This window comes from Pseudophryne corroboree, chromosome 8 (assembly GCF_028390025.1).
Source record: "Pseudophryne corroboree isolate aPseCor3 chromosome 8, aPseCor3.hap2, whole genome shotgun sequence".
NCBI classification, from domain to species: domain Eukaryota; kingdom Metazoa; phylum Chordata; class Amphibia; order Anura; family Myobatrachidae; genus Pseudophryne; species Pseudophryne corroboree.
Window position 1 is genome coordinate 399,369,297 of NC_086451.1, and position 121,896 is coordinate 399,491,192.

Below are 121,896 nucleotides of genomic sequence, written 5' to 3' on the forward strand. Positions count from 1 at the left end.
GAGTAAGTCCTGGACTACGCACAGACTGCACAGATTGGAAAAACCATTCGATGGTGAGTGAGTTACGAACGGATTTGCAGCTGTCCACTGTCTGGCAAGGTTTTCGCACAGCGTACACATGCATTCGCACACTTGTACGGGGCAGGATTTCACTCTCCCTGGGCGGCGACTATCTGATCACAGACCTATGCAAATTTGCAACACAGCAATCAGGTCTGAATTAGGCCCAATATCTTATGCAACCAGAAGCCTGGTACAAGTTTAAGCCTGGTACAAGTTGAATTGATGATGATACTCCACATGTGTCTGTGCACTCAATTTTAAATCTTACACCTTTTTTTTATAAGTTAGGTTTTTATCGAAAATTCACAATGCAGTAATATTAATGCAGCCTTATATACACTCAACATCAGCATTGAAGAAAAGTAAACAGAACAAACAGTATACAAAAAAAAAAGGAAAAGGAGAGGGAAATGCCCCATGGACTAGGGTACATTGGGTTTTACGGGCCCAATTCAGACCTGATCGTTCCTCTGCAAATTTGCAGAGGTTTGTGATCAGATAGTTGCCGCCCAGATAGAGTAAAATCCGCCCCGTGCAAGTCAGCATATGCCGTGCAAAAATCTCGGCGTTCGCCAGTCAGCTGCAAATCCATTTGCAGCTCACTCACCATCTAATGTTTTTTTCCAGTCTGTGCATAGCCCAAGACCTACTCCTACAGTGCGAAAGAAACAGGCTGATCGGGCAGGAGCTGACTTCACACACCCTTCCTGAAAACGATTGGGAACGCCTGCATTTTTTGCTGACACTCCCAGAACTGTCCGCTTATTGTCAATCAACTTGCGTATGCCTAGCAATCGAAAAAAGACACTGAATTTTTCCACCATTTGGCCTCGCGCGTGCACGCTACGATCTGTACGCATACGCGGTCAATCGATAATCACCCGCCTGGCGAATTTACACAACAGCGATCAGGTCTGAATTGGCCCTACATCTTTTAACATACTTGCAACTAACACACAGTAACATAAGGGGCAGCGGCTGGTTCTCCTCATTTTCCGTGGGTGGTCGGGCCTAGGAGCGCCCACGGAATCGGTGCCTATGCTTACAATGCAAAAACATGCCTTGTAAGTGATTGCCCCTTTACAAATCTTCCCAGTTCGGCCGGCATCCCGCACGGCCACTGATCTCAGGCGTTGTTACATACAGTACGACCCATAGTCTTGCAAAGTTTTTAATGTTTGATTAAATTTTTATTATCTGTCATTCTGCTTTAATACTAAACAGGCCCGGTGCTAACCGCTCAGCAAAGGATGCAAAGCAGGTTGGCACCAGGGTGCAGAGGTGCTCTGCCTGCTTTGCATCCCCGCTGCTGCACTTGGGCCCACTGCTACTGCTGCCGGCTGCTGTGCCTGTAAACCATTTGACAGGTAATGGTGCTAGCAGCTTAAAGCTTCCCCCTACCCCATGCAGTGTCCGTCCATGTATTGGGCTCTGGCCAAAAAGGGGGCGGAGCTACATGGCACCGAGGGGGCAGAGCTACACGGGACCAGGCTGAATAGGACAGAAACTGCTACAAATCCAGTCCACCCAGCCAGATGGTATGTTGAAGGAGCATGAGTAAGTGTGTGTGTGTGTGTGTGTGTGTGTGTGTGTGTGTATGTGTGTGTGTGTATCTGTGTGTATGTGTGTGTATCTATGTATACAGTATGTATGTGTGTATCTATGTGTATGTGTATCTACAGTGTGTGTGTGTGTGTGTGTGTGTGTGTGTGTGTGTGTGTGTGTAAGGCAGTGTATATTGCACTGTGGGGCAATGTGTATCTGGCACTCTAGGGTAATGTGTATCTGGCACTGTGTATCTGGCACTGTGTATATGGCACTGTGGGAACTGCATCTGTCACTGTAGGGCACTGTATCTGGCACTGTGGGGCACTGTGTATCTGGCACTGTGGGGCACTGTGTATCTGGCACTGTGGGGCACTGTGTATCTGGCACTGTGGGGCACTGTGTATCTGGCACTGTGGGGCATATGTGTATCTGGCACAGTGGGGGCGTATCTTGCACTGTAGGGGCATATATGGCACTGCTGGGGGCATTTGTGTATCTGGCACTGTGGGGCATTCGTGTATCTGGCGCTATGGGGCATATCAGGCACTGTAGGAGCATATCTGGCACGGTGGGGTCCTATGTGTATCTGGCACTATTGAGATCATATGTGTATCTGGCCCTCCATATGTGTTTCACGCCCCTATTTTTATTGGCCATGCCCTATGTGGCATTTGGCAACACCCATTTTTTGGCATGCACGCCTCAGGTGCACGCACACAGTATGGGGGGCATAATTTGTATAAATGGCACTTCTGAGGGCATTATATGTAACCGGCACTACTACAGGGGCTATTATGTGTATAACTGGTGCTACTACTACAGGGGCTATTATGTGTATGGGATATGGTCGTTAGGTCGACTCAACTTAGGTCGACAGTCATTAGGTCGACCACTGAAGGTCGACGTGAGCATTAGGTCGACATGTACTAGGTCGACATGTGCATTAGGTCGACATGTAAACTAGAGATGAGCGGGTTCGGTTTCTTTGAATCCGAACCCGCACGAACTTCACTTTTTTTTTCACGGGTCCGAGCGACTCGGATCTTCCCGCCTTGCTCGGTTAACCCGAGCGCGCCCGAACGTCATCATGACGCTGTCGGATTTTCGCGAGACTCGGATTCTATATAAGGAGCCGCGCGTCGCCGCCATTTTCACACGTGCATTGAGATTGATAGGGAGAGGACGTGGCTGGCGTCCTCTCCATTTAGATTAGATTTAGAAGAGAGAGAGAGAGAGAGATTGCTGTGATACTGTAGATTAGAAGAGAGTGCAGACAGAGTTTAGTGACTGACGACCACAGTGACCAGTGACCACCAGAGACAGTGCAGTTGTTTGTTTTATTTAATATATCCGTTCTCTGCCTGAAAAAAACGATACACAGTCACACAGTGACTCAGTCTGTGTGCACTGCTCAGCCCAGTGTGCTGCACATCAATGTATTGTATATAAAGCTTATAATTGTGGGGGAGACTGGGGAGCACTGCAGGTTGTTATAGCAGGAGCCAGGAGTACATGATAAATAATATTATATTAAAATTAAACAGTGCACACTTTTGCTGCAGGAGTGCCACTGCCAGTGTGACTAGTGGTGACCAGTGCCTGACCACCAGTATATTAGTAGTATTGTATACTATCTCTTTATCAACCAGTCTATATTAGCAGCAGACACAGTACAGTGCGGTAGTTCACGGCTGTGGCTACCTCTGTGTCGGCACTCGGCAGGCAGTCCGTCCATCCATAATTGTATTATAATATATACCACCTAACCGTGGTTTTTTTTTCATTCTTTATACCGTCGTCATACTAGTTGTTACGAGTATACTACTATCTCTTTATCAACCAGTGTACAGTGCGGTAGTTCACGGCTGTGGCTACCTCTGTGTCGGCACTCGGCAGGCAGTCCGTCCAACCATAATTGTATTATATACCACCTAACCGTGGTTTTTTTTTCATTCTTTATACCGTCGTCATACTAGTTGTTACGAGTATACTACTATCTCTTTATCAACCAGTGTACAGTGCGGTAGTTCACGGCTGTGGCTACCTCTTTGTCGGCACTCGGCAGGCAGTCCGTCCATCCATAATTGTATTATAATATATACCACCTAACCGTGGTTTTTTTTTCATTCTTTATACCGTCGTCATACTAGTTGTTACGAGTATACTACTATCTCTTTATCAACCAGTGTACAGTGCGGTAGTTCACGGCTGTGGCTACCTCTGTGTCGGCACTCGGCAGGCAGTCCGTCCAACCATAATTGTATTATAATATATACCACCTAACCGTGGTTTTTTTTTCATTCTTTATACCGTCGTCATACTAGTTGTTACGAGTATACTACTATCTCTTTATCAACCAGTGTACAGTGCGGTAGTTCACGGCTGTGGCTACCTCTGTGTCGGCACTCGGCAGGCAGTCCGTCCAACCATAATTGTATTATATACCACCTAACCGTGGTTTTTTTTTCATTCTTTATACCGTCGTCATACTAGTTGTTACGAGTATACTACTATCTCTTTATCAACCAGTGTACAGTGCGGTAGTTCACGGCTGTGGCTACCTCTGTGTCGGCACTCGGCAGGCAGTCCGTCCAACCATAATTGTATTATAATATATACCACCTAACCGTGGTTTTTTTTTCATTCTTTATACCGTCGTCATACTAGTTGTTACGAGTATACTACTATCTCTTTATCAACCAGTGTACAGTGCGGTAGTTCACGGCTGTGGCTACCTCTGTGTCGGCACTCGGCAGGCAGTCCGTCCATCCATAATTGTATTATAATATATACCACCTAACCGTGGTTTTTTTTCATTCTTTATACCGTCGTCATACTAGTTGTTACGAGTATACTACTATCTCTTTATCAACCAGTGTACAGTGCGGTAGTTCACGGCTGTGGCTACCTCTGTGTCGGCACTCGGCAGGCAGTCCGTCCAACCATAATTGTATTATAATATATACCACCTAACCGTGGTTTTTTTTTCATTCTTTATACCGTCGTCATACTAGTTGTTACGAGTATACTACTATCTCTTTATCAACCAGTGTACAGTGCGGTAGTTCACGGCTGTGGCTACCTCTGTGTCGGCACTCGGCAGGCAGTCCGTCCAACCATAATTGTATTATAATATATACCACCTAACCGTGGTTTTTTTTTCATTCTTTATACCGTCGTCATACTAGTTGTTACGAGTATACTACTATCTCTTTATCAACCAGTGTACAGTGCGGTAGTTCACGGCTGTGGCTACCTCTGTGTCGGCACTCGGCAGGCAGTCCGTCCAACCATAATTGTATTATAATATATACCACCTAACCGTGGTTTTTTTTTCATTCTTTATACCGTCGTCATACTAGTTGTTACGAGTATACTACTATCTCTTTATCAACCAGTGTACAGTGCGGTAGTTCACGGCTGTGGCTACCTCTGTGTCGGCACTCGGCAGGCAGTCCGTCCAACCATAATTGTATTATAATATATACCACCTAACCGTGGTTTTTTTTTCATTCTTTATACCGTCGTCATACTAGTTGTTACGAGTATACTACTATCTCTTTATCAACCAGTGTACAGTGCGGTAGTTCACGGCTGTGGCTACCTCTGTGTCGGCACTCGGCAGGCAGTCCGTCCATCCATAATTGTATTATATACCACCTAACCGTGGTTTTTTTATACCACCTAACCGTGGCAGTCCGTCCATAATTGTATACTAGTATCCAATCCATCCATCTCCATTGTTTACCTGAGGTGCCTTTTAGTTCTGCCTATAAAATATGGAGAACAAAAAAGTTGAGGTTCCAAAATTAGGGAAAGATCAAGATCCACTTCCACCTCGTGCTGAAGCTGCTGCCACTAGTCATGGCCGAGACGATGAAATGCCAGCAACGTCGTCTGCCAAGGCCGATGCCCAATGTCATAGTACAGAGCATGTCAAATCCAAAACACCAAATATCAGAAAAAAAAGGACTCCAAAACCTAAAATAAAATTGTCGGAGGAGAAGCGTAAACTTGCCAATATGCCATTTACCACACGGAGTGGCAAGGAACGGCTGAGGCCCTGGCCTATGTTCATGGCTAGTGGTTCAGCTTCACATGAGGATGGAAGCACTCAGCCTCTCGCTAGAAAACTGAAAAGACTCAAGCTGGCAAAAGCACCGCAAAGAACTGTGCGTTCTTTGAAATCCCAAATCCACAAGGAGAGTCCAATTGTGTCGTTTGCGATGCCTGACCTTCCCAACACTGGACGTGAAGAGCATGCGCCTTCCACTATTTGCATGCCCCCTGCAAGTGCTGGAAGGAGCACCCGCAGTCCAGTTCCTGATAGTCAGATTGAAGATGTCAGTGTTGAAGTACACCAGGATGAGGAGGATATGGGTGTTGCTGGCGCTGGGGAGGAAATTGACCAGGAGGATTCTGATGGTGAGGTGGTTTGTTTAAGTCAGGCACCCGGGGAGACACCTGTTGTCCGTGGGAGGAATATGGCCGTTGACATGCCAGGTGAAAATACCAAAAAAATCAGCTCTTCGGTGTGGAGGTATTTCACCAGAAATGCGGACAACAGGTGTCAAGCCGTGTGTTCCCTTTGTCAAGCTGTAATAAGTAGGGGTAAGGACGTTAACCACCTCGGAACATCCTCCCTTATACGTCACCTGCAGCGCATTCATAATAAGTCAGTGACAAGTTCAAAAACTTTGGGTGACAGCGGAAGCAGTCCACTGACCAGTAAATCCCTTCCTCTTGTAACCAAGCTCACGCAAACCACCCCACCAACTCCCTCAGTGTCAATTTCCTCCTTCCCCAGGAATGCCAATAGTCCTGCAGGCCATGTCACTGGCAAGTCTGACGAGTCCTCTCCTGCCTGGGATTCCTCCGATGCATCCTTGCGTGTAACGCCTACTGCTGCTGGCGCTGCTGTTGTTGCCGCTGGGAGTCGATGGTCATCCCAGAGGGGAAGTCGTAAGCCCACTTGTACTACTTCCAGTAAGCAATTGACTGTTCAACAGTCCTTTGCGAGGAAGATGAAATATCACAGCAGTCATCCTACTGCAAAGCGGATAACTGAGTCCTTGACAACTATGTTGGTGTTAGACGTGCGTCCGGTATCCGCCGTTAGTTCACAGGGAACTAGACAATTTATTGAGGCAGTGTGCCCCCGTTACCAAATACCATCTAGGTTCCACTTCTCTAGGCAGGCGATACCGAGAATGTACACGGACGTCAGAAAAAGACTCACCAGTGTCCTAAAAAATGCAGTTGTACCCAATGTCCACTTAACCACGGACATGTGGACAAGTGGAGCAGGGCAGGGTCAGGACTATATGACTGTGACAGCCCACTGGGTAGATGTATGGACTCCCGCCGCAAGAACAGCAGCGGCGGCACCAGTAGCAGCATCTCGCAAACGCCAACTCTTTCCTAGGCAGGCTACGCTTTGTATCACCGCTTTCCAGAATACGCACACAGCTGAAAACCTCTTACGGCAACTGAGGAAGATCATCGCGGAATGGCTTACCCCAATTGGACTCTCCTGTGGATTTGTGGCATCGGACAACGCCAGCAATATTGTGTGTGCATTAAATATGGGCAAATTCCAGCACGTCCCATGTTTTGCACATACCTTGAATTTGGTGGTGCAGAATTTTTTAAAAAACGACAGGGGCGTGCAAGAGATGCTGTCGGTGGCCAGAAAAATTGCTGGACACTTTCGGCGTACAGGCACCACGTACAGAAGACTGGAGCACCACCAAAAACTACTGAACCTGCCCTGCCATCATCTGAAGCAAGAAGTGGTAACGAGGTGGAATTCAACCCTCTATATGCTTCAGAGGTTGGAGGAGCAGCAAAAGGCCATTCAAGCCTATACAATTGAGCACGATATAGGAGATGGAATGCACCTGTCTCAAGTGCAGTGGAGAATGATTTCAACGTTGTGCAAGGTTCTGATGCCCTTTGAACTTGCCACACGTGAAGTCAGTTCAGACACTGCCAGCCTGAGTCAGGTCATTCCCCTCATCAGGCTTTTGCAGAAGAAGCTGGAGGCATTGAAGAAGGAGCTAACACGGAGCGATTCCGCTAGGCATGTGGGACTTGTGGATGCAGCCCTTAATTCTCTTAACAAGGATTCACGGGTGGTCAATCTGTTGAAATCAGAGCACTACATTTTGGCCACCGTGCTCGATCCTAGATTTAAAGCCTACCTTGGATCTCTCTTTCCGGCAGACACAGGTCTGCTGGGGTTGAAAGACCTGCTGGTGACAAAATTGTCAAGTCAAGCGGAACGCGACCTGTCAACATCTCCTCCTTCACATTCTCCCGCAACTGGGGGTGCGAGGAAAAGGCTCAGAATTCCGAGCCCACCCGCTGGCGGTGATGCAGGGCAGTCTGGAGCGACTGCTGATGCTGACATCTGGTCCGGACTGAAGGACCTGACAACGATTACGGACATGTCGTCTACTGTCACTGCATATGATTCTCTCAACATTGATAGAATGGTGGAGGATTATATGAGTGACCGCATCCAAGTAGGCACGTCACACAGTCCGTACTTATACTGGCAGGAAAAAGAGGCAATTTGGAGGCCCTTGCACAAACTGGCTTTATTCTACCTAAGTTGCCCTCCCACAAGTGTGTACTCCGAAAGAGTGTTTAGTGCCGCCGCTCACCTTGTCAGCAATCGGCGTACGAGGTTACATCCAGAAAATGTGGAGAAGATGATGTTCATTAAAATGAATTATAATCAATTCCTCCGCGGAGATATTGACCAGCAGCAATTGCCTCCACAAAGTACACAGGGAGCTGAGATGGTGGATTCCAGTGGGGACGAATTGATAATCTGTGAGGAGGGGGATGTACACGGTGATATATCGGAGGGTGAAGATGAGGTGGACATCTTGCCTCTGTAGAGCCAGTTTGTGCAAGGAGAGATTAATTGCTTCTTTTTTGGGGGGGGTCCAAACCAACCCGTCATATCAGTCACAGTCGTGTGGCAGACCCTGTCACTGAAATGATGGGTTGGTTAAAGTGTGCATGTCCTGTTTTGTTTATACAACATAAGGGTGGGTGGGAGGGCCCAAGGATAATTCCATCTTGCACCTCTTTTTTCTTTTCTTTTTCTTTGCATCATGTGCTGATTGGGGAGGGTTTTTTGGAAGGGACATCCTGCGTGACACTGCAGTGCCACTCCTAGATGGGCCCGGTGTTTGTGTCGGCCACTAGGGTCGCTAATCTTACTCACACAGCTACCTCATTGCGCCTCTTTTTTTCTTTGCGTCATGTGCTGTTTGGGGAGGGTTTTTTGGAAGGGACATCCTGCGTGACACTGCAGTGCCACTCCTAGATGTGCCCGGTGTTTGTGTCGGCCACTAGGGTCGCTAATCTTACTCACACAGCTACCTCATTGGGCCTCTTTTTTTCTTTGCGTCATGTGCTGTTTGGGGAGGGTTTTTTGGAAGGGACATCCTGCGTGACACTGCAGTGCCACTCCTAGATGTGCCCGGTGTTTGTGTCGGCCACTAGGGTCGCTAATCTTACTCACACAGTCAGCTACCTCATTGCGCCTCTTTTTTTCTTTGCGTCATGTGCTGTTTGGGGAGGGTTTTTTGGAAGGGCCATCCTGCGTGACACTGCAGTGCCACTCCTAGATGGGCCCGGTGTTTGTGTCGGCCACTAGGGTCGCTAATCTTACTCACACAGCTACCTCATTGCGCCTCTTTTTTTCTTTGCGTCATGTGCTGTTTGGGGAGGGTTTTTTGGAAGGGACATCCTGCGTGACACTGCAGTGCCACTCCTAGATGGGCCCGGTGTTTGTGTCGGCCACTAGGGTCGCTTATCTTACTCACACAGCGACCTCGGTGCAAATTTTAGGACTAAAAATAATATTGTGAGGTGTGAGGTATTCAGAATAGACTGAAAATGAGTGTAAATTATGGTTTTTGAGGTTAATAATACTTTGGGATCAAAATGACCCCCAAATTCTATGATTTAAGCTGTTTTTTAGTGTTTTTGGAAAAAAACACCCGAATCCAAAACACACCCGAATCCGACAAAAATAATTCGGTGAGGTTTTGCCAAAACGCGTTCGAACCCAAAACACGGCCGCGGAACCGAACCCAAAACCAAAACACAAAACCCGAAAAATTTCAGGCGCTCATCTCTAATGTAAACATGCCATGAGGGACAGATTCCCTCATGGCATGTTTACTGAATGTGATTACTGTGTATTTAGGATCAAGGCCGGGGCTAGGGTGTTCGACGCCCCCCTGCAAATGATAAATTTGCGCCCTCCCATATTTTACAAAGGTACAGCATGCGGCAAAAAGGGGTATTGTCTCACAACGAAGGGGCGTGACCCTTCTTCAAGATTCACCGCGCCATCGCACCTCATGTAACCTATATACGTAATCTGGCTCAGCAGCAGAATATTCTATCAAATATTTTTAAATGTTTCCAAACATCTATACATATTGCAAAATATTTAATATTTGGAAACCAGTTATAATAAACTGAAACCTGGATTTTATGTTACACAGTGAATATTGGGGGTAATTCCAAGTTGATCACAGCAGGATTTTTGTTACCAATTGGGCAAAACCATGTACACTGCAGGGGAGGCAGATATAACATGTGCAGAGAGAGTTAGATTTGGGTGTGGTGTGTTCAATCTGCAATCTAAATTACAGTGTAAAAATAAAGCAGCCAGTATTTACCCTGCACAGAAATAAAATAACCCACCCAAATCTAACTCTTTCAGCACATGTTATATCTGCCTCCCCTGCAGTGCACATGGTTTGCCCAATTGCTATCAAAAATCCTGCTGCGATCAACTTGGAATTACCTCCATTGTCAATTAACATTATCTGAGTTTTCACCCATTCACTCACACATGCACCACAGCACACGTATCTCGTTTACCTCCTTGTACTGCTGTTCACGCCTGCTGCCTACAGTACTTGCTCACTGAAATCTGTTTATGTGCACAGTTCTTCTGTACTGTATGTTATACTGTATATCCGGACCTCCCCCATGTATAAGTCTGGAAACCAGCTACCAACAGTGTAACACTCCTCCCAGGGTTGTATTCATTGAGGAAGGGGCCCATGTGCAGTGTCCATGTCCGCTCCCTACTCTCTAGCTGGTGAGACAAGAATCTCGGAAATCTCAGAATTCCCTGGTGCGACCTGTTTTTTTCCAGGTCAAAATGTCAAGATTCCATACTTTTTACCCTATCTGTTCCTTTTGGCTAACACACATTAAGAGATGCTTTAAGAGCCTAAGTTAATGTAAAGCATTACACAATGAGAGTCCCTAAAAGATTTCCTTTGTTTGTGCAGGGATCAGTCTGCAATAAAAGCTACAGTGACCAGATTCCTGCTGCTGTTTGCACTGTTCCAACGCCTTCACCCCTTCCCTCCAAATTCCTTTCTCCTATCGCTCACTCTCCACCCCTCCCCTAAGCTTAATGACCGTATAGAATGAATTAGAGAAGAGATGAACCCTGTCAAAATTCTAGAATTAAGTGAATAATTATTATTACTAGGTGCTTCATCGCGCCCTACGGGTGCTCTTCACACCGTCGGAAGGGGCTACACCCCCTTAACCCCTGCACGCCTTTCTGGGGTTCAATATATGTATTATATGGAGTACTACCTGCATTCCTAGTTTTGTTAGTGTTTAAATATTGCACAATGAAAGGGCGTCCGATGGTGAAGGGGGCGTAGTCCCTTGCAACGGGGAGGGGTTTGGGGAGTGGGGACCGAGGATGGGGTATGAAGGCGCTGTGGGTGGGGTAGGAGCGGGGGTGTCGCAGGTGGGAGATGGCAGGTGCGGGGGCTGATGCGGATGGAGGAGGGGTTCCGAAGGCGCTGCAGATGGGGAAGGGGTGGGTGCGGGTATGCAGTGGATGGAGGAGGTGTCCAGGGGGCGTGGTGGGTGGGGGAGGGGTGGGTGCCGTGGGTGGGGGAGTGGCGGGTGCGGGGCTGTTGCGAATGGTGGAGGTGATGCGGATGGGGAAGGGCCTGCTGCGTGGGTGGGGTAGGGGATCCAAAAGTGCAGCAGGCGGGGGAGAGCCAGATGCGGGGTGTGGCAGATGGGGGAGGGGGTCCGGAGGTGCTGCAGGTGGTGGAGGGGCGGGTGGCGTAGGGGGTCTGGAGGTGCCGCGGGTGGGGGAGGGGTGGGTGCCGGGGGAGGGGGCCGGGGGGGGCGTTGTGTGTGGGGGAGGGGCAGGTGGGGGAGGGGCAGATCCTGGGCTGGATGGGGGGAGCGGTTCCAGAGGTACTGCGGGTGGGGAAGGGTGTGGCGGGTGGGTAGGAGGTGTGGAGGCGTTGCGGGTGGGGGAGGGGGGGGTGCAGTGAATGGGGTTAGGGGTCCGGAGAGGGAGGGTCCGTGTGTGTGGAGGTGTGGGGTCCGTAGGCGCAGTGGGTGGGGGTGCCACGGGTGGTGGAGGGACAGGTGCGCGGATTTGCGGCGGATGGGGGAGGGGGTCTGGAGGTGCTGCAGGTGGTGGAGGGGTGTGTGCGCGGGTGGGATAGGGGGTGGGTGCGGGGGTGCAGCGGATGGTGGAGGTGGTCCGGGAGTGTGGGAGAGGTGAGGTGCTGTGGGTGGGGGAAAGGCGGGTGAGGGGCTGTTGCGGATGGGGGAGGGGTTCCGGAGGCGCTGCAGGTGGGGAAGGGTGCAGGTGTTGCGGGTGAGGTAGGGGGCCTGGAGGCCCTGCGGGTGGGGGTGCGGTGGATGGGGAGGGGCTGCAGGTGGTGGAGCAGCGGGTGGTGTAGGGGGTCCGGAGGTGCAGTGGGTGGTGGAGGGGTGGGTGCTGAGGGTGGGGTAGTGGGTCCGAAGGTGTTGCGGTTGCTGGAGGGGTGGGGGTGTAGGGGATGGGTCCGTGGGTGCAGCGGATGGGGGAGGAGTGGGTGCGGGAGTTCAGCGGATGGGGGAGGGGGTCAGGGGATGCGGGAGGGGTGGGGGTGCTGTGGGTGGGGGTGGCGGGTGAGGGGCTGTTGCGGATGGGGGAGGGGTTCCGGAGGCGCTGCTGGTGGAGAAGGGTGCGGGTGTTGCGGGTGAGGTAGGGGGCCTGGAGGCGCTGCGGGTGGGGGAGGGTGGGAGGTAGGGGGGCGAGGGTGCAGTGGATCGGGAGGGGCTGTAGGTGGTGGAGGAGCAGGTGGTGTAGGGGGTCCGCAGGTGGAGTGGGTGGTGGTGGGGTGGGTGCTGCGGGTGGGGTAGTTGGTCCAAAGGTGTTGCGGTTGCTGGAGGGGTGGGGGTGCAGGGGATGGGTCCGGGGGTGCAGCGGATGGGGGAGGGGCTGCTACAGATGGGGGAGGGGTTTGAGAGGCACTTCGGGTGGGGTAGGGGGTCCGAAGGTGCAGTGGGTGGGGGTGCCACGGGTGGTGGAGGGGCAGGTGCGGGGGATGGGGAGGAGTCCAGGGGCGCTGCAGGTGGTGGAGGGGCGGGTGTCGCTGTAGGTTTTACAGCAGCATAAGGATGTGCGGGTCGTGGTGGCCACTAACCTCCTGGCTGCTGATGTGAGATGGTGACTGCAGAGGGAGGGAGCTCCGACCCAGCAGCAATGGGTCGTGGTCAGCATTCCTTCCTGGCGCCGTTCCACCGCACACTGTCCGCCCCGTCTGACGGGCGTCATTCCTCCATCCTGCCTGGCAGCGTCAGCTGCTGTGATCGCGGAGCATGGGTAAGCGTCCGGAGCCCTGTGGGCGGGCAGGCATGGTGTTTCCCCGGAGAGGTGCGGCGCGCGGCCTTAGGCTGCAGACGGAGGAAGCTCCGGGCCAGCAGCAATGTTAATCAGTGCGGGACCCGTTCTGGCGCTGTTCTGTTGCACATGCTCCGCACCGTTTGCCGCTGAGCATGACAGCCCTTGTCTGTATGCTGCAGATGCTGATATAGCGGTGCCTGAACTAGCGGCCTCTCCCTGGGGTGTGGATGTCAGGCGGCAGGTATGGTGTGTAGGCGGGAGAGGAGCTGCGGGCGGCGACTCGCTGCCTGCAAGTACCCTCCACATCAGCGCTGTTCCCCTCCCTGCAGGTGTCAGTGGCCGTGGTGTACTTTTGCTACTGGTGGCCATCCTCATCTCCCTAGGCCTATACTGTAAGGTAGGGTCTTGTACCTGACTGCTGCTGGCACTGGGTATGGGGTAGCTCCCTGCAGCAGTTGACTCCGCCCAGCTCTGTGACTCCGCCCAGCGTTACGGCCAGGCACAGAGTCACAGATCTGGGCTATTATATATTAGATTATTATTATTATTATTATTATTAATATTATTATTATCCTTATTTATAAATTAAAAATCAAATACAGATTTTGGTATACAACCAACTTTTTTTTTTTTTTTTTAATAGTCTTGTCGTTGCAAACGCATATTCTCCAGGATAACACTACATATAGAAATATGTTGGCAGGAAATTTTCACTGTTAAAACAATTTTATTACCAGTTTATCATGTAACTGCTTTGTAAGCTAACAGTTAAGTACTATATACTCACTGCTTCTGTCATAGGATAATAACTGCGTTATAGGTGTTTAATAGACTTTACCTAGGCTATATACAGTACAGCATATATGTGAGACCCCTGCTGGAACAGGCATCGCTGTAGGGGGCATACCGACATAAATACTAGTGATGAGCACCGAAAATTTTTCGGGTTTTGTGTTTTGGTTTTGGGTTCGGTTCCGCGGCCGTGTTTTGGGTTCGAACGCGTTTTGGCAAAACCTCACTGAATTTTTTTTGTCGGATTCGGGTGTGTTTTGGATTCGGGTGTTTTTTTCAAAAAACCCTAAAAAACAGCTTAAATCATAGAATTTGGGGGTCATTTTGATCCCAAAGTATTATTAACCTCAATAACCATAATTTCCACTCATTTTCAGTCTATTCTGAACACCTCACACCTCACAATATTATTTTTAGTCCTAAAATTTGCACCGAGGTCGCTGGATGACTAAGCTCAGCGACCCAAGTGGCCGACACAAACACCTGGCCCATCTAGGAGTGGCACTGCAGTGTCACGCAGGATGGCCCTTCAAAAAACTATTCCCCAAACAGCACATGACGCAAAGAAAAAAAGAGGTGCAATGAGGTAGCTGTGTGGCTAAGCTAAGCGACCCAAGTGGCCGACACAAACACCTGGCCCATCCAGGAGTGGCACTGCAGTGTCACGCAGGATGGCACTTCCAAAAAACACCCCCCAAACAGCACATGACGCAAAGAAAAAAAGAGGCGCAATGAGGTAGCTGTGTGACTAAGCTAAGCGACCCTAGTGGCCGACACAAACACCTGGCCCATCTAGGAGTGGCACTGCAGTGTCACGCAGGATGGCCCTTCAAAAAACTACTCCCCAAACAGCACATGACGCAAAGAAGAAAAAAAAGATGCGCAATGAGGTAGCTGTGTGACTAAGATAAGCGACCCTAGTGGCCGACACAAACACCTGGCCCATCTAGGAGTGGCACTGCAGTGTCACGCAGGAAGGCCCTTCCAAAAAACACCCCCCAAACAGCACATGACGCAAAGAAAAAAAGAGGCGCAATGAGGTAGCTGTGTGACTAAGATAAGCGACCCAAGTGGCCGACACAAACACCTGGCCCATCTAGGAGTGGCACTGCAGTGTCACGCAGGATGGCCCTTCCAAAAAACACCCCCCAAACAGCACATGACGCAAAGAAAAAAAGAGGTGCAATGAGGTAGCTGTGTGACTAAGATAAGCGACCCAAGTGGCCGACACAAACACCTGGCCCATCTAGGAGTGGCACTGCAGTGTCACGCAGGATGGCCCTTCCAAAAACTACTCCCCAAACAGCACATGACGCAAAGAAGAAAAAAAAGAGGCGCAATGAGGTAGCTGTGTGAGTAAGCTAAGCGACCCTAGTGGCCGACACAAACACCGGGCCCATCTAGGAGTGGCACTGCAGTGTCACGCAGGATGGCCCTTCCAAAAAACACCCCCCAAACAGCACATGATGCAAAGAAAAAAAGAGGCGCAATGAGGTAGCTGTGTGACTAAGATAAGCGACCCTAGTGGCCGACACAAACACCTGGCCCATCTAGGAGTGGCACTGCAGTGTCACGCAGGATGGCCCTTCCAAAAAACACCCCCCAAACAGCACATGACGCAAAGAAAAAAAGAGGCGCAATGAGGTAGCTGTGTGACTAAGCTAAGCGACCCTAGTGGCCGACACAAACACCTGGCCCTTCTAGGAGTGGCACTGCAGTGTCATGCAGGATGGCCCTACAAAAAACTACTCCCCAAACAGCACATGACGCAAAGAAGAAAAAAAAAGATGCGCAATGAGGTAGCTGTGTGACTAAGATAAGCGACCCAAGTGGCCGACACAAACACCTGGCCCATCTAGGAGTGGCACTGCAGTGTCACGCAGGGTGGCCCTTCCAAAAACTACTCCCCAAACAGCACATAACGCAAAGAAAAATGAAAGAAAAAAGAGGTGCAAGATGGAATTGTCCTTGGGCCCTCCCACCCACCCTTATGTTGTATAAACAGGACATGCACACTTTAACCAACCCATCATTTCAGTGACAGGGTCTGCCACACGACTGTGACTGAAATGACGGGTTGGTTTGGACCCCCACCGAAAAAGAAGCAATTAATCTCTCCTTGCACAAACTGGCTCTACAGAGGCAAGATGTCCACCTCATCATCATCCTCCGATATATCACCGTGTACATCCCCCTCCTCACAGATTATCAATTCGTCCCCACTGGAATCCACCATCTCAGCTCCCTGTGTACTTTGTGGAGGCAATTGCTGCTGGTGAATGTCTCCACGGAGGAATTGATTATAATTAATTTTAATGAACATCATCTTCTCCACATTTTCTGGATGTAACCTCGTACGCCGATTGCTGACAAGGTGAGCGGCGGCACTAAACACTCTTTCGGAGTACACACTTGTGGGAGGGCAAATTAGGTAGAATAAAGCCAGTTTGTGCAAGGGCCTCCAAATTGCCTCTTTTTCCTGCCAGTATAAGTACAGACTGTCTGACGTGCCTACGTGGATGCGGTCACTCATATAATCCTCCACCATTCTTTCAATGGGGAGAGAATCATATGCAGTGACAGTAGACGACATGTCCGTAATCGTTGTCAGGTCCTTCAGTCCGGACCAGATGTCAGCATCAGCAGTCGTTTCAGACTGCCCTGCATCACTGCCAGCGGGTGGGCTCGGAATTCTGAGCCTTTTCCTCGCACCCCCAGTTGCGGGAGAATGTGAAGGAGGAGATGTTGACAGGTCGCGTTCCGCTTGACTTGACAATTTTCTCACCAGCAGTTCTTTGAACCCCAGCAGACTTGTGTCTGCCGGAAAGAGAGATCCAAGGTAGGTTTTAAATCTAGGATCGAGCACGGTGGCCAAAATGTAGTGCTCTGATTTCAACAGATTGACCACCCGTGAATCCTTGTTAAGCGAATTAAGGGCTCCATCCACAAGTCCCACATGCCTAGCGGAATCGCTCTGTGTTAGCTCCTCCTTCAATGTCTCCAGCTTCTTCAGCAAAAGCCTGATGAGGGGAATGACCTGACTCAGGCTGGCAGTGTCTGAACTGACTTCACGTGTGGCAAGTTCAAAAGGTTGCAGAACCTTGCACAACGTTGAAATCATTCTCCACTGCGCTTGAGACAGGTGCATTCCACCTCCTATATCGTGCTCAGTTGTATAGGCTTGAATGGCCTTTTGCTGCTCCTCCAACCTCTGAAGCATATAGAGGGTTGAATTCCACCTCATTACCACTTCTTGCTTCAGATGATGGCAGGGCAGGTTCAGGCGTTTTTGGTGGTGCTCCAGTCTTCTGTACGTGGTGCCTGTACGCCGAAAGTGTCCCGCAATTCTTCTGGCCACCGACAGCATCTCTTGCACGCCCCTCTCGTTTTTTAAATAATTCTGCACCACCAAATTCAAGGTATGTGCAAAACATGGGACGTGCTGGAATTTGCCCAGATTTAATGCACACACAATATTGCTGGCGTTGTCCGATGCCACAAATCCACAGGAGAGTCCAATTGGGGTAAGCCATTCCGCGATGATCTTCCTCAGTTGCTGTAAGAGGTTTTCAGCTGTGTGCGTATTCTGGAAAGCGGTGATACAAAGCGTAGCCTGCCTAGGAAAGAGTTGGCGTTTGCGAGATGCTGCTACTGGTGCCGCCGCTCCTGTTCTTGCGGCGGGAGTCCATACATCTACCCAGTGGGCTGTCACAGTCATATAGTCCTGAGCCTGCCCTGCTCCACTTGTCCACATGTCCGTGGTTAAGTGGACATTGGGTACAACTGCATTTTTTAGGACACTGGTGAGTCTTTTTCTGAGGTCTGTGTACATTTTCGGTATCGCCTGCCTAGAGAAATGGAACCTAGATGGTATTTGGTACCGGGGACACAGTACCTCCAACAAGTCTCTAGTTGGCTCTGCAGTAATGATGGATACCGGAACCACGTTTCTCACCGCCCAGGATGCCAAGGCCTCAGTTATCCGCTTTGCAGCAGGATGACTGCTGTGATATTTCATCTTCCTCGCAAAGGACTGTTGGACAGTCAATTGCTTGGTGGAAGTAGTAAAAGTGGTCTTACGACTTCCCCTCTGGGATGACCATCGACTCCCAGCAGCAACAACAGCAGCGCCAGCAGCAGTAGGCGTTACACGCAAGGATGCATCGGAGGAATCCCAGGCAGGAGAGGACTCGTCAGAATTGCCAGTGACATGGCCTGCAGGACTATTGGCATTCCTGGGGAAGGAGGAAATTGACACTGAGGGAGTTGGTGGGGTGGTTTGCGTGAGCTTGGTTACAAGAGGAAGGGATTTACTGGTCAGTGGACTGCTTCCGCTGTCGCCCAAAGTTTTTGAACTTGTCACTGACTTATGATGAATGCGCTGCAGGTGACGTATAAGGGAGAATGTTCCGAGGTGGTTAACGTCCTTACCCCTACTTATTACAGCTTGACAAAGGCAACACACGGCTTGACAAATGTTGTCCGCATTTCTGTTGAAATACTTCCACACCGAAGAGCTGATTTTTTTGGTATTTTCACCAGGCATGTCAATGGCCCTATTCCTCCCACGGACAACAGGTGTCTCCCCGGGTGCCTGACTTAAACAAACCACCTCACCATCAGAATCCTCCTGGTCAATTTCCTCCCCAGCGCCAGCAACACCCATATCCTCCTCATCCTGGTGTACTTCAACACTGACATCTTCAATCTGACTATCAGGAACTGGACTGCGGGTGCTCCTTCCAGCACTTGCAGGGGGCGTGCAAATGGTGGAAGGTGCATGCTCTTCATGTCCAGTGTTGGGAAGGTCAGGCATCGCAAACGACACAATTGGACTCTCCTTGTGGATTTGTGATTTCGAAGAACGCACAGTTCTTTGCTGTGCTTTTGCCAGCTTGAGTCTTTTCATTTTTCTAGCGAGAGGCTGAGTGCTTCCATCCTCATGTGAAGCTGAACCACTAGCCATGAACATAGGCCAGGGCCTCAGCCGTTCGTTGCCACTCCGTGTGGTAAATGGCATATTGGCAAGTTTACGCTTCTCCTCCGACAATTTTATTTTAGATTTTTGAGTCCTTTTTTTACTGATATTTGGTGTTTTGGATTTTACATGCTCTGTACTATGACATTGGGCATCGGCCTTGGCAGACGACGTTGATGGCATTTCATCGTCTCGGCCATGACTAGTGGCAGCAGCTTCAGCACGAGGTGGAAGTCGATCTTGATCTTTCCCTATTTTTGGAACCTCAACATTTTTGTTCTCCATATTTTAATAGGCACAACTAAAAGGCACCTCAGGTAAACAATGGAGATGGATGGATACTAGTATACTTATGGATGGACGAGCGACTGCCGACACAGAGGTAGCTACAGCCGTGGACTACCGTACTGCGTCTGCTGCTAATATAGACTGGATGATAATGATATAAAAAATATATATATATCACTACTGCAGCCGGACAGGTGTATATTATATAATGACGGACCTGCTGGACACTGTCAGCAGAATGCGTTTATAGAATAAAAACACCACACGACGAGTGTTTAACTTTTTCAGGCAGACAATCACAATATACTGGTGGTCAGTGGTCACTGGTCAGTCACACTGGCAGTGGCACTCTGGCAGCAAAAGTGTGCACTGTTAATGTACTCCTGCTATAACTGCTCCCCAGTCTCCCCCACAATTAAGCTGTGTGAGCAGTGAGCACTCAGCACAGTCAGATATACATAGATGATGCAGCACACTGAGGCTGAGATATGGTATACTGTGTCACTGTGTATCGGTTTTTTTCAGGCAGAGAACGGATTATATTAAATAATAATAAAACTGCACTGGTGGTCACTGGTCAGTCACTAGTAAACTCTGCACTCTCTGAGTACTCCTAAGCTCCAGTAAATCAAGTGTCTCACTCTCACTCTCTATCTATTTCTATTCTAAACGGAGAGGACGCCAGCCACGTCCTCTCCCTATCAATCTCAATGCACGTGTGAAAATGGCGGCGACGCGCGGCTCCTTATATAGAATCCGAGTCTCGCGATAGAATCCGAGCCTCGCGAGAATCCGACAGCGGGATGATGACGTTCGGGCGCGCTCGGGTTAACCGAGCAAGGCGGGAAGATCCGAGTCTGCCTCGGACCCGTGTAAAAAGGCTGAAGTTCGGGGGGGTTCGGATTCCGAGGAACCGAACCCGCTCATCACTAATAAATACACCCTATTTTTGCAATTATGAATGTAATAAAAGGTTTATTCATGTATAAAATATGTATAAAATGTTTTGTTCATTTATTTTAATGATTAATGTTCTATACTATTGCGCGCTGGCCGCAGAGGATCTGCAGTGTGAGTTCAGCTGCAAATAGTGCTGGTCCCAGGAGCCAGCACATGCTTGGAGTTAGCACTAGCCGATGCACACAGGTTACTGTGAGCGATATTCAATTGTTACTGTATATCGCACCTGATCTCCTGTCTAAAGTGACGCATAAAGCAGCTAAACCCAAGTAAACTAATGGGCGCAATCACAAGAAGTCCCGTTTGGGCAAAGAAAAAATAATTAATACTATCCCCGCTCCCGACCGCTGCAGACCTCCGCCGGCGCCGCTCCTCTCCTCGGATCGGCCATAGACAGACACTAGCCCCTAGCGTCAGTGTCAGTCCCACAATGCTGTGCGGTGCATGATGATATCATCGCGCACCGCACAGCAAAGGTCCGCTCCATGAAGGGAAACTAGACGCGTAGCGTCTAGTCCCCTTCACAGCGGGGGGCCAGCGGGGCAGCGGGGGACACAGCGGGCCGTGGGGGGCACAGCAGTAGCGGATCTTGCCATGGTGCGGCACCCTCCGGGTGGCGCCGGCGCCCTCCGGAAGGTGGCGCCCCAGGCAACAGTCCTGCTTGGCCGTGGCAAGATCCGTTACTGCTGGTATCCCGGTAGCAGAATTCCGGCGGGGGGGTGGGATCGAACGTGACAAGCCCCTTGCGGGCTCGGTGGCGCCACAGGTTCTATTCCCACTATAAGGGTGTCGTGGACATCCACGAGTGGGAATAGTCCCTGCTAGTCAGCATGCCAACTTCCAGGATTTAAAGGGGTGCGAGATGTAGCTGTCGGTAATGTGACCGCCAGTCACCTGACCGCCGGTCACATAACTACCTCCCCTGTATACAATTTTTACTCACCATTCACCTTTAACTATAACAAGTATTTAACAATAACAACCACCACAATAGTTTTCACACTAAAAAGATGTCAGTTCATATAGGCCGCCACTATCAGTGGCTAGACTGGCTGAAGTCAATTTCCCGACTTGAAAAAAGTCACCAGAAGGAGCCACCTCACTTATTATCAGGGCCACCATCAGGAGAGGTGAGAGAGAGGCGGCGCCAGCCTATTCCTACTGCCCACACCACTTCTATTTTTTAAAACAAATTTTGAGGAGGCTGCCTATTTTGTACGTTCCGGACCCCACAATTTCTGATAGCAGCCCTGGGCCGCTGTGTCTGACAAGCCCTGGGCCGCTGTGTCTGACAAGCCCTGGGCCGATGTGTCCGTACAGGGGTGTTCTATCCATCCATCAAGGGGCTGCTGTGTCTGTCCAGGGGTGCTCTGTCAATCTGTGGGTGCTCTGTCGGTCTATCCAGGGGCTCTGCCTATATATATATATATATATATATATCCAACGGTTCCTAGCAAGCAGCGGCACTCAAGGACTGACTCAAGCGTAATTAAAAGGTGACTGGAAATGAGTGGAAATTAATGTTATTGAGGCTACTAATACTGTAGGAACAAGAAACCCCCCAAATTCTGTGATTTTAGCTGTTTATAGGGTTTAAAAAAATATCCAGATCCAAAACCAATACCAGCACATCCAAAAACAAAAACAAAACTGTGACTGAACTGATGCAGGACACTGAGGACGGAGACAAGTCCTTTCTTTACACTCTCCAATGCCAGAGTGAAAATGGCGGCGGTGCGCAGCTCCATATATGGAATCCAAACCCCGCGAGAATCCGACAGCGGGATGGTGACGTTTTGCCACGTTCTGGTTTCCGAGATATATATATATAGTTATCACAGAAAAGGAATCCGGGAAGCCGCACTGACACTCTCAGAGGGAAGATCCAGGTGTCCGGTCAATAAAGTTAATGTAACATCTCATATCCACGTAGCAACATAGACAGGACCAGCACACTGTAATTTTGTCAAAAATGCCGTATTTACTCCATATAAGTGAATAAAGATACAAGGCTCGTCATATACTCATCGTCTGGCAAGCACAGGGAAACACAGTAGACCTCCCAAACAGCCGTTTTCGGACTTAATCCATCATCAGGGGAACAGTCATAAAAGTGCCATAGTGCGTTGTGCAAAGAATGCCTGTATAAAGTGCCGAAACCATGTTCACTTGTGTGCTCTATTTAAGCACACCTGAAGTCGCCGTCATCACTCCCCGCCGCTCAGAACTATCACCCCGCCCGGCCGGTACCCACCGCCGCCGGAGCGCACGCCAATGTCCCACACGGCCGGAAGTCCGGGTGCGCGGCACGCACGCGTCACCCAACCGGAAGTCCGGACCCGTGGAACGCATCATGCGCCGCACCGACGGCGCAGCCACCAACCCCGCAGGGGCAGGGTGATAGTTCTGAGCGGCGGGGAGTGATGACGGCGACTTCAGGTGTGACAGGTAAGCGTCATTAGGTGTGCTTAAATAGAGCACACAAGTGAACATGGTTTTGGCACTTTATACAGGCATTCTTTGCACAACGCACTATGGCACTTTTATGACTGTTCCCCTGATGATGGATTAAGTCCGAAAACGGCTGTTTGGGAGGTCTACTGTGTTTCCCTGTGCTTGCCAGACGATGAGTATATGACGAGCCTTGTATCTTTATTCACTTATATGGAGTAAATACGGCATTTTTGACAAAATTACAGTGTGCTGGTCCTGTCTATGTTGCTATGTGGATATGAGATGTTACATTAACTTTATTGACCGGACACCTGGATCTTCCCTCTGAGAGTGTCAGTGCGGCTTCCCGGATTCCTTTTCTGTGATAACTATATATATATATCTCGGAAACCAGAACGTGGCAAAACGTCACCATCCCGCTGTCGGATTCTCGCGGGGTTTGGATTCCATATATGGAGCTGCGCACCGCCGCCATTTTCACTCTGGCATTGGAGAGTGTAAAGAAAGGACTTGTCTCCGTCCTCAGTGTCCTGCATCAGTTCAGTCACAGTTTTGTTTTTGTTTTTGGATGTGCTGGTATTGGTTTTGGATCTGGATATTTTTTTAAACCCTATAAACAGCTAAAATCACAGAATTTGGGGGGTTTCTTGTTCCTACAGTATTAGTAGCCTCAATAACATTAATTTCCACTCATTTCCAGTCTATTCTGAACACCTCACAATATTGTTTTAGGCCAAAAGGTTGCACCGAGGTAGCTGGATAACTAAGCTAAGCGACACAAGTGGGCGGCACAAACACCTGGCCCATGTAGGAGTGGCACTGCAGTGGCAGAGAGGATGACAGTTTTAAAAACTAGTCCCCAAACAGCACATGATGCAAAGAAAAAAAGAGGTGCAAGATGGAACTGTCCTTGGGCCCTCCCACCCACCCTTATGTTGTATAAACAGGACATGCACACTTTAACAAACCAATAATTTCAGCGACAGGGTCTGCCACACGACTGTGGCTGAAATGATTGGTTTGTTTGGGCCCCCACCAAAAAGAAGCAATTATTCTCTCCTTGCACAAACTGGCTCTACATAGGCAAGATGTCGTCCTCATCGTCTGATTCCTCGCCCCCTTCAGTGTTTACATCCTCATCCTCACACAGTATTAACTCGTCCCCACTGGAATCAACTATCACAGGTTCCTGTGTACTTTCTGGAGGCAATTGCTTGCAAAGGTCTTCCTGAAGGAATTTATAATTCATTTTGATGAACATCATCTTCTCCACGTTTTGCGTAAGTAACCTGCTACACCGATCGCTGACAAGGTTACCGGCTGTACTACACACTTTTTCGGAGTACACACTGGAGGGAAGGCAACTTAGGTAAAATAAAGCCAGTTTGTGCAAGGGCCTCTAAAGTGCCTCTTTTTCCTGCCAGTATACATACGGACTGTCTGACGTGCCTACTTGGATGCTGTCACCGATATAAACCTCCACCATTCTTTTAACAGTGACAGCATCATCTGCAGTGGCAGTGACAGTAGACATGTCAGTAATTGTTGGCAGCTCCTTCAGTCCGGACCAGATGTCAACACTTGCTCCTGACTGACCTGCATCACCACCAGCGGGTCGGCTAGGAAATTTTATTCTTTCCTTGCTGCCCCAGTTGCGGGAAACAATGAAGGAGGAACTGTTGATATGTCACATTCCGCTTGAGCTGACAATTTTATCACCAGCAGGTCTTTGCTCCTCTGATGACTTGTGTGCGCCAGAAAGAGAGATACAATATAGGCTTTAAACCTAGGATCGAGCACGGTGGCCAAAATGTAGTGATCTGATTTCAACAGATTTACCACCCTTGAATCCTGGCAAAGCGAATGAAGGGCTCCATCCACATACTTAGCAGAATCGCTCCATCTTAGCTCCTCCTTCAATTTCTCTAGCTGCTTCTGCAAAAGCCCGATGAGGGAAATGAGCTGACTCAAGCTGGCAGTGTCTGAACTGACTTCACGTGTGGCAAGTTCGAAGGGTTGGAGAACCAAGACGGAAATCATTCTCCACTGCGCTTGAGTCAGGGGCATTCCCCCTCCTTTGCCTATGTCATAGGGGCATGTATAGGCTTGAATGGACTTTTGCTGCTCCTCCATCCTCTGAAGCATGTAGAGTGTTGAATTCCACCTCGTTACTACCTCTTGCTGCAGGTGATGGCAGGGCGGGAGTGTTTGCTGGGGCTCCAGTCTTCAGCACACAGTGGCTTGATGTCAAAAGTGACCCGCAATTTTTCAGGCCAATGACAGCATCGCCTGCATGCCCCTGTCATTTAAAAAAAAAAATCTGCACCACCAAATTAATTGTGTGTGCAAAACATGGGAAGTGCTGGAATTTGCCCAGATGTAATGCATGCACAATATTGGTGGCTTTGTCAGATATCACAAATCCCCAGGAGAAACTAAGTGGGGTAAGCCATTGTGCAATGATGTCCCTCAGTTTCTGTAAGACGTTGTCAGCAGTGTGTCTTTTACGGAAACCGATAATACACAGCATAGCCTGCCTAGAAACGAGCTGTGGAAGGCAATACATTCACCCAGTGGGCTGTCAGTCATGTAGTCCGTGGTTAAGTGAATAGTGGGAAAAACTGCATTTTTGAGGACATGGAGGACACTTTTCTTAATGTCCAGTCTGGGAAATGCTTGCCTAGTGAAGTAGAATCTAGACAGGATTTGGTATAAGGGACACAGACAGTACGTCCATCAACTGTCTGTATCCCACTGCACTAATGGCCGATACCAGACGTATTTCTAACACCAGCATAGTTCTTATCGCCTCAGTAATTCGCTTTGCAACACAGTGACTGCTGTCATATTTCAGCTTCCTATCTAAGGACTTTTTTGACAGTGAATTGCTTAGTTAAAGTAGTACAAGTGGTCTTCTGACTTCCTCTCTGGGATGAAGGTCGGCTCCCAGGAACAACAACTACAGTGGCAGCAGTAGGCGTAGCACTCAAGGATCCTCCGGAGGAATACAGGATAGGAGAGGACTCATCAGTCATGCCAGTGACATGGCCTGCAGGACTACTTCCGTTCCTGACTGAGGAGGAAATTGACGTTGAGGGAGTTGGTGGTGTGGATTGCAGGAGCTTGGATACAACAGGAAAAAGGGATTTAGAGATAAATTCAGACCTGATCGATAGGGAGTGTTTTTTGCATCCCTGCGATCAGGTAGTCGCCGCATACAGGGGAAGAGTATGGCGTGTGTGCAGGCGTGCAATCACATTGGTAGCAGAACTGCACAAACATCAGTTTGTGCAGTTTCTGCTCAGCCCAGCACTTATTCAGCCACTGCGATGATCGGGGCTGGAGCTTATGTCAGAATACCTCCCTCCAAACGCCTGGTCCTTCGTGCGTTTTCCCAGACACTCCTTGAAAATGGTCTGTTGTCACGCACAAACGTCCTCTTCCTGTCAATCCCCTTGCGATCACCCATGTGTTCGGAAATTTCACGCTCCGTCACGCATGCACATTGCAGTGCATACGCATGCACACTTCAGATCTGATCGCAGGCTGTGAGAAAACGCAGCCTAACATCAGGTCTGAATTACCCCCTGAGGTGTCAGTGGACTGCTTATGCTATTACCTAAAGTTTCTGAACTTGACAATGACTTATGATGAATGCGTTGCAGGTGATATATAAGGGAGGATGTTCCTAGGTGGTTAACGTCCTTACCCCTACTTATTATGGATTGACAAAGGCAACAGATGGCTTGACACATGTTGTCCGGGATTTGTGAAGAAATAATTCCACACCGAAGAGATGGCTTTTTTGGTATTTTGCCCAGGCAAGACAATGGGCTTTTTCATCCCATGTCCAACAACAGTCTCCACTGGTGCCTTATTCAAACAAACCACATCACCATCAGAATCCTCATCGTCAACTTCCTCCTCAGCACCAGCTACACCCATATCCTCCTCATCCTGGTGTACGTCTACAGTGACATCCTAAATCTCAATATCAGCAACTGGACTGGCGGTGCTTCTCACAGCATTTACAGAGGGCGTACAAAGTAGTAGGAGCCTCCTCTTCCCATACAGTCTTGGGAAGGTCAGGCATAAACATTGCAACCGCGGACACACTTGGACTCTCCGTGGGGATTTGTGATATCTCTGAGTCAGGGCTGGCTCTAGACCTTGTGGCGCACAGGGCGAACGTTTCCTTTGGTGCCCGTCGCACCCCCGGACAGGTAAAACAGGGTTAGTGCGCGCCGTAGGTGCGTGGCAAAAAAAAAAAAAAAGGGCGGTGGCTTCATGGGGAAGGGGCGTGGTCACATTTATGCCCCCTGTAGCTGTGCCCTCAGTAGTTGTACCCCAGTACTATGCCTCCTGTAGCTGTGCCCTCAGTAGTTGTACATAGCACTGTGCCCTCAGTAATTGTGCCACCATTACTGTGCCCTCAGTAGTTGTGCTCCCAGTACTGTGCCCCCTGTAGCTGTGCCCTCAGTAGTTGTACCCCTAGTACTGTGCCTCCTGTAGCTGTGCCATCAGTAGTTGTATCCCCAGTACTGTGCCCTCAGCAGTTGTGCCCCCAGTACTGTGCCCTCAGTAGTTGTGCCCCCAGTACTGTGCCCTCAGTAGTTGTGCCCCCAATACTGTGCCCTCAGTAGGTGTAACTCCAGTACTGTGCCCCCTGTAGCTGTGCCGCTAGTAGCGCCGCTTACCAAAAAAAAAAAAAAAAAAAAAATATATATATATATATATATACATATACATATACATATATATACTCACCATCCCGCTTCTGCTTCCCGACTGCTGCTGCCCTCCATCTCCGACCGCCGGCGCTGATCCTTGGATCTATGGGAGAGACGTCATGACGTCTCTCCCATAGCACTGCATAGACACTAGAGGTCAGTTATGACCTCTAGCGTCTATGACCGCTCCCACTGCACTGACACCAGTAGGTGAGAAAGGTCCTCTCCACGAAGGGAAACTAGACGCCACGGCAGATCTTGCCACGGTGGTGGCGCTCTCGGGATGCCGGGGGCGCCCTCGGGACAGCGGCGCCTCGGGCAAAAATCCTGTTTGCCCGTGGCAAGATCCACTACTGCTCTGAGTCTCAATGCACAGTTGTTTTTTCATGTGCTTTAACAAGCTTTATTTTTTTAATTTTTCAAGAGGGAGGAGGGTTTTCATCTTCATGAGAAGCTGAACCATCAGTCATGAACATATGCGAAGGCCTTAGCCTTTCCTTTCCTTGCCACTTCGTGTCATGAATGGCATATTGCCAATTTTAAGTTTCTCATCAGACAATAACCCCAAATTCATATTTTCTTCCTGAATTTTACATGCCCTTTATGACATTGGACATCGGCCATAGCAGACGACGTTGATGGAATTGCACCGTCAATGTCCTGACTGGTGGCAGCAGCAGCTTCAGCACTAGTACTAGGAACTGGAAGTGGTTCCTGATCTTTCACTATATTTTCCTCCAAATTGTTGTTCTCCATTTCACAGGACAGCACCCCTTTATTTTAACAGCAAATAGAACAGTGCCCCTTTATATTTACAGCACCCCTGTATTTTTGAACAGCATACAGGACAGGACAGGACCAGTGCACCTTTATTTTAACAGCACTCCTGTATTTTTACAGCATACAGAACCAGCACCCCTGTATTTTAACAAAACTACTGTATTTTTACAGCATACAGGACAGGGCCAGTGTACCTTTATAGTAACAGCACCTTTGTATTTTTACAGCATACAGAACCAGCACCCCTGTATTTTAACAACAACATCCCTGCATTTTTACAACATACAGGACAGGGCCAGCACCCCTGTATTTTCACAGCACCCCTGCAATTTTACAGCATGCAAGACAGGGCCAGTGTACCATTATTTTTACAGCACCCCATTATTTTTATAGAATACAGGATGGGGCCAGCACCCCTGTATTTTTACAGCATACAGGACAGGGCCAGTGTACCTTTATTTATACAACACCTCTGTAATTTTACAGCATACAGAACAGGGCCAGCACCCCTTTATTTTCACAGCACCCCTGTTTTTTTTTTTTACAGCATACAGGATGGAAGCCAGTGTACCTTTATTTTCACAGCACCCCTGTATTTTTACAGCATACAGGACAGATGCCAGTGTACCTTTATTTTCACAGCACCCCTGTATTTTACAGCATGCAGGAGAGGGCCAGCACCCATGTATTTTAACAACAACATCCCTGCATTTTTACAACATATAGGACAGGGCAAGCACCCCTGTATTTTCACAGCACCCTGTAATTTTAAAGCATGCAAGACAGGGCCAGTGTACCATTATATTTACAGCACCCCAGTATATTTATAGAATACAGGATGGGGACAGCACCCCTGTATTTTTTACAGAATACAGGACAGGGCCAGTGAACCTTTATTTATACAACACCCCTGTAATTTTACAGCATACAGGACAGGGCCAGCACCCCTGTATTTTCACAGCACCCCTGTTTTTTTACATCATACAGGACGAAAGCCAGTGTACCTTTATTTTCACAACACCCCTGTATTTTTACAGCATACCGGACAGAAGCCAGTGTACCTTTATTTTCACAGCACCCCTGTATTTTACAGCATACAGGAGAGGGCCGGCACCCCTGTATTTTAAAAACATCCCTGCATTTTTACAACATACAGGACAGGGCCAGCACCGCTGTATTTTCACAGCACACCTGTAATTTTACAGCATGCAAGACAGGGCCAGTGTACCATTATGTTTACAGAACCCCAGTATTTTTATAGAATACAGGATGGGGCCAGCACCCCTGTATTTATACAGCATACAGGACAGGGCCAGTGTACCTTTATTTATACAACACCCCTGTAATTTTACAGCATACAGGACAGGGCCAGCACCCCTGTATTTTTACAGCATACAGGATGGAAGCCAGTGTACCTTTATTTTCACAGCACCCCTGTATTTTTACAGCATACAGAACGGAAGCCAGTGTACCTTTATTTTCACAGCACCCATGTATTTTTACAGCATACAGGAGAGGGCCAGTGTACCTTTATTTATACAACACCCCTGTAATTTTACAGCATACAGGACAGGACCAGCACCCCTGTATTTTTACTACACCCCTATATTTTTACAGCATACAGGACAGAACCAGCACCCCTGTATTTTCATAGCATACAGGACAGGGCCAGTGTACCTTTATTTATACAACACCCTGTAAGTTTACAGCATACAAGACAGGGCCAGTGTACCTTTACAACACCCCTGTATTTTTCACAACATACAGGACAGTACCCCTGTACAGCACAGTGACAGGGCAGCAATACTCATGTACAGCACAGGACAGCACCCCTAACAGCACACAGGACAGCACTTCTAAAGAACACACACTAACCCCACCACCCACAGAGAGACAGAGGTCTGTTTCCCTGACACTCCAAGTCCGGAGTGAAAATGGCGGCGACGCATGGCTCGTTATATGGAATCCAAATCCTGCGAGTATCCGACAGTGAGATGATGATGTTTTGCCTCATTCTGGGATCCAAGTCTGGTGGGAAGTCCTGAGCCGGACTCGATTCCCAGCTCAGATTGTGAAGTTCAGGGGGGTTCAAATCTCTGAGATCCGAACCCACTCATCTCTAGTTATAATACTCAAAGATCTACTGAACATACTGTTTGCAATATACAATTAATTATTCACAATGATGAAAAAAGCATTTATTTGAGACATAATAAAAGTGTACATATTGGTGAATCAGGACCATCCGGTAGGAGAGTAGAAGTTGCATTATTATAAGTGTGAACATTCTCTCAATTGTCACATTGGCATTAATAAAAAGGCAAGTCCAAAAATATCCTCAGTTTCAATGAGTATCTGCCTTATCTTGGAGTGACGTACAGTTGATATGGCCTGGTCACTTGGCCATTGCTGTTTGGTTTTGGGGTAATGTCAAGGTCTGCAGGAGAAACATCTGATCTCAGGTTATATCTCTGTAAGATGGTTGTAAGGAAGATAAATATCTCCATACGGGCCAGGCCCTCTCCGATACAACTCCTCTTACCTGTGGACAAGAGATCGTAATTAAAAGCAGTGACACACTGAGTAGTAAATTGCTAGAGCTAGAATTACCCACTAATATATACCAGGCATTACATTCCCCAAACAATCATCCTCCCACATATTAGCAGTATAATCTAATAAAATAAATACGCATGATAAATATACTTAAGTTACAGACAACATCACTTTTGACTCATCCTTCTCCTTTGCACCTCACATCCAAGCTCTGGCACAATCCTTTCGGCTCCAGCTACGCAACATTGCTCGCATCAGGTAATTTCTCTCCCAGAGTGCATCTAAACTTATCATCCACTCACTGGTCATCTCACGACTCGACTACTGCAATGTTCTTGTTATGCACACCAGTGCCAGCAGGAATGTACTGGTGTCTGAACGGTGAGGCATGCAAAACAAATGAACTCACAGACAGACTGGGGAATATGACATTAAATACACAGAAGGTTATAGGGTAACAAAATAAACACAAAGTGAACAGAGAAGCCCAAAGGCTAAGAAACTGGGTGTCTCCCTAATATTAGGAATGCTCAGATGGAAAGAAGCAAGATGTAGTGATTTAATACGTAGAGAACCCGAAATGCTGTTGCTAAGGGCAACAGCAAAACCCTAAAGGGTTACCAACGGGTGTGGCAGTAAACTCCTTGGTCAGAGATGGAATAATAGACACAAGGAGAGTCTCCACAATCCTAGTCCTCACTTGCAGTGCACTGGTTCAGCTTACTGCCACTAAACTGACACCTGAACACCTTGCACAGTGAGAAAGGATTTTGGCAGGCAAGTCTGAGAATACAGCCGCAAACTTGCTAGGTTCACAGAGTAGCAAAAGAACCCCAGCAGGTTAAACGACTGACTCCAGTCTTACTGCTAGGTCTGGATTGGCAGAGTGTAATACAAAATCCCAAGGCCTACTTGCAGTAAGCAACAAACAAATACAAAGTTTACACAGTACTAGCTAGCTTTCAGGAACTGACTAACCAACAAAGATTCAGCAGCATCTGCCTAACCTGAGAAGAGGGTTTATATAGCAGGTGCTGTCCACGCCCCACTCAGACCTCACAGACTGTGAGCACAAAAACCAGCACCGGATCCCCTGCCGTGCACAGAGCCTGTAACCACTGCACAGCAAAAGACCCGAACCGGAGTATCAGCTACGCTCAGGTTACTCCGCTAGCACTTGTCTCCCGGTTGCCATGACGACGTGGCAGCACAGAGCAGGAGACCCTAACAGTACCCCCCCTCTGACGAGGGGTCAAAGAACCCCTACCACCGGGTTTATCGGGGAACTGCGAGAAGAAAGAGCGTAACAGTCTGGGGGCATGAAGATCACAACTGCGCACCCACGACCGCTCCTCCGGGCCATACCCCTTCCAGTGCACCAAAAATGACAGCCGACCCCGAACCATCTTGGAGTCAAGAATCCTTTCAACAACAAACTCCCTCTGGCCACGTATCAGAAGAGGGGAAGGTCTTCCACAGGAAGAAGGATTACTAATCGCCCGTTTTAAAAGGGAACAATGAAATGTTTTATTGATACCCAAAGAACGGGGTAGATCTAACTGAAATGCCACCGGATTGATAACCCGAGTGATCTTATAAGGACCGATGAACTTATGAGATGGCTGTCTCAACTTCAAGTTCTTGGTAGACAACCAGACAAAGTCCCCTAATTTAAAACTGCAGGGTCTTTTCCGCTTATCAAAAACCCTTTTGGTCACTAATGACACAGACACAAGGGCTTTCTTCACTTTCCTCCAAATACCTCTAAGGACTGAAACCACAGAGGAACCACCAGGCGTGGAGTCCAGGAGGTCAAAAGAATTGGCCTCAGGATGATGCCCATACACACAAAGGAAGGGAGAGATCCCTGTAGCAGAGTGAGCCGCGTTGTTATAGGCAAACTCCGCCATGGACAGATGAGCAACCCAGTCAGTCTGACACTTGGAGACATAACACCTGAGGAACTGCTCCAAGGACTGGATCACCCTTTCAGTCTGCCCATTAGACTGCGGATGGTAGCCTGACGACAAGCTGACAGAAATCTGGAGATCGGAACAAAATGCCCTCCAGAATTTGGCCACAAACTGGGATCCGCGGTCAGAGACCACATCAAGTGGCAACCCGTGGAGGCGCACAACATGCAGCATAAATAATTCAGACAGGCGTCTGGCCGATGGCAGCCCAACCAATGGAACGAAGTGCGCCATCTTCGAAAACCTGTCAACGACAACCCAGATGGCTGTCATCCCCGAGGATTTGGGCAAGTCCACCACAAAATCCATTGAAATGTGGGTCCATGGCTTAGATGGAATAGAGAGTGGATGTAATGGGCCAACAGGAACCCCTCTAGGAGTCTTATTTCGGTCACAGATGTCACATGCCCGAACCCACTGATCCACATCCCTAGCCACCGAGGGCCACCACACCGCCCTAGATAGCAACTTCCGAGTTCTGGCAATACCCGGGTGACCTGCCGACTTCTTGGCATGGAATTCCTGGAACACTCGCTGTCTTAACCTAGGAGGCACAAACAAAAGACCTACCGGAAGGTCTGGAGGAGCCTGCTCCTGTGCTCTAAGGACTAATGACAAGAGGTCCTGGGTAATGCCCACTTTAATACATGATGGGGACACAATGGGCAATGGCTCCTCGGTGGTCTCCTGGATTGGAGCAAAACTCCGCGAGAGCGCATCAGCCTTGATGTTTTTTGACCCAGGGCGATATGTTATCAAAAAATTAAAGAGAGCAAAAAACAAAGCCCATCGTGCCTGCCTGGCATTGAGGCACTTCGCTGACTCTAAATATGCCAAATTCTTATGGTCGGTGAGAATTGAGACCACAAACTTAGCCCCCTCAAGCCAGTGTCTCCACTCCTCGAGTGCATCCTTAATAGCCAACAATTCCCGGTTACCCACGTCATAATTCATCTCGGCAGGCGAAAATTTACGGGAAAAGTAAGCACAGGTATGAAGGCGATTATCAGACACTCCCATCTGAGAGAGCACTGCCCCAATACCCATCTCAGAGGCATCCACCTCCACCACAAAAGGACGCTCTGGATCTGGGTGTCGCAGCACCTTGGCCGAGACAAATGCCCTTTTGAGACGGGCAAAAGCCGCTTTGGCCTCACAAGACCAGTGAGCAACATCCGCCCCTTTCTTAGTGAGTGCCACCAAGGGCGCCACTATAGACGAAAATCCAGCGATAAATAGTCTATAAAAATTTGCAAAACCCAGAAAACGCTGAAGCGCCTTCAAACTAGTGGGCTGCACCCAATCCAGGACTGCCTGTACCTTGGAACCCTCCATTTGGAAACCTTCTGGGGAGATAATATATCCTAGAAATGCGATTTGCTGAACTTCAAATTCGCACTTCTCCAGCTTCGCCCCAAGCCGGTGGGCTCTGAGTTTCTGGAGGACTAAGCGTACATGCTTCCGATGTTCCTCCAGGGAATGGGAGAAGATTAGGATGTCATCTAAGTATACAACTAAGAATCTATCCAAATATTCCCTGAGCACATCGTTCATGAAGTCCTGGAAGACTGCCGGGGCATTACAGAGCCCAAAAGGCATCACCAAATATTCATAATGCCCTGAGTGGGTATTAAAGGCAGTCTTCCATTCATCCCCCTCTCTTATTCGGATTAGATTGTACGCACCGCGTAGGTCAATCTTAGAAAAAATGGTGGCAGTACGAAGCTGGTCAAACAAGACCGAAATGAGAGGCAGTGGGTATGAGTTTTTAATCGTGATACGGTTCAATTCCCTGAAGTCGATGCAGGGTCGCAACGAACCGTCCTTTTTACCCACGAAGAAGAACCCCGACCCAACTGGAGACTGTGAAGGTCTGATAAATCCTTTAGCCAAGTTCTCCTGAATGTACTCTGCCATAGCCTGAGTCTCAGGACGTGACAGGGAGTACAACCTGCTCTTGAGAAGCTTAGCATTCGGCAACAAATCAATGGCACAGTCATAGGGGCGATGGGGAGGTAGTACCTCTGCAACTCTTTTGGAGAACACGTCCGCAAAATCTGCATAACATCCTGGCAATCCTGGCAAACTTAGCTGCGAAAGCCTGACTGGAAGGCTCAAGCAACTCCTGAAACAATCATTACCCCAACTAAGAATCTCCTCAGAGACCCAGTCAAATTGAGGATTGTGGGCCCTTAACCAGGGTAACCCCAACACCAATGGGGCAAAAGTACAGACAGTCACATAAAAGGACAATTTTTCAGAGTGTGTGGCTCCAATAGACAAAGAAATCTGGCTAGTGCAAGAGGTAATTTTACCCTGGGATAATGGTTCCCCGTTTAACCCACAAATCTCAATTTCCGATGCCAAGGGTACTAAGGGAACAGAGTGTTTCAGGGCGAATTGGCGGTCCATAAAAACCCCGTCGGCCCCACTGTCCACAAAGGCCTCAGTCTTGACAGTTTGACCGAGGATCTTCAAGTTCACCGGAATGATAAAAGTCTTCTTGGGAAATTCTGACTTCTGGCCTGACAGGATATTTCCCATCACCCTCAGGCCCTGAAGTTTTCCGGCTTTTCTGGGCATGATACTACCACATGACCTTTATTCCCACAGTACAAACATAACCCCTGCTGTCTCCTCCGCGTCTTCTCACGCGAGGAGAGGCAGGTAGCCCCAATCTGCATAGGCTCCTCGGAAAATTCCTCAGAGTCTGAGGTTCCCTTGGGAAAGAAGGAAACCTCGGTCTCCCTTTCAAGCCTGCGCTCTCTCAGCCGTCTATCCACCCGAATGGATAACTGCATGAGCTGATCCAAGCTATCAGGCAAGGGATATTGTACCAGTTGGTCTTTTAACTGGTTAGAAAGACCTCTTCGGTACTGGTGTCTCAGGGCTGGGTCATTCCACTGGGTATCATGGGCCAACCTCCGAAACTCCGTACAATAAACCTCAACTGGCCTTCGCCCTTGCTTAAGGAACGAAATCTGAGCCTCGGCTGAGGCCGTCTTGTCAGGGTCATCATACAACATGCCCAGTGCCGTAAAAAAAGCATCAACACTTTTAAGCGACGGACAGTCAGGCTGCAACCCATATGCCCAGACCTGTGGGTCTCCTTGTAGCAAGGAAATCACTATGCCCCCCCGCTGAATCTCCGACCCAGAAGACTGAGGCCTAAGCTGGAAATATAGCTTGCAGCTCTCCTTGAAACAAAAGAACTGCGAGCGATCTCCAGAAAAACGATCCGGGAGATTTACTTTCGGCTCCTTAACCCCTGAAGGCACTGCTGCTGCGGGAGATCCGCCAGCGGCCTGCGAGGTGTGCATTTTAATGGACAAATCATTAAATTGTCGAGTCAGGACCTGCTCCTGATCGACCGCCTGTTGCAAAGTATTTTGAGGGGTATGCTCCATATTCCCACAAAATTTCAACAGGAGTATTTGGCTGCTGAATATGTTATGCACACCAGTGCCAGCAGGAATGTACTGGTGTCTGAACGGTGAGGGATGCAAAACAAATGAACTCACAGACAGACTGGGGAATATGACATTACATACACAGAAGGTGATAGGGTAACAAAATAAATACAAAGTGAACAGAGAAGCCCAAAGGCTAAGAAACTGGGTGTCTCCCTAATATTAGGAATGCTCAGATGGAAAGAAGCAAGATGTAGTGATTTAATACGTAGAGAACCCGAAATGCTGTTGCTAAGGGCAACAGCAAAACCCTAAAGGGTTACCAACGGGTGTGGCAGTAAACTCCTTGGTCAGAGATGGAATAATAGACACAAGGAGAGTCTCCACAATCCTAGTCCTCACTTGCAGTGCACTGGTTCAGCTTACTGTCACTAAACTGACACCTGAACACCTTGCACAGTGAGAAAGGATTTTGGCAGGCAAGTCTGAGAATACAGCCGCAAACTTGCTAGGTTCACAGAGTAGCAAAAGAACCCCAGCAGGTTAAACGACTGACTCCAGTCTTACTGCTAGGTCTGGATTGGCAGAGTGTAATACCAAATCCCAAGGCCTATTTGCAGTAAGCAACAAACAAATACAAAGTTTACACAGTACTAGCTAGCTTTCAGGAACTGACTAACCAACAAAGATTCAGCAGCATCTGCCTAACCTGAGAAGAGGGTTTATATAGCAGGTGCTGTCCACGCCCCACTCAGACCTCACAGACTGTGAGCACAAAAACCAGCACCGGAACCCCTGCCGTGCACAGAGCCTGTAATCACTGCACAGCAAAAGACCCGAACCGGAGTATCAGCTACGCTCAGGTTACTCCGCTAGCACTTGTCTCCCGGTTGCCATGACGACGAGGCAGCACAGAGCAGGAGACCCTAACAGTTCTCCTCACTGGCCTTGCTTGCTCTCATCTTTCTCCCCTCCAGTCTGTCCAGAACTCCGCAGCTAGGCTTATCTTCCTCTCCCGCCACTCCACATCTGCCACTCCCCTTCAACAAAATCTACACTGGCTCCCATTCCCCTGCAGTATCCTCTTCAAATTCCTCACCCTCATATACAAGGCCATCTCTAATTCCACTGCTACCTACATCTCCAACCTCCTCTACCTTCATACTCCCTCCCGCCCACTACGGTCGATCAATGACCGTCGCCTCTCCACCGCCCTGGTCACTGCTTCCCATGTTTGAGTTCCCGACTATGTCCGTGCTGCACCCCTTCAATGGAACACACTCCCCTGCTCCATTAGACTCTCCTCAAGCTTGCAAAGCTTCAAACGGGCACAAAAAAACCATCAAAGCATACCCTCCCGATGCATAACCTAGTCCGGAGGCCGCTCCTCCATCCTCCTGCCTCATGCCTTGAACATCTCAGCTTACATACTGCCATCAGGCTACCTCTCGCATGCTTGCACCTCGTGTAATCTGTTTGTTGACCCTTCCCACTAGATTGTTAGCTTTTCAGAGCAGGGCCCTCTTTCCTCTTGTTATCTAAGCCCTCTTCTCGACACATTTCACTCGCAGCTCTCCCCTACTCAGCGACCATGTTTACCCGCTTTTTCTCCTGCTGGTACAGGCTCATCTCCATCTATGGTCACCAGCCCCTTGTAGTACGATGATTACTCACTCACTACTTACATCTTAGCTGTATTAGGTCTTGAGAATTGTGGTGTTCTTTGTTACCTGCACTCTATTTCTGTTATTTATTAACTGTAATGCTAAGTCTTGTCTCCATGTACTGTACGTTGTACGGCGCTGCAAAACACTTTATGGCGCCTTATAAATAAAATGTAATAATAATAATAATTACCCATAGAGAATGGCAGGAAGGCTTCACTGTTCTTAAAACAGCCCTTTTCATCCAAAAAGTGGGTGGGATCAAATTGCTTTGGATTCTTGAAATATTTTGGGTCCTTTAAGATGGTTGTTAGCATCGGAAACACTAGAGTACCCTAGAGAGAGGTTTAAAACAAGTTTTATAGATGCACTGTTTCATACTTTATGCTTAAGACAGCAATCATGTTCTTTAGTATATACAGATGTAGCCAAGCTCATCCAGCCTGTGGTATGGCCGCGCAGGCACACGCGTCGTGCCTAGGCGTACAAGTGCCTTAGTATGCCAAGCTGTGCCTTAGTAGGCCGCCCATGTATTGTTATGGGTGTTCAACCTTATACACACAGGCACGTCCTAGTCCCGGGCACACTTGCCGCACCTGTCTTGTCACAAATACGTCAAGGGCTAAAGGAGCTTGGCTACATCTGTATATACAATATATATGTATACACACACACACACACACACACACACACACACACACACACACACACACACATTTATGATGTATTATGTTGCAGTTCATGCTCATCCATGGGGTTTAGTATTTATCAATTACAGTAGGATTGGCATTATACCTTATAATGAACAAGTTTTAGTGAAAATATTTCATATTCAAGATGACTACTTAAATTTACATTAAAACACATTACAGGTATAGTCAATGCACTAATTTGGCACTAACTGAACCATATATACTAGCTAGGTATCCCAAAAATTACTAACTGTACAGTATTTAGAAAAGTTTATTTTGTGTTCCACTATATATACAGTGCTCCGCTATATTAGTTTTCTATTTCATTTTTATTTTTTGAGGTTTTCTGAAGAGCATTGTTAGTACTTAGTTTAATATACAGTGCATCCGGAAAGTATTCACAGAGCTTCACTTTTTACACATTTTGTTATGTTACAGCCTTATTCAGTGGCCGAAGTGGAAAGTTTGAAGTTGGGGTTATGGAAACATGAAGTTTGTAATTATGCGCGCGCCAAAGGCACACGAGCTCCGGAAGAAAGGGACATGGTCGCTCAAAAGGGGCATGTTCATAAGTTAATGTACCACACCATATACACATTATGCACCACAATAGTAGGACCCTTTAAACTATCTAGTACTGGTGCCCCTTACACATTATCCCACACAGAATGAGCCAAAATTCACATTACGCCACACGGAATGGGACAAAATTCACATTACGCCACATGGAATGAGACAAAATTCACAATATGCCCACAGTATGAGCCAAAATTCACAATATGCCCACAGTATGATCCACAATTCAGGGACAGGGAGAGAGAGTGACAGTAGCGACAGGGAGAGTGACAGCAGGGACAGATAGAGTGACAGCAGGGACAGATGTGGAGGGGGATAGGTCGGCGGCAGTGCAGAGGTGTGGTCATGGCGGTGAGGAGGAGGCCGTGGTCAGTGGCGGAGGAGCCCACGGGCAGCGGCGGTGAGAAGGAAACCATGGACTGCAGCTGTGAGAAGGATGCTTTCGGTGCGACAGCTGTGAGCAGGAGGCCTTCGGTGGGACAGCTGTGAGGTCTCTCTGACCGCCACCATTTGAAATATGCCATGGACCGGCAGCTAACCACTGCTCCTTATTGGTTGCCGGTTCCACAGCTCCGATTGGCAGTGTGGAAGTCAGTAGCAGCAGGTGTATACCAGCCCATTTTGAGCACCGGCCTTAATTCAAAATAGAATAAATTCATTTTTTCCCTCAAAATTCTACACACAATACCCCATAATGACAACATGAAAAATGTTTTTTGGGAGATTTTTGAAAATGTATTAAAAATAATAAACTAAGAAATCACATGTACATAAGTATTCACAGCCTTTCCCATGAAGCTGAAAATTGAGCTCAGGTTCATCCTGTTTCCATTGATAATCCTTGAGATGTTCCTACAGCTTACTCGGAGTCCACTTGTGGTAAATTCGGTTGATTCGACATGATTTGGAAAGGAACACACCTGTCTGTAAATAGAAAAAGTTCGGAGCCATCATGACTCTGCCTAGAGCTGGCCTGCCATCTAAACTGAGCGATTGGGGAAGAAGGGCCCTAGTCAGGGAGGTCATCAAGAACCCGATGGTCACTCTGTCAGAGCTACAGCATTCCTCTGTGGAGAGAGGAGAACCTTCCAGAAGGACAACCATCTCTGCAGCAATCCACCAATCAGGCATGTATTGTAGAGTGGCCACGTGGAAGCCCCTCCTTAGTAAAAAGCACACGGCAGCCCACCTGGAGTTTGTCAAAATGCGCATGAAGAACTCTCAGACCATGCGAAACAATATTCTCTGGTCTGATGAGACAAAGATTGAACTCTTTGGCATGAATTCCAGGCATCATGTTTGGAGGAAACCAGGCACCGCTCATCACCAGGCCAATACCATCCCTACAGTGAAACATGGTGGTGGCAGCATCATGCTGTGGGCATGTTTTAAAGCAGCAGGAACTGGGAGACTAGTCAGGATGGAGGGAAAGATGAATGCAGCAATGTACAAAGACATCCTGAATGAAAACCTGCTCCAGAGCGCTCTTGACCTCAGACTAGGGTGACCGTTCATCTTTCAGCAGGACAACAACCATAAGCACACAGCCATTATATTAAAGGAATGGCTTCAGGACATCTCTGTGAATGTCCTTGAGTGGCCCATGCAGAGCCCAGACTTGAATCCGATTGTACATCTCTGTAGAGATCTGAAAATGACTGTGCACTGATGCTTCCTATACAACCTGATGGAACTTGAGAGGTGCTGCAAAAAGAAATTGGCGAAACTGCCCAAAGACAGGTGTGTCAAGCCTCTGGCATCATATTCAAAAAGGCTTGACGCTGTAATTGCTGCCGAAGGTGTATGAGCAAAGGCTGTGAATACTTATGTACATGTGATTTCTTAGTTTATTTTTTATTTTTTACAAATTTACAAAAATCTTAACAAAACGTTTTTCACATTGTCATTATGGGGTATTGTGTGTAGAATTTTGAGGGGAAAAAATGAATTTATTTTATTTTGGAATAAGGCTGTAACATAACAATATGTGAAGCACTGTGAATACTTTCCGGATGCACTGTAATTATTACAATTAATCTTATGTGGTTGGTTTTCTATCCACCAACCCAGTGAGTCTACCCCAATTATCCATAAGAGATTAAAATTGGAGGTTAACAGACATCTTAAAATTACAAAGGGAAAATCAGTTATAGGTGGTCATTCCGAGTTGATCGCTCGTTATTTTTTTTCCGCAATGGAGCGATTAGTCGCTAATGCGCATGCGCAATGTCCGCAGTGCGACTGTGCCAAGTAAATTTGCTATTAAGTTAGGAATTTTACTCATGGCATTACGAGGTTTTTTCTTCGTTCTGGTGATCGTAGTGTGATTGACAGGAAGTGGGTGTTTCTGGGCGGAAACTGGCCGTTTTATTGGTGTGTGCGAATAAACGCTGCCGTTTCTGGGAAAAACGCGGGCGTGTCTGAAGAAACGGGGGAGTGTCTGGGCGAACGCTGGGTGTGTTTGTGACGTCAAACCAGGAACGAAACTGACTGAACTGATCGCAGTGGCAGAGTAAGTCTCGAGCTACTCAGAAACTGCTAAGAACTGTCTATTCGCAAATCTGCTAATCTTTCGTTCGCAAATCTACTATGCTAAGATTCACTCCCAGTAGGCGGCGGCTTAGCGTGTGCAAAGCTGCTAAAAGCAGCTTGCGAGCGAACAACTTGGAATGAGGGCCATAATGTGATGTATGCATAAATTAGAATTAGACTAGAAGTAGGTAATTGTACATATGGGGGGTAATTCCAAGTTGATCGCAGCAGGAATTTTGTTAGCAGTTGGGCAAAACCATAGCCCTCATTCCGAGTTGTTCACTCGCTGCTAATTTTAGCAGAATTGCTAATAGGCTAAAATCCGGCAGTTCTGCGCATGCATATGCACAGCAGGGTGCACGCGCTAAGCAAATTTACACAAAACTATGCTATTTTACTCACAGGCGAACAAAGCTTTTCAATCGCTCTGCTGATTGACAGGAAGTGGGTGTTTCTGGCTGGAAACTGGCCGTTTTCAGGGAGTGTGCTAAAAAAATGCAGGCGTGCCAGGTAAAAACGCAGGAGTGGCTGGTTGGACGCTGGGCGTGTTTGTGACGTCAAACCAGGAACTAAATGGACTGAGGTGATCGCAATCTAGGAGTAGGTCTGGAGCTACTCAGAAACTGCAAGGAAATTCCTTTCGGCCCTCATTCCGAGTTGTTCGCTCGCTAGCTGCTTTTAGCAGCTTTGGACACGCTAAGCCGCCGCCTATTGGGAGTGAATCTTAGCTTTGCAGAATTGCGAACGAAAGATTAGCAGAATTGCGAATAGAAATTTCTTAGCAGTTTCTGAGTAGCTCGAGACTTACTCTGCCACTGCGATCAGTTCAGTCAGTTTCATTCCTGGTTTGACGTCACAAACACACCCAGCGTTCGCACAGACACTCCCCCGTTTCTTCAGACACTCCCGCGTTTTTCCCAGAAACGGCTGCGTTTTTTCGCACACACCCATAAAACGTCCAGTTTCCGCCCAGAAACACCCACTTCCTGTCAATCACACTCCGATCACCAGAACAAAGAAATTTCTTAGTTAAGCCGTGAGTAAAATACCAAACTTTTCTGCAAATTTACTTGGCGCAGGCGCACTGCGAACGCTGCGCATGCGCAGTTTGCGACTAATCGCACCGATGCGAAGAAAAATAACGAGCGAACAACTCGGAATGAGGGCCTTCGTTAGCAATTCTGCTAATATTAGCAGAATTGCTAATCTTTCGATTACGGGCTGAGCTGATCGCAGTGTAGGAGTAAGTCTCGAGCTACTCAGAAACTGCTAAGAAGTATTTATTCGCAATTCTGCTAAGCAAAGATACACTCCCAGAGGGCGGCGGCCTAGAGTGTGCAATGCTGCTAAAAGTAGCTAGTGAGCGAACAACTCGGAATGAGGGCCCATGTACACTGCAGGGGAGGCAGATGTAACATGTGCAGAGAGAGTTAGATTTGGGTGCGATGTGTTTAATCTGCAATCTAATTTGCAGTATAAAAATAAAGCAGCCAGTATTTACCCTGCACAGAAACAAAATTACCTACCCAAATCTAACTCTTTCTGCACATGTTATATCTGCCTCCCCTGCAATGCACATGGGCCCTCATTCTGAGTTGTTCGCTCGCTAGCTGCTTTTAGCAGCATTGCACACTCTAGGCCACCGCCCTCTGGGAGTGTATCTTTGCTTAGCAGAATTGCGAATAAATACTTCTTAGCAGTTTCTGAGTAGCTCGAGACTTACTCCTACACTGCGATCAGCTCAGCCCGTTTCGTTCCTGGTTTGACGTCACAAACACGCCCTGCGTTCCGCCAGCCACTCCCCCGTTTCTCTAGACACTCCTGCGTTTTATCCTGGCACGCCTGCGTTTTTCCGCACACTCCCAGAAAACGGTCAGTTTCCGCCCAGAAACACCCACTTCCTGTCAATCACACTCCGATCACTTCAACGATGAAAATTCTTCGTTCGGACGTGAGTAAATCTACTAAGTTTTGTGCTAAATTACTTAGCGAATGCGCACTGTGTAGCATGCGCATGCGCATTTTTACTAGAGATGTGCACCGGAAATTTTTCGGGTTTTGTGTTTTGGTTTTGGGTTCGGTTTTCGCGGCCGTGTTTTGGGTTCGAACGCGTTTTGGCAAAACCTCACCGAATTTTTTTTGTCGGATTCGGGTGTGTTTTGGATTCGGGTGTTTTTTTCAAAAAACCCTAAAAAACAGCTTAAATCATAGAATTTGGGGGTCATTTTGATCCCAAAGTATTATTAACCTCAATAACCATAATTTCCACTCATTTTCAGTCTATTCTGAACACCTCACAATATTATTTTTAGTCCTAAAATTTGCACCGAGGTCGCTGGATGACTAAGCTCAGCGACCCAAGTGGCCGACACAAACACCTGGCCCATCTAGGAGTGGCACTGCAGTGTCACGCAGGATGGCCCTTCCAAAAAACACTCCCCAAACAGCACATGACGCAAAGAAAAAAAGAGGCGCAATGAGGTAGCTGTGTGACTAAGCTCAGCGACCCAAGTGGCCGACACAAACACCTGGCCCATCTAGGAGTGTCACTGCAGTGTCACGCAGGATAGCCCTTCCAAAAAACACTCCCCAAACAGCACATGACGCAAAGAAAAATTAAAGAAAAAAGAGGTGCAAGATGGAATTGCCCTTGGGCCCTCCCACCCACCCTTATGTTGTATAAACAGGACATGCACACTTTAACCAACCCATCATTTCAGTGACAGGGTCTGCCACACGACTGTGACTGAAATGACGGGTTGGTTTGGACCCCCACCAAAAAAGAAGCAATTAATCTCTCCTTGCACAAACTGGCTCTACAGAGGCAAGATGTCCACCTCATCATCATCCTCCGATTCATCACCGTGTACATCCCCCTCCTCACAGATTATCAATTCGTCCCCACTGGAATCCACCATCTCAGCTCCCTGTGTACTTTGTGGAGGCAATTGCTGCTGGTCAATGTCTCCACGGAGGAATTGATTATAATTCATTTTAATGAACATCATCTTCTCCACATTTTCTAGAAGTAACCTCGTACGCCGATTGCTGACAAGGTGAGCGGCGGCACTAAACACTCTTTCGGAGTACACACTTGTGGGAGGGCAACTTAGGTAGAATAAAGCCAGTTTGTGCAAGGGCCTCCAAATTGCCTCTTTTTCCTGCCAGTATACGTACGGACTGTCTGACGTGCCTACTTGGATGCGGTCACTCATATAATCCTCCACCATTCTTTCAATGGTGAGAGAATCATATGCAGTGACAGTAGACGACATGTCCGTAATCGTTGGCAGGTCCTTCAGTCCAGACCAGATGTCAGCACTCACCCCATACTGCCCTGCATCACCGCCAGCGGGTGGGCTCGGAATTCTGAGCCTTTTCCTCGCACCCCCAATTGCGGGAGAATGTGAAGGAGGAGCTGTTGACTGATCAAGTTCCACTTGACTTGATAATTTTCTCACCAGCAGGTCTTTGAACCCCTGCAGACTTGTGTCTGCCGGAAAGAGAGATCCAACGTAGTTTTTAAATCTAGGATCGAGCACGGTGGCCAAAATGTAGTGCTCTGATTTCAACAGATTGACCACCCGTGATTCCTGGTTAAGCGAATGAAGGGCTCCATCCACAAGTCCCACATGCCTAGCGGAATCGCTATGTCTTAGCTCCTTCTTCAATGTCTCCAGCTTCTACTGCAAAAGCCTGATGAGGGGAATGACCTGACTCAGGCTGGCAGTGTCTGAACTGACTTCACGTGTGGCAAGTTCAAAAGGTTGCAGAACCTTGCACAACGTTGAAATCATTCTCCACTGCGCTTGAGACAGGTGCATTCCACCTCCTTTGCCTATATCGTGGTCAGATGTATAGGCTTGAATGGCCTTTTGCTGCTCCTCCATCCTCTGAAGCATATAGAGGGTTGAATTCCACCTCGTTACCACTTCTTGCTTCAGATGATGGCAGGGCAGGTTCAGGCGTTTTTGGTGTTGCTCCAGTCTTCTGTACGTGGTGCCTGTACGCCGAAAGTGTCCCGCAATTCTTCTGGCCACCGACAGCATCTCTTGCACGCCCCTGTCGTTTTTTAAATAATTCTGCACCACCAAATTCAAGGTATGTGCAAAACATGGGACTTGCTGGAATTTGCCCAGATGTAATGCACGCACAATATTGCTGGCGTTGTCCGATGCCACAAATCCACAGGAGAGTCCAATTGGGGTAAGCCATTCTGCGATGATCTTCCTCAGTTGCCGTAAGAGGTTTTCAGCTGTGTGCGTATTCTGGAAAGCGGTGATACAAAGCGTAGCCTGCCTAGGAAAGAGTTGGCGTTTGCGAGATGCTGCTACTGGTGCCGCCGCTGCTGTTCTTGCGGCGGGAGTCAATACATCTACCCAGTGGGCTGTCACGGTCATATAGTCCTGAGTCTGCCCTGCTCCACTTGTCCACATGTCCGTGGTTAAGTGGACATTGGGTACAACTGCATTTTTTAGGACACTGGTGAGTCTTTTTCTGAGGTCTGTGTACATTTTCGGTATCGCCTGCCTAGAGAAATGGAACCTAGATGGTATTTGGTACCGGGGACACAGTACCTCAATCAAGTCTATAGTTGGCTCTGAAGTAATGATGGATACCGGAACCACGTTTCTCACCGCCCAGGATGCCAAGGCCTCAGTTATCCGCTTTGCAGCAGGATGACTGCTGTGATATTTCATCTTCCTCGCAAAGGACTGTTGGACAGTCAATTGCTTGGTGGAAGTAGTAAAAGTGGTCTTACGACTTCCCCTCTGGGATGACCATCGACTCCCAGCAGCAACAACAGCAGCGCCAGCAGCAGTAGGCGTTACACTCAAGGATGCATCGGAGGAATCCCAGGCAGGAGAGGACTCGTCAGAATTGCCAGTGACATGGCCTGCAGGACTATTGGCATTCCTGGGGAAGGAGGAAATTGACACTGAGGGAGTTGGTGGGGTGGTTTGCGTGAGCTTGGTTACAAGAGGAAGGGATTTACTGGTCAGTGGACTGCTTCCGCTTTCACCCAAAGTTTTTGAACTTGTCACTGACTTATGATGAATGCGCTGCAGGTGACGTATAAGGGAGGATGTTCCGAGGTGGTTAACGTCCTTACCCCTACTTATTACAGCTTGACAAAGGCAACACACGGCTTGACACCTGTTGTCCGCATTTCTGTTGAAATACTTCCACACCGAAGAGCTGATTTTTTTGGTATTTTCACCAGGCATGTCAATGGCCATATTCCTCCCACGGACAACAGGTGTCTCCCCGGGTGCCTGACTTAAACAAACCACCTCACCATCAGAATCCTCCTTGTCAATTTCCTCCCCAGCGCCAGCAACACCCATATCCTCCTCATCCTGGTGTACTTCAACACTGACATCTTCAATCTGACTATCAGGAACTGGACTGCGGGTGCTCCTTCCAGCACTTGCAGGGGGCGTGCAAATGGTGGAAGGCGCATGCTCTTCACGTCCAGTGTTGGGAAGGTCAGGCATCGCAACCGACACAATTGGACTCTCCTTGTGGATTTGTGATTTCGAAGAACGCACAGTTCTTTGCTGTGCTTTTGCCAGCTTAAGTCTTTTCATTTTTCTAGCGAGAGGCTGAGTGCTTCCATCCTCATGTGAAGCTGAACCACTAGCCATGAACATAGGCCAGGGCCTCAGCCGTTCCTTGCCACTCCGTGTGGTAAATGGCATATTGGCAAGTTTACGCTTCTCCTCCGACGATTTTAATTTAGATTTTTGAGTCCTTTTTTTACTGATCTTTTGTGTTTTGGATTTGACATGCTCTGTACTATGACATTGGGCATCGGCCTTGGCAGACGACGTTGATGGAATTTCATCGTCTCGGCCATGACTAGTGGCAGCAGCTTCAGCACGAGGTGGAAGTGGATCTTGATCTTTCCCTATTTTTGGAACCTCAACATTTTTGTTCTCCATATTTTAATAGGCACAACTAAAAGGCACCTCAGGTAAACAATGGAGATGGATGGATACTAGTATACTTATGGATGACGAGTGACTGACGACACAGAGGTAGCTACAGCCGTGGACTACCGTACTGCGTCTGCTAGTATAGAGATGATAAGTAATGATATAAAAAAATATATATATATAACTACTGTAGGTATATGTAATATAATGACGGACCTGGTGGACACTGTCAGAAGACTGCTAAACTACTAGTATGAAGAAGATAGAAAAAAAAACCCCACCACAGGTAGGTATACAATTATGGACGAGCACTGACGACACAGAGATAGCCACAGCCGTGGACTACCGTACTGCATCTGCTAGTATAGATAATATACTAAATATATTACTATTGTAGGTATATAATATAATGACGGACCTGGTGGACACTGTCAGCAGACTCCTAAACTACTAGTATGAAGAAGATAGAAAAAAAAACCCCACCACAGGTAGGTATACAATTATGGACGAGTGACGACACAGAGGTAGGTACAGCCGTGGCCTACCGTACTGCGTCTGCTAGTATAGATAATATACTAAATATATTACTACTGTAGGTATATAATATAATGACGGACCTGGTGGACACTGTCAGCAGACTGCTAAACTACTAGTATGAAGAAGATAGAAAAAAAAACCCCACCACAGGTAGGTATACAATTATGGACGAGCACTGACGACACAGAGGTAGGTACAACCGTGGCCTACCGTACTGCGTCTGCTAGTATAGATAATATACTAAATATATTACTACTGTAGGTATATAATATAATGACGGACCTGGTGGACACTGTCAGCAGACTCCTAAACTACTAGTATGAAGAAGATAGAAAAAAAAACCCACCACAGGTAGGTATACAATTATGGACGAGTGACGACACAGAGGTAGGTACAGCCGTGGCCTACCGTACTGCGTCTGCTAGTATAGATAATATACTAAATATATTACTACTGTAGGTATATAATATAATGACGGACCTGGTGGACACTGTCAGCAGACTGCTAAACTACTAGTATGAAGAAGATAGAAAAAAAAAACCCACCACAGGTAGGTATACAATTATGGACGAGCACTGACGACACAGAGGTAGGTACAGCCGTGGCCTACCGTACTGCGTCTGCTAGTATAGATAATATACTAAATATATTACTACTGTAGGTATATAATATAATGACGGACCTGGTGGACACTGTCAGCAGACTCCTAAACTACTAGTATGAAGAAGATAGAAAAAAAAAAACCCACCACAGGTAGGTATACAATTATGGACGAGTGACGACACAGAGGTAGGTACAGCCGTGGCCTACCGTACTGCGTCTGCTAGTATAGATAATATACTAAATATATTTCTACTGTAGGTATATAATATAATGACGGACCTGGTGGACACTGTCAGCAGACTGCTAAACTACTAGTATGAAGAAGATAGAAAAAAAAACCCACCACAGGTAGGTATACAATTATGGACGAGCACTGACGACACAGAGGTAGGTACAGCCGTGGCCTACCGTACTGCGTCTGCTAGTATAGATAATATACTAAATATATTACTACTGTAGGTATATAATATAATGACGGACTTGGTGGACACTGTCAGCAGACTCCTAAACTACTAGTATGAAGAAGATAGAAAAAAAAAACCACCACAGGTAGGTATACAATTATGGACGAGTGACGACACAGAGGTAGGTACAGCCGTGGCCTACCGTACTGCGTCTGCTAGTATAGATAATATACTAAATATATTACTACTGTAGGTATATAATATAATGACGGACCTGGTGGACACTGTCAGCAGACTGCTAAACTACTAGTATGAAGAAGATAGAAAAAAAAACCCCACCACAGGTAGGTATACAATTATGGACGAGTGACGACACAGAGGTAGGTACAGCCGTGGCCTACCGTACTGCGTTTGCTAGTATAGATAATATACTAAATATATTACTACTGTAGGTATATAATATAATGACGGACCTGGTGGACACTGTCAGCAGACTCCTAAACTACTAGTATGAAGAAGATAGAAAAAAAAAACCCACCACAGGTAGGTATACAATTATGGACGAGCACTGATGACACAGAGGTAGGTACAGCCGTGGCCTACCGTACTGCGTCTGCTAGTATAGATAATATGCTAAATATATTACTACTGTAGGTATATAATATAATGACGGACCTGGTGGACACTGTCAGCAGACTCCTAAACTACTAGTATGAAGAAGATAGAAAAAAAAACCCCACCACAGGTAGGTATACAATTATGGACGAGCACTGACGACACAGAGGTAGGTACAGCCGTGGCCTACCGTACTGCTTCTGCTAGTATAGATAATATACTAAATATATTACTACTGTAGGTATATAATATAATGACGGACCTGGTGGACACTGTCAGCAGACTCCTAAACTACTAGTATGAAGAAGATAGAAAAAAAAACCCCACCACAGGTAGGTAGGTATACAATTATGGACGAGCACTGACGACACAGAGATAGCCACAGCCGTGGACTACCGTACTGCGTCTGCTAATATAGAGATGATAAAGATGATAGAGATGAAAAAAAAAAATATAACACTACTGTAGGTAAATATTTATATAATATAATGAATGACGGACCTGCTGGACACTGTCAGGAGAATGCGTTTATACTATAGAATAAAAAAAAAAAAACACCACAGGAGTGTTTAACTTTTTCAGGCAGACAATATACTGGTGGTCACTGGCAGCAAAAGTGTGCACTGTACTCCTGCTATAACTGCTCCCCAGTCTCCCCCACAATTCAGCTGTGTGAGCAGTGAGCACTCAGCACAGTCAGATATACATAGATGATATATCATGCAGCACACTGAGGCTGAGCACAGATATGGTATGTGACTGTGTATCGTTTTTTTTCAGGCAGAGAACGGATTATAAATAAAACTGGTGGTCACTATCAGCAAAACTCTGCACTGTACTGAGTACTCCTAATGCTCCCCAAAATTAGTAGTAAATCAAGTGTCTCTCTAATCTATTCTAAACGGAGAGGACGCCAGCCACGTCCTCTCCCTATCAATCTCAATGCACGTGTGAAAATGGCGGCGACGCGCGGCTCCTTATATAGAATCCGAGTCTCGCGAGAATCCGACAGCGGGATGATGACGTTCGGGCGCGCTCGGGTTAACCGAGCAAGGCGGGAGGATCCGAGTCTGCTCGGACCCGTGCAAAAAAGGCTGAAGTTCGGGCGGGTTCGGATTCCGAGGAACCGAACCCGCTCATCTCTAATTTTTACCTTAATCACTCCGTTGAGAAAATCGTCAACGAGCGAACAACTCGGAATGACCCCCATGGTTTTGCCCAACTGCTAACAAAATTCCTGCTGCGATCAACTTGGAATTACCCCCATTGTCAAATAGGAAACAACCATGTTCTTTCCTTGCCCTATTCCATCCTGACATCCATGCAAGATATTGTATAGAATTTTGGGGGTCATTCCAAGTTGATTGTAGCTGTGCTAAATTTAGCACAGCTACGATCTTCTTCCCTGACGATCTTCTTCCCTGACTTCCCTTTGCACTTCAAGAGTAGCTCCCAGCCAGCGCAGCTTTAGCATGCTGGCCGGATCTGCTCATCGCTCCCTGGCCCGCAGCGGCTGCGTGTGACGTCACACAGCCTCTGCAGCCCGCCCCCCGTTCAGTCCAGCCACGCCTGCGTTGGCCGGACCAAACCCATGAAACGACGGCCAAACGCCGCCATTCTGCCCCCTCCCGCCCAGCGATTGCCTCTGCATGTCAATCAGGCAGAGGCGATTGCATCTCTGCTACGCCCTTCGGCCGTCTGGCATGCACAATAGGGACCCGTTCGCTCTCCTGCGTTAAAACGCAGCAAGCGAACGGGTCAGAATGACCCCCATTGTTCTCTACCTGATTTCTATTAACATGTTTAAACTGAATAGTTCCAAAAATGCCTGCATGATTCCGATATCTGGGAGACTATATTATGGGGTATATTCAATTTGGGTCGAAAGCTGCCATCTGTAGAAAAGAAGGCAGTTTTTGACTTTTTAAGGTCGAATCGTGATTCAACCTATTCAATCCCAGCTAATTTTATTTTACAAGTCAGGGAATTCGACTTGTCGAATAGTACGTGAATCGGCGGTATAGCTGCCGATTCACATACTTTTGAGGGAAACGGGGCCAAATTCGACAGGATTTGGCCCCGTTTCCAACCATCTCAGTCCGACATAAAAAAATGTCGGACTGAGATGAGGGATCTTAGTGGAGGAGAGGGGGGAGAGTCGCGGGGAGATGGGCGGGAGCCGTGGGCAGCCAGACGGGGAGAGCCTCGGGCAGCCAGAAGGGGGGAGAGCAGTGCTGGAGGATGTCACAGCCGCCGCTCACAGCAGCGTCCACCCGGGTGGACACTGGCGTGAGCGGCGGCTGTGATGTAGGGACGAGGAGCGGAGGGACGTGGAGACATGAGACGGGGGAGTGGGGCGGCGGGCTGCAGAGCACTACCTCTGATGGGAGCCCCCCAGCCAGTCTCCCGGCAGCGCACCCCGGCCACCACTGACAGGTCTTCCGCCGCCGCTGACAGGTCCTCCGCTGCCGCTGACAGGTCCCCCGCCACCGCTGATGTGTTCCCCGCCACCGCTGACAGCTTCCCAGCGCCTGACAGGTACCCCCGGCCGCTACAGTTACCTCTCCCTGGCTGCTGCTGACGGGGAGAGGCAGAGAGACGGGGATGGGGGGGGGGAGTAGGACTAGAGCAGCGGCTATATAGCCGCTGCTGTAGCGCTGCTCTCCCCCGTCTGCCCGCGACTCTAAGCTCTTGCATCTCAATTCGACTTTTTTTAAAGTCGAATTGGTAATGTATTGAATAGCCCAGGTCGGATCCATTCCGACAAATGAATGTCGGAATGGATCTGACTTCAATTGAATATACCCCTATATGTCAGTAGATTCCTGTAAAATTTTTGGAATTGTTGGCCTCACTACCAGGAAGTAACTTTTTACAGACATTACTTTTATTTTCAAATCAAAATAAGTAAAGCATATGTTTATCCCTGATTGGCTGTTCCTCATCTTCACCGTGTTGCAACGGCCATTTATACGAGCCACTTTGTTAAAAAAAAACAAAAAAACAAAAAACAAAACCACAGTTCACCCCTCTCTGTCCCAAGTTTCTTACTTTAGGAATGTTGTATCCTCTGAATTTTGTGTCCTGGCTGGCGGCATGTGGCAGTGAGAGGGGGGCAATGTCAGCAAACCTCTGAATTTCATGGATAACTGCATCTGTGTAAGGCATATTGATACGATCCTCCACTGATGGCCATCGGTTCTGTCCAATGACTTGGTCGATCTCCTCTTGAATTCTCTCTAACAGGCACACATTAGAAAGTCAAGGTTTAAAAAAAAACCACAAAAAACAAAACAAAAAAACACCTACTTCATAGAAAATTCCATTAGCCAGTACACAAAATATTTATATATCATAAATGAATCATGTACTAACTGATAATGCCGATATTATCTTAAACCATAAAGCTATACCTTAAACACACTTTTACCATGGAGCCGCTACGGCTGCTAGACTTAATACACAAGCTACGCACTTCGTAGGCTATTTGCGTACAGAGTCCCGTACATCGTACGCACTTAGCGTACACACGCCGCGCTGGGTGTATAGAGTACGCACAGCGCGCGCACACTCTTGATAAACTTTAAACCTTATTAGTGATACAATGCAACGTTATTCTTACACTCTAAACCTTGTGCCGTAAAGCACTGTAATGATGATACACCTTAAACCTTTACGCAGCGCTGAAGGTATACAGTACCCGCTATGCGTACACACCTTATCAATACACTTTAAAACCTTATACAGTTAAACACTTTAAATTCTAGCAGGGAAATGAGGACACAACACCGATATGTAGTTGAAAACTGGGTTCTAAGGCCACAGTGGATTATTTGAAAGGGGATAACAGTACAAGTTATACACTACAGACCTAACAAGATAAATCTAAAACAGAATAATGGCTACAGTCAATGTACATACGTGAGAATGTTCGCTTGCGCAACCCGGCCGGTCCTCCGCTTATCAGGTAGAAAGCGTTCAGAGTCTTCTGACCAGCCAGGCAGCAACAGGCTTTTTATACACAACTTCCATATACAATACAATGGTCACTGTAATCCTTTTGTCTATTGGACATAGAGGTGCATCTTTACATTACAGGAGAGGTCATAGGTTGATTTGAAAAGGTGGGCGATGTCTTTCTCAACCGCTCTTGTGGGTGGTATCCGCTGGATTCCCGCCGCATACATAATATACAGTAAATACAATTTATATCTATATTCTACTTCTGCACATAACTATACGCTGGAACATGCGATCTTTCTCTAACCAACACCGGAATGTTACCCTTAAAATACCCTACAGCTGGATACTAGACATCACCTTGTAACCTTAGTCTGTCCCTTCCTATCATGCAAAGGTGAATCCCTTAGTCCTGGAATCATTTAAACTGTTGATACTTGCTGATGTGGTGTAGGGGAGCTATGTGTACAAAATGCACTATTTGGGTTAAATATGTAATGTTCTGATAACCCTCCATGCGCTCACAAACCCCGCCGTAAATACCCATACCACGCGCATGATCGCAGGAGCGATCCTACGCAAATTGCGGATATGTGCACGCACGGCGGAAAAAGTGCACGCGCAGCGGGCATGTGTATGGGGTTAGTACATGGTATATGCATTACAATATTTCTCGACTTTGACATAACCTTGTTAGATATATATATATATATATATATATATACACAGTATGTATACAATCGTAGAGCCCAGCACTCTCAGCATTACATGAATACCTCTTTAAACAAGGCTGTCTATGTATTCATTGCCCTAAGTGCCACCGTACACGTGTATTAATATTATAATTATTTCCGCCTTTGGACATTTGTGTGATCAAGGATTCAGGCACCGGGGGGAAGCTGGACAGTGAGCTGATTGAGTGCCGACTGAATTGGATATATATATATATATATATATATATCCTATATAATAGCCCTGTGATTTTCTGTGCCTGGCCCTGGCTAGGAGCTCTCATTGGGTTAGTGGCAGGTCTATCACACCCAGTCCACACCTGATTGGGTGAGAAACACCCTCCCACACAGGTTACATCCAATGGGAGGCTCTTCCCTTTGCCTGCTGTGTTTTCACAGAGCAGGATTAGCAATGGGGCTGATGAAGCTGCAGCCCCACACCCAAAAATAGTCCCACTGCATCTGCAGCAACATAACCTCCAACAATGGCCCTCATTCCGAGTTGTTCGCTCAGTATTTTTCATCGCATCGCAGTGAAAATCCGCGTAGTACGCATGCGCAATGTTCGCACTGCGACTGCGCCAAGTAACTTTACTATGAAGAAAGTATTTTTACTCACGGCTTTTTCTTCGCTCCGGCGATCGTAATGTGATTGACAGGAAATGGGTGTTACTGGGCGGAAACACGGCGTTTCAGGGGCGTGTGGCTGAAAACGCTACCGTTTCCGGAAAAAACGCAGGAGTGGCCGGGGAAACGGTGGGAGTGCCTGGGCGAACGCTGGGTGTGTTTGTGACGTCAACCAGGAACGACAAGCACTGAAATGATCGCACAGGCAGAGTAAGTCTGGAGCTACTCTGAAACTGCTAAGTAGTTAGTAATCGCAATATTGCGAATACATCGGTCGCAATTTTAAGAAGCTAAGATTCACTCCCAGTAGGCGGCGGCTTAGCGTGTGTAACTCTGCTAAATTCGCCTTGCGACCGATCAACTCGGAATGAGGGCCAATGTACACATAAACACTGATACACATTCGGAAAGGGGGCGTGGCCACGGGTACAGCGCCGTGGCCACGCCCCTTTTCCTATACTTTCAATGGAAGCTTGGAGAGTCAAAAAACGGTACAGACCATAAAGAAAAGGGACTGTACCTGCCAGAAAGGTGCAGCTGGAGAGTGTGTCACAGCACCTGCAGCAAGTCTCTGCGCTGTAGAGAGGGGGAAAACATCCTTTTACTGCAGCATCCTATGGGGGTCATTCCAAGTTGATCGCTAGCTGCATTCGTTCGCTGTGCAGCGATCAGGCAAAAACTCTGCACTTCTGCGCATGCATATGCAGCGCAATGCGCACGTGCGGCATACTATTACAACGAACGATGTAGTTTTACACAGGGTCTAGCGATACTTTTCAGTCGCACAGGCAGCCGCAGAGTGATTGACAGGAAGAGGGCGTTTCTGGGTGTCAACTGACCGTTTTCAGGGAGTGTTCGGAAAAACGCAGGCGTGGCTGGGCGAACGCAGGGCGTGTTTGTGATGTCAAATCAGGAACTGAATGGTCTGAAGTGATCGCAAGCGCCGAGTAGGTCTGAAGCTACTCTAAAACTGCACAAAATATTTTTGGACCCGCTCTCCGATCCCTTCGTTCGCACTTCTGCTAAGCTAAAATACACTCCCAGTGGGCGGCGGCATAGCGTTTGCACGGCTGCTAAAAACTGCTAGCGAACGATCAACTCGGAATGACCACCAATGTCTTGCTGCCAGTCCACCTGCCCCCTCCGGCATCAACAATCCCCACTCCCTAGCCGCGCCGCAGGTGGAAAAAAAGCTGCTGCGGCCACCAGCATAGATGTGTATGAAAGCGGCGCAGCGGAAGACTTTCATAGGCCTCCCTGCACCGCATACTCTCTGAGCCCCGGAGCCTCCTCTGCGTGTGATGTCACAGAAGTGCCTACCTGCCACAACCGCGCCCAGATCCCCAGAGGCCCTGACTCCGCAACACAGCACCTGGGCTGCCGGCCTGGAAGCCCCGAGATGGTTAATGTAGCGGATAGAGTGCGTGATATCGCGGAGGGTATTGTCTGGACGCTGAATCAATGTAAAAGGTGACAGTGCAGCGCAGTACAGTGGGTGTGCAGTCAGGGCCGTTGCTAGAGTGTTCGGCGCCCCCCTGCAAACTATAAATTTGCACCCTCGCATACTTTACAAATGCACAGCGCACATAATGACCCCTGTAGTAGAGACACTTACACATATAATGCCCCCTGAACCAGTGTCGCTTACACAAGTTCCCCCCCCCCCCTGTACCAGTGACGCTTACACACGTAATGCCCCCTCTACCAGTACCGCTTACACACGTAACGCCCCCTGTACCAGTGACACACACGTAACGCCCCCGTACCAGTGCCGCTTAGACACGTAATGCCCCCTGTGCCAGTGACGCTTACACACGTAATGCCCCCTCTACCAGTACTGCTTACACACATAACGCCCCCTCTACCAGTACCGCTTACACACGTAACGCCCCCTGTACCAGTGCCGCTTACACACATAACGCCCCCTGTACCAGTGACGCTTACACACATTACGCCCTCTGTACCAGTAACGCTTACACACGTAACGCCCCCTGTACCAGTGACGCTTACACACATTATACAGACAGTCACACACACACACACACACACACACACACACACACACACACACACACACACACACACACACACAAGACACGTATATATACAAACACACACACACTGCACAGCACTCTCACCTTTTATATTGATTCAGCCAGTCACTCAGTTCTTCCAGCCAGTCTCTATTGTTATCACCAGTGTCCCAACGCGCCGCATCACAGGGAAGTAGACGCACTACATAAACGACAGCTCCCAGCAGCCCTTAGCGCCGAAGCATTCCGCCCCTTAGGGCTGCTGGGACCTGTAGTTTATTGCGTACATCTTCTTCCCTGTAATGTGGCGCGTTGGGACAACGGTGCAAACAATAGTGACTGCCTGCTGTGCGAGTCTCCAGGAGAGCCACTGCCAAAGGGAGGACAGCAGCTTAGCTGCTGACAGGAGTAGAAGCATTACCCGCCCCTCCCCCACTCACAGTACCTCCGAGCCCCATCCGCGTCACCCCCACACTCCCCCTCCAGCACCGGCGATAGCTCCGGACCCCCTCCCCCACCCGCAGCGACCCCGCACCCGTACCTCCCGCCGCACCACCGCAGCCACCCCTCCCCCACCTGGGGCAACCCCGCAACTGCTCCTCCCCCACCTGAAGCGGGTCCGGACCACCACCCGCAGCACCCACGCACCCTCCCCCACCTGTGGCCCCACCACAACCGCCCCTCCCGTGGCACCCCAGGATCCCATCCGCCTCTTCCCCGCACCCCCTACTTCCCCAACCAAAGCACCTACTAGGTGATTCACCAGGCCCTGCGTGCGCTATTCACGCCGTTGCAAGGGGCTACGACCCCTTAACCATTGCACGCCCTTTGTCCGTGCAATATTTAACCACTCACACAATTATGATTGGATGTAATACTCCATTTAATAAAAATATTCCACGCCACAAGGGTGTGCAAGGGTTAAGGGGGCGTAGCCCCTTACGACGGTGTGAAGAGCGCCCATAGGGCGCGATGAATCACCTAGTATATATATATATTAGGGATGAGCGTGTTCAAAAGTAACGCCAGAATTAATGCCAGTTCGGTTTTATCTGGATGTTTCTTATTGGCTATCGAAAACTAGAGATGAGCAGAATCAGTTTTACTCGGATTTACTCGGTTCTCAAAACGGCATCTTATTGGCTCACGGATGTCTCGTGTTTTGGATAGCCAATCAGATGCCATTTTGAGAACCGAGTAAAACCGAATCCTCTCATCTCTATCTAAAACACGTGACGTCCGTGCGCCAATAAGATGCCGTTTTGAGAACCGAGTAAGTCCGAGTAAAACCGAACCGGCTCATCTCTAATATATATATATATATATATATATATATGTATATATATATATATATATATATATATATATATAATAGTGTTTTATTTAATATCCCTGTACATATGTATTCTTTTAGACTGTGGGCTATGTCCTGCCCAATAGCCCCGCTCTGTGTTCTAGAATTCGTGTGCCTTGGCCACACATCGGGTAAAATGTACTAAGCAGTGAAAAGAGTGGAGAATTGAACCAGTGGAGAAGCTGCCTATAGCAACCAATCAGCTGTTCTGTATATTTTTATGGTATGCAAATTAAAAATGTTACTTCAATGCTGATTGGTTGCCATAGTCAACTTCTCCACTGGCTCACTGCTCCACTTTTATCACTGCTTAATACATCTCCCTTAGGGGTCTATTTACTAACCCTAGGATGGAGATAAAATGAACATAAAGAACCAGCCAATCAGCTCCTAACTGCCATGTCAGAGACTGTTCTTGAAAAAATAAGAATTTACTCACCGGTAATTCTATTTCTCATAGTCCGTAGTGGATGCTGGGGACTCCGTAAGGACCATGGGGATTAGTGGCTCCACAGGAGACTGGGCACAACTATAAAGAAAGCTTTTAGACTACTGGTGTGCACTGGCACCTCCCACTAAGACCCTCCTCCAGACCTCAGTTAGGATACTGTGCCCGGAAGAGCTGACACAAATAGGAAGGATTTTGAATCCCGGGTAAGACTCATACCAGCCACACCAATCACAATCAACAGATAGCTCAACAATAACCCTTTAGTTAAGCAATAACTATATACAAGTATTGCAGACAATCCGCACTTGGAATGGGCGCCCAGCATCCACTACGGACTATGAGAAATAGAATTACCGGTGAGCAAATTCTTATTTTCTCTAACGTCCTAAGTGGATGCTGGGGACTCCGTAAGGACCATGGGGATTATACCAAAGCTCCCAAACGGGCGGGAGAGTGCGGATGACTCTGCAGCACCGAATGAGAGAACTCAAGATCCTCCTCAGCCAGGGTATCAAATTTGTAGAATTTTGCAAACGTGTTTGCCCCTGACCAAGTAGCAGCTCGGCAAAGTTGAAGAGCTGAGACCCATCGGGCAGCCGCCCAAGAAGAGCCCACTTTCCTCGTGGAATGGGCTTTCACTGATTTAGGATGCGGCAGTCCAGCCGCAGAATGTACAAGCTGAATCGTACTACAGATCCAGCGAGCAATAGTCTGCGTAGAAGCAGGTGCACCCAACTTGTTGGGCGCATACAGGATAAAGAGCGAGTCAGTCTTCCTGACTCCAGCTGTCCTGGAAACATCAATTTTTTAGGGCCCTTACTACATCCAACAACTTGGAAGCCTCCAAGTCATTTGTAGCCGCAGGCACCACGATAGGTTGGTTCAGATGAAAAGCTGATACCACTTTGGGGAGAAACTGGGGACGAGTCCTCAATTCTGCCCTATCCATATGGAAAATCAGATAAGGGCTTTTACATGACAAAGCCGCCAATTCTGAAACACGCCTGGCCGAAGCCAAGGCTAACAACATGACCACTTTCCACGTGAGATATTTCAAATCCACGGTTTTCAGTGGCTCAAACCAATGTGACTTTAGGAAATCCAACACCACGTTGAGATCCCAAGGTGCCACTGGAGGCACAAAAGGGGGCTGAATATGCAGCACTCCCTTAACAAAAGTCTGAACTTCAGGTAGTGAAGCCAATTCTCTCTGGAAGAAAATCGATAGAGCCGAAATCTGGACCTTAATGGAACCCAATTTAAGGCCCATAGTCACCCCTGACTGTAGGAAGTGCAGGAACCGGCCCAGCTGAAATTCTTCCGTTGGGGCCTTCCTGGCCTCACACCGCGCAACATATTTTCGCCATATGCGGTGATAATGGTTCACGGTTACTTCTTTCCTAGCTTTTATCAGCGTAGGAATGACTTCCTCCGGAATGCCCTTTTCCTTCAGGATCCGGTGTTCAACCGCCATGCCGTCAAACGCAGCCGCGGTAAGTCTTGGAACAGACAGGGCCCCTGCTGCAGCAGGTCCTGTCTGAGCGGTAGAGGCCATGGGTCCTCTGACATCATTTCTTGAAGTTCCGGATACCACGCTCTTCTTGGCCAATCCGGAACAATGAGTATAGTTCTTACTCCTCTTCTCCTTATTATCCTCAGTACCTTTGGTATGAGAGGAAGAGGAGGGAACACATAAACCGATCGGTACACCCACGGTGTTACCAGAGCGTCCACAGCTATCGCCTGCGGGTCTCTTGACCTGGCGCAATATTTTTCTAGCTTTTTGTTTAGGCGGGACGCCATCATGTCCACCTGTGGTTTTTCCCACTGGTTTACAATCATTTGAAAGACTTCTGGATGAAGTCCCCACTCTCCCGGGTGGAGGTCGTGCCTGCTGAGGAAGTCTGCTTCCCAGTTGTCCACTCCCGGAATGAACACTGCTGACAGTGCTAACACGTGATTTTCCGCCCATCGGAGAATCCTTGTGGCTTCTGCCATCGCCGTCCTGCTTCTCGTGTCGCCCTGTTGATTTACATGGGCGACCGCCGTGATGTTGTCTGACTGGATCAGTACCGGCTGGTTTTGAAGCAGGGGTTTTGCCTGACTTAGGGCATTGTAAATGGCCCTTAGTTCCAGGATATTTATGTGCAGGGAAGTCTCCTGACTTGACCATAGTCCTTGGAAGTTTCTTCCCTGTGTGACTGCTCCCCAGCCTCGAAGGCTGGCATCTGTGGTCACCAGGACCCAGTTCTGTATGCCGAATCTGCGGCCCTCTTGAAGATGAGCACTCTGCAGCCACCACAGCAGAGACACCCTTGTCCTTGGAGACAGGGTTATCAGACGATGCATCTGAAGATGCGATCCGGACCACTTGTCCAACAGGTCCCACTGAAAGGTTCTTGCATGAAACCTGCCGAATGGAATCGCTTCGTAGGAAACTACCATTTTTCCCAGGATCCGCGTGCAGTGATGCACCGACACCTGTTTTGGTTTTAGGAGGCCTCTGACTAGAGATGACAGCTCCTTGGCCTTCTCCTCCGGGAGAAACACTTTTCTCTGTTCTGTGTCCAGAACCATCCCTAGGAATAGCAGGCGTGTCGTAGGGACCAGCTGTGACTTTGGAATGTTTAGAATCCAGCCGTGCTGTTGTAGCACTTCCCGAGATAGTGCTACCCCTACCAACAACTGCTCTCTGGACCTCGCCTTTATCAGGAGATCGTCCAAGTACGGGATAATTAAAACTCCCTTCCTTCGAAGGAGTATCATCATTTCCGCCATTACCTTAGTAAAGACCCTCGGAGCCGTGGAGAGACCGAACGGCAACGTCTGGAATTGGTAATGACAATCTTGTACCACAAACCTGAGGTACTCCTGGTGAGGATGGTAAATGGGGACATGTAGGTAAGCATCCTTGATGTCCAGCGATACCATGTAATCTCCCTCGTCCAGGCTTGCAATAACCGCCCTGAGCGATTCCATCTTGAACTTGAATTTTTTTATATATGTGTTCAAGGATTTCAAATTTAAAATGGGTCTCACCGAACCGTCCGGTTTCGGTACCACAAACATTGTGGAATAGTAACCCCTTCCTTGTTGAAGTAGGGGCACCTTTACTATCACTTGTTGTGAATACAGCTTTTGAATTGCCTGTAACACTGCCTCCCTGCCTGAGGGAGTGGTTGGCAAGGCAGATTTGAGGAAACGGCGGGGGGGAGACGTCTCGAATTCCAGTTTGTACCCCTGAGATACTATTTGAAGGATCCAGGGATCGACCCGTGAGCGAGCCCACTGATTGCTGAAATATTTGAGACGGGCCCCCACCGTACCTGGCTCCGCCTGTGGAGCCCCAGCGTCATGCTGTGGACTTAGAGGAAGCGGGGGAGGACTTTTGCTCCTGGGAACTGGCTGTATGCTGCAGCTTTTTCCCTCTACCTCTGCCTCTGGGCAGAAAGGACGCGCCTTTAACCCGCTTGCCCCTATTGGGCCGAAAGGACTGTACCTGATAAAACGGTGCTTTCTTTGGTTGTGAGGGAACATGGGGTAAAAATGTAGACTTCCCAGCTGTTGCTGTGGAAACGAGGTCCGAGAGACCATCCCCGAACAATTCCTCACCCTTATAAGGCAGAACTTCCATGTGTCGTTTGGAATCTGCATCACCTGTCCACTGCCGAGTCCATAACCCTCTCCTGGCAGAATTGGACATTGCACTAATTTTGGATGCCAGCCGGCAAATATCCCTCTGTGCATCCCTCATGTATAAAAGTGCGTCTTTTATATGCTCTACGTTTAGCAAAATAGTGTCCCTGTATAGGGTATCTATATTTTCTGACAGGGAATCTGACCACGCAGCAGCAGCGCTGCACATCCAGGCTGAAGCTATAGCCGGTCTCAGTATCACACCTGTGTGTGTATATATAGATTTCAGGATAGCCTCCTGCTTTCTATCAGCAGATTCCTTCAGGGCGGCCGTATCCGGAGACGGAAGTGGCACCTTCTTTGACAAGCGTGTGAGAGCTTTATCCACCCTAGGGGATGTTTCCCAGCGTGACCTATCCTCTGGCGGGAAAGGGTACGCCATTAGTAACCTCTTAGAAATTACCATCTTTTTATCAGGGGAAGCCCACGCTTCTTCACACACTTCATTTAACTCTTCAGATGGAGGAAAAGCTACTGGTAGTTTTTTCTCTCCAAACATTATACCCTTTTTTGTGGTACCGGGGGTAACATCAGAAATGTGCAACACATTTTTCATTGCCTCAATCATGTAACGTGTGGCCCTACTGGAAGTTACATTAGTCTCTTCGTCGTCGACACTGGAGTCAGTATCCGTGTCGACATCTGTGTCAACCATCTGAGGTAGCGGGCGTTTTAGAGCCCCTGATGGTTTTTGAGACGCCTGGGCAGGCACAGGCTGAGAAGCCGGCTGTCCCACATTAGGTATGTCGTCAAACCTTTTATGTAAGGAGTCGACACTATCACGTAATTCCTTCCACAGCACCATCCACTCAGGTGTCGACCCCGCAGGGGGTGACATCACATTTACAGGCATCTGCTCCGCCTCCACATAAGCCTCCTCATCAAACATGTCGACACAGCCGTACCAACACACCGCAAACACACAGGGAATGCTCTGGCAGAGGACAGGACCCCACAAAGCCCTTTGGGGAGACAGGGAGAGAGTATGCCAGCACACACCAGAGCGCTATATAACACTGGGATCCCACTATCAATGAGTGTTTTCCCTATAGCTGCTTTTTTATATATATTACATATATATATATATCTATACTGCGCCTAAATGTAGTGCCCCCCTCTCTTTTTTACCCTTCTGTAGTATTCTCAGACTGCAGGGGAGAGCTAGGGAGCTTCCTTCCAGCGGAACTGTGAGGGAAAAATGGCGCCAGTGTGCTGAGGGAGAAGCCCCGCCCCCTTTTCGGCGGACTTTCTCCCGCTTTTTCTGTGATACTGGCAGGGGTAATTTTACATCTATATAGCCTCTGGGACTATATATGATGTATATTTTGCCAGCCAAGGTGTTATTTATTGCCCTCAGGGCGCCCCCCCCCCAGCGCCCTGCACCCATCAGTGACCGAAGTGTGAGGTGTACATGAGGAGCAATGGCGCACAGCTGCAGTGCTGTGCGCTACCTTGGTGAAGACCGAAGTCTTCTGCCGCCGATTTTCCGGACCTTCTTCGTGCTTCTGGCTCTGTAAGGGGGACGGCGGCGTGGCTCCAGGAACGAACACCAAGGTCGGGTCCTGCGGTCGATCCCTCTGGAGCTAATGGTGTCCAGTAGCCTAAGAAGCCCAAACTACCACCTGTTAGGTAGGTTCGCTTCTTCTCCCCTTAGTCCCTCGCTGCAGTGAGTCTGTTGCCAGCAGATCTCACTGAAAATAAAAAAACCTAAATATACTTTCTTTCTAGGTGCTCAGGAGAGCCCCTAGTGTGCATCCAGCTCAGCCGGGCACAAGAATCTAACTGAGGTCTGGAGGAGGGTCATAGTGGGAGGAGCCAGTGCACACCAGTAGTCTAAAAGCTTTCTTTATAGTTGTGCCCAGTCTCCTGCGGAGCCGCTAATCCCCATGGTCCTTACGGAGTCCCCAGCATCCACTTAGGACGTTAGAGAAATGACAGTTAGGAGCTGATTGGCTGATATTTTATCTCCGTCCTCTTTATCTCCATCCGAGGCTTAGTAATAGACCCAAATCTGAATCCTTGTAAAAAGCGCTTTGATGCCAGCAGCTGCAGCTGTTCCTCATGTCAAGTTAAAATCATAGCCCATCGTCTATAGTACACTATGGGGTAGATGTATGACGGGACGATATGGGGGAGAAGCGGTATCAGCGCTGTTATGTGCATTGATAGTACTTCTCCCCCATGTATGAAGGAGAAGTGTGCATAGTGACAGAGGCCCTGTCTATATCCATGCTGCTATCTACAAGACAGCACGCCAATAATGTGGGCCATGTATGCACTAACCGTTCCGGCACCTGAAGCTATCTATTTCGACAGCTGAAGGTATCGAGGACCATATACCACAGCAGGGACAGCGCTGCCCCCGGCTGTGGCAGGTGCCGGCCACGGGCTGCATGTGACATCTTGCGAGAGTGGCGAGATCTCACACATGGAGCCGGCCAGGGGGAGACACCGTGCATCTGCACTAAGCTGATGCACTGTGTGCTCTAGCAGCGATCACCAGAGGGGAACGTGATAAGTGAAGGTATAATACATTCCCCCCTGTGATTGGTTTTTCACTGCAGCTGCAATGTTATGTAAGGCTCCATACATATTTCAACAAATTGTAGTAATTTTCAGATCCCTCAATGCCTGGGAATATTCAGCAAGTTTAAAAATCTTGATTCTCTGATTCTGGTCGGTTTTGCAAGTCAGAGGTAGTTACTGTGAAGGATTTTCTCAATTCCCCAGTAAATTGTGATTATCGATGGACGCCGACTGGCAGATCCGGTTGGGTCAGGGAATCAGGGAAAATGACGGCTAGATGTATGGGGGTATTTAGATGGAAGATTTAAAGAAAAATATGGAGCTATGCTCCTCTCACGGCATCTCAGTTGCTCCGGGCATCTATTTCCGTATGGCATAAAGACTCTCAGAGACTTTATTTTATATATCTGGAGCACAAATATATAGTCTATAGACCTCTTATCACTTGCACCATCCTGACCTCTGTCTGAGCCACCCCAAAAAATGTTCCCGACCCTCCAACACCGCGACAACATTTCTCTCCCTCCTACGGCAACTGCTGTCAATAACACTGCTCCCGTATCCTTCCACCATGGCCGGTGCACGTGTGCAGGCCACCTAAAGGTGGCCGCTGCATGCGTCCGCATCTGGATAAGCCACTATATGTACAAAAGTATTTGAACACACCTGTAAATTATTGAATTGAGGTGCTTCAGGCCTGTTGCCACCTGTGTATACAATCAAGCACCTAGTCATGCAGTCTCTATTTGCAAAATGGGTTGTTCTACAGAATTTAGTGACTTCAAGCGTGGTACTGTGAGAGGACGTTGCAATAAGGCAGTTCATGAAATTTCATCCCTGCTGTATACTGAACGGTCAACTGTAAGTGATATTATTAGAAAGTGGAAGCATTTAGGAACAACAGCAACTCAGCCAAGATGTGTAAAATAACAGAGTGGGGTCAGCGACTGCAAATGCTTCTATGTTTGGCAGTCAGATGGGAGAGTCTTGGTTTGGCGGATTTGACTTTACCTGCCTGACTGTATTATGACAACTGTGAAGTTTGGTGGAGGAGGGATAATGGTATGGGGCTGTGGCAACAATTTGTGGAAGGCCCCCTATTCCAACATGACTGTGCCCCAGTGCACAAAGCAAGACTACAAAGACATGGTTTCATAAGTTCGATGTCGAAGACTTTGACTGGCCCACACAGAGCCCTGACCTCAACCCCATCGAGCAACTTTGGGATGATCTGGAAGGGAGATTGCAAGCCAGGCCTACTTACCCAACATCAGTGCCTGACCTCATACATGCTCTACAGAATGGGCACAAATTCCAATAGAAACACTCCAAAATCATATGGAAAGTCTTCCAAGAAGAGAGGAAGCTGTAATACCTGCAAAATGGGGGCCATATTAAAGTATATGTACTTTAATACAATGTCATTACAGTCGCTGTTGGTGTAATGGTCAGGCGTCCGAATACTTTTGTCCATACAGTATAGCTTTGAAGTTGTCTACCACTATCTTGTTTTTGTTTGCTAACTCTTGTTTTATATAAATTTTCCAATATGTTCTATTCCACTATATGTATGGTGTTGCAGAGGATTCAGTATGCTATCCCGATGGACGGGATGACAGCGGTCAGAATCCTGACAGCGCCATCCTGGCCATCAGTATCCCAACAACCCCTCAAAAAGTACCTTAACCCTCCTCTGGCCCCTTCCCTAACCCTCCCTTACCCACTGCCTAAACCTAACCCTCCTCGCTTGGTTCCTAACCCTAACCCTCCCTCCCAGGTATCAGTGCACAACCTTCCCGGACCTGCACCCTAACCCCCCTCCCCCCTTGTAATGCCTAAACCTAACCTCCCAAACCCCCCCCCCCCCCTTATTCCCCCCGAGTGCATCCTCCTGGAGGAACAATCAGGATTCTGAGCTCCATCGGGAGCAGATTAAAAGATTTTTACATGCATCATCTTTGTTAACTTAATATGCAAACACGATTCTAAAATATCTAAAATGATATTTTCAAAAATTCTGTCCAGTTCTTACTTTCCACATCTGGGTACTTGAGAAGGATGAGTAAACCATATTTCAGAGTTGTGCTGGTGGTCTCTGTTCCAGCAAAGAAGAGGTCAAGGACTGTGCCAAATAAGTTATCAAAGTGGAATTCAGTGTTTGGGTTATTTTTCTCCTGTAAAGTTAAACTGAGAGGTTACAAAGAATTTGGTGCTAGGAGACTGCACTGTTTTTGAGAAAAGCATGTTATTTAACTTCTTAATGAACACAAAGAATATTTTCTCAATAGACTTAAATCATAAAAGTATTCCTATAAATTCCTTATATAAATGGGATCTGGTCAGGATCCCGCCAGATGAAATGCAGATGCCAGAATCCTGACACTGCTCGGAATGCCAGCACCGGCATCCCATCAAGGTTCAAAAACCCACAACTGCGATCCCAACAGCCGGGATCCTGAACGAGCGTCAGCCGGCCACCAGCAAGGTAAGCTTTGGGTGGGATGTGTGGGGGAGGGTTAGGTTTAGGATGCGGGAATAGGGGTTTAGGGTTAAGCACTAAGGGGGAGGTTAGGGTTAGGGGGTAGGGTAGTGGAGGAAACATACTTACCTCATCTGGATTTCACAGATTGGGGTTCCGGCATATTTACTGTAACCATCGACATCCCATATATACTGAACTCAGGCTTACCATACTATCCATTTAAACTGAGACACTCATGAATACATTGGCGGAATTAGTGCTGGTGCACTACTTGGCTTTTGCTGCCGGTACTCCGCCCGGTTGGTGTGCTGTTCTGCCAGGCGCTGTCTGTTGCAGGCAGCCACACTTACAACAGTTGATGGTCCCATTGTTGTAGTACAGCTGAAGCCAGGAATAGGAGTTCAGATGGCAGAGACTGAAGGAAAGGAAATTTATCTCTGGTCAGTGGTGCCAGAGCCAAGTCAGAGCATGGGCCCAGCGCAATGAAGGGGCTCATCCGGCAGCATTACAGGGAGTCAGCTTGACTCATTAAATGCTGCCCGGCACTGTGCCTTCGGAGGTGGGGGGGGGGGGTAAGTTTAGTCTGCTGGTAGGGAGTTAGAGTTAGAAGGGCATTGGGGAAAGGTAAGTATACTTACCATTCCCCCATTGGGATTCCACCATCGGGTTGACGCGTTTGGTGTTCTGGCCGCCGGCATCCGGAATGCCAGCATTTCATACCCAACGCATATTAATAACGTAATGGAGTAATATGGGCGTATCAGCTCATGTGACTAAGACGCATACGTCACCTCTTCCATCTTTATTAGGAAGCAGTCAGTAAAGTCCTGGGGACATTCTTTATCAAGTGCCACTCTGTGACTTTCCAAGGACTCTGCTATGAACTCTCTCAATTTGGCAAGATTTTTAAATATCTTCTGTTGGGGTCCCGGCAATGTTTGGAAGGTTTTGGGAAACAAAGTCATAAGCTGTAAGAAAGAGACAATAGTTATGAACTTTCAAAGATACTTCTAAATGCTGCAAAAAAATACAGATGTAGAATAGAGCGCCTATTGCTACGGAACATAGCAAGTGGGTGTGAGTACGGGTGATGCAGAGGTATAAGCATTGCTATTGCTTTACAACTTGTGAATGAAAGGTGTTACTTGGCTGTCTAACATTAGCAAGCTTAAGAGAATGAGAGGCTATGCAGCGTTGGACAGAAACAGATCCGTTGCACCAAGTGACAGCTGGTGGATGGTGGTTGAGGTGTTGGTGGCAAGGGCGACCAGTGCTGAATTAAACCCTGTGGAGGGCCCTACGATGATATTATCTCCTAATACGTTTTTAAGTTTACCAACTAACAGTTCATGATCGGGAAACTAATGTGTATCTGATGTTTATGGTTTATGTACTTTAAGCTGTTAATAGGTACATTATATTAATACAGTATTTTCTCTATAGAGTCTTTAATGTAAAGTTTTGGTTTCTTTGAGTGGATTCTATTTTTCTATCTTTATAAAATGATTTAAGATTGTAATTTTTTTTCAAGATCAAATTGTCAATGGGCCCCTGAAAGGTGTGGGCAGGGTCATACTGGCCCACAGGGGTACCAGGGAAACCACAGGTAGGCCCCACTGCCTGAGGGCCCACTCTTTCCTCCAGACTGTGCACTTGTATTATACATGGTAGATATGCTGCATTACACTGCACAAGACAACTGTGTATTTCAATCCTCTGTAGAGGCTGGCCACACCCCCTTTGTAGGCTGACCACACCCCTAAGTATGGGCCCCTATCACTGCATTCCCCCAGTGGGCCCTTCATGTCCCAGTCCGACACAGGGTGTGGGGCCCATAGGCCGGTGCCTACTCTGTCTATTTGGTAATCCAGAACTGGTGGTGGCTATCAATCTAAGCATACGTACAAGGGTGGTCCACAAGGAGAGATGTACAATATACAAACACAGTATGTGCAAATATGTTAGAATATTTAACACACACACACACACACACACACACACACACACACACGCACGCACGCACGCACGCACGCACGCACGCACACACGTTAAGTACCCTTTTCTGAGTATCCATTATCCAAATTATTCCAAAAACCGTAGTTTTCAGTATGCAGATATATTTTTTTATTGATGATTCACACGCCCACCCCCTGCCCCCACCATCCCCAGTGGGAGGCAGTCAGCTGGGACCCGCAATGTGAGCAGCTAGCGGTGGTGGGAAGCAGCAAGCCAGGACCTGCGATGTGAGCAGCCAGCAGCAGTGGAAAGCAGCCAGCCGAGACCTGTGATGTGAGAAGCCAGCAGCAGTGGAAAGCAGCCAGCCGGGACCTGTGATGTGAGCAGCCATCAGCGGTGGGAAGCAACCAGCAGGGAGCCGTGACACCCAGAGCCCTGGCAGCCTCAGCCTGTGGAATCATCATGTTCATGTAAGGAGAGAGCTCTATGGCATAATAGGGAATGGAGGTCCAGTGGCATACCTTTCAACTTTCATATTCGTTGAAACGGGGGTCCTGCGCGGCAAAGCTGTGCACGCTCACAAAAAGGGGGAGGAGCTTTGCAGGAAAACCATGATCATAAGCCACACAACCGTGTCTGTCACTGATGGGGCATGCTCAGGGCTCTGTGATCTGCTGGCATGCCCCCAATCTCTGTCTCTCGTGAATAGACACTGTGCGCATGTACATACACATCCCTCCCACACCTCCTGTGTAATTCTGTGCAGCCAGACTCCCTGGTCACAAACCCAGATGTCCTGTGACCGGTGCTTATCGCAAAGGACAGCTCTTATAAGGAGACCTGTACTTTGTATTGTAACTAATCGCATATGCAATTAATACTGCAATGTGTGGCAGGCTGTACGGTGGATGCTAAATAATGATTAGTAATAATGGCTTAAAGTGATTATATAAGTAACATTTAACTTACCATTCCCCAAGGGGAGGCCATGATCCCAGATATTTCTCTTAACAAAGATAGGAGAGTCTGGAATTTGTCATCTTCATATTCGAACCTCTCTCTAAACACGACTGAGCAGATAACATTGGAGACAGCCAAACTCAACAGATGGGTCGGGTCAAAGGGGGCACCTGCAAGGAGACTGCTAATTCAGTAAGAATCAAAGTCAGGATCACTAAACCTCATATAGTCTGAGGATTGTCCGTAACCTTAAACCATAACATCTTAACACTTCACTATAATAAATAAAGACACGGAGACTTGAATTTGGCAGAAAATGTTAGCTATTTATTTAAATGAACCATTAACTGATGAATAATTAAACTAAAGTATGGTGGCCAGAAAGAACGGCTAAAACAACCCTATCCCATGAACAACAAACCTATCTTACAAAAAGTGATGTAAACCTTCCAACAAACAATAGGTATCCGCTCAACCTCCATCTTGACTACCCACCCGTGAAGGTGATGAGGCTGCCCCCGTGAAGGTGGTCCAGCAGATGTAATACCAGTCAACGAAGGTGAGCGCACCTAAAACCCAACCACCAAACGACCTCCAATCAACTTCTTTAATACAACAAAAGTTAACTTGCCGTTCTTTCCCGCCAACAGCGAAGTTCTGCTCAACAGCAACTACGCTCCGCCACCATACCCCTAACCCAAAGAACCAACCACCGAAAACAGATCCTCCAGGAAAATACATAGTCCCTGCCTAGTCATATGAACCCCATCTGGTCTAAATAAGTAGAAGCACTGGAACTTGATCCGCTGGTGTCACGCCACAGCACCGCCAAGAGCCACCACAAACTTAGCAACTGCGGAATTGACCTTCGGCCGAGAGGCATCGATCGCCCTACAATCCGCCACTCCACGCCAACACAACCGCGGCACTATACAGGACCAGATAAGTCTACAGCCCAGCCAAGCACCCGCAATCACCTGAAAGTCATGAACAATGGCCAATCTAAGATTCACTGCCTTCCTCTTACCCAGGTCGTTGCCACCTAAGTGAATCACCAACAATTTGGGCAGCCCAAAACGCCTAACCTGCTCCAAAAGGTTAGCTTTCAGATCTTGCCACAGCATCCCCCTAACTCCTATCCACTGCACATTATCCGACCCAACAAAGCAAGGAGCCCCCTTCGAAGCCACCAACTCGGCTGCCCAAAAAACATAGGAGTGACCAATCACCCAAACACCAAACTCATCCTCTCGCCCACCTATAAAGGAAAAAACAAACAAGCATGAATATGCAAAGTAAAGCAAAAATCCCAGGCCAGAACAGGAACCAACTACTAGAACGAGGATCTGCCAAAAAGAAAAATTGAATAGAGGACTATGAATTTCCTCTCGGACAAGCTTCAGGCCAATCGAAGCAACAGAAAGAAACGGTAGGAAAAATCAAAATAAGAAAAGGGGAATGGAGGTGGTGGGGGGTGTTAGGGAATGGAGGGGGGTTTGGGGTCACATAGAATAACTCGGCTGGAGGTGAAACGTAAAAACCTGCTGAGGAACTTGTAATTAGATGTCAATTAGCCGAATTTAATGAATTAAGCCAAATCAGTTCGTCAGTTCAGGCAAAAAAATCGCAAAGCACTCCAGACCCCCACTGCCAGCAGTGGCGAGTAGCTAGCCATCCGAGTAGGGAGAACAGGGGAGACATACAACACAGAACAAACAAACTGAACTGAAACGTATAAACAGTAAACGAACAAAATGTTAGTAGAAACAACAACTCACTTACGCAACAATGGGCCGAATGTAACGCTTATAAGCCGCCGACTTCCAGCGGCCCAAAGCCTTAATTTCGTCCACGGCGCGCCCTGCAGATGCTGCGGAAGTGGCGGCCCCAATTCTAAATGAATGCGAACCAAAGTCCACAGGGGAGAGGCCCAAACTGGACAGGCAGCGCCGCTTCATCCAAGTAAATTGGTATTTCGTCAATGGCAACCCATCATAGTGCAGAAGCCAAGACCCTTCTAACAAGGGCCTGACCTCCGCATACCGATTAGCCAATGCCACCGGACAACAGTACCCATTACATGATGGTGCTAAAGTGATCCAATGACCTTTACCCATCTGATCAGTTTTGGAGCGGCGCAGCCTGCACAGCACGGACCCCACACCAACGACAACATCCGCGCATCGCATAATGGCATCCAACTTTTTAGAAGCCGCAACCAACTCAGAGACCCTAAACGCTCCATGGAAAGCCATGGAAAAAGCCAACTGAAATAAAAGCGCTTCAAAATGGGAGTCCGCCACCGCCGCCACTGCCCCCATGAGGGAAGGAAGCAGGGATGCATCAATAGGGCACCGACTATCAGGAGGCACCAGCGCCGAGCTCGCCCAACTTTAAGCGCCTTCGTCAGCAGGAAACTCTTTTTAATATCCGGAACACCCTTCAACTGTGAATAAAAGGATATGCCAGCGAGGTACCGGGACACCACAGCTCTCGATCTACCCGTTACGAAGAGTTGCCAAACAAAGTCCAGAAACAACCTCTGACCCCTCTTACCTCTAGGCCCTTGGTCTCGGGAAAAGTCTTCCCATTCCTTCCAGGCCTGACGGTATCCCGTGAGAGTTGATGGAGCCAAAGATAGCTCGGCTAGTCCTTCCAATCCTCCTTGATGACCTGCCAAACATAAGAAGGGCAGGGCAAACCCGCTGAATCAGCCTCTGGGGCCAATAAACGGAACCTATCCCACTGCTCCCTGGACAATGCATCGGCGATCCCATTATCAACCCTGGGGATGTGCTGAGCCCGAAACAGAATATTACGGTGCATGCAAGTCAGCACGAGCCGTGACAATACCCGCAGGGCTTAAACCCTTTGATTGTTAACAGCGTGCACGACCCCTAAGTTATCGCAGTGAAAAAGAATACTGCGATCACGAAGACGCTCCCCCCAAACTTCCAAGGCCACCATGATGGGAAAGAGCTCCAGCAACAACAGGTCGCTGGTCAGCCCCTCCTGCGACCAAGACTCGGGCCACGAAGCCGTGCACCAAGCCTCGTCCAGATAACAACCGAACCCCGATGAGCCCGCCGCGTCCGTGAACAACTGTAGGTCAAAATTGTCAATGAGCGGGGCCATCCAGATCAGCACACCATTGAATTCCGCCAGGAACGAAACCCACACAGAGAGGTCTCTCCTAATCTCAGCTGATAAACGGACAAAATGGTGCGGCCTGGACACCCCAGCCGTGGACCGCTCCAACTTCCGACAAAAAACCCTGCCCATGGGGATCACCCAACAGGCAAAGTTCAACAGCCCCAGGAGGGATTGAGCCTCCCGCAACGTCACCTTACACCGCTCCAAGCACCGCACTATGGACTCCTGAAGCTTAGCAACCTTGTCCTGATGCAGCCGGCAAGCACCCTCAACAGTATCGATCTCGATACCCAAAACGACAAACGGGAGAGAGGCCCCTCCGTCTTGTCCTGGGCCACAGGTACGCCAAAATGCCCAAACAAGGCACGCAGCGAAAACAACAGGAAACCACAGCGAGGAGTATGCGCGGGCCCCATACACAAAAAGTCGTCAAGGTAATGTGCGATCCCGCTACCTCTGCAAGAAAACTCCACACACTAATGTAAAAAGGTGCTGAACTTCTCGAAAAAGGCACACAAAACGGAACACCCCATAGGCAGACAATTGTCTACAAAGTATTCCTCCCTGACGCGGAAACCCATGAATCGAAAAGACTCCGGGTGCAAAGGAAGCAAGCGAAAGGCCGATTCAACATCAAGCTTAGCCATGAGGGCCCCAGGGCCGCAGCCCCGTACCATGCCCAGTGCATCCTCGAAAGACTGATAAACCACCGAACAACACTCTGGTGGAATTGCATCGTTAACCGAGGACCCTGATGGATAAGACAAATGCTGAATGAGCCGGAACTTCCCCGGGGCCTTTTTGGGCATGACCCCTACCGGGAAAATGATCAAATTCTCGACAGGCGGCACCGCAAAGGGGCCCGCCATCCTCCCCAGGCGAACCTCTTGCTCGACCTTTTCCCGAAGTCCCTCGGGGAAATCCCGAGCAGCCTGCAGGTTCCTGGCGGGCCGAACTAAAACCCTTCGTCCACCGGCAATCGAAAACCCGACGCAAAACCATCAAGCAAAAATTTAGCATTGTCTCTGTTTGGATACCACCCCAACCATTTGAGCATGGCCTCCAAACGAACCAGGGTCGGCGCCCTAACTAGCAGCAACCCCCCTTGCTGTCTTGCCGGCCGCGCCCCCGGCCGCCTTAGCTTCCTGTCGCTCAGCCCGAAAGCAATTGGAAGCGGGGTGGGATCCATTACATCGCAAGCAAAGATGTCGAAAACGACAACGTTGACCGAGGGGTCACGCAGAATTGCTGAACGCGAAGCACTTCCCCTTCACCGGCGCTTGCTTTGCATAACTGGCAGCGCCCCAAGGGTGGCGAATCAGTCGCGGCCTCAAATGCGGGCCGCGACTGATTCGCCACCGCGGTCTAAGCAACGGACCCCCCTTTAGCAACCTGCTTCATATCCTGCGCCCATGTGACCCGAAGCCATACCTCCACATCCTTGCACCCGAAGTCAATGATGTGCAGGCAATTGTGCTTCTGATGGAACTGCGTATCATAATGCAGCCACGTATCGTCCTTAGACTGACGCTGCATGTCATGCACGAGGTGAATGTACCTGATGATGTTGATGTACTCCTCCAAGCAGCACGCCGCGAACACGCAGAAACCCGCCAACCAATTGTCATACGAGCGAAAGGCCTCCGCCCCAATACCGCACTTCACAAGCGCTTCCTTACCTTCCCTATTGGTGTCCTCCGTCAAAGTGAAAAGGTCAACGTATTCCCCCCGCCGAACTTTTTTCTGCAACTCTCTCGCAGACCCCGCAACACCGCCGGGTACTTGCAGCGAACCACACCCGCCAAATTACGCCACCTCCTTTCCCTACGGGAACCACTATTACTCTTCCGATAATGCTTATCCCGGTGCCGCGCCTCACGCCGCGCATATTTGCAAGCCCTCTTTTTAGCCTTCGTGGCGCTACTAGCTGCCGACTGCAACGAAGAAGAAGAGGAAGAAGACCTACTGGACCTACTGCTGGAAGAGTAAGAAGAAGACCCACATGACACAGCAACCATATCGTCGCCCCAACTCACCCGTGGGCCCGCTTCCCGAAGGTGAGACACCCGCCACGACCGGCTCCTCCTCCCGATCGTCATCCGCATCAGAATCTGAAAAAGAAGGGAAAGCCGCCACGGGAGCTGAAGTCCCCCCGGCGGGGACGAAAGCAGACGCCCCTGCGGGCGACAGGGCAGAGCCACACAGCAACACAGCGGCGGAGCCCAGACTGCGACACGCCTGGAGAAACTGAGCCAAGGCGGGGCCAGAAGCACCTGGGAGAACGGCCAGAAGCGCCACCCGGGGACAAAGCTGACAAAAACCGCCATCATGGCCGACATTGCGGCCGCAACGGCAGAGGTATCCGGAGCCGCAGCCCCAACGGTCCCCCCACTCCCCTGGTCCAACGCAGGGACGGCCCTCACAGCGCCGCCACGCCGTCCCAGCCGGCCCCGACTGGGACCGGCGCTAGCCGCCCCCTGTACACCCGTACTCTCCCACGGTGAACCACTCACCTCAGCACCGCCACGGCCCCCACTGGCCCTGACCACCGTGAGAACTGGATGACCCCCACTCCCAGACCGTACCCCCCCCTCTGGCCCTGCACCGGAACAACTGAAGAATCCTGGGAGCCCATCCCGCTGGAGCGGGGAGAGCTCCCAGGGACTACAAAAGCCAGCCGAGCATGCGCCCGTGAAACAGGAGCCGCCTGGAAGGGGCGGCCAGTGGAAGAGCCACTGGCCGCATCCCTAAACAAAGTCCCCACATCGTCTGGGGAGCCGCCAGTGACTCTCAGCGGTGGAGGGCGCGGAGACCGCCAGCGCGTCCATGCACCGCAGCAGCCGGAGGGGGATTCCCGCCAGCGGGCACTCCCGCTGGCTCCCCCCGCCGACCGCCCGATCTGGTCCGCCGCTGGCCAGCACCCTGCCCTTCGCCAGACGCCGCTACACCGGAGGAATCCCCCGGCGCCCGCGGCACAGCCAGCAAAGGTGCGGACACACGCGCCGCTGCGCGCGCCCGGGGAAGGGCACCCACAGCAGCGCCAGGAAACGGAGCCTCGGCCGTGAGCACAGCGCTCAGGCCCGTGGCACCAGACGGAGAGGGGGCAGCATCAGCATAACGTGCAGGAGCACCAGAGGAGCGGCGATGACGGGACATGGCGGCCACACAAAATTCACCAGGAGGTAATAGACAACAGAAGGGGCCGTAATGTGGGCACAATATAAAATGCACCCAGCCAAGCTGTACACACTATAAAGTAATTAGGGGCAAGCAGCACAAACACAGGAGAAAAGGGGCGAAGAGCACTCACCCCTACCACGATTACAGCAAAAGAGGCTGACCCAGCCCCTTTACCAGGCTTAAAAACCCTTTCCACCTACCTCCAACGTTCATTCCCATAGGCTAACAAGAAACTCCCATAATGCCTTACCGTCCTGCCCCCAGACTAGCTGAGGTTTAACCCACTCCTCTCCTATTCTGTCAATTCGTTCTCCAAACCATGCAGGTTAAAAATAATTTACTTCAGCTTTGTGAGGATTGTGCTACACAACTACAGGACATACTGTGGGTTCTTTGTACAGAGAATGTGCCAGGAATACTACTGGCTGTCTCCTTTATGGAAACAAGCCCATGATGATTACAATTAGTGCCATGTCAATCCTCACAATACAGAACAGAAAAACAAAGTGAACACATTATGGGGGTCATTCCGAGTTGATCGCACGTAGCAACTTTTTGCTGCTCGTGCGATCAACCTGACGCCGCCTATGGGGGAGTGTATTACAGCATAGCAGAGCTGTGAACACTTGTGCAGCCCTGCTATGCTAAAAACGTTTCAAGTAAAACAAGACCAGGGCTGCAGTTACTCACCCAGTGCGACGGATCCAGCAAAGAAGGTCCCGGTCCTGACGTCGGACATCCGCACTCCCAATGCCTCGACACACCTGCGTTGGACTCACCATGCCAGGAAAACGGTGAGTATCCGCCCCGGAACGCCTCCCGCCTGTCCGTCTTCTTGCGAACGCCGACGCGGTCACATTTTTCGCTGGCGACATCATTGCCCAGCGCCGATTGTCGGCAGGCAATGATGCGCGTGCGCAATGCGTCCGCTCCGCATTCACTTTTCCGACCCGTTTGCACCGCAGCATGCGAACGGGTCAGAATGACCCCCTATGTTGACATGGCCTTAATGTCGAAACCTGGTTTGTCCATTATGTCAACATTGACCATGCTGATAGTGATGTTATGTTGACATCCTCATTTTAGTGTAATTATGTCCTTATCCCAGGTGAGCTTAACCTTATTTCTAAATGGAAATGTCAGCATTATGACAATTGTGTAAATGTCAACATTTTGCAAGTGTTAATATTAATTTGGTTAGCATTGTAACCATGTTCACTTCATTGCTTTCAATATTTTGCTTTCGACAATGTGAATGTCAACATCTTGATCAGAGACATACTGACTGCAAACCAAAGGGATAGCCTGTATACAGTATGTTACAGTTATGGATGTTTTCCATGCAGCAACCAATATAGTAGAACACTTGCACGGAACCTAGAAACAGATCCTCAGTCTATAAAAGCCATAGTGACATCTGAACCAGGTCAGGTGATAGCTAAGGCTGAAGAGGTGTAGGGTCAGGTGATAGTAGGGGCTGAAGAGGCATGGAGTCAGGTGATAGGTGGGGCTAAAGAGGTGTAGGTTCAGATGGTATTTGGGGATGAAGAAGCATGGCCTCAGGTGATAGTAGAGGATGAAGAAGCATGTGGTCTGGCGATAGCAGAGGTTGAAGAGATGTGTGGTCAGGTAGTAGAGGATGTAGAGGTTTGGGGTTAGGGGATAGTAGAAGAAGACGAGGCATGAGGTCTGGTGATATTACAGTATAAAGAGGTGTGGGGTCAGGTGATAGTAGAGGATGGAGAGGTGTGGAGTCCAGTGATAGCAGAGTATGAACAGGTGCGGGGCCATATGATAGAAGAGGATATTTTAAATGCATTTTATAACATATAAGAGGTCATTATCTTTCATATATTTCCATTCCCACTGCTGCTTAAAACTAGGAGCAGGTGACTGTTGAGAGGTTATCAGCTGCTGTAAAACAACCCTGTACTCTCCAGATTGTGCTGTCTTGTTCAGGCACTCATGGATGCAGGGGGAGCAGCTAGTGATTGGCTTTTGTTGCAGGTGCTCCGCCGGGCTGGTGTTGTTAGAAGCAGGCAGCCACACTGACAACAGCTGCTGGTCCCATTGTTGTAGTACAGCTGAAACCAGGTGTGGGAGTTCAGATGGCAGAGACTAAAGGAAAGTTGATTTGTCTCTGGTCAGTGGTGCAGGAGCAAAGTCAGAGCAGCTCCGGTCATGGGGCCTAATTAATCCAGCTCTGCACCCAACACACAGAAGACAGGCCTGCTCTGGACCTGACACCCAGGAGCTGTCAAGTCACAGCGCTAACAGCCTCTGGGGTTCTGAAAGTGATCAACCAGACAGACCATGCAATCACACTTGTGGCTGCATTCCATAATACATCCCTGTTAGCGGCCCCTGGGTCCCACCGGACTATAAATGGCTGCTTTGGTACTATACTGTAGCTGTAAATCTGCTACTGCATGCAATAGGGCTAGTGCAAATTTTGATGAAATGGATCAATGGTGTAGCGTAAAGTAAGCACCTAAAGACGCTCAAAGCGATACCCCTTTCACACCACCTAAAGCGGGTCACACCTGGGAGTCTGACATGGGAGCTCCAAGGGTGTGACCTGCCTCAGGCGCCGGGTTGGCAACGTCAGCGGTGACACGGCAGGGGCGGTGCTTGGAGATCACATGATCTCCAAGCACCGCCCATACACACAGTGAACTGGAAACGGGTCACATTGACCCGGCACCCGTTCACACTGCTCAGCGAGCCAGGTTAAACACGAGTTCAACCCTGCTCCCTACCAGGGTTGAAAGCATAAAGTAGCAGACAAGATTGTGGCCAAAGACACTAAAGCAGGTGCAGGGGCTTGGACTAAGCACCCTAATTCTCCATTAATAAACTTTGATATGTCTGCATCATATTTATCATAATTTTCAAACTACAGTAATTTCCAGGGACACTGCTAAGCACATCATACATGATACATAAACAATAAATCATGGAGTAATACAGTCCTGCTAATGTCATTTTAGTTTACTGGTATTTGTTGTACTAATGGGGGTCATTCCGAGTTGATTGCTCGCTAGCTGTTTTTAGCAGCCATGCAAATGTTATGCCGCCTCCCACTGGGAGTGTATTTTAGCTTAGCAGGAGTGCGAATGAAAGGATCACAGAGCGGCTACAAAATAATTTTGTGCAGTTTCAGAGTAGCTTCAGACCTACTCAGCGATTGCGATCACTTCAGACTGTTGAGTTCCTGTTTTGACGTCATGAACACGCCCTGCGTTCGCCCAGCCACGCCTGCGTTTTTCCTGGCACGCCTGCATTTTCCGAACACTGCCTGAAAACGGACACCCAGTAATGCCCATTTCCTGTCAATCACTCTGCTGCCGGCAGTGCGACTGAAAAGCTTCGCTAGTCCTTGTATGAAACTACATCGGCCGTTGTGAAAGTACAGTATGTTGCGCGTGCGCATTGCGCCGCATACGCAGAAGTGTGGGTTTTTTTGTATCATCCAGCTAGCGATCAACTCAGAATGACCCCCAATGTCTTTTTTTTAATTGCTTCTTGACTTTCATTCTTTTTCTGGAAGCTTTCTAAATATTTTTTTGATTGAATATAAGGACATTTAACATGAAATAAAAAAGTTTTCTTTTTCTATTTTTTTTTTCCCGTTTGCAGTCGGTCAGTACCGATAAAGCAAAGCCATTTCAAGGGACATACGCTAACAATGTTCTGCTATATTATCTCATCTCCACCCATCTTCTATTACCAGGTTTCTTATATTAATTTCTACATTTGCAATGTTTCATTTGTTGTTCAACGCTACTAACCTCCTTTCTTCTTAAATTCTTCCCCCAAATAATGTGCTTCCTCTTGTATCCGCTCCTCATTGCTCCTTTTTCCCATTCCAAAATTCCTCAGTGTGGAGAGGGAGAATCGACGCATCTGTTTCCAGCACTCCCCATTGGTCAGAATCACTCCTGGGAACAAAAACATTTTATTGGGACTATATTAACGCACTATTATACGCATCAATCAGAATTTATATATAGACTTTCAAAATTACTAGAATAATTAGTGTCAGATTTATTGCTACGGACATAAATTAATGCAACATTCATAAATGTAATTATTTTTACAGGTAGACAATTGCAGCAACAGCTCCCAGGTAACTGGGGTACTAATTACCCGGGCCCAGTTCTGATGGAGGGGCCAAGTGAGGACCCAGTGGGAGCCCTTGGGAAATGGAGGCCATCACCACCCTTTCTCCACCCCCAAACGGTAGCATACTGTCAATAACTGATAATCTGATACCGGACTGCGTGCTGCATTCCAGGACGCATTCGTGCATGTGCAAAGTACGGATAGTCTGTAATTTGCACATCTCTAGCAGATGCTATGGAATCTGAATAACCCCCAATGTGTTATAGAAAAGTTTCCACTGCAACTAGACTTTATCTCAGAGGTTCTCAAATGCGGTCCTCAGAGCACCCCAATAGTCCAGGTATTAAATTTATCCATGCTTGGCCACAGGTGACTTAGGGGGACATTTACTAAGCAGTGATAAAAGCGGAGAAGTGAGCCAGTGGAGAAATTGCCCCAATCAGCAGCTCTGTGTCATTTTATAGTATGCAAATTATAGATGTTACTTCAGTGCTGACTGGTTGCCGTGGGCAACTTCTCCACTGGCTCACTTCTCTGCTCTTATCACTGCTTAGTAAATGTCTCCCTTAATTAGCACCTCAGTCAATTTGATTTAACCATCTATGCTGAGCCATGGATATACTGTACCTAAAACATGGACTGTTGGGTGCCTTGAGGACCGCGTATGAGAACCTCTGCTTTATCTAACCTAGAATATGACTGGTTGTTATGGGTCAGCGCCAATTTTGCCCACAGAACACAATAGGCCTGATTTAGTGGTAGATGCAGTTCTACATGCCAGTATTGCAGTCACTGTGCTTACGTATAAAGATGCACCATTGGTTGCACATTGAAATTCTCAGTTAGCGCTTGAGCCATTACAACTGCATACAAAGACGCAATAGCTGGCTGGGACACACCCACATTTGGCTAGCCATCCCAATCACCTCTCAAATTCTCATGTCAATCACTCTGCGTCCAAACTCTCATGAAGACTGCCATTTTATAAACATAAAAAAGAAAAAAACACGTTGTAAACCTTGGCATAGCATCCACCTTGTGAATCAGGCCTAATGTTCATAAATTAACCTTAAAATATCATAGTCACATCAAAAGTTAGTTGTGAAGGACTAAACACCTCTCTCCAAATACCAAAAGCAGCTTAATATACTATATACAGTGTACTCACCCACATATTATATACAGTTAGCACACTAACCATTAAACATAAGCATCAGCAGCATAATATATATTTTGGGGAATTTTTACTAATGGCCAGGTGCAGGTACAGTCATTTACATAGTATCTGAGGTTGAAAAAAGACAATTGTCCATCGCGTTCAACCTATTTGTGGTGTCCTATGCATGATGATTTGACTAAAATTTCTGACTGATGCTGCTGTCAGCCATTGCATTTTATCCCTATTTATAGTAACTATAATGCATGACTATGCACCATACCCCTGGATATCCTTATCCAATAGGAATTTATCTAACCCATTTTTAAAGGTGTTGACAGATTCCGCCATTACAACTCCCTCGGGCAGGGAATTCCAAACACGTATTGTCCTTACCGTGAAAAAGCCTTTACGCCGTATTGTGCGGAATCTCCTCTCCTCTAACCTGAGCGAGTGTCCACGAGTCCTCTGTTTTGATCTAACCAAAAACAGGTCCCGCGCAAGCTCTGTGTATTGTCCCCTTATATATTTGTAGATGTTGATCATATCCCCTCTTAGTCTCCGCTTTTCCAATGTAAACATGCCTAGTCTTTCAAGCCTTTCCTTGTATTCCATCATCTCCATGCCCTTAATTAGTTTGGTCGCCCTCCTCTGTACCTTTTCAAGCTCCAGGATATCCTTTTTGTAGTACGGTGCCCAGAACTGTACACAGTATTCGAGGTGTGGCCTCACTAGTGATTTATATAACGGGAGTATAATACTCTCGTCCCTAGCATCAATACCCCGTTTTATGCATGCTAATATCTTATTAGCCTTCTTTGCTGCAGTCCTACTTTGGGTACTACTGCTTAGCTTGCTATCTATGAGGACACCTAAGTCTTTTTCCAGTACAGAATCCCCTAATTTTACCCCATTTAGTAGGTAGGTGTAATTTTTGTTCTTGTTACCACAGTGCATTACCTTACACTTGTCTGTGTTGAAGCGCATTCTCCATTTGGCTGCCCATGCTTCTAATTTAACTAAGTCGTTCTGAAGAGACTCGGCATCCTCCTCTGTATTTATAGCCTTACACAATTTGGTATCATCTGCAAAAATTGACGCCATGCTCTCTAGACCTTCTGTTAGGTCGTTAATGAAAATATTGAACAATAGTGGTCCTAATACTGAGCCTTGCGGCACACCACTTAGCACTTCAGTCCAAGTTGAAAAAGACCCATTAACCACAACGCGCTGCTTCCTATTATCTAACCAGTTTTTGACCCAAGTGCATATTGTGCTTCCTAGCCCTGATTCTTGTAGCTTGTAGATAAGTCTCATGTGTGGTACAGTATCGAACGCTTTGGCAAAGTCTAAAAAGATTACATCCACGTCTTTACCCTGATCTAGGTTTGCGCTTACTGTTTCATAAAAGCCAAGTAAGTTGGTTTGACAGGATCTGTCCTTCATAAACCCATGTTGATTCCTTTTAATGACCTTATTGGTTTCAAGGATCTTCTGAATACTATCTCTTAGAATACCTTCCAATACTTTCCCCACTATAGATGTAAGACTAACTGGTCTATAATTACCTGGTTCAGCTTTACTTCCCTTTTTGAATATAGGCACTACTTCCGCTATACGCCAGTCTTTGGGAACCATACCTGATATAACTGAATCCTCAAAGATCAAAGATAGCGGTTTTGCCAGTTCAGAGTGAAGCTCCATTAGAACCCTTGGATGAATACCATCGGGCCCTGGTGATTTATTAATCTTTAAATGTTTTAATCGGTCACAGACTACTTCCTTGCTTAAATAAGTACCTATCAGTGTGATATTGTCATTATTGAGATTGTGTGTCAGTCCCTGAATTGGGTCCTCTCTAGTGAATACTGTTGAAAAAAACTCATTTAGTGTGTCCGCTATTATTATCATTTTTGCTTAAGACTCCCAACTTGTCTTTCAAAGGGCCTATACTCTCCTTTTTTAATCTCTTGCTATTAATGTATTTAAAGAATTTTTTGGGATTCGCTTTGCTTTCCTTTGCTACTAGTTTTTCAGTTTCTACTTTAGCCGCTCTTATTTCCTTTTTGCAATTTTTGTTACATTCCTTATAGTGCTGAAATGACTCTGCTTCCCCGTCAGATTTGTATTTTTTAAATGCTCGCCTTTTCTTGCCCATAACTTCCTTAATCTTTTTGTTAAGCCACATCGGTTTATGATTTTTATTCCCTTTTTTGCTACTCATAGGAATAAATTTGAGTGTATTTTTAGCTAGCAGGAATTTTAGTACCTCCCATTTCTCCGTAGTATTTTTTCCTAAAAACAAACCTTCCCATTCAATATCCCTGAAAAATACCCTCATCTTTTCAAAATTTGCTTTGCTAAAGTTTAAAGTCCTAGTTGAGCCAGTATAGGGCTGTTTGTAGAAACTGATATTGAATGTGACCATATTGTGGTCGCTGTTTCCTATGGGTTCCCCTACTATAATACCCGATACCAAATCCTGATTGTTTGTTAATACCAGGTCTAAGATTGCATTGTACCTAGTTGGTTCCTCAATTAGTTGGACTAGCTAGTTATCATTTAGTGTGTTTAAAAACATACTGCCCCTAGCAGTATCACATGAATCGTTTTTCCAGTTTATCTCTGGATAGTTAAAATCTCCCATCACTACTATGTCTCCTACTCCTGCTGCTTTTTCAATTTGCTTTAGTAACAATTCATCATCAGATGCGTTGATACCAGGCGGCCTATAGCATACACCCAATACTAACTTTTTTGTTCCTTTTTCCCCGCATGCAATTTCTACCCATAATGTCTCAACAGTGTCTACAGTCCCCTCCTGAATATATTCCCATATATTAGGTTTTAAAAACGGCTTTACGTACAGACACACCCCTCCACCCTTTTTATTTAGTCTGTCTCTCCTAAACAGTGTATAGCCCTCTAGATTGACTATCCAATCATGAGATTCATCCCACCAAGTTTCAGTAATGCCTATAATATCATACTGTTTGCTTGCTGCAAGTATTTCTAGTTCACCCTTTTTACCAGTAATGCTTCTGGCGTTTACATACATACAACTAAGATAAGTATTTTCCCTTGCGTTAGGGACATCTTTCACCTTATGTGGCAAGGATGACCTGTAATCGTCATTGGTTAGTGCTTTGGTAAAATCCCTTTTAGTACCCATGTTAGTAACCTTACTGCCTGCTCTCACCCTCCCCCCAACTTCTCCCCCATTTCGTTTACTACCGCCATCCCCACTATTCTCACTGCATGACCCGTAGTTTCTAGCTAAACCCTCCCCCCAGGCTCCTAGTTTAAAATCTCCTCCAACCTTCTAACCATCCTTCCCCCCAGCACCGCTGCCCCCTCCTCAGTCAGGTGCAATCCGTTACGACAAAAGAGATGGCGCCTGACTGAGAAGTCCGCCCAGTGTTCCAGGAACACAAACCCCTCTTTCCTGCACCAATCCCTAAGCCACACATTTACCTCCCTAATCTCCCTCTGCCTCCCTGGACTAGCGCGTGGCACGGGTAATAATTCCGAGAATATTACCTTAGATGTCCTTGCCTTCAGTTTCTTTCCTAAGTCCCTATAGTCTTTCTTAACCTTCCGCTAACTTTGTCATTGGTGCCAACGTGCACCAAGACCACCGGGTCTTTGCCAGCCCCTCCCAACAATCTATCTACCCGGTCCGCGATGTGCCGTACCCGAGCACCCGGGAGACAACAGACTGTACGGCGATCACGGTCCCGGTAGCAGATTGCCCTATCTGCCTTCCTGTTGATAGAATCCCCTACCACCACCATTTGACTAGGTACCTCTCTATCTTTTATCCCAACCGCGCCAGAGGGACCGCATCTCTGGATGCTAGAGGGAGCAATCTCCTCCGGCACCGTCATTTCTTCACTATCATCCTCCGATTCCTTGTCCAATCGGGCAACTTTGTTCGTGTTTGATAGTTCGGAGATGTCGTGCCTCCCCCTCTTTTTCTTCCTTCTAACTGTGACCCAACTGGCTACCTGATCATCATCCTCTTCTACCAGTGACCCCTCCCGCAACTCCTCCACCGTTCTGTCTAAACTACGCTCGAGATTGTGAATCTCCCTCAGTCGCGTAACGGTTTGCTCTAGATCAGTTACCTGGGCTTCCAGGGCAACCGTTCGCACACACCTCGTGCAGATGTATTCACACTGGGCCGGTAGCTCCAGGTGTGCATACATCTTGCATGACATGCACTGAGTGAGGTCCTCAATCACAGCCCCTCCCATATTGTTTGCAAGGTCTAACTCCCTGTTACACTCAAAGAAAAAGCAGCAAAAATAAAAAATAGAAGACAAGCAATATCACTTATACAATAATTAAGCTGGCTTATACTTATCTATCTTTGTGCGGTTCTTGGTCCTTCACTTTTATGCAGCCATAGTACTCTCTCCTGCGGCACCTATACTCCACTTAGCAGTTGCAGTTGTTCCAGCTCACTGCTCCTCCTTTTCACTCGGCTTCCAGCTCCTGCTTATGGCAGATGTCTGCTAGGTGACAGCGGTGCGGGGACGACGTCGGGAAATGGATGCGCTGAGAGTGCAGGCGGAGGAGGATCTGCTGCTGCTGCTGTGTGTGTCAGTGAGGGAGGCAGGCGCCGGGCGGGAGGGTGCAGAGGAGGGAGGGACTTAAGGAGCCTACACACGGTGCCATATATCTTCCGATATGGACTATATAGACCATATCGGAAGAAAATATACTGCATATTGCACCATGTGGAAACTCCTTGCGATGCCATTACAAGGTCCCGCGGGAACTGCATCACAAGGAAAAATAGACTGTGCAGGCAGCCCAACATTGACTACATCGGTTGTGCAGCGCTCCAGCCACATCGAATAGTTAATGTCGGGCACTTTCTGCATCACGCTGTGTGTACCTGGCATTAGACGTTTACTATTCAGTCATTGGGTCATTTCCCATTTTGTGCCATGGTTGCTGTGTTTCTGTGTTTGCTAAACTGGCTCTTCGGGAAAAGAAGGCAGTAGTTCCTTTTCACATTAATGGGGGTAATTCCAAGTTGATCGCAGCAGGAATTTTGTTAGCAGTTGGGCAAAACCATGTGCACTGCAGGGGAGGCAGATTTAACACGTGCAGAGAGAGTTAGATTTGGGTGTGGTGTGTTCAATCTGCAATCTAATTTGCAGCGTAAAAATAAAGCAGCCAGTATTTACCCTGCACAGAAATAAAATAACCCACCCAAATCTAACTCTCTCTACACATGTTATATCTGCCTCCCCTGCAGTGCACATGGTTTTGCCCAACTGCTAACAAAATTCCTGCTGCGATCAACTTGGAATTACCCCCAATATACATAACTAATCTAAGCCTTGTGCAATGTTTTGAAGGCATCTCAGTAATTGGGGGGGCACGTCCATATACCTACTGGTCAGGTGACAGAGATACAGTATGCATTTATTGGTTCAGTTGCTAGATTAGTTTGAATGGAAAGTCTGTTTACTCACCACATCCTTTGAAGAGCAGCTTACCAAGTTCTACATCCCCTCTAACACTGAAAGTGTCCCCATGGGTTATCAAAGCTTCCTTCACACAGTCATACCCAGCCAGGACCACCGTAGGCACATTTGCTAAGTAAACGGTAAACACGGGACCATAAATCTCACTCAACTGAAAGGGGAAACATAACATGCAGATCATTGTATCTTGATGCATATTCTTTCTAGAACATACAATATAGCAGGGTCCCAAACTCAGTCCCCAAGGCACCTTAACAGTCAAGGTTTTAAGGATATCCATGGTTGAGCACATATGGTTAAATAGACCTATATGCTACTGTAATTAAATAACCTGTGCATGGATATCCTTAAAACCTGGACTGTTAGGATGCCTTGAGGATTGAGCATGGGAAACTCTGCCCTTTGGTATTCAGTAACCCGTACACAAATCTTGGCCAGTTGGTGACTCAAGAACTTGTAGTAGAATGCCTTCATTGTATGACCAAGAGATTTGTGTACAACATATGAGAGAGAGAGAGAGAGAGAAGTAGGGACAGTGGTAAGCATGGAGTGTGGAATAGGATGCAGAGGCACATAAGTGAAGGGGAGGGGGACAGAGGCACTCATGGCGAGTGCATCACACCTCTTGGAGGCGTGAGACAAAATATGGATTGAAGGGGAAGGGAGCAGAAACAAGGACAGAGGGAAAGACTGGGACTGATATTCAAGCATTGAAGCAGTTAGGTAGATTACATAAAGCTACAGACACAAGAGGTGAGATACCTGGGCTACCATACTTACTGTGCTAGGTCCAGCATGGCTCCTACCTAGGTGGAGGAGGGGAGCTGCCGCTGGCCATGCTGCCAGGTCCCTTCTACATAGTCCCTGCCGCGGGATCCTGCACCCTTGCCTTCACTGCCGGCCGGGTCCTGGCATATGTATAATGCAGTTTACAGAGGCTGGGACCAGCGCATGCGCAGTAGCGGCAACGGCACTGCACTTGCGCAATCCCCGGCTTCTATGGACTGCATCGGCTGCAGCCCATAGAAGCTGGTTAGGGCTGACGAGGCAGGAATGGGACTGCTTGCAGTATCTATGACTAGCAGGTAGGACTTCCAATAGGAAGTCACTGCCAGTCACAGTGAAGCCAGTGCAGTCTCAGGGAGGTGTCAGGGAGGTGCAGTCTCAGTCTCTTGCAGTGTGATGAGACATTCATGGAACTCGTTGACCAGTGCTTGCAGCCTGAGCTGTACTGTGGAAGTGTAATCATCAATTACAAGTACAGATGGTGCAATGGTTAGCATCACTGCCTCACAGCACTGAGGTCATGGGTATAATTCATACTTGCCTACCTTCCTGGAATGGCCGGGAGGCTCCCAAAAATCAGGTGACCTCCCGCGCCCCCGGAAAGGTGGGAAAGCCTCCCGCTTCCCCTCCACGACCCTCCTCGGCTGCCCGCAGCAGAGAACAAGTGGGCGGTCCGAGGGGGTCCGATGACGTGATTCCCGCTGAATCACGTCATCGTAGCTCCGCCCCCGCTATACTACGCATCTTTTCTCTGCACTGCACAGCGGGGGGTGCGGACACGATGACGCGACCCTGATGCCACGCCCCCGGACCGGAGGGGGCAGCAAAGTAGGTAAGTATGGTTCAATTCCCATCATAGCTCTAACTGTGCGGAGTTTGTATATTATCCCTGTACTTGCGTGGGTTTCCTCCGGGTACTCCGGTTTCCTCCCACAATTCAAAAAATTAGATTTTAAACCTACCGGTAAATCTTTTTCTCCTAGTCCGTAGAGGATGCTGGGGACTCCGTAAGGACCATGGGATTTATACTTTTTGTATGGGTGTGCACTGGCTCCTCCCTCTATGCCCCTCCTCCATACCTCAGTTAGAGAAACTGTGCCCAGAGGAGATGGACAATATGAGGAAAGGATTTTGTAATCTAAGGGCAAGATTCATACCAGCCCACACCAACCACACCGTATAACCTGGAATATACGCAACCAGTTAACGGTATGAACAAAAACAGCATCAGTCAACGACCAATCTGAACTGTAACATAACCCTTATGTAAGCAACAACTATATACAAGTCTTGCAGATTTAGTCCGCACTGGGACGGGCGCCCAGCATCCTCTACGGACTAGGAGAAAAAGATTTACCGGTAGGTTTAAAATCGTATTTTCTCTTACGTCCTAGAGGATGCTGGGGACTCCGTAAGGACCATGGGGTTTATACCAAAGCTCCAAACCGGGCGGGAGAGTGCGGATGACTCTGCAGCACCGACTGAGCAAACGCGAAGTCCTCATCAGCCAGGGTATCAAACTTGTAGAATTTTGCAAAAGTGTTTGAACCCGACCAAGTAGCTGCTCGGCACAACTGTAATGCTGAGACGCCTCGGGCAGCCGCCCAAGAAGAGCCCACCTTCCTAGTGAAATGGGCCTTTACCGATTTTGGTAACGGCAATCCAGCCGTAGAATGAGCCTGCTGAATCATGTGACAGATCCAGCGAGCAATAGTCTGCTTAGAAGCAGGCGCGCCAACCTTGTTGGCTGCATACAGGACAAACAGAGCCTCTGTCTTCCTAACCCTAGCCGTCCTGGCTACATAGATTTTTAAGGCCCTGACTACATCCAGGGACTTGGAGTCCTCCAAGTCACTCGTAGCCACAGGTACCACAATAGGTTGGTTCATATGAAATGAAGAAACCACCTTAGGCACAAATTGAGGATGAGTCCTCAATTCCGCTCTATCCACATGAAAAATCAAGTAGGGGCTCTTGTGAGACAAGGCCGCCAACTCTGACACCCACCTTGCAGATGCCAAGGCTAATAACATGACCACCTTCCAGGTGAGAAATTTTAATTCAACCGTTTGAAGGGGTTCAAACCATTGTGATTTAAGGAACTGTAACAACACATTAAGGTCCCATGGTGCCACTGGTGGCACAAAAGGAGGCTGGATGTGTAGCACTCCCTTTACAAAAGTCTGGACTTCTGGGAGAGAAGCCAATTCCTTCTGAAAGAATATAGATAGGGCCGAAATCTTTACCTTAATGGAGCATAACTTTAGACCCATATCCCCTTCTGTCTGTAGGAAGTGGAGAAAACGGCCCAGATGGAAATCTTCCGTAGGAGCATTCTTGGTTTCACACCAAGATACATACTTCCTCCAGATACGGTGATAATGCTTCGACGTTACCTCCTTCCTAGCCTTTATCAGAGTAGGGATAACTTCCTCCGGAATACCTTTCTCAGCTAGGATTCGGTGTTCAACCGCCATGCCGTCAAACGTAACTGCGGTAAGTCTTGGAACATGCAAGGCCCCTGCTGCAACAGGTCTTCCCTGAGAGGAAGAGGCCACGGATCTTCTGTGAGCATCTCCTGAAGATCCGAATACCAGGCCCTTCGAGGCCAATCTGGAACAATGAGTATTGTCTGTACTCTTTTTCGTCTTATGATTCTCAGCACTTTTGAGATGAGAGGCCGAGGAGGGAACACATAGACCAACTGAAACACCCATGGTGTCACTAGGGCGTCTACCGCTACTGCCTGAGGGTCCCGTGACCTGGTACAATACCTCCGAAGCTTTTTGTTGAGGCGTGACGCCATCATGTCTATTTGAGGAAGTCCCCCAAAAGACTTGTTATCTCTGCAAAGACCTCTTGATGAAGTCCCCACTCTCCTGGATGGAGATCGTGTCTGCTGAGGAAGTCTGCTTCCCAGTTGTCCACTCCCGGTATGTAGACTGCTGACAGAACGCTTACGTGATTTTCCGCCCAGCGCAGAATTCTGGTTGCTTCCGCCATTGCCACTCTGCTCCTTGTCCCGCCTTGGCAGTTTACATGAGCCACAGCTGTGACGTTGTCTGATTGAATCAGAACTGGTAGGTCGCGAAGAAGATACTCCGCTTGTCATAGGCCATTGTATATGGCCCTCAATTCTAGCACGTTGATGTGTAGACAAGCCTCCTGGCTTGACCATAGACCCTGAAAATGTATTCCTTTTGTGACTGCTCCCCATCCTCGGAGGCTCGCGTCCGTGGTCACCAGAACCCAGTCTTGAATGCTGAACCTGCGACCCTCTAGAAGGTGAGCACTCTGCAGCCAGCACAGAGAGACACCCTGGCCCTGGGGAACAGGCTTATCTTTTGATGTAGTTGCAGATGGGACCCTGACCACCTTTCCAGAAGGTCCCACTGAAATGTCCTCGCATGGAACCTGCCGAAGGGGATGGCCTTGTAGGCTGCCACCATTTTTCCCAGAACTCGAGTGCTTTAATGAACAGACACTCTTTTTGGTTTTAGCAGGTCCCTGACCATGTTCTGGAGATCCTGGGCTTTTTCCATTGGTAGAAAAACCCTATTCTGTTCCGTGTCCAGAATCATGCCTAGGAATGATAGTCGAGTCGTTGGAATCAACTATGACTTTGGCAGATTGAGAATCCAACCGTGTTGTTGTAACACTCTCAGGGAGAGCGACACGCTTTTCAGCAATTGATCTCTCGATCTCGCCTTTATCAGGAGATTGTCCAAGTACGGGATAATTGTGACTCCCTGCCTGCGCAGGAGCACCATCATTTCCACCATCACTTTGGTGAAAATCCTCGGGGCCGTGGAAAGCCCAAACGGCAACGTCTGAAACTGGTAATGACAGTCCTGTACCGCGAACCTCAGGAACTCCTGATGAGGAGGAAATATGGGGACATGAAGGTAGGCATCCTTTACGTTCAGCGACACCATAAAATCCCCTCCTTCCAGACTGGATATCACAGCCCAGAGTGATTCCGTCTTAAATTTGAACTTTTTCAAGTACAGGTTTAGGGATTTTAGATTTAAAATGGGTCTGACCGAACCATCTGGCTTCGGGACCACAAACAGGGTTGAATAGTACCCTTTTCCCTGTTGGACCAGGGGAACCTTGACAATCACTTGCTGTTGACACAGCTTTTGAACTCATCTAATACTACTTCCCTCTCCGGGGAAAAGGCTGGCAAGGCCGACTTGAAAAATCGGCGAGGGGGCACCTCTTCGAACTCCAGTTTGTAACCTTGGGATACAATTTCCAACGCCCAAGGATCCACGTCTGACAGAACCCAGACCTGGCTGAAGAGTCGAAGAAGTGCCCCCACCGGCGCGGACTCCCTCACTGGAGCCCCAGCGTCATGCTGTGGATTTAGCAGAAGCCGGGGAGGACTTCTGCTCCTGGGAACTAACCGAAGCAGGTGTTCTCTTACCTCTATCCTTACCTCTGGCGAGGAAAGAGGAGCCCTGACCTCTTCTGGACTTATGCGACCGAAAGGACTGCATCTGATATTGTAGAGTTTTCTCTTGCTGTGGGGGAACAAAAAGCAAAAATGTAGATTTACACGCGGTAGCTGTGGAAACCAGGTCCGCCAGACCATCCCCAAACAAAAATTCACCCTTGTAAGGTAAAACCTCCATATGCTTCTTTGAGTCGGCATCACCCGACCATTGGCGGGTCCACAGAGCTCGTCTCGCCGAAAACTGCCATGGTGTTGGCTCTGGAACCAAGCAGCCCCACGTCTCTTTGAGCGTCTCTCATATATAAGACTGCGTCTTTAATGTGACCTAAAGTCAGTAAAATGGTATCCTTGTCCAGGGTATAAATGTCAGCTAATAAGGTATCTGTCCACGCTGCCACTGCGCTACAAACCCATGCCGATGCTATTGCCGGCCTGAGCAAAGCACCCGTATGTGTATATATTAGAGATGAGCGCCTGAAATTTTTCGGGTTTTGTGTTTTGGTTTTGGGTTCGGTTCCGCGGCCGTGTTTTGGGTTCGAACGCGTTTTGGCAAAACCTCACCGAATTTTTTTTGTCGGATTCGGGTGTGTTTTGGATTCGGGTGTTTTTTTCAAAAAACACTAAAAAACAGCTTAAATCATAGAATTTGGGGGTCATTTTGATCCCAAAGTATTATTAACCTCAAAAACCATAATTTACACTCATTTTCAGTCTATTCTGAATACCTCACACCTCACAATATTATTTTTAGTCCTAAAATTTGCACCGAGGTCGCTGTGTGAGTAAGATAAGCGACCCTAGTGGCCGACACAAACACCGGGCCCATCTAGGAGTGGCACTGCAGTGTCACGCAGGATGTCCCTTCCAAAAAACCCTCCCCAAACAGCACATGACGCAAAGAAAAAAAGAGGCGCAATGAGGTAGCTGTGTGAGTAAGATTAGCGACCCTAGTGGCCGACACAAACACCGGGCCCATCTAGGAGTGGCACTGCAGTGTCACGCAGGATGGCCCTTCCAAAAAACCCTCCCCAAACAGCACATGATGCAAAGAAAAAAAGAGGCGCAATGAGGTAGCTGTGTGAGTAAGATTAGCGACCCTAGTGGCCGACACAAACACCGGGCCCATCTAGGAGTGGCACTGCAGTGTCACGCAGGATGTCCCTTCCAAAAAACCCTCCCCAAACAGCACATGACGCAAAGAAAAAAAGAGGCGCAATGAGGTAGCTGACTGTGAGTAAGATTAGCGACCCTAGTGGCCGACACAAACACCGGGCCCATTTAGGAGTGGCACTGCAGTGTCACGCAGGATGTCCCTTCCAAAAAACCCTCCCCAATCAGCACATGATGCAAAGAAAAAGAAAAGAAAAAAAGAGGTGCAAGATGGAATTGTCCTTGGGCCCTCCCACCCACCCTTATGTTGTATAAACAAAACAGGACATGCACACTTTAACCAACCCATCATTTCAGTGACAGGGTCTGCCACACGACTGTGACTGATATGACGGGTTGGTTTGGACCCCCCCCAAAAAAGAAGCAATTAATCTCTCCTTGCACAAACTGGCTCTACAGAGGCAAGATGTCCACCTCATCATCACCCTCCGATATATCACCGTGTACATCCCCCTCCTCACAGATTATCAATTCGTCCCCACTGGAATCCACCATCTCAGCTCCCTGTGTACTTTGTGGAGGCAATTGCTGCTGGTCAATGTCTCCGCGGAGGAATTGATTATAATTCATTTTAATGAACATCATCTTCTCCACATTTTCTGGATGTAACCTCGTACGCCGATTGCTGACAAGGTGAGCGGCGGCACTAAACACTCTTTCGGAGTACACACTTGTGGGAGGGCAACTTCGGTAGAATAAAGCCAGTTTGTGCAAGGGCCTCCAAATTGCCTCTTTTTCCTGCCAGTATAAGTACGGACTGTGTGACGTGCCTACTTGGATGCGGTCACTCATATAATCCTCCACCATTCTATCAATGTTGAGAGAATCATATGCAGTGACAGTAGACGACATGTCCGTAATCGTTGTCAGGTTCTTCAGTCCGGACCAGATGTCAGCATCAGCAGTCGCTCCAGACTGCCCTGCATCACCGCCAGCGGGTGGGCTCGGAATTCTGAGCCTTTTCCTCGCACCCCCATTTGCGGGAGAATGTGAAGGAGGAGATGTTGACAGGTCGCGTTCCGCTTGACTTGACAATTTTGTCACCAGCAGGTCTTTCAACCCCAGCAGACTTGTGTCTGCCGGAAAGAGAGATCCAAGGTAGGCTTTAAATCTAGGATCGAGCACGGTGGCCAAAATGTAGTGCTCTGATTTCAACAGATTGACCACCCGTGAATCCTTGTTAAGCGAATTAAGGGCTCCATCCACAAGTCCCACATGCCTAGCGGAATCGCTCCGTGTTAGCTCCTCCTTCAATGTCTCCAGCTTCTTCTGCAAAAGCCTGATGAGGGGAATGACCTGACTCAGGCTGGCAGTGTCTGAACTGACTTCACGTGTGGCAAGTTCAAAGGGCATCAGAACCTTGCACAACGTTGAAATCATTCTCCACTGCGCTTGAGACAGGTGCATTCCACCTACTATATCGTGCTCAATTGTATAGGCTTGAATGGCCTTTTGCTGCTCCTCCAACCTCTGAAGCATATAGAGGGTTGAATTCCACCTCGTTACCACTTCTTGCTTCAGATGATGGCAGGGCAGGTTCAGTAGTTTTTGGTGGTGCTCCAGTCTTCTGTACGTGGTGCCTGTACGCCGAAAGTGTCCCGCAATTCTTCTGGCCACCGACAGCATCTCTTGCACGCCCCTGTCGTTTTTTAAAAAATTCTGCACCACCAAATTCAAGGTATGTGCAAAACATGGGACGTGCTGGAATTTGCCCATATTTAATGCACACACAATATTGCTGGCGTTGTCCGATGCCACAAATCCACAGGAGAGTCCAATTGGGGTAAGCCATTCCGCGATGATCTTCCTCAGTTGCCGTAAGAGGTTTTCAGCTGTGTGCGTATTCTGGAAACCGGTGATACAAAGCGTAGCCTGCCTAGGAAAGAGTTGGCGTTTGCGAGATGCTGCTACTGGTGCCGCCGCTGCTGTTCTTGCGGCGGGAGTCCATACATCTACCCAGTGGGCTGTCACAGTCATATAGTCCTGACCCTGCCCTGCTCCACTTGTCCACATGTCCGTGGTTAAGTGGACATTGGGTACAGCTGCATTTTTTAGGACACTGGTGACTCTTTTTCTGAGGTCTGTGTACATTTTCGGTATCGCCTGCCTAGAGAAATGGAACCTAGATGGTATTTGGTACCGGGGACACAGTACCTCCAACAAGTCTCTAGTTGGCTCTGCAGTAATGATGGATACCGGAACCACGTTTCTCACCACCCAGGAAGCCAAGGCCTCAGTTATCCGCTTTGCAGTAGGATGACTGCTGTGATATTTCATCTTCCTCGCAAAGGACTGTTGAACAGTCAATTGCTTACTGGAAGTAGTACAAGTGGGCTTACGACTTCCCCTCTGGGATGACCATCGACTCCCAGCGGCAACAACAGCAGCGCCAGCAGCAGTAGGCGTTACACGCAAGGATGCATCGGAGGAATCCCAGGCAGGAGAGGACTCGTCAGAATTGCAAGTGACATGGCCTGCAGGACTATTGGCATTCCTGGGGAAGGAGGAAATTGACACTGAGGGAGTTGGTGGGGTGGTTTGCGTGAGCTTGGTTACAAGAGGAAGGGATTTACTCGTCAGTGGACTGCTTCCGCTGTCACCCAAAGTTTTTGAACTTGTCACTGACTTATTATGAATGCGCTGCAGGTGACGTATAAGGGAGGATGTTCCGAGGTGGTTAACGTCCTTACCCCTACTTATTACAGCTTGACAAAGGGAACACACGGCTTGACACCTGTTGTCCGCATTTCTGGTGAAATACCTCCACACCGAAGAGCTGATTTTTTTGGTATTTTCCCCTGGCATGTCAACGGCCATATTCCTCCCACGGACAACAGGTGTCTCCCCGGGTGCCTGACTTAAACAAACCACCTCACCATCAGAATCCTCCTGGTCAATTTCCTCCCCAGCGCCAGCAACACCCATATCCTCCTCATCCTGGTGTACTTCAACACTGACATCTTCAATCTGACTATCAGGAACTGGACTGCGGGTGCTCCTTCCAGCACTTGCAGGGGGCGTGCAAATGGTGGAAGGCGCATGCTCTTCACGTCCAGTGTTGGGAAGGTCAGGCATCGCAACCGACACAATTGGACTCTCCTTGTGGATTTGGGATTTCGAAGAATGCACAGTTCTTTGCTGTGCTGCTTTTGCCAGCTTGAGTCTTTTCATTTTTCTAGCGAGAGGCTGAGTGCTTCCATCCTCATGTGAAGCTGAACCACTAGCCATGAACATAGGCCAGGGCCTCAGCCGTTCCTTGCCACTCCGTGTCGTAAATGGCATATTGGCAAGTTTACGCTTCTCCTCCGACAATTTTATTTTAGGTTTTGGAGTCCTTTTTTTTCTGATATTTGGTGTTTTGGATTTGACATGCTCTGTACTATGACATTGGGCATCGGCGTTGCTGGCATTTCATCGTCTCGGCCATGACTAGTGGCAGCAGCTTCAGCACGAGGTGGAAGTGGATCTTGATCTTTCCCTAATTTTGGAACCTCAACATTTTTGTTCTCCATATTTTAATAGGCACAACTAAAAGGCACCTCAGGTAAACAATGGAGATGGATACTAGTATACAATTATGGACTGCCTGCCGAGTGCAGACACAGAGGTAGCCACAGCCGTGAACTACCGTACTGTACTGTGTCTGCTGCTAATATAGACTGGTTGATAAAGAGATGTCTATGTAACTATGTATGTATAAAGAAGAAAGAAAAAAAAACCACGGTTAGGTGGTATACAATTATGGACGGACTGCCTGCCGAGTGCAGACACAGAGGTAGCCACAGCCGTGAACTACCGTACTGTACTGTGTCTGCTGCTAATATAGACTGGTTGATAAAGAGATGTCTATGTAACTATGTATGTATAAAGAAAGAAAAAAAAACCACGGTTAGGTGGTATATACAATTATGGACGGGCTGCCGAGTGCCGACACAGAGGTAGCCACAGCCGTGAACTACCGCACTGTACTGTGTCTGCTGCTAATATAGACTGGTTGATAAAGAGATAGTATACTCGTAACTAGTATGTATGTATAAAGAAAGAAAAAAAAACCACGGTTAGGTGGTATATACAATTATGGACGGGCTGCCGAGTGCCGACACAGAGGTAGCCACAGCCGTGAACTACCGCACTGTACTGTGTCTGCTGCTAATATATAGACTGGTTGATAAAGAGATAGTATACTCGGAACTAGTATGTATGTATAAAGAAAGAAAAAAAAAACACGGTTAGGTGGTATATACAATTATGGACGGGCTGCCGAGTGCCGACACAGAGGTAGCCACAGCCGTGAACTACCGCACTGTACTGTGTCTGCTGCTAATATAGACTGGTTGATAAAGAGATAGTATACTCGTAACTAGTATGTATGTATAAAGAAAGAAAAAAAAAACCACGGTTAGGTGGTATATACAATTATGGACGGGCTGCCGAGTGCCGACACAGAGGTAGCCACAGCCGTGAACTACCGCACTGTACTGTGTCTGCTGCTAATATATAGACTGGTTGATAAAGAGATAGTATACTCGTAACTAGTATGTATGTATAAAGAAAGAAAAAAAAAACCACGGTTAGGTGGTATATACAATTATGGATGGGCTGCCGAGTGCCGACACAGAGGTAGCCACAGCCGTGAACTACCGCACTGTACTGTGTCTGCTGCTAATATAGACTGGTTGATAAAGAGATAGTATACTCGTAACTAGTATGACTATAAAGAAAGAAAAAAAAACCACGGTTAGGTGGTATATACAATTATGGACGGGCTGCCGAGTGCCGACACAGAGGTAGCCACAGCCGTGAACTACCGCACTGTACTGTGTCTGCTGCTAATATAGACTGGTTGATAAAGAGATAGTATACTACTAATATTATATATACTGGTGGTCAGGTCACTGGTCACTAGTCACACTGGCAGTGGCACTCCTGCAGCAAAAGTGTGCACTGTTTAATTTTAATATAATATTATGTACTCCTGGCTCCTGCTATAACCTATAACTGGCACTGCAGTGCTCCCCAGTCTCCCCCACAATTATAAGCTGTGTGAGCTGAGCACAGTCAGATATATATATACATTGATGCAGCACACTGGGCTGAGCAGTGCACACAGATATGGTATGTGACTGAGTCACTGTGTGTATCGTTTTTTTCAGGCAGAGAACGGATATATTAAATAAAACAAACAACTGCACTGTCTGGTGGTCACTGTGGTCGTCAGTCACTAAACTCTGCACTCTCTTCTACAGTATCACAGCCTCAGGTCAATCTCTCTCTCTCTCTCTCAACCCTAATCTAAATGGAGAGGACGCCAGCCACGTCCTCTCCCTATTAATCTCAATGCACGTGTGAAAATGGCGGCGACGCGCGGCTCCTTATATAGAATCCGAGTCTCGCGAGAATCCGACAGCGTCATGATGACGTTCGGGCGCGCTCGGGTTAACCGAGCAAGGCGGGAGGATCCGAGTCTGCTCGGACCCGTGGAAAAAACATGAAGTTCGTGCGGGTTCGGATTCAGAGAAACCGAACCCGCTCATCTCTAGTATATATAGATTTTAAGGGAGTTTCCTGTCTACGATCCGCAGGATCCTTGAGGGCTCCGGTGTCTGGAGACCGTAGCGCCACCTTCTTGGACAGACGCGTTAAAGCCTTGTCCACCCTGAGCGAGGATTCCCACCGTACCCTGTCCTTTACAGGGAAAGGATACGCCATAAGGATCCTCTTGGGAATATGCAGTTTTTTGTCTGGAGTTTCCCAAGCTTTTTCAAATAATTCGTTCAGTTCATGAGATGGAGGAAAAGTTATCTCCGGTTTCTTTTCCTTATACATGCGCACCCTTGTGTCAGGGACAGAGGGTTCATCTGTGATATGCAAAACATCTTTTATTCCCATAATCATATAATGAATACTTTTGGCCACCTTTGGGTGTAACCTTGCCTCATCATAGTCGACACTGGAGTCAGAATCCGTGTCGGTATCAGTGTCTGCTATTTGGTATAGGAGACGCTTTTGAGACCCTGACGGGCCCTGTGACCCAGTCAAATCCGTGGATTGACTCCCTGCTGTTTCCCTGGGCTCAGCTTTCTCCATTCTCTTATGTAATAAGGTCACATTTGCATTTAAAATATTCCACATATCATACCAATCATGAGTCGGCGTTGCCGACGGAGACAACACAATCATCTGCTCCACCTCCTCCTTGGATGAGCCTTCCGCTTCAGACATGCCAACACATGAGTACCGACACCCCCCCCCCCCCACACACACACACAGGTATATATCTATAAGGGGACAGTTCCCCAACAAGGCCCTTTGGAGAGACAGATAGAGAGTATGCCAGCACACACCCAGCGCCAACTGACACTGGAACCAATTCCCAGATAAAGCGCTTTTATATATATTAACTGTGATATACACTCACTGCGCCTACATGTGCCCCCCCCCCCCCTCTTTTTCAGCCCTGTATCACCGTTCAGCAGGGGAGAGTCCGGGGAGCAAGCTTCTCTGCAGATCACTGTGGTTAAAATGGCGCTGGTTAGTGCTGTGAGACCAAGCTCCGCCCCCTCAGCGGCGGGCTTCGGTCCCGCTCAAATGTACAAATAACGGCGGGGAATGTATATATCTACTGCCTCCGCAGCCCATATATTAAAAATGCCAGTCCAGAGGTTTATATTGCTGCCCAGGGTGCCCCCCCTGCGCTCTGCACCCATCAGTGCCTGTCAGTGTGTGTAATGTGTGGGAGCAATGGCGTGCAGCGTTACCGCTGTTAGCTTACCTCAGGGAAGATCTGAAGTCTTCTGCCGCCTTTGAAGTCTTCTTTCTTCTTATACTCACCCGGCTTCTATCTTCCGGCTCTGCGAGGAGGACGGCGGCGCGGCTCTGGGACGAACGACGAGGAGAGACCTGCGTTCCGATCCCCCTGGAGCTAATGGTGTCCAGTAGCCTAAGAAGCAGAGCCTATCACTTAAATAGGTCTGCTTCTCTCCCCTCAGTCCCACGATGCAGGGAGCCTGTTGCCAGCAGTGCTCCCTGAAAATAAAAAACCTAACAAAATTCTTTTATGAGAGAAACTCAGTAGAGCTCCCCTGTAGTGCCCCCATTCTCCTCTGGGCAAACAATCCAACTAACTGAGGTCTGGAGGAGGGGCACAGAAGGAGGAGCCAGTGCACACCCATACTAAAAGTTCTTTATAGTGCCCATGTCTCCTGCGGAGCCCGTCTATACCCCATGGTCCTTACGGAGTCCCCAGCATCCTCTAGGACGTAAGAAAAATATACTGGTAGGTTAATTGTCTCCCAACAAAATTAACCCTAGTGTGAATGTGTGTGCATGTGATAAGGAATATAGATTGTAGGCTCCACTGAGGCAGGGACTGATGTGAATGGCTAAATATTGTCTCTGAAAAGCGCTGTCGAATATGTGTGTGCTATATAAATAACTTTTAGTAATAATAATAATAATAATAATAATAATAATAATAAACTCTGCCATCAGCAGGGCCCCTCAGCTGCCTGGGCCCAGTACTGGAGTACTGGTTGTCCCCCCTTTATTGCAGTCCTGTTTGTGGTTAACCTGCATACATTTGTATCAGTGTAATTCATGTGTGTCCATTATCAAAAGGGATGATCTGTAAAAGGGCGCACATTTAACCAAACCAGATCCATGTGAAAGGCATAATGGCTCTTAAAATGAGGAATCCATATTTAAAGTTCTGCTTTAGATACAGAGGGGCTGGATCTGAGTCTGAACACATTTTTGTAAAAAAATAAAATAAAATGTGTTCATAATAAAATTGCAATTGCATACATATGCAAATTTGGACTAATCACAAGATGTACCAGCAGCCAGGGCTGGCGAGAGAAGATACTTGAGGCCTGCAGGAGCTGGTATGTCATTGCTAGGCCACTATGTACAATGGGGGGAGTTCAAATCTTATTGCACCTCCGTTATCCCAGTTATCGTGCCCAATGCACTCGGGTATAGGCATGCAAAGCACCTAAACCTGACTAAAGTGATGGGCGTGATCGTGAAAAGACCCGGGAGTAGCGAGCTGAAATTAACTTTGCGTGCTGGTCATCAGCAACATTAGAATACTGCCAGATGGCACGATTGTGGGCGGGGGAGGGGGGGGGGGGGGTATTTGAATCTGGCCCACTATGTTGACATTTCCTCAGTGTTGACATGGTAAATGTCAATATGGTCAATGTCTAATACTAGGCATGTCGACATGTTGCATCTCAATATTAATATGGCCATGCCAACAGTCTAATCATACCACACTCAGGGGCAGATGTATTAAGCCTGGAGAAGTGATAAAGCAGTGATAAGCGGAAGGTGATATTGCACCCGCCAATCATCTTCTGTCAATTTACATATTGGAGCTGATTGGCTTATTACCTTGCACTTATCACTGCTTTTATCACTTCTCCAGACTTAATGCATCTGCCCCTCAATTTACTATCCACCAGGTTTACCAATGGATTTCAAAGGGCAATAGTATTTATTGCTAAATCAGCATTGATTACTATTTTCCTTCAAAATTCACTGGCCAATTCTGCCAATCAGAGCCGGGATGTAATGAAGTCCAAATCTGTCAGCCTTGCGAGATGCCGGCCAAACGCGGATGTTTTTTTTTTAAAGGGGTAATCATGTACAAGGTATGGTTTAGTCTTGTATAGGATTGCCCCTTTAAAAAAAAAGTGCGACTTCGGCCGGCATCCAGCACGGGCGCTGAACTTGGGCCTCATTACATCCCAGCCCATGAGCGGTTTTGTAAATCTGACAGATAGTAAATCAATTGCTATGAGCATCGTCCTATCCCACTTTTTATGTCTGTTTCCTAGATTCACTACTGGTGCTACTATTATTTCCATAAGATACTATTATAGTGCATGGATTGTTTGTTTTGTATTTGTTTTTATGAGAATATATTCAAACATAACTTGTTACAGTATCACTGAGGACGAAGTGCAACAAACTATGAATTCTTTTCTTTATACAATTTATCTTAAGGGCCCTACACCCTTGGCGATATCGATGATCGATATGAACGATATCATTCAAAAATGAACGATAAATCATTCATATCGGTCCGTGCGTATGTATCAATGATGAAAGATGCGCGGACCCACAACTGTTCATCGTTGATCTAGCCTCGTTTATACATGCAAGTCATTTTGGACAATAGTGATGTACAGTATGTACTCTCATATCGTCCAAATTGCCCATCGATATCATCCAGTCTGTAGGCAAAAATCGTTGGGGAAAAAAAAAAATCGATCATCAATAGTATCGTTGGTCGATAAAATCGCTAACATCGCCAAGTGTGTAGGGCCCATAACTGTTTGTACTTACTGGTCTTGAGCAATTTCCTATTTTCCAAGTAGAAATGTATACAATGGGGGATTTAAGAGAGCTGCCTGAGAATGTGGAGTGCATAGTAACTAGTTTAGGACACAGAGGGGGAGATGTACTAAGTAGCGAAAAGAGTGGAGAAGTGAGCCAGTGGAGTAGTTGCCCATGGCAACCAATCAGCATTGATCCAACATTTATAATTTGCATACTGTAAAAGTATGCAGAGCAGCTGATTGGTTGCCATGGGCAATTACACTTTTATCACGTCTTAGTACATCTCCCCCCATAAAGCCATTGTACTTGTTTTTTTAATGTCCAAAATGCACTCACTCACCTTCATCAAAGACTGGGGCATTTCTTTTGTGCTCACATACAGCATACTCCCCAGTACAGGCAGTGGGGGCGGTCCCGGGGGCATGTTTTTCCTCCTCAGTTTCCTCCTCCATGTGAAGAAGTATAGCATGAGGCTTCCACAGACTGCCAGAATCAGAGTCCCCAATGCTCCCAGCTCCATGGTAATCTCAGATCCCTAGGTCATATACAGGAGGCGTTGCCACTGAGTACTGTACAAGGCTACGGAGTGTGGAGAATACACAAGATTAATGTACTGTATGCTGTGTGAGAGCAATCCAGGGATCTGTAACATAAACCTCTGCAGTCCAATGTACAAGATTTATAAAATGACACTGGAAAGGGAAGAGGCTCGGGTTACATAATGTAGTTCTCCCTATAAGAGCATGCGGATGTAACATATACATTATGTCACCATTATTTACAGTAAATCACCTGGGGGTGGGGTGCTGATACTGCAATAGAATACATACAGGATTAAGATCTAAACATGGAAAGTAACATAGGGGTATATGAAAGAATATTTGCCGAATATCTCCCCAAAGCAACCATTTTGGGGAGGTCCCTGCAAATATTAAGGATCCCCAGGATATAAGGAGGAGGGATTACTGTGTTTAGTAGTTCAAGATTGCCGACAGCTGCAGACCCTGCGGTAGTATTATTATTATCATCATCATCATCATCCTTTATTTATATGGTGCCACAAGGGATCTGCAGTGCCAATTACACAGTACATAATCAAATGAGCAAACAAGAAAACAGCACGTACAGTTCAAGACAATATAGGACAGGTATGGAAAACCCGGGGTTAGGTGCCATCAAAGGGAGAATGGAGTATAAGATAGTGTAAGTAAGAAAAGGAAAGGCGCATGAAGAAAGAAGGCCCTGCTCTTGCCAGGTTACAAGTAGTAACACAGGGGTCTGATGAAGCAGTGGAAATTGTGGAGTAGTGAGCCAGTGGAGAAGTTGCCCATGGCAGCCAATCAGCACTGAAGTAACATTTATAATTTGCAAACTATACAATTACACAGAGCAGCTGATTGGTTGCCATGGGCAACTTCCCCACTGGCTCACTTCTCCATGAATTATGTACAAACAATTGACTGAACTACCATGGGAGAGAAAAAGATACATTCTTCCTACAGTATATATCACTACTAACCCTGCAGCTAAGTAAAGCTACATTCTAACAATGATCTAATAGCTATAGTTTCAGACTAAAATGCAACAAAATGTTTTATAAGCTGGGAATAATCACATCAACAGGGGTATCAAAGGGCTGCAGTCAGGATCCCTGCAGATCAGAAGACCAACAACAGAATCCCGACATATAGAATCCCAACAGGTCCCGCTGGTAAGTATGGGGTTAGTTTTATGCCGAGACACTAGGGGGGCGGTTAGGTTTAGGCTGCAGGAGAGGACAATTAAGGTGCGTACGCACTAGCCAATAGGTCGGCCATTCTATTGAACAGCCAATATATCGTGGGCCCGTCGGCCCGCGTGTACCAAAGATATGTCTGTGAACGGCGTCATTTACAGACATATCACATCGTCCCAGTAACACACACAATAACCAATACATCTACACATATACTGTATTGGTGCATCGGAATGTGTGTACAGGGTCTCTGCCGACCGTATATTTTCTGCAGCAGATGATGGTGATTGACGGCTCAACTGGACGGGCACATGTAAATGCCCACCCACTTTGTGGCATCAGTCACGAGAGTCAGGCAGTGTGTATGCACAACACACTGCCCGATGCGGCTACAGATATATCTACAGATCCATTTATCTGCAGATATATCTACCAGTGTGTACCCACCTTTAGGGTTAGGCTGCGGAGGGGGAGGTTATGGTTAGGCATCGTGTTGGGGTTAAACACTTACTGGGGTCCACTTGGATTCTGTCCATCTGGATTCCATTATCAAAACCATGTCTTATAAATGTTTGGAAGGGAGCCCTGCACTTGCGGCCAATTCGGACTTCATTACATCCGATGGTAATGCTGTGACAGATCTGCCGGTGTGCGCACAAAGACGCACCATTGATCAGACATTGGCAGCACCATCTGACAGTAGAGCAACCCTAGGATTACTCACAAAGCGCCTAATTCTGAGTTGATCGCAGAAGTAAATTTGCTAGCAGATGGGCAAAACCATGTGCACTGCAGGTGGGGCAGATATAACATGTGCAGAGAGAGTTAGATTTGGGTGGGGTGTGTTCAAACTTAAATTTAAATTGCAGTGTAAAAATAAAGCAGCCAGTATTTACCCTGCACAGAAACAATATACCCACCAAAATCTAACTCTATCTGCACATGTTATATCTGCACATGTTATATCTGCCCCCCACCCCTCCACCCCCCTGCAGTGCACATGGCTTTGCCCAACTGCCAACAAATTTGTTGCTGTGATAAACTCTGAATCCCCCCCAATGTCTGATGGTAAATATCTTCTGGTGCCAGTGGAACTGCATCTTTTGATGCAGTGCCGACACTCATGCACCCACTAGCAATAGCCACCCTCCCCCCACTCACAGTCACTGCCTCGGAATGCACTTTGAAATTACATGGCTCTCTATGCAATTCTAATCTGTATCCTCTGTAGGTATCCATCAGGACACATGCACAGAAGTAAAATATCAGGCGTTTGCATCCAATGTTTTACTTGCTTCCACCTCTGAATCATACTTATCGACAATCTGGCTGCCCCCTCCGGGAGGAGGCAGCCAGGTCGGAGCAGCAGAGGCGTGGCGATGATGGAGGATGACATTGAGGGGCGGGACTGTGGGCGTGGTCACATGATTATGTCATCATGGCCTCGCCCCCTGTCTAGCAATGCTGATAATATTGTCATTGCAAGGCAGGGGGCGGGGCTGGGATACCACCAGACCGCCCACTTTGAACTGCGCCACCGGGGGTTTGCTATGAGATGCGGGGGGGGGGGGGTTGCGGGTGGTAGGCGCTCGGTCGGGAGACTTGCCCACTCTTCCGGGGGGCCGGGAGCACCACCCGATTTTTGGGAGCCTCCCAACCATTCCGGGAGAGAAGGCAAGTATGCTCTGAATTACCCGCTTTATCACAAAGTCGAAATAGCGGTGCTCTGTGCTATGCTGTGAACTCTATGAATACTGTTCACTAATTACAGTCAGGCTGTGATAATTTTCATGACCTGTTCCAGTGTCACCATGTTTCTGAAAAACACTGAACCCACCTTGGGGATTGTAACTGTATTAATTATAAATGGACATTACCTGACTATGGGCCTAATTCAGACCGGATCACAGTAGCAAACTTTTTCTGTAATGGGTAAATCCATGTGCAGTGCAGGGGGGGCAGATGTAACGTGCAGAGAGAGTTAGATTTGGGTGAGGTGTGTTCAAACTGAAATCTAAATTGCAGTGCAAAAATAAAGCAGCCAGTATCTACCCTGCACAGAAACAAATTAACCCACCCAAATCTAACTCTCTCTGCACAAGTTACATCTACCCCACCTGCAGTGCACATGGTTTTAGAGAAAGATTTTGTTTTTGAGATCAGGTCTGAATTAAGACCTATATACCCCTTAGAAATAATCACCTACATTAACATATGTCTCACATACCTCCCAACTTTAAGTCTGAAGAAAGAGGGACCTTTCCCGCTCCGCGCCCGGGAGAAGGGGCATAACCTCAGCAAAGGGGGCATGGCTCCACAGGAGTGCCGCATTCGTGAGCCATGCCCCCACTTTTATCACTGAGGTGGCATGCCCAGTGCTCTGTGAGCTGCTGGCATGCCCCTTCTCCCTCAGTTTCCCGTGAATAGACACTGTGCGCATGACAGAGCCTCCCAACTGCGCCCCCCCCCCCCCCCCACACCGCGGGACACTGCGGCCTGTGGGTGGGACTGCGAAAAAGTCCCAAATAAAACGGGACTGTCCTGTGAAAATCGGGACAGTTGGGAGGTATGGTCTCGTATTGAAACTATCAATCTATAACTGTGCAATGAAAATTGCATTGTATACACACATATTGCCATTTAGGAATTTGCTTATCTTTAGTGTACATTAGTACTACAGTATATTATCAGCAGAAATGTAACCAGCAAACACTTTTTTAAACACGACTTATTTTCTTGGGCAGCTATCCCATCATTTCAAATATTTTTTATACAGTAATTATTAATTATTGTTAGAGGGGTTTTAAACACTTTTTAGTAGATTATACAGTAACAAAAGTTACATTTAAGATGTTTTTAAAAGTCAAATAATGATATTTAGGGGTGTATTTATCAAAGTATGGAGAGAAATAAAGCACTAACTGATGTGCTCCTGTCCAGGGACGTGCAGTCAGGGGAGGCAGGGGAGGCAGTGCCTCCCCTGTCAAAATGATTAAAATAATATAAAGAAGATACTTATGACACATATTCTGTGTCATAAGTATCTGCTTTACCCTTTATATTATTTTCATTATTTCTCTCCTGTGAAAAACCGTTTTAAAAGCATTTCAGAGGCACCCCTCTGGGGTGCCTCCCGCTGTCTGTGTGACAGGGCCGGAAGAGGGGGGCGGGGCCAAGCATCAGGGAGAAAAAGGCCATTGAAAAAATCACTATAAGCGGCACTGATAGCAGTGCCTCTTTGGCAGGGGCGTGCTTTCAGTCCATTTGAAAGCACGCCCCTGTCACTGTGATTGGGCAGTAGAGGATTCTGTAAGGGTAGGGGGGAGGAGCGGGCACCAAGGATATCATCTCTACACTTGACTCTGTATGCGGCCGTCCCTGCCCTCTCGCGAGCAGCCCGTCCTCCAGCCTGGACCCCAGCACATACAGCAGCCCGCCCCCCTGCAACAGGTAAAGAGGGAGCCGCTGGTCAGGGAACTGTTTGGAGAAAAGTTCCCTGTGCTCGGTGCTGCCACAGAGACCCCAGTCCCACTTTCACCATCAGTGGCGCACGCAGGGAATCCCCCACTTGTGGTAACAAAGGCGCCGAGCCCGTGATGGCGCCGGAGAGGGGTAAGGGGGAGGGGCGGCAGGTGGCCCGCGGGCCAGCGGCACAATGGAAAGGAGGGGCGGGCAGGTGTGCCCGTCCCCTCTTTCACACCTACAGGCGCTGGTAGCCTGTAGAAGGCGAGGGGGCCGGCCGGATAGCGGGCGGGTTAAATAGGAAGGCGGGGGGGAGGAGGCGGCCACTGAGAGGGGAGCACAGAGAGTGAGGAGAGCGAGCCAGCGGACGGCAGCAGCGGCGGTGCTACGAACGGCGGCGGAGAGGATCCACGGAGGGCACCAGCATCCGCCGAGCAGGAGGAAGAAGGTCACTCGCGGGTGAGTGCGGCTCGGCGGGTACGAGAAGAGGCAGCAGCGGGGGGACGGAGAGACGTCGGGCACAGGCTGCGGAAGCGACTTCCGGTCACTTCCGGTCGCGCGGCGGCTCCGGAGGCTGGGTGCAGCGCGTGGGGGCCAGAATAGGGTTGCATTTCGGCGGACAAGGCCACCAGCAGGATCGGCACCGCAGGGCAGCTGCAGAAGCCACATTGCATCCCCTGCAGAAATAGAAAAAGGAAAGCAGCATGGATGGGCCAGCAGAGAGGGGGGTCAGAAGAAGGAGCATACCCCACAGGTTCAGGGAGGAGACGGAGGACAGCGCAGGGTTGCACTTTAACCCTGCAGAGAGGGAAGGAGCACGTCAGCAGCAGCACAGAGAGAATGATGCAGGAGCTCCCCCTGGCGGCAGGAAAGGAAGAGGACAGCTGCAGGAGACGAAGAGAAGGAAGAGCAGCTCCAATCCGGCAGCCAGGGCTGCGAAGAGGAAGAAGCAGCCGGCAGCAGCGATCGCCAGCGAGCAGCAATACGGGGTGAGTGACCTGCCGCCCATTTACGAAGATATCCCCGCGGCAGCGGAGTCAGACGGACCTGACTCCGGGGGGGAGGGGCGGAAGGGTTGGGGCAAAGTTTTGAGCAGCGCCAATCCCACTTCACCCGCCACACAACCGCAAACCCCAGCCCGTAGATGGGAGAAAGGAGAGGGCGGCACATCATCAAGCGGCCGTGATGCGTGGGTACAGGAGGCTTCCACCCAGCTGTTCAAGGAGATGTCACAGCTTCCGGCGGCGGGGCAACCGGACAGGAGGAGGCATGACAACGGACACCGTCACAGCAAGGAGAGGCATCACAACGGGCACGGAAGCAGGGAGTCATCTTACGGCCGGAGACCACCGCGTTACCATTCGCCACCGCCCAGCCCTCGTCATCGGCACAGCCTGCATTTCACAACACGCAGGTCATCACCGGTCAGGGGTTACAGCCGACACGCATCACCGCCGGAGGCATACATCACATCACGGCACGGCTGTCGAGGGTGCAGCTGCAGCAGGAGAGAAGACAGGCAGGAACAGCGTTATCAGTCGACGGGAGGAGGGCTGCGATCAGTGCAGCACAGCAGCCAGCACAGCACACCGACAAGACAAGGCGACAGGGAGGCAGTGCACAGGAACTTGCAAGTCTTCGCCACGCCAGCAAGATCAACGCACGGGAGCAATACGGCGGTCCACGGTACCATCACGCCACAGGAACGGCAGAGGGCATACACGCAGCGGCCAGGAGGCGCGGAATTCCAGCGCGGAGAGGGCGTCATGGGCTACGCTACGGCCGGCGATGCCCCAGCAGTCAACACGGTCCAAGTGGCCACCACACCGAAGACAGCATCCGGCGCGACGACCAGCGCGGACGGTCCAGCGAGGGAATCCTCACACGGGACGGGTGAGACCAATGTCGATATGAACAGTTTGTGTAATGTTATGGTGTCCCCAGATATATCGCAGAATGTTGGTAACATGATGGTTAAGTTCACGGGGGTGGTCGGTAAGGGCGGAGCAGGTCAGGCGAGGGAGCAGGGGGATAGCGCAACGGATTCAGACGAGGACGAATCATGTAGAGTGTTGAGGGAGCAGCTAAAGTTAGCTAGAGCGACATGTAAGAAAAGGAAGGGGCTTACGCCGGGGACAGATGCGGTTAGGGAACCGATGGGGCAGGTGCAGCAGGAAACGGCTAAGAAATTTTTGCAGACAGGATCCAGTGTGGGTTGCGAGTTTAGCGCAGTGGCAGGCCACTTGCCAAAACAAATCAGAAAGGAGATAGAAAAAGGGGGTTTTGTCGATATATGTTCATTGACAGAGAAGGGCTTGAGCGACAAGGAAAAGGCAAAACCGAAAGGGGGTACACAAGTCAATAGCTACAAGACTATTGAGAACTGGCTGAGCGGAATGTTCGCTTACTCCGGCTGTTACATAGAAGCGTACCCCGACGTAGCGATGAGCATGTTGAAATATACAGATTTTATATACTCTGTGTACAAGGAACAAGGGGGATCAGTCTGGCTGAGGTACGACGAGAGTTTTAGAGCGAAGGCAGAGGGCGGTAAGCCCATCGACTTCGGAGTTAGGGACCTCGACGCGTGGCTCAAGGCATTAGCAAGCGGTATAGCGGAGAAGGCGGCACCGGCACAAGCAGCCGGGGCAGGGAGGCCTGGCACGCAGAAACATGACCTCAAATGCTGGGCGTTTAATGAATCTCAGTGCACCCGCGCGCAGTGCAAATTCAGGCACGCATGTTCCTTTTGCAACGCAAGTCATGCAGCAAAGGATTGCTATAAGAAGAGAGCAAATCACCCAAGAAAACTACCCGCGGCAGCAGGGGCTGGGAAAAGCGTTTAGCCCAGTGAATTTAAGCAGGATCCTGGGGTGGCTAGCCAGGTATCCGAAGCAGCAGGAAGCCAAATTACTGCGGGACGGTTTTAGGGAGGGCTTTAGGATACCAATAATAAGAGAGGTCCCGCCCACAGAAAAAATAAGAAACCTGAAATCCGTCAAGGAGCAACCGGGGGTGGTACGGGAGAAGATCGCAAAGGAGCTAGAGTTAGGCAGAATGGCGGGGCCATTTGCAGCCCCACCATTACAGGATTTGATAGTGTCACCTTTGGGACTGGTCCCAAAGAAGGCACCGGGGAAGTTCAGGCTCATCCAGCACCTGTCTTACCCCGAGGGAGGGTCGGTAAACGACGCACTGGACAAAGAGCAATGTTCAGTGCAGTATCAATCCTTTGACCAGGCGGTCAAGATGGTGAGAGCACAAGGGAAAGGAGCTCTCATGGCAAAGCTAGACATTGAGTCGGCCTTCAGACTGCTTCCATTGCACCCAGAGAGCTTCAGGTTGATGGGTCTAAGTTTTGACGGGGTTTTCTTCGTGGACAAATGCCTGCCAATGGGGTGCGCCATTTCATGCGCTTTCTTCGAGGCATTTAGTTCGTTCCTGCAATGGTGTTTGCAGGAACGCGCTGGGGCAAGGGCCATAGCGCATTATCTAGACGATTTCTTGGTGGCGGGCCCACCAGAGTCGGAGCAGTGTAGCCACCTTTTACGAGAGCTACAGGGTATGCTGGAAGAGTTCAGCGTACCCATCGCGGCGGAGAAAACCGAAGGCCCGACGGAGGTTATATCCTATTTGGGCATAGAAATTGACACGGTTAGGCAGGAGTGCAGACTACCAACAGAGAAGGTGGTAAAGTTGGTCAGGGAAGTGAGCGACTGCGCAAAGGCCAAGAAGGTCACGCTGGGGCAGTTGCAGTCTTTGCTGGGGAGCCTGAATTTCGCTTGCAGGGTGATTCCAATGGGCAGAATCTTCAAGAGGAGGCTGGAACAAGCCACAGCAGGCAGGGCATCAAAGCACCACTTCATACGCATCACCAGGGAGCTTAGGGAGGACCTGCGGGTGTGGGAGGAGTTCCTCTTTCAGTTTAACGGGGTGCAAATCTGGCCCAAGGAAGTAGCACCAAACCGGGCGCTGCAGTTATTCACAGACGCAGCAGGAGCTACGGGGTTTGGGGCATACTTGCAGGGCGAATGGTGCGCCCAGCGATGGCCACCAGAATGGGAGACCGCAGGGATCACCAAGAACTTAGCGGCATTGGAGTTGTTCCCGATAGTCGTGGCAGTCGACATATGGGGTAAAGTGCTGGCAAACAGGCAGATCCAATTCTGGTGCGACAACATGGGGGTGGTGCAAGCCGTGAACAACCAGCGGGCATCATCGCCGCCGGTGGTCAGGTTGCTCAGGAGGTTGGTGGCAGTTTGTTTGCACCACAACATAACATTCAGAGCTAGACACGTGCCAGGGGAGAAGAACGTAATAGCGGACGCATTGTCCAGGCAGAAATGGGAAGTTTTTAGGACCGCAGCGCCAGGAGCAAGCGAAGTAGGTTTAACATGCCCCTCCTATCTCTGGCAGATAGTCGATCAGAACTAGATAAATTGGTGGAGCGATCCCTGGCGCCAAAAACCTGGAAGGCCTACAAGGCCGCATGGAGAAGATGGCGGCAGTTCCAGGGGGAGGGGGAGATGGAAGCCAAGCCTCCGCAGCAACAAGTGTTGGCGTTCTTGGACAAACTCAGAAGGGAGCAGACGTCCAGGGCAGGAGCAAACACGATACTAGCAGGGGTATCCTTTTTCCAGAAACTGGCAGGCGAAAGGGACGAGACGAAGAGTTTCGTAGTACGCACGATAATGAAGGGCTGGGCAAGGGCGGAGGTTAAGAAACCAGACGCTAGGGAACCAATCACAATCGAGAGGCTGAGGAAACTGATAGAAGCGGTCCCAAGCGTCTGCCGCGACCAGAGTGAGGCAAGGTTGTTTACAACGGCTTTTATTATGGCTTTTAGGGGGGCATTCAGGGTTAGCGAGTTGGTAGCGCAGTCCAAAACAGCAAGGGAAACAGGGCTGCAGTGCAGTAGCGTTACCGTAGCGGAGGACACAGTACTGTGTAAAATACGCAGATCAAAGACAGACCAGAACGGAAAGGGAAAATGGGTGCAGCTGCGCAGGCACGACGACGCTGCGGTCTGCCCGGTAAGGGCGGTCGAAGCATTTAGGATAACAAGGCCGGCAGGAGGAGGGAATTTTCTGGTACACAAGGACGGGGCGGCGCTCACTAGGTACCAGTTTGCAGCAGTGTTGAAGAAATGTGTAGGAGCACTTGGCTGGCAGGCAGAGAGATTCGGGACACACTCGTTTAGAATAGGGGCGGCCACGTCAGCCGCTAACGAAGGGTGCGCGATCGAAGAGATCAAAGCATTAGGCAGGTGGGGGTCCAACAGCTACAGGCGCTACATTAGACCCCTCAACGACGAAACAGAAAACATCTAACGATCATGTCCCCCCCTCTCCCACACAGCCCCATCCGCAAGAAAAAAGGAGGCGAGGCGGATATGGATCGTCGGTCACTCATACGTTCACTGGGCGGCAGCACGGGCCGCCGGGAGGCCGTATGGAAAGCAGTTGGGGCTAGCGGAGAAAGAGGGGAAGGTATGCTGGTTTGGGCAGAGAGGGATGAGGTGGCACGGCTTGAGGGGCACCCTGTTATCCGGGGAAGAGGCGACAAGCAGCCCCGATACCATAGTATTACACCTGGGGGGCAACGATTTGGGCGACATGAAATCCCTAGACTTAATCAGGACAATACGGGACGATCTAGCATGGGTAAGCGAGCGATGGCCGGGCGTAGAGCTAATATGGTCTAACATCATTCCCAGGCTAGCTTGGCGCGGAGCTCGGAAAGGGGCAGGAGTGGAGAGGGCTAGGAAAAGGGTCAACGCGGCCGTGGGCAAATGCGTGGCCGCACTAGGGGGACAGGTCATACGGCATAAGGACATCAGTCAAAAGATCGGGGGCATGTATAGGAGCGACGGGGTCCATTTGTCGGACATTGGGATTGACCTTTTCAATAACGCGCTTCAGGAAGCACTGGAGGCCGGGGGTCAGTAGCTGGTTGCAGGGTGGGGGCTTCGGGTCTCGGGGGAGGGGGGCAGCCGAGATCCTCGTGTGGCGGGAAGAAGCGGTGCGCAAGGCATGGCGAACGGGGGGAGCCAGCCGAGGTTGGCAGATTCACCCTCGGTGAACGGGCGCATGCTCGGCTCCAGCTTTGGACGGTTGGGCCAGGGAGCTGCGCGCCAGGTGAGCGTGATATGCGCCAGGAGGGCTGGTTCCCCAGGGGCGTTGCCGCGGTGCCTACAGGGTAGGCAGGGCACGCCCCCAGGAAATCGGGAGGGGTCAGGGACCCAGGGGCGCCTTGCCCACCACTTCTATCCGTGCCCCGCAACCTTGTAAGGTAACATGTAAGGTAATGGAAATAAACTGTGGCCAGTAATTCGATCCAAAGGAAACGTGTCAGACTCTTTATTTCAAGGGGAGCTTATTAGCTTATGTGAGCGGAAACAAAGGGGGCCGCCGTAGGTCGACCTCTCCCCCTTATGGTAACAAAGGCGCCGAGCCCGTGATGGCGCCGGAGAGGGGTAAGGGGGAGGGGCGGCAGGTGGCCCGCGGGCCAGCGGCACAATGGAAAGGAGGGGCGGGCAGGTGTGCCCGTCCCCTCTTTCACACCTACAGGCGCTGGTAGCCTGTAGAAGGCGAGGGGGCCGGCCGGATAGCGGGCGGGTTAAATAGGAAGGCGGGGGGGAGGAGGCGGCCACTGAGAGGGGAGCACAGAGAGTGACCCACCCACCCACCCATTTAGAAAAGGTGTATATAGGTACATATACTTACAGTTCAGAGTTTTATCGTATAAATCGTTGCAAGTTATAATACGGTCGTATGTTTAATGTGTTAAGGAAAATTAAGGAATACGTATGTCACAGTCAGCGGGCGGCGGGAAGAAGCGGTGCGCAAGGCATGGCGAACGGGGGGAGCCAGCCGAGGTTGGCAGATTCACCCTCGGTGAACGGGCGCATGCTCGGCTCCAGCTTTGGACGGTTGGGCCAGGGAGCTGCGCGCCAGGTGAGCGTGATATGCGCCAGGAGGGCTGGTTCCCCAGGGGCGTTGCCGCGGTGCCTACAGGGTAGGCAGGGCACGCCCCCAGGAAATCGGGAGGGGTCAGGGACCCAGGGGCGCCTTGCCCACCACTTCTATCCGTGCCCCGCAACCTTGTAAGGTAACATGTAAGGTAATGGAAATAAACTGTGGCCAGTAATTCGATCCAAAGGAAACGTGTCAGACTCTTTATTTCAAGGGGAGCTTATTAGCTTATGTGAGCGGAAACAAAGGGGGCCGCCGTAGGTCGACCTCTCCCCCTTATTTTTGAGACGGAGACTGCTGTGTCTCCATCTCAGCAAAAGGCGCGATCGCAATCGCGACCGCGGAGCTTCCCACTGCAGAACAACAGAGAATGTCTGAGAGGGAGCTGCTGGGTGTGCATGGTCAGCCACAGCAGCTCCCTCCGTCCTCACCCTGCTGGCTGTCCTCACCCTGCTCCGTCCTCACCCTGCTGGCTGTCCTCACCCTGCTGGCAGTCCTCACCCTGCTCCGTCCTCACCCTGCTGGCCGTCCTCACCCTGCTGGCCGTCCTCACCCTGCTTCGTCCTCACCCTGCTGGCCGTCCTCACCCTGCTGGCCGTCCTCACCCTGCTGGCTGTCTTCTCCGTGAGTGAAAAGTCTGTGAGTACCGCCTGTTAACACCAGATATATTACCTTTGTTGAAGGAGGGCACCCGACAGGTCCCTGCTATTAGGCAGATCAGCATTTATGTATTTAGGACCCCAGATCAGTACCTCTATTTGGCCCAATTGGTATGCTCTTCACCCCAAGCGCTGTCTCTCTAATACCCCTTTCACACCAGAAATGCAGGGTCTTACCCGGGAATATGGTCCCTGGATCATGCAGGGACATTACCGGGTAAGACCCCTTGCATACCGCAGTCAGCAGCCCGGCATATTGCCGGGTTGCTGACGTCAGCGGTGACGCGGCGGGGGCGGCGCAATAGATCACATGATCTCCAAGCGCCGCCTGCTACATAGAGAGTAAACGGGAGCCGGGCCACATTGACCCGGCTCCCGTTCACACTGACCAGGTTCCCGGGAGGATCTCGGGACCAACCCTGGAAGATAGCAGGGTTGAAATGCAGGGGGCATGGTTCCCGGGATTCTGTCCCGGTACCCTTTCACACCAGCGCTACACCCGGGTTGTTGCCGGGATCATCCCGGGAAAATAGGCTGGTGTGAAAGGGGTATAATTAACATAGTATATATTGTTTTATAGTCTCTTATGGCACTATCTGATTAGGATAGATAACAGCGCTTAAGGTTTATTATATTTATCTGTTTACAAGAGTTTTGGTGATACAAGATTTCCGTAGAGGTTTCTGTGTACAGTATGAAGGTAGAATTGTTTGTTATTCCATGTTCACTAGTGCACTCTATGGCCCTCATTCCAAGTTGTTCGCTCGCTAGCTGCATTGCACACGCTAAGCCGCCGCCCTCTGGGAGTGTATCTTAGCTTAGCAGAATAGCGAACGAAAGATTAGCAGAACTGCACAGAAAAAATGTCATGCTGTTTCTGAGCAGCTCCAGACTCCTACCTTGCGATCACCTCAGTCAGTTTAGTTCCTGCTTTGACGTCACAAACACACCCTGCGTTCGGCCAGCCACTCCCCCGTTTCCCCAGGCACGCCTGCGTTTTTACCTGACACGCCTGCGTTTTTTAGCACACTCCCGGAAAACGCTCAGTTGCCTCCCAGAAACGCTCCTTTCCAGTCAATCACTCCCCAATCAGCCGTGCAACTGAAATGAGTCGCTCGAACTTGTGTAAAACTGCATAGTTTTGTGTGAAAGTACTTGGCGTGTATGCACGGCGGCCCATACGCATGCGCAGTAGTGCCGCTTTTTTGCCTGATAGCCGCGCTGCGACCGACAGCAAATAGCGATCAACTTCGGAATGACCCCCCTATGTTGTTTGTATAGGTTGCTTATCAACTATGTTCCAACACTGGCAAGCCGCACCTCCTACCCAACAGTCTGTGATTCCCGGCGCAGGGTCGCGCCGGTGACGTCTTCACCCCTCTGCTGAACGCGGTAGCCTGCAGTCCACTATTGGTGTTTGGTAAGTTGTACTTTTGTATATATATCTCCTATTTTGTAAAAGCTGGTCGTGTCTTGATAAAAGGGAGGTGTCCCCGAAACGTCGACCAAACCAGCGGCTGTGTCGTCTAAATTATTTCTGAGTGCCACCATTTCTTCTATCCTGTATGCTCTTCTAAGAGGTTGTGCACCGGACCAAGTTGTTTTGTCTGTTCATAGTGTGAGTGCCGGACTTATTGTGTGTCTGTGTGTGTGTATATACACATATACATATATATATCTGGTGTAACAGGCGGCTCCCACAGATTTTTACAAACAGAAGGGACTCCCATTTTTATTTCAACGTTTCGGTCTTTAATAAACCTTCCTGGCGAAGGTTTATTAAAGACCGAAACGTTGAAATAAATACGGGAGAGTCCGGTTCTGTTTGTGAGAAGTCCGTGACTGCCGCCTGTTACACCAGATATATTATTTTTATTGAAGAAGGGCACTCGGCAGGTAGATTATCTTTATTGGCAGTGCCGAGCGCATGTAAGTATATATATATATATATATATATACATACACACACACACACACACATACGGAACCCCCCCGACTAAATCCTGCGTTTGCCCCTGAACCTCACTCCCCCTTTGACACCGCCGTCACTGCCTGTCTCTGGCTTACTATGGCATACTTTACTTCCCAACTGTCCAGATTTTCACTGGACAGTTCCGTTTTTGTGGGACTGTCCCGCTGTCCCTCCCGCGAGCAGCAGTGTCCCGCGGTGGTGGTGGTGGGGCAGTTGAGAGGCTCCTGTCACTGCTGCTCTGCTTTGCGCTTCTATTCACGAGTGACAGAGGGAGAGGGGTCATGCCAGCAGCTCACAGAGCACTGGGCATGCCCCCTTCAGTGACGGACTAGGGTGTGTGGCTTACGATAGCTGTATCACAGCGAAGCCACGCCTCTTTTCGCCACGTGTTCGTCCCTCTTTCAGGATAAAGAAAGTTGGGAGGTATGCTATGGTCACTGAGTGAAGTCCATGCAGAGGAGCCGCGCTGCAGTTCTAGGCCCAGGACCTATTCTCATCACCCTTTCTTTCTTTCTATCACACTCTCACCCTCTGCTACTGCTATTACCCTCTCCCTGGTATCACCCAATGCTGACACCCTCTCCCTGGCATCACGTTCTTCCTGTCACCCTCTCCCTTGTGTCACCCTCTCCCTGTCACCCACTGCTGTCACCTTCTCCCTGTCACCCTGTCCCTGGCATCACGTTCTTCCTGTCATCATCTCCATTCTATCACCCTCTCCCTGTCGCCCTCTCCCTGGCATCACCCTCTCCCTGTCACCCACTACTGTCAACCTCTCCCTGGCATCACGTTCTTCCTGTCACCCTCTCCCTGGTGTCACGCTCTTCCTGTCACCCTCTCCCTGGTGTCATCCTCTCCCTGTCACCCACAGTGGGCACTGACTGCTGTCACCCTATCCCTGTCGCCCTCTTCCTGTCACCAGCTTCCTGTCATTACCCTCTCCTGTCGCCCACTGCTGCCATCCACTACTGTCACACTCTCCCTGGCATCACACACTTCCTGTCACCCACAGTTGGCACCAACTGCTGCCACCCTCTACCTGTCACCCTCTACCTGTCACCAGGTTCCTGGCATCACACTCTTCCTGTCACGCTTTGCTGGCTATTTTGTTGTCCAGGACTTTCATTAACTTAATAGCATCGCTCAAGTGGCAATATTAAGTTAATGGAAGCTCTGGACAACAAAATTGTCCTCCTACCACTCCCTCCCCAGTCCTAAACACTAATATTTATTTTTTTATTTGATAAAAAATGACAATATATTAGTCGCCTGCTCATCACAAGTTTCGGTAGTGGACTGAGATGCAAAATAGTGGTGGGGGGTTGGGGTAGTTGATGGCGATTTTGTAAGCCATTGACGGAAGCTGTGGCCATTAGTGGCAGGAGTAGCGGGCATCAGGGGCGGCGGCAGCTGGCATCGGCTCAGGTGCAGTAGTGAGTGGCGGTAGGATTCATTGACGGAACGCGGTGGACATTATCGCTGCAGTGCCTCACCAGCCACTGACCTCACCGCACGCCACTGCTCCTGTCATTTTCAAACACGGGGACTTAAGAGTATACTGTACTTACCTACTTTGAATGTCTCCTCTCCGGGCTTCTCCCGGAGAGGAGACGCTGCAGGAGACTTCAGGGTGCGGGTCCAGGCTGTGACATCATCAAGCCCCGCCCCCGCATCTGAAAAATGCCACAATTTGCGGGTACGCGGGAAGGGGGCGGCGATAAAATGACGCAATTCGCGCCATTTTAACCCCTTCGCCACTCCATGGACCTGCAAACTCAGGAGAGTATCTCTCCATCCTTCCCGCATCACTAGGATGCGAGCAGGATGTGGGAGGCTTGCCTACTCTTCCGGGGGTGCGGGGGGCTACCCAAAAAAATGGGAGCCTCCCACAGCTTCTGGGAGAGTAGGCAAGTTGCATAAGAGTGATTATGAAGAGAGAGATAAAGTACCAACCAACCAGCTCCTAATTGTCTTTTTCAAACATAACCTGTAACATGACAGTTAGGAGCTGATTGGCTGGCACCTTATCTCCGTCCACTTTATTACATCACCCCCACAGACTGTAAAATGGGTGAGAGTTAGAAGCGGATTGGTTAGTGCCTTATCTCTCTTCATGCTTTGATAAATACCCCCCCTTTTTTTTGGAACCCCCCCCCCCCCCCCCCCCATGGTTACTGCTTTCCTATCAGACAATTGTTGTTAGTAGTACCTGCTGCTATGCAGCTTACAGTGCCTATGATGAGGTGCTGTAGTAATGAAGCTATTTTTCTGTTGTAATTAGACAAGTTCAATCAAATTGAAGTTACCCATACCATTGCATATACTCTATTGGTGTGTACAATACTGTAAAACTGTATAGTCAAAATCGTAAGAAAAGTTAGTGCAGATCGCAAGGTGGAAGACACCTTGCGATCCCGTTTCGATGCCGATGCGTAGTCCCGCACGGTCGGCATCACAAGCATGGATAGACTGTGCAGGCAAGTCAATTTTGACTATATTGTAGAAAAGATAGTCAAAACTGACACTTAGTCAAAATCGCACATAGTCAGTATCGCAAGCACACTCATTATGTGCTTGCGATGCCGACCTAGCCCCTGACGCATAGTGAGAATTGGGCATAGCCCGAATCTCACAGTGTGTATGGGCCTTTAGGGCTGAAACACACGCGCCGGCTTTTACCGGCCGGGAAAAAGCCAGATGGCTTTTTCCCGTGCCGGTATTGTAGTTAACAGTGTGAGGGGTAGGGGCCTTTCACACTGCACGGCCCCGGCCCGGCTGCCGGGTTGCAGCCGGAAATATCCACTGGAAGATCCGGCTGCAGGGCCGGGGCCGTGCCGTCTTTGAAGGCAGTGGACCATGTGTGTGAAGGGGAGCTTTCACACATGTTTTTTTTTCAAGCCTTGTCTGCTGCTGCGCATGCGCACAGCATCACACACAGCTCAAAGCCGTTGTGTGTGAAGACCCTCTCGGGTGGCAAAAAGCCAGACAAACTTTGTCCGGCTTTTTGCCATCCGGGAAAAGCCGGCGTGTGTGTTACAGCCCTATCTCTGCTCTCATCAACTAATTATCTGCTTTAAATACTCACTGTGTCTTGTGACCGCAATCAGGAACACTGGGGTGGAGACAAACCACATTCCACAACGCACCCAAGCCCCATTGACACTAGCATAGATTATGTTTGCAGCAGCCAGAACCAGGGAGGATAGAGTTAACAGCCGTGCAAGGGAGGGAGGGCTTCCTGTCACACAATGTATGGTTCCCATAGCTTCTCTGTTGGTCTACCAGGAATACTGGAAGCAGCTGGCAGCACTCACCTGTATCACTGCACTCTTTCAGATGTGCGTGCTGAGAGAAGCAGTTAGGGCAATCTCGGGCCTATAAATACTATACAAAAATGTACTTCTGCCTCCGTTTTGTATTTCCACCCACTCACTATCCTGCTGTACATGGCTATTATCTAGGCTTACCATACTATCTATTTATTTACACAATGATGCTATGAATTACACAGGTTCTGGGGCTGGTTGACGTCAAGCCTGAATTTCATCTGGTTTTAATCAGCCACAGCACCTGTGTAATTCACGAGTGTCCCACTTTAAAAGGATAGTATGGAAAGCCTACTTTTCTCTCTATGCATGTGCAAGCTAT

At 48.7% G+C, this 121,896-nt stretch overlaps 1 protein-coding gene across 2 annotated transcripts; it reads right to left on the minus strand.

Annotated features, from left to right (window-relative positions):
- Positions 1-30,499: 30,499 nt before the first annotated feature.
- LOC134949286 (cytochrome P450 2G1-like) lies at positions 30,500-121,648 on the minus strand. 2 transcript variants are annotated; one of them, XM_063937785.1, is made up of 10 exons: positions 121,563-121,648; positions 103,787-104,025; positions 87,675-87,837; positions 80,696-80,845; positions 70,581-70,741; positions 68,447-68,623; positions 67,206-67,347; positions 52,847-53,034; positions 38,091-38,232; positions 30,500-30,836 (listed from the first exon to the last, which is right to left on the minus strand). In XM_063937785.1, the coding sequence occupies exons 2-10, from the start codon at positions 103,964-103,966 to the stop codon at positions 30,655-30,657; spliced, it is 1,485 nt and encodes a 494-aa protein (XP_063793855.1). In that variant the 5' UTR covers positions 103,967-104,025; positions 121,563-121,648; the 3' UTR covers positions 30,500-30,654. The 2 variants fall into 2 exon arrangements, with proteins under 2 accessions (XP_063793855.1, XP_063793854.1); XM_063937784.1 differs by lacking the exon at positions 121,563-121,648 and adding an exon at positions 121,334-121,481.
- Positions 121,649-121,896: the final 248 nt, after the last annotated feature.

Coding starts and splice junctions, on each gene's coding strand:
- LOC134949286 (XM_063937785.1), bottom strand. CDS start 103,966: ATGGAGCTGGGAGCATTGGGGACTCTGATTCTGGCAGTCTGTGGAAGC. Junction 67,348..68,446: donor TCCTAATAAAGATGGAAGAG/GTGACGTATGCG, acceptor TTAACTTTACAG/GAGAAAAATAACCCAAACAC. Junction 38,233..52,846: donor GAGGATACAACATTCCTAAA/GTAAGAAACTTG, acceptor ACCTCTCTCTAG/GGTACTCTAGTGTTTCCGAT.